This window comes from Haliotis asinina, chromosome 6 (genome assembly GCF_037392515.1).
Source record: "Haliotis asinina isolate JCU_RB_2024 chromosome 6, JCU_Hal_asi_v2, whole genome shotgun sequence".
NCBI classification, from domain to species: Eukaryota; Metazoa; Mollusca; class Gastropoda; order Lepetellida; family Haliotidae; genus Haliotis; species Haliotis asinina.
In genome coordinates, this window is record NC_090285.1 from 62,385,208 (window position 1) to 62,514,291 (window position 129,084).

Consider the following 129,084-nt stretch of genomic DNA (forward strand, 5'->3'; position numbering starts at 1 on the left):
ATTCAGGTAGCAAAGGTACTGTAAGTCCCCATGGTCCCTAGTATGGTGATCTACCTTCAGTTGCTGGCGATCTATAGCCCGTATTTTATATTGTATTGTCCAAATAGTGGTATTTGTTTTAACTTTCCACACTAGTTTTAATTATAACTGTGATATTCTAGTTGTTTTACTGTCCTTTGACGACAGGTGTTTATAATGTATGCATGTTTCACTTTAGTAAAAAATGTTCTCGTCACGATATGGCTGAAATATTGCCGATGTGACGTTAAATATTAACTCACTCACTCACAGCATTTCGAATTGGATGAAATAAGGATTTCTTTCATGGTGATTATCTCTAATCCGTTTACTGGTGTTGACTATTGTTTCATGGTCGCCAAGGAGAAACCACGTGTAACTGCTTACAATGTAACTTCTTTATCACATCATGACTTTCTGTGTTTATCCCGGACATGAGTGAGTTTATTGCCACATGACTTGTGGCATCAGGGATTCACGTAAGTTAACTGTAGAAGTATGAATGTTGACTCATCACTACCAAGAAATCTTGTACTCAGCCTTGTTTTCATAAGCATTCCAGTTTTGATTAGTGCCAGCGATATGTTTTTTATCAACGTAACTATGTGGTGCGCGTTACTGAGACCTGTCTCACTTTAGTATCTGACTTGTGTAATATATGTGTAATATCACAGCCTTTTGTAATCACATGGGTTTGCGTCTCATCGCATTACCAGACATGGAGTATTAGTGCTGTATCTGTTTGATCGTACAACTAGGTCAGCTGTGCTGGTCATACTTTCAATAAGCTTTTTTGATAGCTTACGAATAATGCCACAGTGATACACTTCATCAGTGACCCGTGACTAGGTCTTCAGCAACCCTTCAGACTCGCTTACTTGGTTGACGCATGTCATCGGTTCTCAGTTGCGCAATCATGGTCCATAGGATGGTGATCTACCTTCTGTTGTTGGCGATCTATAGCCTGTGTTTTATATTGTATTGTCCAAATAGTGATATCAATTTTAACTTTTCACACTAGTTTTACTTCAAACTGTGATATTCTAGTTGGTTTACGGTCCTTCATAGACAGTTCTTTTATATAATATACATATACTCCTTTTCATTTTTAACTTTTCTCGTCACGATATGGCTGCAATATATTGCCGATGTGACGTTAAATATTAACTCACTCACTCAGTTGTGCAAATCGATGCTTATATTATTGACCACTGGATTGTGTGGTCCAGACTCAGTTATTTACAGACCGCCGCCACAGAGCTGGAATATTGCTGAGTGCGGCGTAAAATTAAACTCACTCACTAACTACACCTAAGTCTGTATAGGTCATATTTTCAAAAGCGTACGAACTTGGCCATCAACCTATGCACTTTATGTCATCTTTTAGGTACACGAGATAAGAATTTGGGTTATGAGCACCTGTTTATCAACAGTCTTTATCTTCATGCACAGAATGTATGTAGGCGATCGGCCCATAATACAGCATTACTTGCTTGCAGCCAATTTGGTTGGCGGTACTTGCAACATAACAAACAGACATCACTACATTTCTGAGGACATCAGTATATTGACATTTGGCGAAGAAAGGTATGTATAAAATGTATGTAGATTGTGTCACCTTTCAGATAGTAATATTGTAATATTGATATTGTGTTGGTTTGATCTTCCAACTACATCTTTTGTGTAGGTCATATTCTCATCAAGTACTATACATCCTCAGATGGTTTGGTACACCAAACGAGGAGTATTATTTTCTTTCATACACTAGTTTACATTCGTATTTGTTTCCAATATTGCTAAATCCTAAATATCAGGTTATCCCATCTCGCAACGCGTTCGGTTCCTACTGAAATTTCGAGACCATCAATTTTGCATAATACTCATCTAATTTCCCAATACAATACCAAAGCCTGGCCGCGATCATACAGATCCGTCAAATAACAAACCGATATCTCTAACTAGCTGTGTCTGTAAAATCGTATAATGAATACAAGGTTAACTTGGTGTCTTGAAACCAATCAACTTCTAACCAGCATTCAATGTGGTTTCAGGAAAAATCGTAGTGCCATTGATCATTTGATACGGTCAGAATCCTTTGTTAAAAATGCTGTTGTTATGAAACAACATGCTGTATCAATTTTCTTTTCAATACATTAGAACATTAGCTTCTAATGGGTCTAATACTACATATAATTGTGTCTTTAATCCCCTTTAAAGAGGATGTGTACAACAAAACGCCTTCCATTGTTCCGCCTCTTGGGCTCAGAATTAAGCCATTTCTTGCTGCTTCCGGCATTGAGATGGAGAATATACCTCTTACCCGACTTGTTTCTTCTCCTCCTTGGCAACTGGATAGGCCACAAGCAGACCTAACAGCAACTACATTTAAAAGATCAGAAACGAATGAATATAACAATATAAAACAATATAAACAAGAATATAATCAATTAAAACATAAATATAGCAATTATTAATCCTTATTTACAGTTGTGTCCAGGGACTGTGGCGCAGTGGCTTGTGCCCCTGTTATTGGATCCAGAACAATGTCTTTTAGATTACAGGATAACAGCTCTATTTTACAGCTGAAGCGAACGCCACATTAACGGCTCTTAAATATGTTCAAAGACACACTAAACATAAACAGTATATCATCTATTCAGATTCTCTTTCTTACCTTCAAGCTATAAAAAAAATATTTCTTGCAAACATCCACATTTAATTGAAATCATAGCATTGTATAATTATCTTGCTGGCCAGTACGACATCGTCTTGTGTTGTTTACTCAGCCACGTAGGCATTTCTGGTAACATGATGGCCGATCTTGCTGCCAAGGCAGCACTCAACAAATCTGTGACACCACATCTTATTCCATATTCTGATTTCAAAGTTAGCATAAGATTTTACATCCGTGATCTGATGCAGAAGACATGGAACACCCTAGCAGGTATACATGAATTTCATGAAATAAAACCTTATATTGGTTACACCTACTTGAGCTATCAGTCCAGAATTGAAGACGATGATGTCGCCATGGCCATACAAGATATACTCATGCAAACCTGTTATAAGGTGAGACCCTCCGTTTTGTATCCCTTGTGATGAGAGAGTCACAGTCAAGCATACCCTACTTCACTGTGTTACAATAGATTTCACTGTTGAATTTTGTGAAAGTATCGCGTCCTCCCTCACACATGAATGAAGACGTCACTTGACTTTCCAGTTTTCAATAACACATACTACCATAAAATATTTGTGAAATTTGGTCCGTTTCATCCAACGAGGGTGAGTGTTAATGCTAAACACAGCAAAAATAACTTGGTTTCCGTTCTTGCGGAAACCTGATGGATACTGAGTAATGTAGGTTTCCGCTAGGTTTCAGTTTCAGGAAACGCACAATGAGAGTTTCCGCATAGTTTCCACAACTGAAACTAACAAGTCTTAGTTTCCGTCATGTTTCCGTCAACTGAAACTGTAGTTGGAAGTTTCCATTTAGTTTCAGTTTACTGAAACCTTTATAGCTGGAGTGAGTAAGTTTCTGGTCTTGCGGAAACCTTGTGGATCTTGGGTAATGTAGGTTTCCGCTAGGTTTCTGTACAAGGAAGATGACAATGAGAGTTCGCTTAGTTTAGAAAGCTGAAATATGTTGTATTATCTTGTTATATTTATTACATATTTATTTGAACAAAAAACAAACGCTGGAAATATTATGATCCAACTGTTTCATTTCTTAGAAAAGCTCACATTTTAATGCAACAGGGCAGTTGCAGTAGTACACAATTCGCTGTATTAAGAAACTGGGGCGCTCAGAGAAGAGTAACAGAATTCTCTGCACACAAGCATTGCTCAGGAAGTAGGCACACTGAATGAAGACGAGCTAGCCAGTACACAAAGTGCTTTGTTCTTCTGTAGATGTTTGTTGGTGTATGCGAGTCCTGGTTAATATCTGGCGAAACATCTGAATCCGAATCAATCAGGCTCTCATATTGTGGTGGTAATAGCTCGCAAACCTTGAATGTGCTGTTAATATCTTGGTCACTGTCAGTGTCTGGAAAGGAAAAGGACATTCAGTTTGAATCATCAATTCAACTGAGAGACAATTCAATGAATGAAACACAGCAATATATATGATAATGCAGATAACATGTATTACAAATATTAAATACGTATTACCATTTGCTCACTTTCAGTTATTACAGTTACATGTATGATACATGCATTAAATATATTAAACATGGATAGCAAAGTGACAGTGCAAACTCGATTTTTAGTGAAATCTAAAAATTCTTTGATGACCAACCTGATGAAACATTTGTCATTCACCCGAAAAATCTTTACAAACTAACAAACATCTTGTTACGGAGATGGAGATAACGTGTTTTTCTTGAAACAGACGTCTGGCAGTGAGGACAGAAAAGCCGTATTTCTCCTGGAATTTAAAATATATGTATATATTATGCTTGAATCCATGTACAGTTACACTTTGAGTGAGGTCAAAAAGGTTTGTTGTATGTATTAACATAGTGTCAGCTTCATTATAAAGCTATATGAATGATATTGTTATAAAAGAGATTCCCTTACCGGGCATCATTCTCCGAGTTTGTTGGTCCACAATCCATATCTGTAAATCAAATAACTGACACAACGATTCTTTCAGAAATATGAAACTTGAGGTGTGATGATAATGTCAATGCATTGTAGGGCTAACACATGCAACATGTACTGATGGACAAGGTTTTAATGGTTATAAAACAAATATCAAACCATGAAACTGTTTAACTGGTACAACTGGATACACAGAACTGACACAGAACATAAGATACTAGATAATTTGATGCACTAATAAATGTATGATGTGACTTGGTTGAAATATTTCTGGAGTACAGATTATATGAATAGATATAACGAAGACATATATGCGGAATATCTCTGGGTACCCATGTTAAAACAAATATTGTAGAAACCAACCATATTTCAGAAACGTATTTCTCGTGATTTTAGGCTGTTTTTCTTGACAATTACTTGTCGCAATGTCCACAAAGAACTGTGTCCCTGCAGCAGAAAGTGCCACGAATAGTCTACAGAAATTATGCATGTACAAATCATAGCCAAAGGTCAGTGGGATTGTGCTTCATTCTTCATTCACATTGACAAATGAATTAAGGTTTCAAAGAAATTGTGACACATCACCAAATTATATTAGTAATAGTAGTAAAGTTGACTTAAAGGGTAGATAGGGATAGTAGATCTGGGTGTATAACTGAAAAGAACAAACAATGTTGTGAGCACAGTGCGTAAATTACTTACATGGTACGTGGGGGGGGGGGGGGGGGGGGTCCATCCAGCAGAAATATATCCGGATACTACCTTCTCCTGACAGGATTTTAGAAAATAACTTATTTGCCACAATAAAGTTTCCCATGAGTGCTAAATCAGTAGGACTCATGACTCTCGGGCATGTTAAAGTAAGGTGAACATGTTTTCACAATTAATCACTGTTAATAATCACAAGGTCTACATATTGATGCTTGACACTGAGAAAACGCAATCAGTGACGCTAATGCGATGAAAAGACTGCTAAAACCATAACTGCTCACTGTTGTCACTTTGAGTACTTACATTCAATCCGCTGAATTCCACTTTTCACACTCCCCTTTGATGTCGGCAATGTAAACAAATAAACGAATGGCGACAGGATCACGTCCACGCGAGACTATCTAATTGTTAACAAAACAACTCACAACAGGGTGTACCTTCCTCTTTTGTTGTAGAACGAGGAAATCTACTGTCAAATGGTCACATTAGATTTATTTAAAAAAACACAATGACAAAACTGTCTATTTCCCGTGAGTGTTAGCGAGACGCCATCTTGTTTGGCGGGTAGGAACAAATTTGTTTTCCTAGCAATTATTTTTCAAAACTTTAAGCATAAGATGGCTGCGTCGTGTAAACTTTGCCATGGCCACCTCACTTTCCCCAAAAGCACTCGACGAAAGAATTCGCGACTTGGAGAAGAAAGCAGAGAACGGATGCGAGCAACTCGGAGTACCTCGGATGTGTCAGGTAAGACCGAGGGTATTTTATTGTAAATAACGTTTAAAGAAATATTGCGTTAATGACAGAAATCCGGATAGATTATAAAGTTTATCCAGCGAATGTATATTTTCGCTCGTATTATTTTTAAATGTTATCGTTAAATCTAAGTAAAATAGGCCTGAAAAATAAGTTTGTTTATATTCCATTTCAATAGATCGACATGATATAGAATACACCAAGCTTGTATTTGTAAGTAACTATCTTAGTACTAACCACAAGTATTTATTTAAGTTTAAAGGGGCAGACTTTTGATTTTAGTGCTCCTGTTAATAGTTTGCAAATTTTAGTTAACTCGGTTAACACTTGTACAAAAGGTGTGTGTGTGTGTTGGGGGGGGGGGATGAATTACGATCTGCATCAAAAAGATCCGCCATATGTAGTGGTTCACTCATGGGTTTACTGGGTATTGCAAGATGTATTTCACCAATTCAGATATATTTTAAAGAATGATAAAAATGATGGGCTTTTACAATGGCAACATTTCGGTGTAATTTATTAAATGCAATCCTGGATCATTAGTGAAATGAAATTGTTTACCCCCAAATTCGCTCAGAGGGGTCAGATGTGTTTCTGAACTATTTGAGGCAAACACTAAATTCATATAAGAAACTGTTAGCTCTGCGTAGGATACATTTAAAATTTCATGTAATTTTTCAATAATTTAATACATACGTGTTGAGCATAATCATATATATATACCTGTTATATTTAACGTATTTGATTTAATCTTTTAGGCTGTTGTGAGAAAAATCTGGACGCGACTGCTCCTGGAGGATCACCCTTGTCTATCGAAGGTATGTGCTCATGTTACTAGGTAATTTCACTTTGAATATTTCATTAATTCACTTCCCTACGTACGTTTTCTCAAAATGAAAAATACATGAAAGTATCATTTGCAAATGGATTTGAATAGCCGGTAAACTAAATCAGTTTAACATTACACCTGTGTGAAATTGCCATCAAACTGACCCCTTGATTTTACAATGCTTAACTGCTGCAAGGTTATGTCATGTGATATAACTAAACTTCTTTTATCATGATCTTTATGTCAGTTGTTCACTTACCGGTTGCATAACTTTGGCAAACAGGATGTACATAGAATTTGCACGAAATAACACAAAGGATGGTTAGCCTTTTTGGAGGTTATTTTAAATCATTTAACTACAAAATGGTAAACTTTCAGAACAATATATGTATTCAAAGTTATAAATCTGCAGTTTACTTGGTTGTATAATTTTCACTGACGATCGTTAATTTTAATAGACATTGTGTTGAATGCATGATTGAATGAAGTGCAAGAAAAATGACATTTGTTTATATTTCAGTAAAGCCGATGACGAGGACTCTATGAATATAGTGGTCAAAGAAACAAGAGACTATATGACGACCAAGGATGGTCAATAGGATCTTGTGAAGGTAATTTTCACTCACCTGCCTGTCATTATAAATAGTTTATGATTTAAATAATAGTGTAAAGACAGATTTATGGATGTTAACTTCAGTAACCAAGCCAGCATGGCATATATAAATACCTTTGCCTAACAGATGAACTAAAATGTGTGAAACATGCTGTATAGTACTTTAAACATTTATTTTCAGAAGCGCTTTGTGTGGCGGAACAGGCGTGATGATCTCAGTAGACAAGAAACCGGAAAGAAAGTGTCACACAGAACAGTAGCAAAAAAACAAAAAAAACGACAAAAAGAATAAAATCCGTAAGTATATCTATTCGAATAATAACATGTAACAATTCTTCTCATTACAATGTGTGACAGATTCTAAGTTCCGGAAATATACATTTAAAATGTTTATGGATTATTGCTTTTTACACTCTTAAGATATGTAACACATGATTCAGATCATAATTTCATAAATCATAACATAAGAATCAAGTCAGTTAATGGTGATATATGAACATGTTATTACACTTCAGTGACTTCATGTCACTTCAGAGCAACAGATTGTGTGTCCATAAGAAAATAGGATATGTCATTAAATGTGATGAACTGCTTAACTTGTGTTGGGGTGATTAATGAAGTAAATAATTTTTCACGACACTTCCTTTTTAATAATTTGCAATCCATCTTGGCATTATGGTTTATCTGTTGATTGATTTTTGTTTAATTTTCAGAAAATTGCACTGCGCATGAAAAGCCTGAAAACTATTGACTGGCCAGATCGACGAAAGGAAAGGGTTTCAACTATACTTACCTTGGAAATGACTTCACCAGTTGTGAGTGATGAAGAAGATGCCAATTCATTGCTCTCTTACCCCTTTACCTGGGAATCTAAACTCAAGATGTCTGCACTGGACTCAGCCACAATTTTCAACGCCACCACCAAAGCTAAGGCCAACATGAAGACCAGGATGCGGCATCCAACCACAATGATATCCGCTCAAGGATGCCCAAGTGGGCTAGTAAATAGTTAATCGATCACATGAACGTAATTTTATCTGTGATCAATTAAATTTGAATTATTCTCAATGTAAAACTTTAATAGTTTTGATATTCTGATTGTATTTCAATTAATACAATTTTATTCAATCTTAATTTTTATCTATTTTCCAAGAGACCTTTATTTACTTTAAATACATTTTTTGTACTTTCAATGTAACCTAAGTTCTTTATTGCATTTTATTTCATTGTTGTATTGTATTGCATGGTGTGTGTTATTATATGTTTAGCATTGACTGACTGGGGTGTGTTTTTCTGTGTCAGCGTGAGGAGGTGCAGGAGGAGTCAAGGGATGCAACTGTTATAGCATGTTTTTAGAAATATTTTTGTCATAAGTGACAAATATTGATCTGTTATCTAGTGCTATGTCTTTTTATTATTTATTAGATATATGTTTGATCCATATTTGTCTGAAAATAAAACAGTGAATCTTATTGTATCTTTTGTTTTTCTTTATGTATACGTGATGATTGTACACAAACTCCTTATATTGTCTTTGCCAACCAGGAGTAACAAGAATGTTATATGCAATGACACACATTGAATGACTCCTGTGAACCCGAGTAAATGAAATGCTGTGGAAAGTTTTCTGGCAACAGAAACTCTGCGGAAACCTGATGGAGTCTTGGTAACTGAAACTCTGCGGAAACCTGATGGAGTCTTGGTGACTGAAACCCTGCGGAAACCTGATGGATCTCTAACTTAACTGAAACTCAACGGAAACTTGTTGGAGCATGGGTAACGGATACCGTGCGGAAACCCTTAGAAAGTGGGTAATTGACAGTTTCCGTCATTGCGGAAACTCAGTGTAAAAGAACGGAAACTCACTGGATTCTTGGTGGAAACTTAAGTTTCAGTCCACTTTCCATCAGGTTTCCGCACTGCGGAAACCAGGTTATTTTTGCTGTGAAATACACATTTTATGTACAGTAATGTTCAGATTGTTAAACCAGGAATGTATGAACGTATTGTATGGTGGCCTAGTGGTTAGCACACTTGACTTCTGATCCTAGGTGCTAGTTTTCTAATCCAGCGTAATGCCAAGATATTTTGCAAATTTAATCAATAAACGCATAGCCTCGCTTTCAATATTTATGATGACATCACCTAACCCTTGCATAAAAACTTAATGCAAAACTGATTCCCGGTGCTACCCACATGGTCACTTTGCTGTCTGTAAACCTCTCCGTAGGGCAACACAAATGTGAGTGCGTTTCATCAGATATTGTATACATTATATGACATTTGAATAGCATATATTGTAGGCATTATCATTTGGAATATTGTGACCATTATTAACTGTGTAATTTGATACAAAACTTTTATTGAAGCATGTTACTGAAATGCATTGTTTGTCAATATTCAAGCGTTGTATGTAATTTTGAAGTGTTTTATTTGATAGTCTTGAAAACCTATGTTTGAACATTCAGAAGGCCTAAATTTAAATTCTTAAATTAATGCATTAGCTGAAAGAATCATTTTGTTTCTTTTAGTTTCTTAAACCTCATCGATGGTTTGGTCAATGATAACTGTCAACGACTATCAAAAACTGTTTCAATAAATCCCTGTCGATGCGAGTTTTTGGAGTTGTGGTCTTGCATCTACAATGAGATCTAACCAGGGGATAAAAAAAGATACAATGCAGATAAACGTACTGTACCTTGGTTTGTTAGCTTTAGAGATACTGGTCCCGGATTATGTCCGATGCTCGTTATCAGTGTGACTGTTTAAGGTAGTGATATTTCCAGTAATAACATATACTGTCATGAAATATTTGTGAAACTTTGTACGTTTCCTCCATGTTAAATCCATTACTTTAATGTTGCCTGGTAACTAACTGGATATCGACTGCAAGGTTCTCTCATTACTTTGTCCCAGGTGGTGGTTGTTTCATGGCAAAACGGACTTACGATAGATCATACGAGACACATATTATTCAAGTGGAATAACAGCTGGATAGCAAGGCTTCAACAAATGGTTATCAGCTATCTGTACTATGCAAATGCCATTGCCTTTGTGATGTGTAAAGTGGGGCAATCCATTTAAACTTTTTGCTTCGTTGTTGCATATAGATCCAAGTGATTTGAAGAGTGAAATAACAGAATCGCTGTAGCCACTTTGCCACACAGTTTAAACAGATGTTTCGCAGTTCATTAATCCTCAGCACGTTTAAACCTTTGGGTCAACCGATAATTGCAATTCCCTTCAGTTCTCAGTTGGTGGTCTCGGCAAGAGGTTAGCGGTTTCCTGGAAATGAACTTTGACGACGTGTTGAGACAACTGGGGGAGTTTGGCCCGTACCAGAAATGGTTGTATCTCCTTCTGTCTCTACCATCAATACCACAGTCTCTACAGGTCATACAGGCAGTTGTCTTTCTGTATGCTGTTCCTGAACATAGGTATGCTTATTTCATAAACCGTTTTAAAATGCTTCAAGCTCAAAGCATCACGCTGAAAACAGCTATTTATTAAAAGTGGGTACGTGTATATCGTAAAGCAATTTTGTCACATGGACATAATTGAAAATGTATTGACTTATGCTTTTGTTACCACGTTACATATCGGAAAGGTCGTTTGATCTGCTTGTATTGATATAACTCATCAAGGTGTGTAGGCCTTGGGTTCATTTTTAACTGCAATCCAATGTAGTGTCTAATTACGTGTATAATATGCAGTGTATATGTAATTACTACAACCGGACTAAATAGGCCTTTAGTGACCCATGCTTGCCACAAAAGGCGACTATGCTTGTCATAAAAGGCGACTAGCGGGATCGGATGGTCAGACATGGTTGACACATGTCATCAGTTTCCAAATGCGCAGATCGATGTTCATGTTGTTGATCACTGGATTGTCTGGTCCAGACTCGATTATTTACAGGCCCCCGCCATAAAACTGGAATATTGCTGAGTGCGGCGTATAACTAAACTCACTCACTCACTCACTCATCTCAACCGCACTGGGCACTAAGACTGGGAAATTGTAATAGCTCTTCCCCTGTATGGACCCAGGGCAAAATACATCAACACGCCATACCTGGTCGGAAAAGGCGCCTGAATTGTATTTAACTTATTAATGACAATGTCCATTTTCAGTATACAGACTGGGTGCAAACTGATACAAACTACAGGGTGCTTGTCTTTCAAAAACATATCCTTTAGTTTACATGTTTATAGGAAAATGTCTCATAATTACCTTTTTAAGTCTGGACTGAGAAACCAATCAGGCGTAATTAATAGCTGGTCTTAATACATGGAGTTGATACCTGAACGTATGGTCTAGCTGATTCGTATGGCATAAGCAGATTAGAGAGATCAGTAGGAACGCTTCCAGACTGGAGACTGACAGTGAAGAGACTGAAGGATGGGAGGGATATGGTCGAACGTCTAGTCTAGTCACGGCACATGCAGCAGCATTTTGAATCCGTTGAAGTCTGTGGATTTGTGATTTGTTTGCTTCGGCTAGGAGGGCATTATGTAATCCAGTCGGATCATTACGTGGGATGAGGTGAGAGGTTTTGCCGAATCTATAGTCAGGTATTGCCTAATGGAACTGATATTGCGTAGAACTGCAAAACAGATCCTAGAGAGATGAGATATGTGATCATCGAACGAGAGATCGGAGTCAAGGATGACACCAAGATCTCTTACTTTCTGTGAGAATGGAATATTTTGCCCATCATAACCAAGAGCATTCAATGCGCACTGAGAGCAACATTATGCGGGACCCAGTATAATGAACTGTTCAGTTTCAGCATGTTGTCAAACATCCAGCTCTTGGTTTCCTCACAGGTCGATATTGTAAGGTTTGGAGTCTGCAAACGCATATCATAATATTATTGAAGACAGAATGTATGTCCTCTAATATTGAAGCAGGATGGTTATGAAGTCACATGGGTCCTCATTTCACCACACCTAGGAATGAATGAACTGTGTGATAATTCAGATATACACTGACAGGTCAACCTAAAGGTCACACATACACACCTGGTCCGGAAGGGGAGACTCATCTATAATGGTGGGGATTCAACAGTCAAACATCGATGACGTCACACACAGGCCAGGCCCTCCTCAAAACAAAATGGCCGTACAACATTTGTACACCTGGGAATCATCCGCAAATTGATGGAAATCACCATGGTGGGCTTAATTGATATTCCCAAGATCTTTGATGTAAAGACCGAACTAGACCGGGCCTGAAACCGATCCTTGAGGGACACCACAAAATAGATGAGCTGGATTAGAATAACGATCTTCTATCAGTACTGCTGGGAGAACATATAAGAACTGAACCAGCATAGAGCTATGCCATCAACGTAGAAGTCTGACTGTAAGCGTTTGAGAAGTCTTTTGTGGTCTACAGTGTGAACTGCTCAGCAGAGATGAAGAAGAGTGTGAAGGCCGAGTTGACCGTTATCAATAGAGCGTTTCAAGTTATTCACGACTGTCTCATTCTGGTTGCTGCGATAGGCTGACTGAAGTGAGTCTTAGCGACTTTGCGTTTGTTTAGGTGATCACTGAGTCTCCCACATACAGCCTTTTCAATAAGTTTTGAACCGAATGAGAGATTGGACGTAGGTCTATTTCTGGACTTCTTCAGTAACTGTGACAAGAGCAGACTTGATAACAGGGAAAGGAATGTCTATGTTGTTTAGAAGAAGAGACGTTTGCTGTGAGTCGAGGGCACAGGTTTTCGGTTAACACTTCTTTATCAGCTTCATCACGTCATCACGTCATCACGTTGCTACCTGCATGGGCCCTACATTTATTTACATCGTCCCTGCAACCGCTCATGACTGCTTTAGATTTACCCACCACTTGCAATCACAAATAGTCTGCCACTGAAACCCAGTGACCGAACATAACATTAAAAGTGACCATAGAATTACGTCTATATAATTCATTGCACCATTTGTTCATGACAGTGCATGACAATAAATGATTCTGTCTGTTCTGTCTGTTCCAAAAGAAAGTTCAAGGTTTCTAATATCTAATTCCACATATTTATTTACATGTGTAAGAATTTGATTTTTCACATGCTAATGTTTACTGCACACACTTTATTCTCTTATATTGTCAACTTCAGGTGCGCTATTCCAGGATTTGCCAATGACTCCTACGAGATTCAGAACAGCGTTCACGAACAACTCGTAAATCAGTCGATCCCCCTGGTGTCTGGTTACTATGGCGGTGGGAAGTATTCCCGCTGCCAACTGTATCAGCAAACCAATGTCTCCAATATGTGGTCATCTTCACGAAATGTCACAGAGCCTTGTAAGGACTGGGTATACGATCAATCGCAGTTCGTATCCACGATTTCAGAGACGGTAAGTTGTAAACTGCTAACCAAATACTAACGACTAACGGGATGGGGTGGTCAGGTTTGCTGGCTTGCTTGAAACATGTCCTGTTGCTGACATGAATTATTGTCCCCCTGACCGGATACGTAAAACCACTTTTCACGAACCAAGTTTTTAAACGTAGTATATTTGTTATTTTAAATTTTGGTTACATTGTCTTACAATCACCAGCGGCTGAAGGGATGGTGTAAAATCCAGCTAGGGTCCATGCAGGTAGCAAAAGTACTGTAAGTCTTCATGGCCCCTAGTATGGTGATCTATCTTCAGTTGTAGGCGATCTATAGCCCGTGTTATATACTGTGTTGTCTTCTCTAATTACAAAGGTTTAATTTTACAATCTAGTTTTATGTTAACATCTGTGATAGTCTTGTATTTTTAATTTCCCTTGTCGACAGGTACAACTCTTCAAAATGTTTTCATTTTATTAATTGATTAAATGAATTGTTCTCGTCACGATATGGTTACAATATTGCCGATGTGACGGTAAATATTAAGTTATTATTACAGACCACCATAATATAGATTACGTGCTATAACAAACAAAAATTGTAATTAAATCTAGAAACAAAAACATTATATGAGTTTATGAGAAATGTCTGCGGAAAGCAAAGTCGGTGTCACAATTGTAACCGTAGGAGGTGCAGATATTTGTGTCAACAGTATTACAGCTGTATGATGTTCTTTGTAAAAAGATCCAGTGATTGTCATCATGTGATATGATGACTGTGCATGCGTTTATGAATCGCTATGAAATGGTGATTGTACCAGGTGATCGCGGTAAAGTAAACACTGGCACCCATGATAAACATATGCTAAATCTCGTCATTTGTCCCCCTGAAATAATTTGGGAACGTATGGAATAGTAAAAATAGGTAGTTGCATTGGACATGTTTTGCCACTGTCACTTTGCTTTACTGAGACTGAACGTTGTTACGTTGATCAAGCAATTTCTGAGCAAGAGTGGCATGACGCTCTTTGAAACCCTGATCACATTCGATCGTACCTCAAACGTTGTGAAATGTAAACATAAAAGGCTGGATATTTACTCGATATGAAAGGGAAGTTGACTGTATGGCCCATAGGAGAGTTGTGGATGTATGCATATATCTAAATATGGAACAATACACCCACCTTTAATTTGGCAGGTGTTTGTGTTGTATCTCTGTCAGAAGAGAACAGAACATTTTTATTCTCTAAAGACCCACATACGGTGGCACATGAGAATACGATGAGTGAGTTAGTATTTAACGCCACATCGGCAATATTTCAGCCATATCGTGATGAGAACATCAACACTGAAATGGGGTATATGTATATTATGCAAACCTGTCGAGAAAGGACAGTAAAACAACTAGAATATCAAAATGAGAATTAAAACTAGCATGGAACGTTCAAACCGATATCACTGTTTGCACAATACAATTTAAAGACCACAAGCATATTTTAGAAATTTTAAATGTGTTTTACTCTATTATCGATAGACATTCAAAACCCAATATTTCTGAATCATACGTGGACTATCATAGTATCGAAATCTGATATCAAACAATCTAGAGGTAGATTCAAATTACGAGTTTTTTCAAGATTGCTTAGGAAAACATTGCTTAAGTTGCATTTTCCAGTAAAGTTATATTGCTGTTGCACACCTTCCATTTCGATGGAACTTGATGGCAAATATAGTCTAGCTATCGGCGGTCTCAACGAGGCTGTCCCCATCCGGCCATAAATAAAACATAATTTATTCTTATTAGAGTTTTTTCCAAAGACAACTATTTTGGTTTTAGACAGATTGACATTCAACTTCCACTGAGAACAATAGTCATGGAGAGGGTTTAGGGACAGTTGTAGATCAGTTGGGCTGTTACTTGAAGTTACGAGGTCAGTGGCGTCTGCAGATAGGAGTAGTATGAACTTTATCATGCTTGTTATGAGAAAGTCTTATATTTAATATATTAGTAAATAGTTTTCCAAAACAACTATAGAGTCACCTTTCTTCTTATAAATAGGTTCAATTGTGCGTTTAAGCCAGCAACCAGGAACAATACCGGAATTCCTGAGATGACGTGACTTTTGGAAAATATTTCACCCTAACGTGTTAGCAGGTGTGCACGCCTGATCGTACTGAACCAGACTCACTGCTGTGTTTTGTGTATATCATAGGTGATTTGGTAGGAAAGTTCCCAATGACGAAACGGTTTCTTCAGCTATATGATCAATTGGACTAAATGTTTACAGATGAATTTTGTCTGCGAGAAAAAGTCCTACGTGAGCCATGCCAAGATGATGGGTATGCTTGGACATTTGGTTGGCAGTCTCATCTGCGGGCCGTTGTCAGACATGTGAGTGACTTATGTAATCTTTATTAGAGGTAATACAGAAGCATTCTGCTATTTCGTAACATCACAGTCATCTATCTGTAAAGTAATGACAGTCCAAATGCACGATGGCATGGCTGAATGCATCCACTGTATGAATCTTTGATCACACGAATCATTAGACATAGGTAATGCTTCACTGCAAGGTTTCTGTGTTTCATACCATCGTAAGTGTCGTCGCACCGCCATACATTGCTGCCAAAGACAAGGACAGAGACTAATCAATTAGAAAAAAAACTCTTTTAAAAATGTACAAGTTACGATCTGACCATGTGGAATCCTGTGATCAAAACATGTTTTCAGACATACACGCCCTATGAATGTTGTAACACGTTCGTATGTCAGTTCTTTCTATCATCGTTGACCATGCATTATGACCATTACTCAAAGCCAGAGTGAAATTTGAAGACGGTTTGATTAAAATTCGGTTCGGTATAATTCCATAAATTAGCTGCACAGTTTACCGTTATTTGCCATATGCGATTAGACAATGTTATGTCCATTCCTGAGCCATTTCTTACAAACGTTTTGAACTTGGGTGTAAGCCATGTATGGTGGAATCCACGTAATGTATTTGTCATATCTAAGTGTTTATGGAGTGGAAGGACAGTGGCGTATTGAAGCTGAAATGTCATCGGTTTTAACAACAGATTGTGACAAGAGGTTCAAAATCAGTTTCAACTAAAATAACCTTATGATTCAACCCCCAATTAAGATATATATATGATATTGGACGGCTCGAATCGGACTTAATTGATCAGGTAGAAATACGGAAAAACGCTCTCCATCTCACTTGAAGTACACGATACTCTTAATACGATGTTCTTGAAATGTTCAGATGAATGGGACTGCCTCTATCGTATCTAATTGTAGGAAGAAATTATCATTCACTCGTTCGTTCGTTTATTCATTCATTCTTCTTCCAGGTTTGGAAGACGACCGGTTATTATCTCTAACATGTTCATACTGGTGCTCCTCAGCATCTGCCTAGTATGGTCCAACTCAGTCCCGGTTGTCCTTTTCCTTGCTTGCGCTATCAACGTCTGTGCCGTTGGCCAGTATCTCGTGTGTTTCGTATTTGGTATGTCAATAACGCATTTGGTAAGCTAATAATAAGTCACTTAGGTCAGGAAAGGACCTTAATAATCTTACTTATCCTGTAATCATTGATTTGTTAAAGAAATAGATTTGTTAAATGAATTATCCATATATAGTTTGTAAATAGATATGGTTTTATAATTGGTAGTCTAGATTATCCACTTGTATTGTTAGTGACTGTTCCCACAGAGAGGGTTGAAGCATTGTAAAATTATTGTCCTCTCGAGAGGGTACGTAAGCCCCAAAATTTTCAAAGTCAGTTTAAACCAGGATTTGTAAACGTAGCATTCTTGTTGGTTCAACTTTAGCTAATATTTCTTACAATCGCCAGCAGCTGGAGGGATGGTGTAAATCCAGCTACGGTCCATGTAGGTTCCAAAGGAACATGGTCCCTAGTATGGTGATCTACCTTCTGATCTAGGCGATCTACAGCCTGCCTTTATATCGTATTTTCCAAGTAGTGCAATTAGTTTTAACTTTCCACGATAGTTTTAATGTTATCTTCGTGATATGGTACTTGCTTCCGTCCGGGGGGTTGTCATAATATAAATGCATTCCATTTCATACACGCCCCTTCATGTTCCCGTCACGATATGGCTGAAACATTGCCGATGTGACGTTAAATATTCACTCATCCCTCACTCACAATGTCCTAACATCTGAAAGGATGGTGTAAATCCAGTTAGGATCAATGCAGGAAGAGAACGTACTGTAAGTCCCCATGGTCTTTAGTATTATCGCATATCTACCAATTAAGATATTCAGCTCTGTTGGTAAACTGTTCACAAGTAAATAAAACAACAGACCTAATCTTACCTTGTATTCTGGACTTCAAAGGCCCGGGGCGGGGGTCTGTTTCCGCTCCTGTATCTTAGAAACTTTTTGAATCTTAGAAACTTTAAGAATCTTAGAAACTTTATGTATTCCTCAAGTTTTGTTAATACTTGCCTGAAGAAAGTCATCAACACTTAATTACCAATGAATGTGTTTAGGTCATTGTTATCTTTTACCCACGTTAGATGCATACACAGGCCTGACATACACAGGCCTGACATACACAGGCCTGACATACATGGGTCCGGTGACAATCTTGCGTTCAACATACAAACAGTCCAGGTATCTAGCAGACTGACGGGTTCTTTTTGCCCCTTCAAGCAACTATTAGGTCATGGCTAAAGCATAATCACTTTCACAGATTACAGTGGATCAGACAGCACAAAATATTTTGTGCCGCCCACTTACAGTGATATCACATCATCCACTGATACAGAGCAAGAAATACTGTTGATAATCATGACTTTAGTTTATGGTTGGCAATGCAGATCATGAATGGCGACATGATTAAAAACGTTTATTAATAATGCAGAAATATCGCGTCGGGGGTGGGGGACATCAACCACAGCACGGGATTCAAAAGTGTTGTGGAATAAGGGATGGGGTATGGTCTGCCGTTGTCAGGGTTGCAATGTCTGAAAGACGATTTGCCATTATGTGCCAGACCCACACTTCACTGTTGACAAATATTCCGTGGACGCTGCATCTTGATCCAGTACGTACCAGTCACGTCAGATTAACGACGATGAGAGGCTTCCTGAATTCTTCCATTCCTCATTACGTAGAGGATTGCACATCGTAGAAGTTTGCCTATCTCGGGAGTCATGTGCAGAATCATTATTAAAATATCCAGAATAATTCCGAAGTGTCTAGAGTTTCCCACAACTGGTTAGTGTGCGGGCCAAATGATGTTTGCAATCCTTCCCGCAACGATTAGGGCATTCTTCGGAATAATGCTCCCATGGACTATAGTCTCCATACGTCTGAAGCCTGTGGGAGCGGGAACATTGGTGGCTGCCATAAAAATGTACATAGCTATCTCCATACTCTTTGGGTGTGACTACGCCACCCTAAGGTATCACTCTGTGTGTTGTGACAAACCATGCACTGTCTTCCAGACACATCTCTCCGGATCCAACTGAGCTGTTTTAAGTCGTAGGCCCAACGGGGCCACTCCTATTTCGCAGGTGAACCTTCTCATCTGACTCTCATTCTGAGATTTCCCTGCTCTTAAATGCTCTATCCTTCCGTCATCTCGTGCAGGTGACGACGGGATCTGCTTATAGCCGTGCTTTGGGTGGATGGATTTCAGTGTATCATTCTCTTGGGCCTAGTAATATTCCGTTAGGACTGTTTGATGGGTCATGTATTTCGTTTGGGTGTCCCCCTCTGTTCCCTATGTCCAGAGAGGGCATGTCTCTGATGGACATTCCCCTCACCACCTTACAAGACACGAGGGAGCATCCTCTGTATTGGACTTTGGTCTAGAACTTCCGTACCACCTACCTCAGAATGAGGATTACGCATGGGTCCCTTAGCAAGAAGGGCAGGGTCTTTATGGCCACCGGTTTCCAGGTTGGTGAAAACACAAGAGAAAAACCTCCATTTTCCATTGCGATCATGAGAGGTCGCCTGCTACTGGTCATACAGAGCACTATGACTTTGTTGAGTAAGACTTATAGTCTGCAAACTGGTCTTCGTTGTAAAGAGAGGAAGAAAATACGAAATTAAACCTTCTTAAATCAAGGCTTGACACATAAATCCTCCAAACCTTTGAATTTATATTTAACAAATGACAAGACTGGTCATCCTTCAGTGTGGGGACTCTTCTAAGCTCTCCCCAAACTATTAATGATCACAGGCAACAAAGGAATTATTTTTGGTAACAAGTTAACCAAAACGCAATGTTCCCAGGCCTGTCGGGCCCATGTACACGGGAATATCAGTATTCAGAGGCATACAAGGTAAGGGTGAACATTTTTCTTGAGATGGATAATGTATTAACCCTTGCACAGGCGGGTTTTAGGTATACCCACTCATCAACTGTTAACATCTATGTAATGAATTCGCCTAGCGAGATCTCGCATTGCGAGACTTCGCTAGCTTTAAATATGGCCTACTTCCGGATATCATGATGAAGATACCAATATGTTTACTAATGAAATTCTAATTTCACTTAACACACTACGTGTACTAGTGAAATTTCCAATTTCCAGTGAAAGAAAACTGTTTGTGCCTTTAAAGACTTCTCGAAAGCGTTTGATAATGCATGGATTAAGCTCTGGCATAAGCTGCCCAGCAATGGAATTGATGGTATATGTTTAACTCTTTTTGTGATTCAAATCGCGTGTTCTATCATACAACAACACGTCGGATTACTTCCCCTGCTACTCTGGCGTACGCTGAGGTGAAAACCTTCTCCCTCTTTTGTTCTGTTCATTCATAAATAACCTGAACGAATTCCTTACTATTGTTGGATGTACATCTGTGAGTCTTCCTAACTTCCAATTTGAATCTATGTATTTAATTACTTTAACTCTTCCAATACATATTGTATCATGTGGCATAAAGATGTATAGATACATCTAGATAGATAAAACAAAGATACTTATATTTGGGAACAGTTAAGCAAAACACTGTAAGCTCAAGTTCTATTATGGACACACTTTGATTGACATTGCAGTTGATTACATTTATTTTGGATTGAAAAAAAAAGAAACCGAAAAGTCAATAAAGCAATAAAAAATCTTTCAGTTAGCATTGTGGTTATGATTTCACCGATCTTGCTTTATGGCTATGAGATATGGCATAGTACAATATACAAGTTGCGGAAAATATTCATTAGAGATTTTGTAAATTAACTATAGGTTTACCCTACTCTACCCGAAATTATATGGTATGTGGAGAACTAGGGAGAGTTCCCCTTATATATAAAAGGGTATAGTAATCTGTAACTGGTATAAGCTACATTCTGTTGGAACCACTCCAAAACTACAATCCACGACACGACACGACTGTTTAGAAATCTCAAACACCTCCCGCAGCATTTTTATGGTTTATGGTTTCCTAATCTCGTGTCTTGATCGGTTGGTTACCCGGATGTTGATGTTCCAAAGGATGGCATGGTCATTGTTTGCATGGGTGTGGTCGGTTATAAAATGTTCGAGGTTACGAATGTACATGTAACAGGAGTATAGACTGAGAAATCAGCATTGCCTGAGCAGTGGAATATCAGCCATTGTTTTTGCCAGAAATTCCATCGTGCATAGGTACCCAACAGAGGACGATGTGGTATTTGCAAGTAGCACGCTCATTGCATAATTCTGGTTTACATGCCAAATATTAAATAAAGCGAATTGTGGTTCAAATTACAGCGGCAGCAAAAAGATAAAATAACATATGCCAGCTAGAATCTTTGATTTTCTTCTGTAAAATGTGACTAAAAGCATCGGGTGGCCTAGATCTGTGAATTGTGAATCTTTATATCACTCACTGGATTGTCTGTTGCAAACGTTTTAACGCCGCCAAATAGCTCTAATCTACCTTTAACGGGTATGTATGTAATCTACACAGTTTGCGATTACAACATATGTGTATGTTGGATCAGGCATGGAGATAGTCGGCCCCTCTAAGCGTGTGTGGGCAGGGGTAGCCATGAACCTGTTCTGGAGCGCGGGGAACGTGGTGTCAGCTCTTACAGCCTATCTCGTCCGGGACTGGAAGACTCGGCAGCTGATTGTCAGTGTCCCAACAGTTGTCTTTGCTTATTTGTAGTAAGTACTGGAATTCGATGTTGTTTGTTTGTATATATCAAAAATTGTATAATACCAAAAGTGTACGAAAATTATAGAACTTACTATGAAATGGAACGTTAACTTGTCCGTGATATCCTCCAGTTTCTGATTAACTTACTTTGTGATAGTACAAGCATATTCACCAATTTGAAACATGCAATTTTAATATACATTTATGCAATAATACCATTTATGAACTATTATGGAAACACACATTTCCTTACGTCTTGAATATTGTTATCTGTAGAGGGAAACCATTTAGCCACGAAAATCATGTTCATATCTGTTCATCACAGTTTTATCCCAGAATCTCCGAGATGGCTTCTGAAACATGGCAGAAGGGAGGAAGCGAAAAGAGTTGTTGCAAACATTGCGAAGAGGAACAAAGTACCGATGTATACTGATGATCTTAATGAGGTCGATATCGATAAGGAAGAGGTAAAGCAAGAACCATTCTGGAAACTTCTGAAGTCTCCTGTGATGATGCGGCGGATGATCATCATCTGCTATAACTGGTACGAGTTCAGTTCCCATTTTGGTTTGGTTAAGTTCGTCTTTGATAGAAAACCTGTTTTTAAAGAGTAGTACCAATTTAGTTTGCGGAAGTCAGTTACATCTGCAAGTACAACAACAAAAATAAAATGTGCTTCGTTAGTACGTAAATGAGTGAGTGAGTGAGTGAGAGACTGCACTCAGCAATATTCCGGCTATATGGCGGCGGTCTGTAGATACTCGAGTCTGGACCAGACAATCCATTGATCAACAACATGATCATCGATCTGTGCAATTGGGAACCGATGACATGTGTCAACCAAGTCAGCCAGCCTGACCACCCGATCCTGTTAGTTGCCTCTTATGACAAGCATAGTTGCCTTTTATGGCAACCATGGGTTGCTGAAGGCCTATTCTACCCTGGGGCCTTCACGAGTCAGTACGTAAATGAATAACCTTGGTGTCATAGTAATATTCAAACAATACCATCACGGGACTAGAAATGAGGTTAGCAATAAAGTAATGAAAAAAACTTTACAGTGTAAGTAATAATACTTAGTTAAAGACTATCACACAACGTCCCTTTTTAGAGTTTTGAATTTCAAAGGAACTAGTTAACATAAAATACCGTTTGCAATCTTAATGTTTTTTTCTTTCCTTAACATGTTCTAATTTCTCTTGAAAGGCTCCCCATCGTCCCGTACAATTTCAGTTGCTGGTAATATATAGCCTGTTTTTATATTGCATTGCCATCTATAGTTAACATGTTTTAGAGTTAATTACTAGTTTTAAAACACCTAAGTCCCAAATAAGAAAGGAAGTGTAAACATACCAGATTGTTTAAACGTGGTATTTTGTGCTTCTAAATCATTGATAAATTTTCTTACAATTTGAATGGTGGCTGAAGGGATGGCGCAAATCCAACTAGGGTCCATGCAGGTAGTCCAGGCACTTGAGTCCCCATGGTCCCTAGTATGATGAGGGTCCTCCAGTTGTTGGGGAGCTACAACCTGGTTTTATATTGTATCGTCACCAGTAGTTAAACTGTTTTAGATTTGATTACTATTTTTAAATTTGTATCTGTGATAATTTAGTTGTTTCACTATCCTTCGTTGACCGATGTTTATAATTCACTTGTAACTATATTACAAAACTATAACTTGATTTAGTCACGGTATGGCTGAAATATTGCCAATGTCAGTCACTCACTACTAGTTATTTGAAATCTGTGATAAACGAATTGTTTTAATGTCGTTCGTGGACATGCTATTATAGTGTAGCTTCATTTATTATGAAATTATAGCTTGTGTTAGTCACGATCTGGCTGAAATATTGCCGATGTGATTCAAAAGCTTAACTCACTCGATTTTGGAAGGGGGAAACAGAGCAAAAGGTAATTTGATACCTCTTTAAGGTTTGCAGTTGGAATGGGTTTCTACGGCCTCAGCATGAACGTTACTAACCTATCTGGAAACATCTACCTCAACTTCTTCTTGTTCGTCGTCGCTGAGGCTGCTGCATACATCTCATGTTTTTTCCTAATGGATCGTGTTGGTCGCAAGAAGCTCCTGTGTATATCTCTGTCACTAACAGGAGCAGCTTGCATTCTTCCTTTGATTCCTGTACTAGTTGCTGATACACGTACGTATCATGTTTTGCCACTAAAAAATCCAAGTGTGTTTATGAATGAAATGGGAACTATTGAAACTAAATACTTAAGAAGGACATACGCCCAGAAGGTGTTCAATCAAGCTTACAACATTCAAGCTTTCAACACATAACGTTTGAAAATTTTATACCCTATTTTGACTGGTACCATACGTTCCTAGTTTCATAAATCTTTGTCGGTTGCCACCGCTGGTGCAGGATATACTTAATTTCGCAAAAACCCGAAAGCATCACGCACTCAGAGTAATTCATAAGCCCATGCTCTGTCATGATGTAAACCACTGGATTAGGATCGGGATCGACTATGACCGGAACACTGTGAAAGAGCTGATTACACAGACATATTTATAATGGAGTCAGATAGACGGACATGGAAATCGTTTCGTGCATTGTCAAAATGTTACAAAGCAACCCAAGGACATCTTGGTGAAAACCTGAACATTTAATTACATCATGATTAATTAATTATATCAGTTGATACAAGTGAAATGTCGGCAACCAAACACACAAAGGACTTATATTCATTGCGTCAAAATATACTGAACCACAAAAGAAAGGATTCTTAAAACACACGCGTTAATTTACTGTAATATTAAACAATCAAAATGTAGGATTGAGGTCAAACTTTACAGTTATGGTCAACACATTTTCGGGAATCATGTTTAGAGTTCACACAAACAAAATCACTCAAAATATTACCAGAAGGGCACCCCAAATGCTGTATTGTGTGGGTTTTGACGAAAGTATTAGAGGTGAATTAGAGGACTGATGAAAATAACAGTCACTTGGGTCAGTAATAGAAAGGCTTGTGTCAAGCCCCAGTTGTCGGCCCTGTCTGGAAGTCACTCAGTCACCTTTGCATGTTAATCTCGTACCAAAGGCGTTCAATAGGCCATTTTTCAGTTTCGTAAAATACGTTCGTTTAGAATGATGTCCCTTTGCAAAATCACGTTGACCGTGGTGAAACTGTCAAAACAATCGGCTGTCAAAGCGTGTAACTTGTTTGATCGTGCAACGGACACTTTCTGACGTGTACACCGAGAGAAGCCGACGATCCTGTGGCTGTGACTTCTCTAAGTCTGAGAATAGGTACAAGGATCGCCTAGACACGGAAAACGTATTTTTTATTCCTTTTCTGAAGCTGAAGAGCCAAGCGGAGAAATGTCTGGGGTGGACAAGGACCTGTGGTCGAGAGGAATTTGATGTCAAAAGCATCATGAGGCACACCAATATTTATTCCAAACACTTCGTAGGTGAGTATATGTTTCCTTCAAGTGAAATTGAAAACTGTAAATTTATCGTCAGTGCACATGATTCATTTCCCGAACAATCATTAATCAACAACCTGAGTCATAGATCTATAAGTGGATGCAAAATTGTGTACCTATGCAGAAGTTTTAACTGCCGTTTTAGTGTTAGTGTGAAGTTTTACACATCCTGTCCGGGAGCCGTGGACAAACTCTCGATTTCTCCGACCCAGCCTCGGCAACCGCCACTCCCCTGAAGCCCGCCCAGGCCACCCTCTCGACAAAGACAGGAAAACCCAGTGGCCTCAGACATCTCGTGTAAAGAGGAAGTTGTAGAGGATAATGTCCTACCTATCAAATACATGCATGTGTAAAAGAATATAACTTCAGCATGTTGCTTTGTAATTAATGCGTTCTCCCATCCAACTATTTTTAATTGATTGAATGAGATAATTTACATAAATCTGAGTGTCTATGCGCTGAGGTAATATTCGTTTGGTCTAAGTATGTTAATATTATTCAACAGGTGAAGGTTCAGACTGACATGGACATTGTTGGTCCAATGACAGCTCTAAGTGATCACACCTACAGCAAATCTACTGCTGATGCCTGCACACAAACAAATTTGTGTTTTGATGCCATAAGCACATACACAGATTAAATGCTGCAGAACCCCAGGATCCTGACAAGAAAATGATCAATGGATAACATCACAAGAAACAACAAAAGCAGCACGGTGCGGATTATGAAATGTGGTAATTAAATTGAGAAATGTTTGGTTGTGCAGGACTTTAGATGATAGAAATGCACGTCAATACATGGTTATGACAATAACGCAATGTTACTACACAGTGTTACTCTGTGTGTGCGTGTGCGTGTGCGTGTGCGTGTGCGTGTGGTAAATATGTTACATGTTATTTTGTATGAATATATATATACATACACAATACCAGCATATATGAACAAAATAACTTAAATATTACACTGATGAATCCTTTGGGGCGGTTCACTGTGAGCAAAAATACCAGATTCATTTATTTGATATTTATTTCTTATGTACTATGAATTCAGAACTAGTGTTAGTCACGATATGGCTGAAATATTGCCGATGTGACTTTAAACAAACAAACACTACACGACGACGCAATTGGTTTTGCAACGTTACCATTGGAGTCAATACACTCCAGACACCTATGCCATCACTAAAAAGAGTTGCAATCTATCCACAGTGCACAAAGATCACTCTATCCGTACTAATGGGGTCACAGTGTTGTCGAGGTGTCACTTCACTCAAACTATTATGGCCGTCGCCGATCACAAGAGTGTATATTTATTGTCTCGCTCTGTTTATCAGCGAGTTGGCGATTCTAACAAAGACCGCATGTGACAAGCCATCCAGAATAAACTAGCACACCTTCTCTTCTCCCATCTTCTACTCGCCCTGTCTTGATGCTAACGACCCAAGAAGCGACTCGCTTCCTCGCCCGGTTCCGCAGTCCGCCATGACACTTCCAAGCGGCGACCATGACCGATGCGTTGACCTCGACCAGAGAGGGGTCAGCGACAGAAATGCTGGAACCTCTAGACCACAAGTTGCACTTCTGTGGCTGTGTACCATAAACAGTCCCCGCATTAACTACGGTTGTGTCCATGTGTTTACCTGATGTAGAATATCGACAAGTCTACACAAACCTCTCGCTTAGTCTCGTGCGACTTTCGTCTTCGAGGCTTGTGCATTCCAGTACAGGTCATGCTTACCTAACCTCGAGTAATCCCAAGTTGATGAAAGTTTCATGTTAACAGAGTAGCAGTTACTAACGTTGTTGTGTGTTATTTGAGAGTTCCTTAATATACAAATGTTTCACAATGAATGACAGTGTGGATTCCGAACGTTTGATTGCACCGTTTCTAAGATGGAATGTCTGCACGAGGTGACGTGACTGTTCCAACCCATGAAAGAAATCGTCGTTTCAGCTATCGTTTACGTTAATATGCATGAACACGTTATTTCAATCTATAACCGTTCGAACTTTTTTGTGCTGAAAGCAATGGTATGAACCAAAACATTGTACTTTCACAAATACAAAAGGGATACAGGCAATTGGCCGTCAGTTTGATTGTCGTATTCTTTCAGTCCAAATTTGGACCATTTAGTGAGGGTGGTCATCGAGATAAATTCGTTATTTGGACATTTATCAATGTCAAAACAACTCGCTAACACATGGTAACTTACATTATCTTACCTCATACTGTCGGTGTCTGATTGGCTGAGCGCTCTTCTATTATTTTCAGCGTACCCCGTGTACAGGCGAGGCGCACTGGAATACCCCCTCTGAGAATAGACACTCATTCGGTACTTGGTGGTAGTATCAATGTCAAAACAACTCGCTAACACATGGTAACTTACATTATCTTACCTCATACTGTCGGTGTCTGATTGGCTGAGCGCTCTTCTATTATTTTCAGCGTACCCCGTGTACAGGCGAGGCGCACTGGAATACCCCCTCTGAGAATAGACACTCATTCGGTACTTGGTGGTAGTTACATTTTTCAATTTCGAATAACATAAAATGACGCATGATGCACGGACATTAGCGATGTTTTGCAAATGGAAATCGATGGAAGGGGGATAACTCTAAATCCGGTGTTCTTGTGTCTTCTGCAAAATCTAGCAATGACTACTAAATCATTTGACTCTCTTTCCAATAAATACATTTCAACAAAACGTTTAAATGTAGTCACTGTGGATATTAAGAAGGGAAATTACATCGCGGCGAGTTTGCTAAGACAATACGGGAAAAAAGCAAGGTGCAAGATTCAAATCGTTTGGTTCATAAAGGTTAACTGAAGTGTACGAACCGATACCCATGTTTCAAAAAGTTCAGAATTAACATTGAGGTGTCCGATAAGATAAATGCGTTGTTCATTGGTCCCTCGGAGGACCATGGGTTGAGGTACCCTCTTGTAATGTATCCTTCTTTCAGTCTGTTTATACATTTCTATGGACTTGATTTCTTTCTTTCTACCCCACACAACAGAAGATGGTAAATTGCTATTTGCAATGCCAAGACTGTAACGGAGCATACATTTCACTAAGTTTGACCAATAAATGTTATTTTTTTTTTCAAAGTTGTCTGCCCTGGTACAAACACATTTAAAATTTGAAGTGGTCACCATGCCCTTTTCTTTTAACTATGTAGAATTTCCATTCTGCCCTTTTGTTTCATGCTCCATGTACAAAATGTCATCATAACAATACCTATCAATTATAACCTGAGATATGTCAGTATCTGAGGGCAACTCTAGGGTCTCTCGCTTGTTGATTAATGAGGAATGTGCTCACATGTCCTTAATTTTCATTGCTAAAGTCTGTGTGTCAGTGGGATCAAGGAGGCTTTCCAGGGCACAAGTATTAGGATTTATCTGCAAAATAATATAATTTACTCTTGTTGCAACGGGCGCTGAACATTGAGAATTATCCTTTTCAATCGTGATTCCAAGTTTGAAGTGTCATCCCAAGGAGTGTACGTATTGAGGGTATTGTTTTACAGACAGATATACATTCATTGCACCTTTTCCAAAAGCTTTTATATGAATACTAGTACTTAACATTTCCATGTTTTAACTACATGTTCAATGTAAACTGCAATAGGGACTATTTACGTCATCCGACCCTGTTGCTGGGAAGCTGAAAAATTGGCCATCTGTCCAAGTGATTGACTGATCAGTCACTCATTGATCGAGGATTGCAATTCTCCTGTCCAAGCTCACTGTTCCAAGCTCACAAGTGTCGCTTCATGGCTGCAACACAGTATGGATTGGTCATACAGACAGCAAATTAAAAACATATCCATTTATGTCGTGGTGTTTGTGATTTATTTAAAACTAGAATTTATTGTAAAATGACGAAATGCGGCCTAATGTATTTACAGTTCCCATATTGTTTTTCTGAAATATGGGAAAATAATATACATAATACTTTTTTCAAGGAAAGGGGTTACTTTAACAAGCTATTGCATATGTAACGTTCTGCATTAACTAGTTTCACAGTATTATGAATAGGTGCACATAAGTGTTAGAATGTACAAATATTGGCCATGATCAAGGAGTTTGGGACTGGTTGGTTCTTAAGCAAACAGAAGGGTTTGGGGAATTTGGCTCTAATGGTATGTAATACATTAATGGATTCAAAGATAACCAATCCGTTAATTTTAAGGATAATTACGAGATTTAGATCTTCTCAGTGGTTAAGGCCACTAGCTGACTTACCCTCCAGGACATTGACAGTAAGCGCTCTTAATGTCAACATTCATTTTGTCCACAGCAGTCCAAGCAGGTCTTGTCCCATTTCGCTGGTTTCACAGACACTTTAAACATTTCAATTGTGTCGGTAGCATCAACATACTCTACACTGTTGACATGTCCGTCAGCAAACAAGCAATAGTCTTGAAAAGATTTGTAGGCCCGAAGCTTCCGTCATAATCGTGCCTGAACGACACCAATTAATTGAATACATCTTGTTTTTTTTAATTTCCGGACATTGTGACAAACTGTTAGAGTAACCATGTAAAAGGAATGGGCCAGACTTAACGTTCAGACGTGAGTGTGTTTGGGATGTGCAGCTTGCATCGGAAACATCCTGCAAACCCATGCTGGCCACACACTCGCACAAAGTGATTAATTCGTAATGTAACATGTAAATGTCACACTACGATCTTTCAAATACATCTTCAACTGTGGTACAATCTTGCATGAGAACATTATTAATATTTTCTTCAAATATTATGATCGCAGACCAAAACTAAACAATGTCGTCTGTTGACAAAACAAATGGAACGTCAAGCTGACAACTGTCGTTACGTGTTGTCATGCTCGCGGTCACGTGACACAAAGGGCAGATATCTCTAAACGGCAAAACTGGGAAATGGCCTGATGACTCATCCGAACCGAGCGCAGACTATTGTAGCATTTGGATGTCGTATTGTCTTAGAAAGTCCAATGTGGCTGTGCGGGCACGAGCGTTTACCCAAAATGATGTGTAATGGGTTTTTTTTCACTTTGTGAGTATAGCGAGCAATTGTCATGTCATTTCCTATTCCTGAACCAGGATTCTGGCACATCCCTGAGTCAACTAATTGGTTCAGACCGATTGCACCCCACACAATGATGCTTGACCGCCCCACGAGTTTCTCTAAACAATATGCTCATTGGAAAAGAGTTCTCTTTATCATACTCTCACTCTTCTATCGACTGTCGAAACACAATCTCAGAATAAATACGATAAAAATAGTTCTCGACTGAAGCTGAGGTGCCCATTGCAGTCGGTTGGGGCAATGATGAACTGTGAGGATAGGACTAGGATCTGGTCTGGTCTGTTCCCGTCACTCTGGGAAGCAATTCTGTAGATGTCGGTGCACAATGTGTCTTTCTCAACCTCGTGTTACTAAAGGTCGCCCACTGCATGGACGATCTTGGATGCTGTTAATGACCTAATACCACTCCGGCAGTCGGTAGATTGCCCTAAAATAATTAATTACCCTCCGTAGCCCAAATGATCCTATCCTTCCTATGATCTATTGCAAACTGTGGTATGGAGATTGTGCCAAGACAAAAATGATTTCAGGGTTCAGGTGCGTTTGTTCGAAGTGCTTTTCCATCAGAAAAAAGAACACTTGTGCTGCTAACAACTGTCAGTCTGGATTGAAAAACATGGTAACAAAACGGTAATCATTGTAAAACATACCTTATAAGAAAATTTTGCATTTGGTTTTGACGACGGCGTTTCTTTTGTGGTTCAGTATAACATGGTTCCACTCTGTACATGACTATCTCACGACATACCTGTCCTTTTCATGATCATTGATTAGGTTTGCTATGTCTATAGTTACTAGTGCTGGTATTGGCATACGATATATAACGATATTAAGATTTTAGTCACGATGATACAAGGCCAAAGTCTTGTGCACTGAAGATGCGATCCGATACAAAACCCGAGGAGGGCGTTACGGTTGATTCTTTCACCAACTATAAAACCTTAACACCAAACTAAAACCATTTTTAAAGGTATTTCGTCAAATTCAATAATGACCAAACAACGGTAAGTCTTTCCCCTTAACAGATATCGCGATTCGACAATATCCAAAATTTTAAACATCAATGTATCCTGGCCAGTTAGAGGTATCGTATCGGGATATACGACAATGTAACACTTTTTATTGATTCATTATGTCGGCGGATCGAGTAATCGTCACATCATTTATCGGTACAAGTCTATGACCAAGGCGGAGGACAGTTCTTGGCATATCAAAGGAAATGTCTTGTGACATTAGCGTTACAACATGTATGTATACAATGATGGACTTCCTCGATGAAAATATCGAAATTTCGAAAACGCAAATGCTAGAGCATGGGTACACGTTTTCTTCCCTCATTCGTAGTCTGTTTCATTATTCATATGAACTGGAATTACTACACACGTTGGGAAAGTGAAGCCATGTTCATTCGGGATTAATGACGATCTGACATTTATAATAATTCCTCTCCATTGATTCTACTCTGTTAGCGGAGAAATGGGCCATCAATGTCCTCGCCATCATCGGAAACATGTGTGCCTCTGCTTCCATGTGTACCGTCTACACCTTCACAGCTGAACTGATGCCGACCACGTCAAGGACATTCGGCATGTCATTGAGTTCTGTGTGCTGCAGAGTGGGGAGTCTGCTCTCTCCCTATATTGCTGACCTGGTAAATTGTGCAACGTCTTTTTGATATGCATTTCATATGTTTATTTTGACTAGAGATGACAGAGAATCTGCTGGGAACATTTAAATGTCTCATGAACTGTCGTTATTGGTTTACTGATACAATGATGGACCATCATACTTTACAGTATTATCGTGTTAAGGTATATCAAAGCCAGAACTTCGTAATTTGATTGCCATCACCGTATGAAATTTGATATTTACGAATAACCTTGCACTTCAGACGATGTACATATCAGGACGGTTCGGTCAGATTCTTCCAATGCTGATATTCGGGGGAATCACAATACTGGCGGCTATTCTGGCTCTGCTCCTCCCGGAAACGGTGAACAGAAAACTACCAGAAATCATTAAGGAAGCTGAGATGATCGGAAAGTAAGTAATGAACCTAATACGTAATGCCTGTCCAGTTTAAATTCAAAATGTAGAAGTTACAGTTTTGCTTTACGTAAATATGATCATCACGCTAAGTAAATATTAACAGGAGACCTTGAGTGAGTGAGCGAGTTTAGTTTTACGCCGCACTCGGCAATATTCCAGCTATATGGCGGCGGTCCAGGAAACCTTGAGTTCAGAGTCAGAAGCTATAAGATATAATACAATGTATGGCAATATATGCAAGTTATATTTTGTATTACATTTTCTCCGTAAGGCACATATTCTGCTACTTTTGTGTGGTTGTGATTCGAACCTACATCCTCAGATGGAACTCAACCACACAAGCGAGTGAGTGAGTTAATATTTAACGTCACATCGGCAACATTGCAGCCATATCGTGACGAGAACGAATAATTATAAAAATACATATAAATTAATAGCACATACTTTGTAAAAACCTGTCAACGAAGGACAGTAAAACTAACTAGAATATCACAGAGTAGAATGTAAAACTAGTGATTAAAACTAAAAAAATGTATCTTTGGAGGACAATACAATATAAAAATGAGCTATAGGGTGCCAACAACTGAAGGTAGATCACCATACTAAGGACCATGAGGACTTCAGTACATTTGCTTCCTGCATGGACCCTAGTTGGAATTACATCATCCCTTCACCTGTTAGCAATTTAGACAAATCTAGCCATACAGTAAAAGAACACTTATTCTACGATTAAAAACCTGGAACTCTTCCGTACCCTCTCACGAAGACAATTATTCTACAGTACTTCAACCCCCTTTGAGGGTACAGCCACTAACGATTTGAGTTACTAATTTAATCTTCCAATCATAAAATACTTATCCTTTTACGATTCATTCAACAAATTTAATTCCCAATATAAGGTTTTATTGCATGTCATTTATTTACTCCCACTTGGGTGTCCCACTTCTTTTGCATCAGATCACGGATCTACGATCTAATTGTAGCTTTATAATCAGGGCACGGAATAAGAAGTGGTGTCACAGATTTGTTGAGTGCTGCCTTGGCAGCAGGATGAGCCGTTATGTTACCAGAAATGCCTACGTGGCTTGGTAACCAACAAAACACCATGTCGTATTGGCCAGTGAGTGAGTGAGTTAAGATTTATCGTCACATCGGCAATATTTCAGCCATATCGTGACGAGAACATGTAATATTGAAATGAAATATATGTCTGCTATAAAAAAAACTGTCTACGAAGGACAGTAAAACAACTAGATTATCACAATTATCATTAAGACTAGCGAGGAAAGATAAAACTAATATTACTATGTGGACAATACAATATAGAAGCTATGGATCGCCAGCAACTGAAGGTAGATCACCATACTAGGGACCATGGGGACTTTGCTACCTGCACGGACCCTAGTTGGATTTACACCATCCTCTCAACCGCTGGCGTTTGTAAGAAATTTTAGCCACAATTAAAATAACAAATATACTACGCTTACAAATCCTGGTAAGTTTACATTGACTTTGAACGTTTCGGGACTTACGTACCCTCTCAGGAGGACAATAATTTTACAATACTTCAAGCCCCTTTGAGGGTACAGCCACTAACAATTCATGTTGCTAATGTAAACTACCAATCACTAAAATACATCTATTTACAGAACATGTTACTCAAAATTCAACCAAAAATCATTTTCTTTAAAAAAAACCCCAATAATTAAATGAGAACTAACAGTTGTAAAAAGATCTTTGATATTTTTGACATTGAAATACTTATCCCTGGTGATGGAGAATTCAACACAGTCAAGCAAAATATGCTTGACCGTGACTCTATCATCACAGGGGATACAAAACGGAGGATCCTCACCTTTCAATATTTATGCATGAGTAAATCATGTATGGCCAATACGACATCGTCGTAATATAACCTCTTCAAGTCTGGACTGACGACCCAAGTAGGTGTAACCAATTTACGGTTTTATTTCATGTAATATATTTATACCTACCTGGGTGTCCCACTTCTTCTGCATCAGATCACAGATGTAAGTTCTAATGCAACCTTTGTAATCAGAGCATGGAATAAGAAGTGGTGTCACAGATTTGTTGAGTGCTGCCCTGGCAGCAAGATCAGCGAGTGTATTCCCTGAAATGCCTACGTGGCTGGGTAACCAACAAAAGACGATGTCGTATTGGCCAGTAGAAAGATCATTATACAATTCAATTATTTCTATTAAAAGTGGATGTTTGCAGGAAATATTTTTAATCGCCTGAAGGCAAGAAAGAGAATCTGAATAGATTATAAATTGTTTACCTTTAGGGTGTCTTTGAATATATTTGAGAGCTGTTAAAATGGAGTTTGCTTCTGTAGTGAAAATAGAGCTGTTATCTGGAATGCTAGAAGATATTGTTCTGGAGCCAATGGCAGTGGCACAAGCTACTGCACCACCGTCCGTGGATCCATCTGTAAATTAGGGTTTGTAATTGCTGCATTTATGTTCTATTTGATGATATTCTTGTTTATATTGTAAGTAATTTGTTTCTGATTTTTTAAATGATGCTAATGTTAGGTCAACTTGTGGCCTAACCAATTGCCAAGGAGGAGAAGAAAGAAGACGGGAAGGCGATATATTTCTATGCCGGCTGAAGAAATTAATGGTTTAATTCTGTGCCCAAGAGGCGGACCAAGAGAAGACTTTTTGTTATACAAATCCTCATAAAGGGGATTGAACACACAGTTATAGGCAGGGTTAGAATTAGAATTAGAATATAATTTAGTAATGTATTGTAAAGACAATCTAGTACGACGTTGTGTAAGAGATGGTTCATCGGCCTCAACGTAGAGACTATCAATCGGTGAAGTTCTGAAAGAACCAAGACAAAGTCTTAAGCCTTGATGGTGGACAGAATCAAGAAGTTTGAGGTTGCTTTAGCAGGCTCCACCATATACGCTGGAGCCATAATGGAGTTTCGAACGGACCAGTGATCGATACAGGTGTAAGAAGGTTGCGTGATCCCCTCCCTACTTTGAGTTTGGAAACAACTTTCAACCAGTCAAGAGCCCTCAGGCATTTAGTTTTAAGGGACTAAATATGAGGCAGAAATATTAAGTGGGAGTAAAAGATTAGGCCCAAGAACTTGGCCTCCTTTACAACTTTGATGGGAGTGCCATCTAGAGTGAGTGAGTGAGTGAGTGAGTGAGTTAAAATTTAACGTCATATCGGCAATATTGCTGCCATATATTGACGGTCATCTAGAGATACTTCTGGGTCCTTATGGCTTATATTTTCTGCAAAATTGTATACAATTAGTTTTGGATTTAGAAAATTTAAAGCCGTTTCTTTATTTTGTTTAAACACAGCTGCAGTTGTCGTTCAGTAGTATGCATATTTTAACCACGACAGGAAATATTAAAATCATCCACAAATAACGATCCATTAATTGAATCGTTTAAAACTTTTGATCAACTATTTATCTTGAAACTAAAAAGAGTGACAGACAAAATACTGCCTTGTGGAACACCCTGATCCTGATTGTTATGATAAGACAGGGTAGAACCCCACACGGACCTGGAATTGTCTGTCATTTAAAAAGTTGGCTATGAATTCAGGCAAACGACGTCGACGTCAGATTCCACGTAGTGTCATATGCCTTCTCAAGGTCAAATGATTCTAAACGCACTAAGTGATCGACAGTACTTATTTTTACGGAAACTACATTGTATATCTGTGATAAGGTTATTTGTTTCCAAGTACCAAACAAGTCGATTATTTGTCATACGTTCCATGGTTTTGCAAACACAGCTAGTTAGTGAAATTGGTCGATAATTTGACGGATCGGTATGATCACGTCCAGGTTTAGGTATTGGTACTCCTATGGCGTCACGCCATGAGGGAGGAAAGTTACCCGATGTCCAAATATCATCAAAAATATTTAGAAGAGTTTCTAGGCAGGATTCTGGTAAATGCTTCAGGAGTACTAGAATCTGCTGTGCATTGAGAAAGTGTAATCCCAAGTATAGCACGTTTTATATGTGACGACTTTCTAAATATTATTGTGTATTATTTTCGTATATATAACTTTGATAATCATTTTGATTAGAAAGAATAGCATGAAACCATGAGTCGGATGAATTCAGTACGGGATTCGAACCCATATGGGACCCAATAATCGGGCTAAAATCTGTATTTTTCTGATCAAGTATAATCCCAAATATAATGTGTTGCGTTCGACCACTTTCTAAATCATATTGTGTATTTACCTCCTGCATGCTGTGTTGATGTGGCGTTTAGGTATATATCCAAGCAATAAGTAAGTCTGTAGTTTAATACTTGAATACATCTAATAAAGAAAAACAATGCAAAATAAGCCAATGAATGAGAAACATAATCGCAACAACTTCAAAATGGTAGCTTAAACAGAACACTATATAATGAGAAAAGGGTTGTTACAAAATCAACACATTATGCTTGTTTTAAGGCTACATCAGCAGTGGTCACTGTATATGCCTCATTAAAATCTGCACGCCTTGCAAGGCAACAGATTTACCTACAAAATGAGAACACAAAAATCGAGAGGGTACTTCGCGAGCTTGGGTCTTTGTAAGCCCTACAAATAGTGATTTCTAGATTTTTTGGCAAACTTCCCGCTCAGAATGTGTACCTCTTACTTGCATATTTTATTTGATGTTATCATCATTGTTACGGTTAATACATTGCCGTGACAAGAGGTGTAAGGATCCTCTTTGAACCAACACACTATAACACGGACAAATCCCTAATATTCAATAAATAATGAGGACAGAATGAGCAAATTAGAATGAATCACAATACAGACATCTAGTACAATGCAGTGGAGTCACAAGTCTAAAGTAATGGGTCACAAATACATAATTAATTAACCGGAATCTTGACATTACAGAGAGAGCAGAATTCTAAATGAAGCTTGTTTACACGGAGCTGTCAGATCTTAGATAAAGGTTGTAGGTGGGATGTTGTTGACAAACGATGATAGGCAGAGGCACACAACTCACAATAATTCCGAGTGTAAGTCCAAGCGTATTCGTCAACACAACAACCAGCCTTTATATACATTGACGCAGAACCGGGAACATTCGAGCAAAGTGTGGCCGTCTCCATTTAGTCAGAATATTCTTCAACAGGAAGTAAACAATAGATTGCCAAGGACAGGCAACTGGAGCACTATCAGAAGGCCTTCTAAAACTACCATTGCCATTGAACTTACACGATATGAAAAGTGAGCCACCATTCACACACAAAACTGTGACCCAATGGTAACTGTGACTTAATCAATGATAATACAAATTACAGAAAACACACTTTTGTAACTATATGCGCTACAAACATGATGATTTGATGTCCGCCATTCTTTCGGAGACATCTGTAATAATATGCTTGCGTACATTTCGTCATGGCAAACAGAAGTGCGTCGTGCCCTTCCCCCATTAACGCCCATGGTGAGCATCCTTAAGAGCTAGCGATCCTATTGGCTTTTAATAAAATATGTTTTACCAGATCAGTAGCTCTTTTAGTGCTCTTCATCGATTCATCCATCGATTTGTGTGTTGATGCTGCCCAGAAGTGATTTATGTGTAATGTGAACCGATCATATGTTAGATTTCTGAATTGTTCGTTTTTGTTTCAGGAACGAGGACGAGGAGAAAATTGCAGATGCATCTGTACCTGCTGAGCTGAGTCCTCTTCAGTCACAATGAAAGAAAGCATGGCTTAAGATTCTAAAGATGTCCGCATTGTCTGAAAACAAAACACAGGAAATAGTAACAGCATTTGTTAATAGAAACTTGACGAAGTCATTCATATGTAATAATATACCGAAAATCGAAGTCCATGTAGGATGTGAGTTGGATTTTATTTGAAGCGACATGATGGAATGACAGATCATGGATTCAGTTGTAACAGCGGATATTAACAGGTGTCTGGCACCTGTTGAAAATAAGTTTGTTTCTGTATCCCTGTAACCACTATTCTAACTGTGTACCTCATGAAAAATGGTACTAACCAGGGTTAGGTGATGAGTAAACCGTTATGATGTTATGTTCTTCAGAAGCCTAACCATCATTGTAATCATCTTGTTGATGTCAATAAATGTAGGAGTACATTCATCTAGTCGAGGCCGGTGAAGGTCCGGGGTAGAATGGGCCTTCAGCAACCCATCATCGATATCTCCAGGGTATACGTTCCGATAAGTCTCCACTATACCCTGGACGCATCTACGGGCCGGCCCGATACTTCTGTTACCTCCCTTTGCTGGCTCCGCATTCTCACAGTAGCCAGTCAGCTAGGCCGCCGTTATAACCGAGCTTGCCAGTGTCAACATAGGTAGCGGTCGCAACTATGAAGGTTTGCTCGCTGTTCGACTCAGATTTTAGGGAAATCATACAAATTGACAGGTCCGTAACTTAAAAAAACATATGCAAGAACTCCCACTAACTCTTCCAGAGAACCTCTGCATGGTTTGTGTTGCCAAGTTTAATCGGTTAGATAATTTAAAAAAGCGAAAGTGAGTTGTGATTGGTTTGCTCAGTTTCCCAGCGTGGACACCTGATTGGATAAAAAGACAGCCAAGGGAGGTAATAAATTTGTCGGACAGAGCCGTAGATACGCCCATAGTATAGTGGAGACTTATCGGAACGTATACCCTGGAGATAATCAAAGATGCAGCAACCCATCCTTTCCATAAAAGGCGACTCTGTTTGCCGTAAGAGGCGACTAACGGGATCGGTTTGTCAGGCTCGCTGACTTGGTTGACATATGGCATCGGTTCGCAATTGCGCAGATCGATGCTCCTGCTGTTGTTCACTGGATTGTCTGGTCCACACTCCATTATTTACAGACCGCCGCCATATAGCTGAAATTTTATAGCGACGTAAAACTTAACTCATTCACTCACTCATCTAGTCGCTGTTACAAGGATATTCCGTGTGAACTATTACCACACACACAGACAGATGCAGTAGGGACTTCTTACACAGCCTTGCTTGTTGGTCCTTCATGAATCAAGTGGACATCCTTGTTGATTTGGATGACGGTGTAGCAACGTGTAAATCAACATTAAACCTTTACAGTATCTTAACTTGGAGCATTCATGTCTTCCAGCTTCCAACTGTCCAAACATTTGCTTGGTAATGATATTAATAATTTGCTTACTTATGTCTAAATATATATGTAGCTGCAAAATAGTAATGGTGTATATGGAGGAACAGGTTAAGATTGTTACGGTTTAGAAATTGCTTTGAGAAAGGGCTTATGAATCCAGAACAATAAAACACAGAGGAGTCTGTAATATCCACTTCTATATTGAAGAAACAACCTAACAATGAATGACACCACACATTTCAGTAACAGGGAATGAACTGATTGAAGATTGTTGACAGGTTTTGAAAGTTCAGTGTGGACGGATTAAGAGGTAAGTCTTGAGTCATCGATGTCAGCGGGCAGGTGAACGTAAATCCAAAGGAGTCCCTCTCATACATCGCAACAGCCATTCTTTATATAGCAGTAAATGCTTTAGAGTTCTAGCAAAAACAACATGCCACACTATTATCATTTAGAAATTACGTAAATTTCACAATCTTCCACAGCCTGGTTCCCTCCGACACTGACCCAGGCAACCATCACCGCCTGGATGAGGCTCACAAGGAAAACCAACATGGCGGACAAGGTAACATGGGGAGACGTTGGAACGGGTGGTTAGAAATTGTTCATAGAATTTTTCATTACCACGGTTGCAATGTATGTGTGTCGAGAAGAAAGTTAATATTTTTACGGGTGCACGAAACCATTATTTAAGGCGTTTCGAGACACGAAGCCCGTCACCTCGTCCTCAAAATGTTAAAGATGACACGCACTCCATTTCAACAGCAACATTTGCGTTAAAGGACGAATAAACTCAATTTTTTACTCTTTTAACCATTATGTATGAAAGACTTGTGGTTAGTCGTAAGCGGAACACCAAACTCATTCTTTAAAAACGTGTGGATCATTCATACCGAGCTATTAAAAGTTGCCAAAAAGCCGTCTGCTTGACTCTCCCCCGCCAACGAAACCACAGACAGGTTACGTAACGCCGTCGCCTGAGCCCTGCAGTGACGTCACAGAGGGAACGATTTTCAGTTAGTTTTTATGAAATGTGTAGGAAGCTCGTCATTTTGCTGATTTCTCTACGTCAGCCGAGACATGCCGAATTGTTGTGGTGCCGTCAATTGCTCCTTGGGGTCGGGTGATGATTTCACTATGCACAGATTTCGAGCGGTCCCTGTAGTTGGCTCTAAATGGGTTGTTTTTGTGTGCGAAGGGAGCGTTGTGGAAACATGTGGTACATACCAAATCGGATGGTTCGCCCTCTATCTCGCTTCCAGGATAGTAAATGCTATTGAGATTTGTTTTCATCGAGTTATAAAATCAAGACTACTTACTACACATTGCTGATCAAAAGGATTTTGCATGAACATAACGACATCTTCCTCGGAAGCGAGGTTGCGGTAGAGGTGACAATATTATTGTAGGTAATTATTATTATTAAACTGACCCCCCGCCTCGCTTCCAAGTCTGAAATTATTATGTTACAAGCAATGTCATGCAAATCCTATTGTACATCAATCAAATACATATGTTGCTATCAGAAGAAAGTAATTTTGATTTTGCAAGTTGTCAAAAACAACGTTAACTTAAATAGCATTTGTCCACAGACAGGGGGCCGCCATTTTGAAAATCGTGAAGTCACGGGCTAAGGACGTTCGAATTAATGAGATTATGGTTTGTTGACATCAAGTTAGAAAATCAAACTACTTTCTGCTAGTAGATAAATACGTATTTGACCAAAAGGATTTTGAATGACACATAACGTCTTCTACGAAGCGAGGTGGGGGTCGAAGTGAAAATACTTCACGATAAATTTCTTCACTTGCTACATTCACTTGGTTTGTAAACCTTCACATGTAGACACTTGTCAATGTACGTCTTTATATTTGGTCTTACAATCCTAATTACTACTTACTTTATAATCATACTTGTATGGATTTTGAAACTTGATGAAAATAAGCAATCTGCTGATACTTATAGCGAATGTATAAAAGAAATGTAATATTTTAGTTTGCCTGTGTGAATGATAATTCGGACGCATGCCCTAATGTATATTCTCTGTATCATTACGCTTCACGACGAAAACAATTATTCTGTTGAATGCTACAACAACTTCATAAAAGCAAAATGCAAATATTAAAATTAAAACGAATTAAACTTATACGAGCAATGTCAGGCTATTACCTTGTTCGAGGAAAGCATCCATCAATATCCACAAAAACGCAGATTTCCAAAGTGATCTGTCTTTTAACAGTTTAATGTACGAAAATGTGATGTACCGTTTCAGGTATGTCTTATTGGTCACCCAAGATAGCACACCTGACAACTTATGGCATAATGTCCGCCATTCTTTAAAAAAAAGTAATTTAGTTAGCCAATAACGAGCAATCAATGTATTGGCGGTTTAATGCTTTGAAAGAAGGGTGTGTTTTTTACACAGACACGACAGCGTGTATTCATTATTGATCAGTATATGTACATAAGTAGTGTACAGTGTCACCCTGGCGTCTTTCGATTGTTCTCGGTCACGTGACCCCCATTGTGACGTCATTCGATTGTTCTCGGATGACATCATGAGTTGGTGTGTACGGGGTGTGACGTCATTCGATTGTTCTAGGATGACGTCATGAGTTGGTGTGTACGAGGGTGTGACGTGGTCGTTAGCAACGGGGGTGTTGCTAAGCAACGGTGGTTTGTGCGCGCGATCTCGCGTGATCTCGCAAGAAGGAAGCGTGTTTCAAGATGGCGGCGGCGGCAGACGGACGGCACGGCACGGGACGGGACGAGGGAAGGGAAGGGAAGGAGAGGGGGGAGAGAGGGGGAGAGGAGAGGGGGAGGAGGGAAGAGTGAGTGGAACGACGGCGATGGGGAATGGGATGGGATGCATCGTGTTTCAAGCAGTCTTTAGGGAGCATGTGGGTGGCCCTGAAAAGGTTCGTGAGGTGTGGATGCTTCACAGTCAGCATCGACAGATGAGTTGGAGTCCTCGGAAAACATATTTGCCGGGACAAATGTCATCGTGGAGGGATTGCGTTCCTTTGGGGACACCCCCACCACAATAGAGACATACGTAAAACTTGGCTGTGGGGACGACATCGAATCGATCGGATGGACGGGCTTTCAGACAGGTAGGGCACATGATGAATCGCCATTGGTCTGCTAATTCTTGTAATGGCACCATTTCCGTGTTGGCTGTTTTCTTGGCTGTAGTGCCTGTTCTCGCAGTGGTTGTTGTTGTTGTTGTTGGTGGTGGTGGTCGCGCTGTCGTGCGGTAAGGTAAGGGTTCTGCAAACTGGAGTTCGAGTCCCAACTTGCCCGTGTGTCGTGGGTAGTTATGACCTTCGTCTGCTCCCAGATCTGCCGTCAAGTCCACCACCCACAGGGTGAATCCGTTCCTGAACTCGTCTAGGGTGAGGTTGCAGGGATGTTCTTGCCACAGGTGTCCCGTGTTGCGAAACAGGTTCATGTACAACTGTTTGAGCGAACCACTGTTGTTCTGAAAGTCACTTTTGATTTCTGTGCCATGCACTTCCTGGCCATTGAGTTTCAGTTTGAGACTGGTCACGTTGTTGTGTTTGAAATGGAAGGGGTTCTTTTCCTTGCTACCGGCAAAAGCATCGTTGTCCACCAGTCCCAACACCACGCGTTTGGGCAGTTGTCCTCCCACCAGTTGATCTTTGTGGAAATCGCGCCCTCCTCCTGGAATGTCGTGAGCCGTGACTTGGACTCGGGTCAAAGGATATTTGGCCGTGACTCCTGGTGACATGTGTTTCACGTGCTGTTCCCGTATGGCAGGATCGATGTTGACTTGGCGTACGTAAAACTCGGCTTTGGTCAGTTCAAATCGACATTCCACATCTCCAGCACTCATCAAGTAGAAATCACTCGGGCTCCGAATCAGTTCTAGTTTCATGGGGACGCCATCCACCAGGTACCGGTCTTGGAGAAACAGGTCACAGTGGAGACGTCCTGTCAGTTCCACTTCTCGGGTGGGTAAAATGACCCGCCGTCGTGCGACGAGTCCTGCATTGACATTCTGAGCGACGGCATTGAAGTCATCCATTTTTCCAGCTTCATCGGTGTACCATCCTGGGCACTGGAGATGCGTCCCTTTGGCTGCCTTCCCATAACTCAGTAACGTTTCCAAATAGGCTCGGTAGGGATAGGTTCCCATGGAGGGGGTGATTTCCAACTGGTTGTGTCCCACTTGCACACGCACTTCTCGAAAGAGGGAATGCATCATGTTGTTCACCGTGGACATGACGAGTCGGTCATCCCCATCATGAGTGGCATCCGTGCCATCGGTATTCTTGATTTTGAGGCAGATGCGAAGGTAACACTGATTCAAATCAATGTACGCATTCACAGGGTTGGCAATGTTAAACTTGAGGGGACCCGCCACCGAAGGGGGTGCCAGTGGACTGTATCGAATCCACTGACCCTCTTGAACTGACGTCACCACAGGGGGAACCGAAAAGAGATCCAACTGTGACTTGGCACATTCACAAGCATCCCGGCGCATCATCTTGACAGGTCTGCCCAACAGGTCTTGACAGGTTCGTGTCTGGTGTTGAACTGACCCTTGTTCATGGGAATGAGCCTTTTTTATGTCAAGTCCAATGTCACAAAGTTCCATGACGACTCAAAACAAAGCTTGACGTTTTTGTTGTTGTTTCTTCTTCTTCTTCTTCTTCTTTATGGGACCAGATGACGGATTTCGTTTTCTTTTGTGTGCCGGTGATGACTGTGATTGCAAGGTGGTCAGTAAGGCCTGTTTTCCATGATGTTTCAAACTGTCCCGTACACTACGACGTCCAGAACGAATATCTTGCACTAAGCCTGGCAGCATCTTCACACCGGTTTTGAGAGCCGATTTTCCCACCGTCTTCAGCATGGAGAGGGCTGAACGGCCCAAGCTTCCCAAGATGTTTCCGAGACCTCTCCCGCGTTGATGAATGCGACCTCGGTATGCGGCTAAACCTCGTCCTTGTTGTTGTAGGCCACCCAAGCCGGTGCTGCACCGGTGTCGGATACACTGATGTCCTACCATGTCAGTACGTGCCCAGACGACGGGGACGGAAATGGAGTGTCACGATGGTCTTCCCACTCTGGAATGGCACGGGTCGTCCTATGTCATCCATTAAATAGATTTGAATGGCATCCGTGGTTCCCTGACGCAATCCCATGTAGCGTACATGCTGGGGAGTTTTCATCACGACGCTGTCTTCCATCATTCGACGAGATACGGGAACATACATCAGTAAGGGAGCCATGGTATCCCCGACGATTTGATCTTCTACCACATCCGAGTAGACGTACACCGTATCAAAGCCAGCCAGATGGTCGGCTTCCTGTTCCTCCACCACAAGAGGACGGTCATTCACACTCACTTGGACAGGGTAAGTGGAGACTTGACTTATTTCCTCTGCTTCGTCGACCACGGGGAGTTGCATGAATCCGAGCATGCGTACCAAGGAAACAGGCAACACCAGTTGCGTGGTGTAGGCAGACCTGATGGCATCGTGGTCTGGTTGGGAGGCTGTTTTGCAGGAAGAACCCGAGATGGCCCTGCACATGTCTTTCGGTGTGGGAGCATAAAAGTTGACGTGCGTTGGGCCGCGCATTTCAAATCGGAGTTCTTCTTTGGGGTAGTTCACGGTGACGGTGTAACGACCTCTGGCATCCGCCTGGTACACATTAGCTGTATGCTATTCCAACAATCGTGCACAGGCACGCTGAAGCAGGATGTTCAGTCTCTGGACCAATTCTCGAGCGGAATACACGCCTTCGGGAATGATCACCTTTTCGCTGACGGCTCGGATGATGCCTGAGGTCTCTTCGGTCACGGTCGCATCCGGTGCTCCTGAACTGTAAATCCTGGTCAAGCGTTCCAAGTTCACGCGAAGCACAAACCAGTTGAAGGGGTACGACACGTTGTACCACGTCATGGGAAAATGAAGTTCACTGACGCCCACTTCCCACTCTTGACGATTCACTTGAATGGGAAAGGGGAGTTTGACTTCGTAATGGTTCACCTTGGTGTCGGGATGAACATCCATGGACGCATCGCTGGGTAAGGTGACGTAAAAGTCCCGCTTGGAGGAAAACAAGGACAGGGAACCAGACTGGACACGGAGGGAGTCGAAGATGCGGTGGCGGCAGCAGGAGTAGAAGAAGAAGAAGAAGTCAACGATGACGGCGACGATGATACCAACGTGGGTTGTGGGAGCAAGTATCCCAACGAACTGGCCAACAACGCTGTCCACAACTGTTTCTCACCGTGATCCAATGCCAACTGAACCATGCTCATGACGACCACGCCATATATCAGCAACACTTGGGAGAAAAACACCACTTCACTGCGTGGCAAGTCCATGCCAAAACAACACCAACGTGAGGAGGAGGAGGAAGCCTTGTTGTTGTTCTCCTTGCACCTGAGCCTGGGTTCGCTCTGCATGATTGGGCAGGGAGTATGACCCAAATGACGGTGACAGAGTGATGCCACCCTTATTTAAAAGACCAAATGAGCCGCAGGGATCCATGAATCGAAGCTGGCCGGGTAACCTGACCACCTCACTAACGCTTCGTCCTTCTTTTGACGCCGTCGACGTTTCAAGACCTGATCGACTTTGTACACGTCATCCGTTTTCTGAATGGGTTGTAGTTCCTCGGGGTAAAAGGTGCCTTGGAGCACTTCTCCATGATCATCTTTCACTCGGTAGACAGGAGGCACACGCCCTTTCACGACGCGATCCACGGTGAACAATTCGCTGGTCCAGTTGGGAAGATACCCTTTGTCAAAGGTCCCTTTGGTCTTGTTCAAGCGAACACGGGTCCCAGGTAACAAGAGAGAATGCTGGTGTTGATGGTGCTTCTGCTTCTGCTGACGTTGCTTCTGCCGTTCCTCCTTCTGACGCTCCATGTGATCCAACACCCGAATTTCGTCGTAAGGGTTGTGGGGATGCACATCCACGGGTCGCTGTCCGATCGTGCGATGAATGCGATGATTGTAGGCATGCATCAGCTGGGGTAAAGCCTTGAGGTAGTGACGTGTTCCATGTTGGGTGAAATAACGCCACATACGGTTTTTCAACGTTCTTTGAAAACGTTCCACCACCGAGGCTTTGGTTTCTGGGTTTTGGCTGGTGTAGAAATGAATGTCCTGTTTCTTGAGGAAGGCTTGGAAAGGTTTATTGACAAATTCGGTCCCTTTGTCCGTCTGCAGCATGGAGGGCACACGTCCTTCAGCTTGTTTCAGGATTCGTTGAAAGGCTTCGATCAACGTGGTGCCGGTCTTGGACTTCATGGGTTGCACCCAAGCCATTTTGGAGAAGACATCGATGACACACAGCAGATACCGGTAACCTTGGTTCTCTTTCTGATAGGCGAGGAGGTCGCTCAAATCGGCTTGCCACAATTCGTCCACGCCGCTCACACGGTAAAGATCCCTGGAAAAGGATCGTCGGGCAGGTTTGTGCAAGGTGTACGTGTCCTGGGTTTTCAACCATTGTCGAACCTGATGTTGCATGAGTGGGGGTTTCCCCTTCTGGGATTTCCCCTTCTGGGGTTTCCCTTTCTGGGATTTCCCCTTCTGGGATCCCACGGCTTGCTGTTTGACTGCTGCTTGCCACAAACCACGCCACCCTACATAGCCTGCCGGATGTTTGGGATCGTAATAAGTATGGTGAAGCCATCGTGCCCAGGCAGGCGACAAAGAGGAGGAGGAGGACTTGCTGCTGTTGTTGTTGTTTCTCTTGGGACGTCTCATGCTAACACTGTTGTAAATGTCACCTTCTGCTCTCTTTTATGATTAAAAGTCAATCCATTGACGCACTCGGTTCAGAGGGGAAGAGGGAGTCTCTGTCTTCTTCTTCTTCTTCTTGACGCCAGCAAGATTCGATTGAGGTGGTGTTAAAAACAAGGCTTCTCCTCCTGGACGTTTGATAGGGGTGTCAGGTGGTGTTGCCTGTCGTGTGCCAGGTTGCTGGGTGGTGGATGCTGATCCTTTTGTTTTCATCATCCAGGACCAACGGAGAGGGTTGCCAATCAGTTCATGAGGGACGTTGCTGGAAGCGAGATACTGAGCCAGAACGTTCCAACCCCGTGGAGGATCTGCTTTGGTACGTTGTCGCACCAGATCATTGATGAGATCCACCATGTGAGTCCCAGGCATGGGTTCCCCTTCCACCAGGAATTGACCGTTTTCATTCCAACCCAAGTCAGGATGGGCTTGTATCCGTGCCATCAACTGTTTGGCCTTGGCTTGCAGCGTTTTAGGAATCGTTTGCACCACGTCATTCAGAATGAGGTCAGAGGAGGAGGAGGAGGAGTGTTCTGAAACAAAAGAATCAAAAAACCAACATGAGTCAGTGACTCTGTAACCGGCTTCGCGCTCTCCATGCTTAGGGGGTCTAAGACAGCTCTCTTAGTCTTAAGACTTGTAGACCTAAGACTTCTAAGCGACCTCTACACAGGCCAGAGTGTGACTCAGTAAGTAAAACCGTACTTACGGGGAGCAGATAGGAGAGGGGGAGTCCCTCCTTTCCCGAGGGGTGTTGTTCCTTCCTGACTGGTGTTGGCAGGGATTCCATTCCATGGTTGCGTGTGGCTGGTGCGTCGTGCTGTTGTTGTTGTTGTTGCTGCAGCTGCTGCTGCTTTGTCTTGAAACGCCAACATCTGTTGCAACAAGGTGTTATACTGCTGCTCTCTGTCCCTGAAGGGAATCGTGTCATCACGAACGAGGGTATCCATATCGTGAAGCGTGTGTAACCGTTTCTGTTCCAACAGGTTGGACTTGAGCAAATGACGTTGTCGTTTTTCGTCTTGCAGACTTTGCCATACCTCTTCGGGGACCATGACCATTTTCTGTGCATGCTTCATCATGGTGCAGAGACAACTAACCCCAATCCGAGAGGATCCCTGTATTTATGATCATCGCCCCAACAGACCAGACACCAAAGGACCCACCACCGAGGCCAAGGCAGACAAGAGACCCAATCCCCTGCCTTTCTGTTGTAACAGTTTGCGTTTCTTGGCCACAGACACTTTCTTATTTCATCAACGTATGCATGAGGGGTCCATGCTTTTGTAAACGATGGCGTTGCTGTGCTGTCATGGGAATGTTACCTCCATACAAATTCACCACACATTCGCAGATGGCTTGAATCAGTTCAGACGGAGCATGTTTCAAAATAGCCTGTTGCATGGCTGGTGTTGCTGTAGGACTACACACATGACAGAGCGCTTCTTTGTGACGTTTCAAACGGGCAGACATGATGTTCCTGCTGCTGCTGCTGCTACCATGGAACTGACGAGGATAAGGATGGGATACCTCTATTTATTTAGGGTAGCGTTGGTGGTGGAAGTGGGAGTAATGCCGTTGTCTTCTTGTTCTTTTTCTTCTGGCTTCGTAACACCATGCGGGTCAAGGCTGCCCCTGGGTCTGTTTTCTTGTTGTTGCCCTTCTTGGTCTGTTTCCTGGAGTGACGACGCCCCTGAGGTTTCCTTTGAGGCTGTCTTTGAGGCTGCCTTTGAGGTGGCCTTTGAGGCTGCCTTTGAGGTTTCCCTTGAGGTTTCCTTTGGCGACGCTTTGGGTGTTGTCGCTTCTGTTGTTCCTCCTGCAGGTAGGACTGCCAGTTCAACAAAATGCGTGTCAACACGCCTGCCAACGTTCCACTGCCACTGCGTTTCATCAGGTAATTCAGACGTTCATCCACAGGCAAACGTGGATTAGTGATCTTGGTCAAGACGTCTTGGTGTCTCAACAGCCAGGTCTTGTGTTGCGTTTTCAAAGGAACACGCCCTGCTCGCATATTTCTCACGGCGATGGCAAATCATTGCAACAGCCGATGACGTCCTTTGATAGCCACACTCTCTGCCAAAGGCAAGCGTTTCACAAGGCGGATGGGTTTGACTCTTCTGCGTGTCGTCGGTTTGGAGCGTGTCGGTTTGGTGGAGCTAGGAGCACGAGGTCGTTGAATCATGGCCGGAGACGTCAAGGGTTGAAAGGGTTGAATCATGGTAGGAGACGGCGACGACGAGAACAAAGTGGTGGCATCAAAAGAAGAAGAAGGAGGCGACAAGGTGACGGCAGGTGAAGCACGATGCGTATAGACAGGGACAAACGTGTTTGCTGCTGCCGCCATGGTGGGAGTGGCGGGGTACAACTCTTTTAAGGAAGGTCTTCTGGGTTTGGCAGAGGAGGAGGAGGAGGAGGAAGCAGGAGGAAGAGGTGTCCTGAGACTTTCGTACAACCGTTGTACACCCGAGCGATGACGTTCGGTGGGATCACGTCCCAAGGTGGTGGGGAGGGTTTTATGAGCGGGTTTAAACAAGCCTGTGGCAACAACAGCACGTTTGCGGGGCTGGGTCTGTTTTCGTCTGTTTCCCATGGCAGGTCAGACTCAACTGAGGGGTCAGGTCGACAGTCAGCGCTATTTATCACTTGGGAACGTAAAGGGTGGTGGGGTTGCGAAAGAGATGGGTACGCACACGATGCTCTTTGGCCGTGGTGGGTTTCAAGTCCAGAAACAGATAGGAATAAGGAGCCAAGGTGGCATCCTCGTAGGCTTCTCGAAGGAAAGCCGTCTGTCCTGGAAAGATTTGTCGAGCCAAGTGATCCATTTGAGAGGCATCTCTCGGGTTTTTAAACAGCACCAGATAGTGAGCATTTAAACTAATGGTGCGATGATGAGGTGTTGAGGCAAAGAGGTTTTGCGTCAGGTACAACACGGACGTGTTGCGATGATGACTTTTCTTGGTAAACCATCGCAACACGTCTGCCTCTTCCTCTTGGCTATGATCGCCCAGCAAATCGTCAATGATCAACCAGTGGGGTGCAGGCAAACCACCCCCACCCCCACCCCCAACAGACCCTGCTGCAGGTAACTGCGTGTTGGCTTCGCTCATGGTTTGCACAAAGGTCAGGGGAAGGTTTAACTTTGATGTCAACACTTCCAAATCTTCGTGCATGGGTTACCATTCACTGTACACCCAAACGATCCCCTGAGGCGGTAGATCGAGAATGCCTGGTTGAAACACGTGTTCCAGCAACGTTTTGACGAACGACGTTTTACCCGACCCTGTAGGGCCTGCAATCAACATGGTAAAAGGATGACGTAACGTGAGTGGGGTGACCATGGCATCCACCAGGTCGTCGCCCCTTAACAGTGTCCCTGACTGTGTCCCTGACATGGTCCCTGACAGTGTCCCTGACAGTGTCCCTGACATACGTCTTATCGCCCTGCAGGTGACACCAGAAATGACCTCAAGGATCGATGAACCTTGAAGATATATACAACACATTCAAACCATTCACGTTGAATTTTATTGGAACAACACCAACAACTTGTGAACCACAACAACAACAACAACAACAACAGATCACCACCAGTTCAAATGGTCGTGGGGATTACAAGTCGAACAACGTAGAAAGTCCATTTGTCCAGGATGAAAATGATTTTCATCGTTAAACATGGGAATGTCTGGATAGTCCTCGGGAGGCATCATCTCTGATGCAGTCATCTCGGATGAAGTCGTCTCTGGAGCCATCACGGATGTCATCATGGGATCTGTCGTCATCAGACCTGAATGAGCAGACGTGTCGGCGGAAGTCTCCCCTGACACTGTTGTTGTTGTTGTCTGCTTTGCATCAGTCGTGGGGACAGTCGACGGTGGCATCTCTGGTGACAGCATCGGTAGTAGATCATACAAGTCTTGTAGATCAGGAGGCAACTCATCGTGGGGTGTTGCGTCGGGGCTAGCAGGAGAGGCTAACTTGTCGGGGCTGACATCAACAGTTTGCTGATCATTGTTCCACACCACATCAGACGTCATCTGTTTCTTGACACTCTGTGGGTCTGCTGCCTTGGTGGTGGTGGTGGTAGGGGCTTCCTTCTTCTTCTTCGTTTTCTTCGTGGTAGGGGTACCTTTGGGAGGGGTACCCTTGGGAAGGGTACCTTTGGGAAGGGTACCTTTGGGAAGGGTACTCTTGAGACAAGTACTCTTGGGAGAGACACTCTTGGGAGAGACACTCTTAGGAGAGATACTCTTGGACACCTTCTTAGGGGATGTCTTGACGGGAACCTTCTCCTCCAACTTCTGTTTCTTTTGTTTTGGAGGAGCCGTGGCAGGGGTATCCATAGGATTAACCAGGGTCTTCTTGGTGGGTGTTTTCTTCTTCTTCTTGCTGACCACCACCACCACCTCCTCCTCCTTCTGTGTCTTCCTCGTCATCGTGGCGGCAGGGGTTGTCCCTGGTGGTGGTGGTATCACCACCCATTTAGGAGGGACGGTCTTGGGTGTCTTGACTTTTGTCTCTTTGGAGAATTCCGACTTACGAACGGTATAAGTGACACAGATGAGGTCCTCATGGATGATGAGTACATCCTTCACATTATAACGTTCATCCTGGAGAAGAGCAAAGTACCTCGAAGGGGATTGGATGTATTCAGCCCTCATGATGTGGTCCATGTTGGAAGAAGGGAGCAGTGAACAATCTCTAGTACCTGTAACATGAAATGGAAAAAAGAATATTAACATCAACGTTTCGACGGTTGCATTGTGCAAGCATGATGCCCTCGGGCCTACAAATGCTCTGTGCGGTCGCGTACTTTGTTGAGTTAAGTATGTGAAAGCCATACTTACTGTGCTGACGTGGAGATGCTGACATGCTGACTGAACTGGTACGACTGAAGACGTCTCGATGGATCCCGAGTTTTTTATACAGCAGCTGCACGTGCTATGACGTCACGCATTGACGTCACGCATGGCGTCACGAGCCTGTTGCTTCTGCACCGCCTCTTGCACCGCTTGTCTGATCTGTTCTAAGAAGTGTCTCTCTTCCAGATACGTGGCGATCACAAACAGCAACGTGAACAACATGATGATGAATGACAAGTCTCACACACAAACTCTTCTTTATATATACACACACATGCGATGACGTCATGACCTTGGATGACATCACTCGGTCGTCTCTGTCACTGTGACTGCTTCTGCATCGCTTCTCTGACCTGTTCTAAGAAGTGACTCCGTGACTCCGTCCCTCCATAAGATCAACCTTCTACGATCATCCCAAACATCATGCAGAGTCAGTTGTCGTCTGTCACTGGGTGGAGCCTCTCTGGGAGTCTCTGTGGGAGTCTCTGTGGGAGTCTCTACTCCCAACACTCTCATGGCGTCTGTCTCGTCACATTCCTTCAACGCTTTGCAAAAGAGGGTGTAAGCTTGGGGTCCTCGCCGGGGCAGAACATCTAATAAAGCTCTGATCCGATTGTAAGAGGTTTGTGGTACCTCCATGATGTCAGCCTTCATGAAGAGGGTAAGGAGTTTAAACTCCACCAATTTGTCGACCACAGCTTCGATATCTTTGATGGCTACGACGAGACTGAAACGATTGGTCCTGAGCTTATCACGGTGAACAGACTGCATCCTTTTTTGTGTGCGTGTGCTCTCTCTCTGACGACTAAAGTCGGAATGAGGAGTTGCGTTGAGGAGGTCTTTATGACACGTGACGTCAGGACACGTGACGTCAGGACAACAGGGTTTGACCAATGAGGTGCTAGGAGGGTGTGCGACCATGGACTCCACCAGGTCTGTGCTTAACAAGATCATCATAAAAAAAAGGGTGACCATGGACTCCACCAGGTCTAACCCTGAAGACAAATGACACGACACATGAATATCCATACATCACATACTGTTTTTATGACTCTTGATAAACATACAAACAAACAAACAAACCATGTATACAGTATCATCAGTTTTCTTGTCCATGACATGATCAGCAACCACCACAACAGTCCCTTTGTTGAGTCCACAGGCATAGTCACTCGCCCTTATAGCCATAAGGTAGTGTTTCGACGGGCATGCCTTCGGAATAGTAAATCACGCGTCGCTTGGTGTACACCATGCGGTACACTTTGCTGGTGTCCTTGGACAGCAAGGTGTTGTTCTGGCGGAGTCCTGTCCGTATGATCCGACGTGGATAGGGCACAGTGATGCTGACTCGACCCCTCTTACAGATGAGGTTCTTCATGCTGTCAAAGTGAACGTATTGACTTGCCCTGTGATTCAGAGTAAATCCTCGGACTTTGCTGACAGCTACTACACTGCCGTCGGGTTGAGGATGTCGTAGCTTGTAGGTGTAGTTCTTAGGCCCTGCCGAGGCAAAGATCTGAATGCTATTGCCCCCTCCCAGCTCGTCGGTGAGTTCTCCCAAGGTGTCTCCCAGGGGAGGGTTGTACTGTAGGGGACGATGAATGTAAATGATACTGTCTGTATCAAAGTACAGGACGCGGCGATCCAAAGGTTTCAGGTAGGAGTAGAGCTTGAGACGGGCTTGGGCTGTGACCCAGGCTGCAATGACCACGTTGTGAGCAGGATGTGGGTCGTGAAATTCTGGGCGAGGTTCATACGTGACACAGAGGAGGTCTTCGTTGATAATGTTGACATCCTTTACTTGGCACCGTTCATCCCGAAGGAGGGCAAAGTACCTTTGTGGAGAACTGATGTACTCTGTCCTGTCAAACCCGATACGTTGACCAAACTTGCCCCAGTGGTTGTTTAGGCAGGCTTTCGCGAGGGCACGTAGTCCAGGGTTTTTGCGAATGTGAGCACGATCCAACGTGACTCCTTCTTTTTGCTGAATCTCCCTGATGTACTCCTCGGGGTCTGTACAACCTTCAGGGTATCCGCTGGCCTCTTGTTTGATCTGGAAGAAATTGTTTACATACTTGGCAAACAATCCTCCCTCTTGCGTGTCAGGGTCGTACGTGGTGAGACTGTCAAAATGCCAAGCCTCGTAGATGCCAAGGACTTGATAGCCACACTCTTGAACGGCATACTGCAACTCCTTGCTGACGTAGGTGCCCACCCATGCTCGATCTTCGTCACCGTGGGGACAGGAGCCAACAAACTCTTCTTCAGCACAAGTGCGACACAGAGGAAACAGCAGCTTGCCATGGACGCGGTAAGGAAGCACGGGATGGTAGAGGTCCGTGGGTGGCAAGACCCGACACTGAATGAGTCCATGTAGGTCAAACAAGTCTGACACGGGAGGATGATCCTTGATCTCGGGATGTCCCAAGGGGTACGTGCCATACTTGCAGATGTAAGGGTAGAGAGAACACACGTCCACATATTTGATCTCTTCCTCTTCCTTCGCTTCATAGTAGAGTTTGGTGGCGTTGGTGCGTCCTCCAAAGAAAGCCTCTCTGGGATCCAATGGATCAGGCAGGTAAGCATGAGGTCCTTGCAGGGTGGTCAGGAACGCTCTCAGATCCTCGTTGTCTTTCTGTTCTTTCAAGAAATCACATTCCCACTGGGTCACTGCTTGGTCGATGTCAGGATGCTGTCGTAACACACCGAGCCGGTACATGGTGTGATGGAATCGTTCCCAAGGGGTTGTGCCCAGGGTGGCATGGGTTTCACATCGGCCTGTCTTGTAACATCGAGTACAGCCATGCCAGAAACAACCCAGGTATTCGTACACGGTACGTGTGTTGGCATCGTAACCGTGCACCGTGTAGCGACTGCCATCACCACCATCAAAGCCAGCTTCCCCACCATTACGAGCATGTTGAATGTGGAGGCCAGGGTGTTGATGCATGATCCAGTTCAACCAGTGCAGACACTGAAGAGAGTAACGACGCTGTGGACGATAACCTTGAGGAGGTATGATGGCAATGGTACGTGGTTCCAAAAACAGCTTTCTGAAAGTGAGCATGCAAGCCATGGGGAGAGTCACTGCTTCGTAGAAAGGGTCCACGTCATTCTGCTGAATGAAGATGTGACGAAAGGCAGCACAACCTCGACGTAAAATATCCACATCACTCTGACAGTAGGCCAACAGTTCTTCGTCCAGATCAAAGACGACCCCTTCAGCCACTCGTGCATCGTACCAGGTCAAGAAAGCTTGACGTTCTGCAGGAAACATGCTGTCAGGATCATAAGTGGAGACGGGAGGATAAGGACCCACATAGCCTTGGTTATGATCGGTGTTGAACAAGTGTGGAAAGTATCCTTTCTTGAGTTCCGTCAATCCAAACGTTTTTGGAAACTGTTTGAGAGCCATGGTGAGGAAATTGAGGGAATCCTTGAAGACGAGACGCCCCACAGTCATCTGCAAGATCTGATTCCCTCGTAGCGTGACCTGCGGTGCTTTCACGAGATGGCGGTGGAAGTACTGTTGGAGTAAGTGTCCATCATACCCACGGTAATTGTGAGCCATGACCAACACATCGTCATCGTCAATGGCAACGTTTTCTTCTTGTTCTTCGTCATCGTCTTCTTCTTGTTCCACATCAACTGGGGAGGATGGTTTGGCGCGTTTCGAGGGTGGGTGGTTTGATGATGGTGCTTTCCGTTTCTTTACGGTTTTCTTTTCTGCCAGACTGAGCAACCAGTCGCCCATGTCCTTCAAGGTGGTCGCCCCTCGAAACACTTTCATGCGGCTAGGGCCTTCTCCTTCTTTACGCCAGGGGCACTTTTCGCAAAGTTCGCTCGAGGCCTCGGAAATACATTTGCCACATCCCAGATGCACCACACACAAGTTGGGAACGTGCGTGCCTTGATCTTGGGTGCATTCAAAATCGTAAAAGATAAACTGACGCTGTTGCCGTTCTTTCTCTTCATTCCTTTTCTCACCATCGTCGTTGCATTTGGGTGGTTCGATGGGTGTCATGTAGCACTGATGGTTGGGTTTCAAGGGCTCTTTGCAGATTTTGCAATTACGATTCGTGCCACACTTGTGATTGGTCATCCCCTGGATGTGTCGAACGTTGACTTTGGCATAGCAACGGTGACAGGTGTGGATTATGGAGCAAGTGCTGGGATGCTTGGCAGAGGCTGCTTGATGGCGCTGAAAACAGGTGGGGTTTCGAAACCATCCTCCACATTGAAGGCAGGAGAGTCCTTCGTTGACCACGTCACCACAGTACCCAGCATGTAGGCACCACTGGCAGCAAAATTCCCGAGTGCAGCGATGATTTTGCGGGTTACTGTATCCTTGGTCACAGGTGTCGCAGTAATAACTACAACCTGTAAAAGCGGTCATGGAGGTGATGACATCGTAGTGGTGATGGTGATGATACAAGTGCAGGATCTTGGTCGGTTGAGGCACCTCGCTCTTGTACAGGAGCCGATTCATGACATCCTGAGAGTAAATTTTGAGTTGATAGTAGGGAGCCAAACGTTGACTGAACAAGTCCCACGTGGCATGCCCTGTACACGGTCCTTCGGGAATCCCCAGTTGTCGAAATAAAGCCTTGGCGACTTCCAGCTGAGCGGGTCTACGATGATCGCGGATGTATTTCCATTGCTGGGTCCATTCCTTCGTCACGGGATCAGGTTGGTGGACATGATGCATGGCCACGACGAGGGCGCGAGCAAAACAGAGTGGATCGTTTTCATTCTTGATTTGGACAATGCATTGTTTGTTTTCCAGGAAAACGTTCAAGCCAGCAATGTGTTTGAGACGTCCGTGTCCCTCGCCAAGACGATCAGGATCATCTACGTGCAGTAAGAAAATGTCCATCGTGTCATCGATGTTCAAGTCACGGTTACTCTGTTGCACGTTTTCCACTTTGGCCATGATGTGTTCCCCCTGGAGGTTCTCCATACGTCGAAACGTGATTCGAATGGGTGTATCCAAGGCAGGGTGTTCTAGGGTCAGTCCCACTCGATCCCCATCATGACCATTCACTTCGTTTCTGAGATCTTGCAAGACGGCATCAAATTGCTCCCTGAGAACGATGGGTAAGTCTTCAGGTTGTTGACGTTGCAGCCATGCTGGGTTAAACCTAAGCTTGTAGCGATGACTGTCAGTACGGAACTTTTTAGTGACTAGTTTGGACGCCGGCTCCAACTGGTAGGGCTCAGGATCCTCTTCAAGGTCTTCTGCTTCAAGTTCATCGCTGTTCGTGGTCGTTGACGGCATGATGAGAACTGACAAGACCCCCGCGGAGCCGGCTTTATATAGACGGTTTATGACGTCACGCTATGACGTCATCGTAGGCTGAGCAGTGTGAGCCAGTGCTGGCAGTGTTGGTCTTTGTCGGCCAGTGTCAGTCAACCAGGAGTTCGTGGAGTGCACCAGGAGTTCGTGGAGTGCACCAGGAGTTCGTGGAGTGATTTTTTTTTGTTTCCGAGGGGGCAGGCTCATGACGTCACACATCCCTAGGACGTCGCGTCACACGAGGCCAGTGATGCTGATTGGCGGTTCGCACCAGCGTGACGTCATCGACTCTATATATAAACTCGAGGTGTTCCAGCTTTTCCTCATCAGTTGTTGACTGAAGCTTGAAGCATGCAGACGTCTCCCACCGTCGCCGCCTCCTCTGTGTCCTTTCATTGCCGCCTGTGCGAAACAGATGACCACAGTTATCTGCACTGCCCCAAGGTGACCTGTACCGAGTGTGGTGTTCAAGGGCATCGCCATTACATATGCCCAAAGAAGACCAACAACGGCAGTACCAACAAGCACGATAACGACACGTGTTACAACTGTGGTAAAAACGAAGGTCATCGCAGTTACGACTGTCCACATCCCTGCCGTCACTGTGGCCATGAAGAGCACAAGAGCATGAACTGCCCTAACAAGACCTCGAAACGTTCGGCTCCCACCAACCAGTCGAGTGAACCGCCGAAGAAAGTGAGTAAACAGGAAGACAATCGCCTACTGACTCGTCTCCACGACAAGATCACCCTCGTTCAAGAACGCATGGACACCATGTACACTCTCATCCAACGCATCTTGGAGTTTGTTGAACCCATGGACGATGACGTCTCCAGCGACAGCAGCAGTGGACCACAGTCATAAACCAACCCCCAAACAATATCAACGGCCCTTTTCAGGGCCACCCACATGCTCCCTAAAGACTGCTTGAAACACGATGCATCCCATCCCATTCCCCATCGCCGTCGTTCCACTCACTCTTCCCTCCTCCCCCTCTCCTCTCCCCCTCTCTCCCCCCTCTCCTTCCCTTCCCTTCCCTCGTCCCGTCCCGTGCCGTGCCGTCCGTCTGCCGCCGCCGCCATCTTGAAACACGCTTCCTTCTCGCGAGATCACGCGAGATCACGCGAGATCGCGCGCACAAACCACCGTTGCTTAGCAACACCCCCGTTGCTAACGACCACGTCACACCCTCGTACACACCAACTCATGACGTCATCCTAGAACAATCGAATGACGTCACACCCCGTACACACCAACTCATGATGTCATCCGAGAACAATCGAATGACGTCACAATGGGGGTCACGTGACCGAGAACAATCGAAAGACGCCAGGGTGACACTGTACACTACTTACACACATACATAACCACTACCTTTTGACGAATCCGCATTTAAATCCGCACAAAGTGATTAATCAATCAGAGTGTTATCGGTTAATCCTTTGATCGATCCAGACACAAGGTATGCCAAATGGGCACCTTTATCGGGTAATCTAAGTGGCGTTACCAATAATTATACCTGTTATAAATTCATTAACTGAGCATCAAGTGAATGATGACAAATTATGTGTAGTTTTATACCACATAACATGGATTGTAATACAAAACCTAGTGACACCAAGTGACAGAATCGTCCATGAAAACAAGGATTGTAACGCTGAACTAGGCAAAGCAGGAAACAAAACTAAATGATAGTAGACTGTGAGAACATATAGCTTTCATTTTTCACAACAGCTGTCGCGATCTCAGGTTTGTACAAACCTGTAAACGAAATAGTTTACTCCCTGAAATGTTGATGAATTCTGCATAGGCCCTCATATCTATACCTCATGTTACGTCACGGAGACACGCCGCTCTGACTCGTTGAAATTTCGTTCGCGGCTGAGAATTGTGCACTGCTATCAAACAGATATATGGTAATTAAAGATCGAAATGGGCAGTTTTAATGACGGGGTTTCATTTAAAACGATTTATGTATTTGCATCCCGTACAGTATATGTGATCTTTAATATTTTGTGTCAGCTCGCTGTGGCCACGAAATCTTGCTCACAAGACATGGGAGCGAAATACCACATCATAAACCATCGCTAATATCTTTAGTATAGAAGATTTCAACATGATAATGTCGCCGTTTTTACCACGTTTTCCCCCATTGTTGTATGCTGGATTCAGCATAAATATTGACCGCCTGATCTAATAAATTAAGAAACACACGCGCTACTCGTCAAACAATGACGTACTTCTGTAGTGGAGTGACAGTGAAATGCCTAAGGCATCATGCACATATTCATAGCATATATGTATTGATATAGTATATCATGAAATATATTATATTTAATTAATTTTCTTATTACTTGGTATTCTCTATCATACACAGGTGTATACATTTGGAAGGTATAATCACAGTCTAGTCTTTTTGAACATTGTCAGTGTTTGTAAAAATATTTTGGTTAAATTGAATGCTAACAAAGTACACACTGAATTGTTGAAGTAACTTGGTACAAAAATAGACATCATTTGTTTGTACTATCTTTATCACAGGATGCTGCAATAGCCCTTGCCCTCAAGAAGTATAATCAAGGTACAGCAGTAAACCAACTAAGGATTCTTCAACGTGAGGTCATAGAGAAGGTTATTACAAAACACACCATTGCAATGTTACCCACCGGATATGGAAAATCACTCCGCTATGAAATTCTCCCAGATATCACTGAATATGTTGTTTCTGTTAAAGAAACATGCGTTTGTCATCATCATTGTTTCTCTGGATGCTATTCTGTCTCAACTACAGGAGAAAATGTGAAGATGAAGCACCTGCTTAAACAAGGAGCATGATAGGGAACTAACTGCAAACAGTGCAGAGCAGACACGTTGCAGTATGTGTTTGCACACCCTGAGCAAATAGTTGGCAAGGACCCTGTCAGAGAAATATTACGACATAATTATTTCCAAGAGGAGGCCAGAACTTTTATTGCTGTAGACGAGACACATTGCGTCTTGGAATGGGTTCCGAATTTCAGGCCATTTTGCCAAACTTGGAATATTTCGTGCCTTACTTCCAAATGCCAAGGTCCTAGTTCTAAGTGCAATCCTCTCTCTTTAGAGCCAGAATGAGGTGGCCAATACAACATGACATAGAATGTGTCATTGAACCAGTGTTGATAGAACTCCTTGTGAAAAGGTCAGATGTGTCCACTAAGCATTGCGGACTTCAATGGCAGTCAGAATGGGGAGGACGGTCGGTCATATGAGCTGGCAGAGAGAAAGCTTGCAGATAAATGTACAGTGGCGGATTAGACCTGAAGCACATCAGAGTTGTGCAGTTTCATGCCTCAAGGGAGAAAACAGGGGACAAGGTGTGTTAAGAAATTTAGTTTCATCGAGAACCTGAAATACTGTTCTCAACGATACAGGTTATACTGTTATACAAACAGGTGGTTGAAATAATGTTATACTTTAATGTTGTTTCCTATCTTTTATGCAGATAAAGTCTATCATTCTGCAGAATTCTGAAGAGGACCCAGCAAACAGTCCACCGAAAATAGTATTTGCAACCATCCCTCTTGGTATAGGACCTGACTTCAGACAGAGGATGATCAACATTGGCTCCCCGAAGCGGTTGGAAAGTATGTGCATGATAAAAAACAAGTGTTGATGAAAGTTTTTATGGTGCATTTCCACATTGTAAACAAAATGCTCTGGAGAAATAATATAGATACACTACATAAGATTGAAAATGAGTTTAATATTGTGCATGACATCACACATAATAATAATATTGTTATGCATGTTCAATGAAAGTATATATCTAAATTACATTTCATATTATGTACAGCAGATTGGGCGTGCTGGTAGATCAGGACAACATTCACAGGCCATACTGACTTGCAACACACCACGGACATTGGTCATGTTTCTCGAAGTGAAAGAAATGTGCACATATATGCACATGCACAAGTATAACCATAAGTACATCTGTTTGCAGACGACAGCAAGTCAATGAAGCATTTGGTTTTGGTTTCAGTAATGAAAAAAACAGATATCTGCTGAAGTATGTTGTGATGTCTGTAACCCAGACGTAGCAACACCATACCAGTTTTGCTTCTCCAGAGATACCCAAAGCTTATTACTGAACACGCTACCTGACATTGTAAAGGATGGAACACAGTATCTAAGAGAAAAGCTTCCGACATCAGCAATCCAGCAAATAATCACCGCTCCAGATGTCTTCAACAAACATGGGCTCGTTGAAGAATTTCAAATCGCTGAATCACTGGACAATAATAATCAAGCAAGTGAAAGCAATATCCATGTCCTGAGGTAATCACAAACGTTTCAGATAAGAAACCATAACAGCTTTGTTCCATCGATGCCTGAAGTGCAGTGGATGATAAATGTTTTCACATATCAAGCTCATCAATTAAATCTCTCCTTTAGTAAATGTTGCTTCAGTTATATATACTGAGGGAAAAACACTTAGGGATCACATGAAAGGACAAGTTCCTTTGCTTTTTTCAGGTTTCTTCAAGAGCTATGTGATATAAGGCTTGTGCAGAAACATTTAAAAAAAATAAGGGAACAATTGTGCCTTCATGTGATCCCTTATTTTGTCCTACAGCATATCTACATAAGTATCTCTACTTTTAAAGTCAATTTTCAGGTACTGCACACATATGCTTTCCAGGCTGTAGTAAAGTTGATTTTCTCTGATCCATGTCATGAGTTTTGACTTTTTCATGTTGCAGACAGGGCTCTTCGAAAATCATTCTGTTTACCATACTGCCAACTGACCCCTTTACCCAAGCAGCTTTTTCTGCATCTAACATCAGACTCAGTTCACCATCAAGATGCTTTGTTGCTCATCGTGTGCAGAATCCACACCAAAGTTGTAATAGGCAGTTTCTACAATGTATGCATCTGTTAGTGAAACAGCCAGTTCATGGCAATCCATAAAGTGTTTTTTGCATCACTCGCACGCGTCCATCCCAGTCTGATCATTTCAGCTCCAAGAGTATCCGTTTCAGTACTCTTTTACTTATACTATACTTTATATATCACTGCAACTACTGTCATCTGCAAATGAAACAGTTCAAACGTTATAGGAGAGAGATGTGAAAATGTTTTCAGAGGGTCAGCATCACTGTCTTTTAGCTCCGGAGAATCTTTCACGGGTCAGCTGGTCTTCTCTAATGTGGATACCACAGTTTCCACCAAAATCAAGTGCTGCCTGTCCATACATTTCTGTGATCAAGGACTCATAGCGATAAAAAGCATCAACATTGGAGTAGCTTTCTTCATTCTTTGGAAGCACAGGCAGAGGTTTAACAGTATGCTTTGAGACGGTCAGCTTCTTCACTAACACTGATGTCAAGAATGATGTCTTGAGAGATTTGAATGCTGGGACACGGGTAGTAAGGACCCTCAGTATTACAGTAATGTAGTCTTTTCTTATCCCTTCCCAGTCCTGTTTGTTAAGAAGAAAATCTTCTGCTGGCATATTGAACAGGACATGTTGAGGTGCACCAGATGGAAGAGAATTGAAACTAATCTCCTGGATAATTGCAGCAGATCCACATCAGTGTTCCATACCTTTTTGACAAGATTTCCGCAGATGACTTTCTTCCACCAGAAAGTTTACATTATCCCCCACAAGTCTGAATCTGTTTCCTTCTTTGGTACACTTGACCAGCTTGTCCCAAGGGCTGTAGTTTATGAAAGACACGTGTTGTAAGAAAAATACAAGACCAGTTACTATAATTCACTTTTGTTCCCTATTGCCATAAATGCATATTATGGGGAATGATGGGCATGGGAAATATTCCAATGTTTTTATATATATGAGACGTTATACTAGGGCAGGGTAAATGAGTCATGATGGTTTTGATTACATTCTGACGAAACAAACACATGCTAATAACAGGTAATCCCAAAATTCAATCAAATTTGAAATAACTACATGTAAAATATATCTTGTCACATTTTACAATACCGCCATTGTGTTTCCAGCAGAAAAATGAACAATCTAGAAACATTCAAATCTTGTGATCATCGTGCATTCACTTAAAGATATCTGCAAATTATTAGTAAGAACATGAAACTGTTGGTCAACAAATCCAGCGAAGGTTCTCCAGGTCAAAGTAAAATCACTAATGGTGCTACCGTATGTATGTATGTATGTATGTATGTATGTATGTATGTATGTATGTATGTATGTATGTATGTATGTATGTATGTATGTATGTATGTATGTATGTATGTATGTATGTATGTATGTATGTATGTATGTATGTATGTATGGATGGATGGATGAACATGTAGTGCTGAGTGCTGTAAGATCTATTTCAGCTTCCCCAGGATGACATCCCTTCTGTTCTACTTGACATCTGTGTATATGCTCCAATAATGGCACCATACCACAACACTACAGACCTTATAGTCCACTGTATGAGTAATGTTTTATAGTAGTCACCGTTATTCACTCGGTTTACGATATACTTGTATGCAGTATCCAGCTTTCATCTTCAAATATTACATCATCTGTGTCAGCAATGCTGATACGATATTTTTGTATCATGGCAGTCCTATTGTTTTGTATATGCTTTGCAAATAATGAGACAAATGCATTACATTGAACAGTTTATTTGTAAATAATATAATGCTGGACTAAATCACTTTCTTGTTCATCGGAAACTATCGTATTCTTGATTGCTAGATAGAAGATGGCACCTTAAGAACATTGATAATAGTGTACTTAAATAGAAAATTAACTACATATTTCATTTCATTTATAATGGCACCCGTGGCGAGCCACCTCCTCGTGGTGGGAGCTGGGTAACGCTAAACTATGGTTTCATCTATATTTTGTATATTATGTAATATCTATGACATGTGTAATATTTACCCTATCAGTGCCATGTAATTAATTCATACGTGTATTTCCATGGTAATTCAGATAAATATCAGAGAAATTGTCATAGTAATGTATTTACGATTAGCAGCTGTGTATGTACATGTGTGTGTTTACACTTAAGTAGGCGCCCATGGCAAGCCACCTCCTCGCAGTGGGTGCTGGGTAACGCTAAGAGCTCGCCAACACCCGAGTTGTGGACCCGGTGGTGTATTTGGTCCACCAACCCGTTTGCCGTGGGTTGTTGCCCTGTGTCGGTGGAGGAGGGGATCCTGGTGGTTAAGGCTAACTGGGGCCTGGAACCGTGTTCCTGTTGCTCAACACGCCACTTTGGCACTAACTTCACCCAGACCGGTGGTTGAATGGGCCCGATTCAAGCAATCGGCTGGTCACGCCAAGCCCTGTGCATGGTGAATACTTTCGCACGCATTACTTTGATTATGTGGTCTTGGCTTTTTTGTGCTTTCAGTGTACGAATTTTGTGTGCCAATTTGCCTAGAGTCCCATTCCAGAAGGCGATGGCTCATGGGCCAATCTGGCAATACTGACCACTGAATTCTATGTTTCTTCACAAAGGTGTCGAGGGCGAACCATCCTGGCATTTGTTCTGTTTGATTCAACAGCTTTTCAAGATTTTATTGGCTGGATTATAACATCCCAGTAGACGTGCTGTAACACCGTCCTTGTTGACACTCCATGGTGGGTGGGGAGCAGGGTTGTTAAACACGGTTCCTATGTAATGGCTACCTCCATTCTTTCTGGTTCATCGAAGCATAATCGATGCCTGGTATGTCGAATCAAACTGAACCCATTTGCTATCTCCATGGGCATTCATGGTGTCTGTGGAAAAGTTAAGGATGTAACTCGTCTTCGAAATGGACCCGTGAAGGTCCCGGTTTAGAATAGGCCTTAAGTATCCCATGAAAGGCGACTGCGCTTGTAAGAGGCGACTAACGGGATCGGGTGGTCAGGCTCGCTGACTTGGTTGACACATGTCATCGGTTCCCAATCGCGCAGATCGATGCTCATGTTGTTGATCAGTGGATTGTCTGGTCCAGACTCGATTATTTACAGACCGCCGCCATATACCTGGGATATTTCTGAGTGCGGCGTAAAACTAAATTCACTCACTGGCTCACTTAGACAGTTGTTATGGTAACCAACTTCAGACCTAGTCTCACCGCGTTCCGGAAATAACTGCACGATGTTTTCAGCATCCTCCTTCTACCTCAGACACTTGGTTGAAGATTGTGATCTTCGCTGGTACACGTTTCGTCGAGGTATATGAGCAGTTTTCTGTAGATGCCAAAATATACAATGACAAAAACATTCACCGTAAGAAGGAGGACAATGGATTGGAGAGAGGAGCAAAATCCTAATGACTGCACAGTTGCATTGTCTTCCATGTTCCATGTAGCGGAATCATCGGAGAACTGGAACATGTCCAAGAAAGCGAGATTGTAAACAAAGACGTAAATCAACCACTGTGCAGCCTCTCATACTTGTGTCTGTCAGGTGCGAATAGTCACATGCACAAGATGGATATGTAAGGTATCACTGTGGAACACTGTGGAACAATCTACACCATCTGACTATGCGACATGTACTTCACCCCCTGATAACCCAGGCGTTGACACATTGTTACAGTCAAAACACTTATTTTCCTAAAACTATATTTTTCAAAATCATTTCTCGGTAAATTTTGAGTTTTCTATTTAAACAATTGTAATTTTACTCCTATTTCGTTTAAAACCACTGCCACTTTTTAATAACACTTAATTGAGGTAACTGCCTCCTCTTGAGGCCATGTGCTTGCACAGTGATAATCCCAGAGAATGTCCAAAGTAATGGTGAGCATAACTATTGTATTTTCATATTTCATGAATTATTTGATTTGTCAAAGTAACTTAAATCTATCTTTTCATGTACTTTTTGTGTTTTAATTGTTCTTTATTTGGTAATTTTGTGGCAAATTGTGAGTTGGTCAAAATTATGTAAGCATATGTTTTCATGGCATGAGGTTAACATGTTTTTCACTGTGCTTTTGTAAAAGTGTTCATGCTTTTAATGTTTGATTGTTTTTTCAAGGTGGCATCATGTAACGTATCACTTTGAAACACTCTACTGTCTGGCTCCTACACTTGACAACCAGCTACTTACGTGGCTTTAACACTGGGTAACACACGTTGGCATGTCTGGTCTTTGAGCTTAAACACATTTTCGCTCATGACATGAGAAATTCGGTGTTATAATAGTAACCAGGGGGGTTATAGGGATGAAGCCAACGCATAGGAACGATATCCTGTGAAGTGATAAGAGGATAAATATGCAAATAGAAACGGTCAGTGTTTAAAGCAAACACGGTGTCCGCCTTGTCCATCCCAGATGTTGGCACAATTCTAGGAACTTGCTGTGTTCAGAGATGTCCCGTGATTTGTATATAACAGAAAACATTCCATACTTCCTTTTGTCTGTGTGTCGGTCATGTCCGGTGGACTCACAGACTAGAGTAGATTTATGGCATCACTATTACCATCACTGTTATCATCCCTGTACCATTGTTATCATCATTCTACTACTGTCATCGTACTTGTATCACTGTTATCCTCACTCACTGTTACTGATATTATCAATCTTGCCTTCACTGATATCATCCCTGCAACACTTATCATCTCTCAGTGTCACTGATACTGTCACTGTTACCGTCAGTGAAGAAGTCCTTGTATCACTGGTATCCTTACTCACTGTTACTGATATTGTCACTGTTACCGTCAGTGTTGTAATCCTTGTATCACTGGTATCCTTACTCACTGTTACTGGTATTGTCACTGTTACCGTCAGTGTTGCAATCCTTGTATCACTGTTACTGATATTGTCACTTTTACCGTCAGTGTTGTAATCCTTGTGTCACTGGTATCCTTACTCACTGTTACTGATATTGTCACTGTTATCGTCAATGCATCACTGCGTGTAATTGATATATTCACTGAAACCATCCCAATAATATTGCCATGTTAAGTTACATATTGAGTAGAAATGTACTAAAGCAAGGCTCATTGTTACACCCCAGCTCTCTGCTGGTCCAACCAGTAAGGATTTACATGAGCATGCAAGCATTAAGATATCGAAAAGAGTTATTTTTAAACAACGAGATTGTAAGGCTGTGAAGTACTGCCAAGTCTCCATACTAAAGATCCTGAATTCACTGAACGCTTAGCTGAGTCGTTTTCAAAATATGTCAACATTTAGTTCTCATGAAATGACAAAATCAAAAGATTGAAAAGTTATTTTTTCATCCTTTAAATAGCATCAGATGCTATTGCTCTTTCTAAACATATGAAAATTAGGCCTTAATTGCAAGTATTTTTTTAAAACGATAGGTTGTTTTCTCAAATCACCAAATTTACATTTCTTTCCCGTAACAACACTCTAACGTAACATGTCACAAAAAATGATATTTTAAGCAGTATTGTGTGACTGACATAACGATAAGCTCAGATTGTATATATATCCACATAAATGTTTGAAGGTGCATGGATTTCTTTGCTTAAATAGATTTGTATGTATACTTTCTAGAAATCACACATAGAACTAAATTTCCATTTGTTTTTTTTTTGGCAAAATCTCACCCAAGAAAATATTTTGTTACATTAATGGTATCGAAAACATTCATACTTCTTGATACAGTATTTTTAAATCAATATGATTACACAATGGTGCATATTGGTTTCTTCACAACAGTATCATTTCGTTTACAATACAGAGATGTAACCAGGTCCCAGTGATCAGTGACATTGCTTCAACTGGTCGTCTACTGACGCACACTAAGATATTTCCAACACATACCAGGGATGAGACGTCCAAGCCATCAAGCCACTTTGTAGAAACAACTGACGTCACAGATCCAGGGGGTAGGGGGTGGAGGGGGGTAGGGGTGGAGGGAGGTGGGGGGTTGCCTTGCTTGAATAACCAACCAGGTGTGCGCGTTGTACGCATCATCATACTGGGGCAGTCGGTTTTATGTCAGCAAAATTTCGTTCTGTTGCATTTATTAGATTTTATGTGAATCGGTCTCAGAAGAATTTGAACGGACTGTTCAGCCTGATATCAAAATGTTAAGCAAGGTTTTTGAAATTATCCGAGATAATGTTTCAGTTATTTCCTAGTGATTATTGCGGTGAATAAACAAAGCCTAGTGTGCAATTCATTTCCGTGTAGTAATAATCTGGAATGTGTAGGTGTGTGTGTGGGGGGGGGGGGGTGGCTTTTTTTTATTTTCTTAGTCCCATTCTAGAAGATGGTGGGTAGAGATGAGAAAACTTCATGGGTGATCAACGCCATCATGCTTAGATGGTAAACTAGCTGTAAACGGGAACGGTATCCTACGGGTACATCTCAAACAAGCGCATCCTTCCGAGTACAGTGTTTGTTTTCATGCCGAAGCATTAGGCTTAACCCCATGGTTGGGAGAGGGAGATACATGCCCCTCCTGCTCAACCCTCACTCATAGGTTGAACAGTATCTGCATTTAACCCATATCACATCATACATAGATACATACTATGTGTTTTTTATCCTTTGAAAGTTATGTTCGTTAGAACAACATTTATATAAACGTTGTACATCATATTTTTAATCTATACACGAGTGTAAGAGAATTAGGTCTGCATAACTGATGTTCGCGTGTTACTTCCTTAGTCAAAATTTGTTGTTTCAAATAAACATGAGGCTAAGGTTTTAATTTAACATTATAAGTAAAACTGCCAATATTAATTGAAGCAAATTATCCCTATGTTTCATGAATTCTGTATCCACATATATCTGAAAGGAATATTGTCCCCACTGACTTTGTTTTTGTCGTGTTACAGGCAAAACAATGCTGTATGATGATTCGCCGGGTTCGCGTCTGTTACAAGTGTTTTACGATTTACTTTCGTGTTTACTAATTATCTAATCCATTTACATTTGAAAAACAATATGGTGACATAATACTACTGTGCAACTATATTTCGTCAAAACTGTAAACACACATTAAGTGACTTCGGAGCACCTTCAGAATCCCTCACCATAATTTGTACCAAAGTACTCGTAATCTTCAACCTGATGTGGCGTACGCGTCACATGTCACTTACTCGCTCTTTCACTGAAGAAAGTTTTGCAACTCCTGCACTTTCAGAGTTGGGTTTCAAACGCGCGAAGCTTGGATTAGAAATCCGCTCTACCGATTGAGCGCCCGAGGCCTCGAGAGTTCGAACTTTAGGGTGATACTTGCGAGCTGGAAGTTGGTTTGCCAATAGTAATATAAGCATGATGGCGTGCTTGAAATTAAAAATGATTTATCACTGGAGTCGGAATCGTGCTCAGATGGACGCCCAGACTGACTACGGTTTTTCAACTTGGTTTTCAACAAATTGTGACTGGTACAGGTTTCTGTAGAGTCACGCTTGAATAACCAGATGAGCATTGCTAGGTATCATTGATTGAAAGAAATTGGTTGGTGAAAGTACCACAAACGTCATGTTGTCGAAGGCCAGTGGGCGTTCGGTTATGTTGACAGAGAGGCTAGATACAATATTTCCAGATGCCAATAGAGATACCAACAACTGAAACTTTGGGTTTTACCTAGTCCAATCATCATTTTCAGGGGCGTAGGAACAGGGACCAACTGTCAACCACTATATCACTGTACAAATGGCGCCACGTCAGCTGGGTAAACCTCGGCTCAGTCTAAGGTCACAGAGTGCAGCGACATGTAAACAAACAGTTTGTTGTTGTCTGTTTCACAATTCGCGATATTCTCAGAATACAAAATTAACTCAGAATTATGTTAAGACGGGCGACGTTTACGTACAATCCCTTACTGTTGATGTTTACACTCACTCCGCAATTTTCTTACCTGATCCTGCGAGTTTCCAACCACAAAATATGACAAAATGTCTGATTATACATTCAGCAACTTTTATTTATATTCAGAAAGAAAAAAGGAAATCACCTGAATTGTGACACACAGCTACGTGGACGGCACACACCACGCCAGTGTCAGTAACGACATGCGCATCGTCTACACCAACACTGACTTCAGTGTCCACCACGTGACACCAGGAGATCGAATAATCGCTGATGTCCATTGGCTCTCGCGTAGTAGACCGCTGTCTGCCCATGGGTGTTCCTGGCGTGTTGATGTCCACCACGTTCTGGGACAGGATCAGCTTTACTGTCTCCAGGTCTCCATCTCTACAGGCCCTGTGAAGGGTGTTGTCACCGTACACGTCCACCTGTGACACATCAGCCCCTCTACCCACAAGGAACTGCACCACGTCCCTGTGTCCATAATATGCTGTTATCATCACCGGTGTCCACCTCCCATGTCCTTCTTAATAGTTGATGTTCACGTGCCCCACTGCCAGGATCCGCTTCACCCTCTGCAGGTCACCGTCCACGCTGGCAGAGTAGACGTCGCGGTCTGTTGCTTGTGATGGAGTCGCTGCAACACGAAGTAAACTATGTACACCAGACATCTTTGACTCACATCTACAATGTTGTCATCATGTTGATACTTGACGCTGACATTGCTACAACATATAAACAATTCCATTGTGGCTGATAACAATGGAACATGACAGGAATGTCATCACTTGGTTTCTGGAATTAACTATGTCGTGTTTAATTCATAACTTGTAGAAATCGTTGCATTATCATGTATTCGGCTGGACTGTTAATGTATGTTGAACTTTACAAGCTGACAATGTCGGTACACCTGTTGTTTGGTATTATGGGTAACAAGATACAGCGATGGTTTATGTCACAGTGTTTTGTCCGTTGGTTAACGCCACATTCGTCAGTATTCCAACTGCCTGATGGCGACCTCAGCATAAATATCTTATTCATGAAATCCTGTGGTTGACAACATGAACGTTGATCGACATCACTGAGCTTCGTGTCCGTTGGGTTTTCCCACCTACCGTGTGCATCAGTCTTGTGTCGTCACTGGCGCTGGTGGATCAGTGCTGCTCGGTGTCAGATCCTTACTTGAGTCAGTCATGGAGGCTGAAACAGGGAATATGAGATTCAGAAAATTACACATAACACACAGCCATTTCTACTACTGGCCTACGTTTTGTTTTGCCTTTCAATACTCTGCATGATATATTCTTAATAGATATGGTGGAAACCTTAAATACATTTCGTCCAATATGATATATGGCAATGATTGAGACAGCCGTTCATCAAGACCGTGTGACAAAAAGGAACGCTTCCTAATTTTAATTTGGAAGTTTGAATCTGAAAATGTTATGCAATGACTGTGTGTTAACAGCTGAGATGCTCCTCTTTTGTTGAAATGTTGTAACTGAATAGATTGTTATTTTCTTTTGAAATATAATCAGGTACGGTGTAACTAAAGAATCTGTTCGACCTTTGGTTAGGGCTGAGTTAGTAGCGAAAATATTTTACGGGGACTTCATTTAATAACATGCATGATCCTTCACGTTACTACACTGAAAGACAAAATAGATAAACAAACAAAACATTTGCACTTATACCTACTCAGAATTCCTCTTAATGAAATGACCACCTGTTCCAGTTTGAATTCATAAACCGTGACTGGAATTCTAAATGTCTTTCCTTGATGTCCCCACCCTACCCTCCGTAAATTCTAATGTGAAGAAGATGAAACCTCAGTGTTTATCACGCAGTGTAGAGGGCAACAGGGCAACTTGATTCGGTGTTTGTCCAACGCAATTGTAACTTAGTTTCAAATATACACTCACAAAATGTCTGCATACTGAGCGACAGAAGCAGTGCAATGTCTCAAACAACTGACACGACGTAAGCAGTGTGTTGTGATAAATAACAAGGGTACAACACGTGGCAGTGTGTGGTGGTAGAGATGGAAATGTCTACTGTGCAATCACTGTTAAAAATAAAGAGAATTGAGCATATTTGCTCTTCCTTAATGTACATCCCATTGCCTGCTTGTACTGATCAACATCTCCGTTTGAAATAGTGCTATCCGACCCAAATTGGCCGTGAGTGAGTGAGTGAGTAAGAAAACATTTTACATCGCATCGGCAATATTGCAGCCATATAGCGATGAAAACAAGGTAATTAATATAAATTAGCTGCCGACAAAAGACCATAAAACCAACTAGTGTATCACAGATGTATATTAAAACTGGTAATGGAATCTAAAACACATTAACTGTAGAAGACAATACAATATAAAAACAGGCTATAGGTCGCCAACAACTGAAGGTAGATCACCACACTAGGGACCATGGGGACTTACTGTACCTTTGCTACCAGCATGGACCCTAGTTGGATTTACATCATCCCCTCAGCTGCTGGCGATGGTAAGAGACGCTAGTCATAATCAAAACACTAGAAATACTACGTTTAAAAATCCTGGTAAGTTTAAATTGACTTGGAAAAATATTAGAACTTACGTACCTCTGCCGTCAGATGAAAGCAGCGCATTACAATATGTTTCGTCTAACCTGTGGCATGACATGGACAGAAATTGTATTAGGAACGTCCCTAATTCACCGACTGTTTGTATTAAAAAATATAGATATATATGTCGCTGCATAGGTGGATATCATAAGACCTCAGAAGTTTATATATAAATAGCTGCGTTCATTTTGTCAAACAAGTGTAGACTGGTGGTATTCCCTTATTCAGACTAAGTGTGAAAGTTATACACACACCGAGATATTTATGTTGAGATGCTGTATCCATAAGTTGTTCGCCTATTCAGAATAACATGGTCTTGGTCTGTTCCCTGTTAATGTCATGCCATGATTATTAGGTAATGAAAGTAAAACATCGGTTTGTGGCTGTAGTGTGGACATGCTGGCTCCAAAGTTTATCCAGCCATGAGGCAATGGTAATTATCTTACCTCACACATGAATGTCGTTTTCTGATTGGCTAAGCGCTATTCTGTTATTTCTAATGTACCCCGCTTACAGGCGATGTATTATTTTCAATGTTTAGCGCTTGGAATTCCGAACTCTTCTGGTGCTTCATGGTAGTGCTTATTTGTCTCGAATAACATGGGGGTGGGGGCGTTGAATTACCCTGTGAGCCCCATGTTCACATGCCCAATAAACAATACGTTGACATGTCCCATGAGCCCTATGTTAACATGGCCAATAAACAGTATGTTCACCTGTCCTGTGAACCTTATGGTGCCATGTCCAATTTACACTATGTTAACAGACCACGCCCACTGATCGCCAAATTCAAGGACACTGACGATAAAATTGAGGCACTCAAAGCCAGAACGGCATTACAGAATGCAGGATATGGAATCTCCAGCGACCTAACAGCCCGACAAAGACAGCAGCTCAAGGAGCTTGAAGGTACGGGTCTCAGGGGATATTTCAAGCATGGGAAATTAGTTACCGAGCCGGATACACGCCGTACAACCCGAAAACAACCCAGTGAATCCACTACAACCCGAAGAACACTGACAGCACGACGCCCTAGCTCTCGCACTACGCCAGAACAGATTGCACTTCCATAGGGGCGTGGCCATGGCTCGGGTGTTATTAACCACGAAACTTTGAACAGCGATACCAGTGTAAATGATAAGGTAAATGCTGAGGATTCTAGTCTTTGCAATGACAACCAATCCACGTATGTCAATGAGGGGGTGAATTTGCGCATTCTATCATGGAATGTAAACGGACTCACGGGTAAATATCACGATCCAATCTTTATTAGCTATATAAGTTCATTTGACATTGTGTGTCTCACAGAAACCTTCCTGAGTACGATACCATAGCATTGGGTGGCGGACTTCGATATGTGCTTTGCACCTGCTGTTAAACTGGCAAAATATGGTCGCTTGTGCGGTGGTGTATGCGTATGTATAAAGAAGACATTCAGCGAGCATTTTCAAAGAATTATTACGGGATTGGATAACATTGTTTGTATAAAGCTTAGTAAAAATGTCTTTGGCTTTACCAAGGATATTATACTCATATGTGTGTATATCCCTCCTAAGGGTTCTAGCTATTATCAAACAGTTAATTTCTCCTGTGCACTTGATTAGCTTGAGGAATTCCTATTTGAAAATATTTCTTTCTTTAGTAATTGTGCATTTCTTCTTTGTGGCGATATGAATGCTAGAACAGCAAGTGAGAATAATCCTTGTATACAAGAGGCTGATGCCGAGGCTGACGATACTATTGGTTCACCCTTTATTGATGGGGATCACCGTTCTGTCGGCGAGAGGAAATCCAGTGATGATGTGATAAACGCTTTTGGCCGAAAATTGTTAAATATATGCTACACATATGGAATTTTAATTGTTAAGGGAAGAGCACCTGGCAATGATAATGGTGAATTTACTTACATAAGTGCACTAGGAAGTAGCGTAAATGACGCAAATCAGTTTCTTCAACTGAGTTTTTTGACATCATAGCTATGCTAAATGTTGGACAGCGTATTGAATTTGACCACCAGCCTTTGGAACTTTTTTGTTACTCCCCTAATTTGTCATCTGATAAGCAACCAGGTATTGTATTTAATCTCATGGAAAAGTACAAGTGGAACAGTGTTCTATCAGACAACTTTATAACCTGCTTGAAGGATAAAGCTAAGACCTTTTTCTATAGTTTAACCGAATATATAGATATTAATATAGATGGTGCTCTTAACCAATTCGCTAGCCATATACTGGATGCAGCCAAAGGCATGAACAGACCTGCAGCTAGACCCCAGATTTTAAGACGCCAACCTTTAAACGACGAGTGTAGGTCCGCAAAGCGTGACGCGAGAAGGGCACTTAGGAAATTTAGACTTACACGAACCGACAACGATAGAAAGACTTTTTGTTCTTTGAGAAATAAATATAAAGAATCATGCAGAAAATATACGAGCAAAAAAGAGATTTCCTACTGAAAACATTGAGCAGTTTCACCCAACATTCTAGTAAGTTTTGGCGGGAGATCTGTTCCCTAAACAGTAAAGATAATGTGGCCTGTTCTTTAACAACCGACCAGTGGGTGTCACACTTCCGTTCCGTCTTTTCACATTTTTCTGAAGATTCTGATTGTAATGATGCAGCTATCTTTCTGGAATCTAAGGCTGATTCGGAGACCAGAGGTTATACTGAAGTTGATGCCGAAATACTTGATTCAAAAATTACAGAAACCGAAATTGTTGATGCTATAAAAAATCTCAAAAGCGGAAAATCACCTGGTCCGAATAAGATTTTAGTTGAGATGCTTAAAGCCTCCCAAGACATAATATTGCCATTTTTACATAAATGTTTTAACCGTGTTTTTAAGACTGGATATTTTGCAAAATCCTGGGCACAGTCTATTATAGTGCCTTTACACAAAAAGGGCGACATCAATAACCCTGATAATTACAGAGGCATATCTTTGACGAGTAGTATTGGTAAGTTGTTTACATCTATCCCCAACAAAAGACTAAACATGTGGCCAAATATTAGAGACCAAATCCCTGAAACACAGGCTGGCTTCAGGAAAGGCTATTCCACATCTGATCATATTTTCACATTGTATGCAATTGTGCAGAAGTACTTAATAAGAAGAAAACGTAAATTGTATGTAGCATTTATCGACTTCAGGAAAGCATTTGACTCGGTAAATCGACAAAAATTGTGGTCTTGTTTAAGGTGGGCGGGATTAGAGGGGAAAATGTTATTTATGTTATAAGGTATTTATGCCAGCGTAAAGGCTTGTGTGCGCAGCAATGTGGGACTCACTGACTATTTTGAGTGCTCATTGGGTGTGAAGCAAGGATGTTTGTTAAGTCTTATTCTATTCTCCTTCTTCATTAGCGAATTAGAAAATGAAATAACCCATAAAGGGAAACATGGAGTACAACTATACCCTGATATGTTGGAGATTTTAATGCTACTGTTTGCCGACGACGTGATATTAGTATCGGACACAGTGGTAGGTCTACAGAACCAACTGGACATTTTGGAGAACTACTCGAAAGTATGGAAATTAGATGTCAATCTAGACAAGTCAAATATTGTTGTATTTAGAAGGGGAGGGCATATCGCTTGTGGCGAGAAATGGTACTATAACGGCATTTCAATGCAAATAGTTCCTGAATACAAATACCTTGGAATGTTTTTTTAATTACACATTGAACATGGGTAAAACTGCCGTTGCCCTATCGGTAAAAGCGAAAAAGGCTCTGGTATATTTACTGTCATCACTCTATCCATTAGCGCCAATAACGCAAAAATGTTTTTTAAACTTTTCGACGCACAGATTCAACCAATGCCTTTGTATGGGGCAGAAATATGGGGCTTCCAGACTTTCGAACCGATTGAAAAAATACATCTGCTAGCATGTAAGAAGTTCCTTAATGTCAGTATTACAACACCAAACTATATGGTGTATGGGGAATGTGGAAGATACCCACTATACATAAACTCTCATCTTCGTTGTATTAAATATTGGTTCAAAATACTGAAAATGCATGAACAGCGTCTACCCAAAAAAGCTTATAACATGTTACTGTATCTAGATAATATTGGTTGTGTTACATGGGCATCAAATGTAAGATATTTGTTATTTTCTTATGGATTCGGGTATGTGTGGATTCCCAAGGGGTCGGTAACGAGCGGCTGTTTATGAACGAATTCCGTCAAAGAGCCGTGGATATGTTTCGACAGAATTGGATGAATACCCTTAATTTAAGTTCCAGATTTGATGTATATAGATCCTTTAAAACGTTGATAGAACCTGAGACATATTTGACAAACATTACAAGCAAGAAACTTAGAAATACAATTATTAGATTTAGACTTGGCTTAACAGATATAATGATCAATACTGGCTGTCTGAAGTCACTGGCCAAACATCTAAGATTTTGTCCGGTCTGTATGGCGGCTATCGAGGATGAATATCATGTGTTGTTTATATGTGACGCTTATACCGAGTTACGAAAGGAGTACATTCCACAGAAATACCTGCGTCATCCTACAAGGGAATCACTTATAAGAATTCTATCATCAAAAGACGAATCTGTCCATGTTAAATTAGCTCTGTTTCTAATACATTCATTGTCGTTAAGGAAGAGTCTCATTTCTCCTGGTAACTAATGCCACAATGCTATGATGCTTTTTACGCTTTGCAGCCATGTCAACATGTTGTCTGTCATTAAAACACTATGTATACGGGCCAGAGGCCTTATGTACAATAAACCATCTTGATCTTGAACAGGCCATGAAAGCCAAATGATGTTCACTGTAAACAATACGATCTGTTGGTCACAAGTTTGCCATTGAAATAAAAACGGTTCAACAACGCCATATCTGGACCTGATGGTTTTCCACAATGAAGACCCTGAACATGCACATCCAACATATTGTTTCAAAAAGCAGAGGACGAATACTGAACGCGCATGTTTTATGACTGTAAAACATTGACTTAACTTTAACGAAACAATGATGTTATTATTTCAGTTGGAATGTCAAGATAGAATGTTAATTAAGCATTAAATCTCTGTTGAAAGTCTCACCTGCTGTAGTTCCAGGAAACGTCGTGGTCAAAGTCGTGTGTGACAACTGCGACAATGCCGATGTTCTCAGTGAGCTTCCATGTTCATAAATTCGGTCTTATGTGTTTCCTGATCTCACAGCTTATATTCAGTGTCATCACGTCCTCTCTAAGACCATGCATTACTTCCTTTATATCAAGTAATTCTTCTTTGGTCTGCTACAATTGAGGGCTAAAGCTCTGAATGTCTGTGGGTAAGTTCAACCGGATTTCCTGCAAGCCATGCATGCACGATTCAACCTCGTTTCTCATCATCACAGAGCTTGTGTTCAGCTCAATAAAGCCCTCAGTCAGATCAATAACTTTTCGCTGTGTGCCACAAAGATCATTGTTGGTCATATTTAGATCGGACTGCAGCGTTCTTGCATCACGCAGGTCAGGTGTGACGACTCAAGCACCTCAAACCTGTTCATCAGTTCAGTCTCAGTATTATCAACAGTTAGCTTCCACGCATGGATCGCGCGTTCCACTCTTGTAGCTAAGGCTGCAAAATGGAATCAAAATGTTTGGCTTTCACACCACTCAATAGGATACTGACTAGTATAATTGCTGATACCTCCATGAAGAGAGACAAGAGAACTGTGTAGCGCATCTAGTAAGACGACTGCCTCGCCGCCGGGTACACGGCTTTAATATAGCCCGAATCAAGTGTTTGGCAGAATGTCAGCTCGGGGAAACAAACTCTCTACCAGTAGTGTGCGTACACGTGGCATCAACAACCGACATGGTGAATACCTGAGAATACTGAGATGTAATCCCACCATTTTAGGGGCGGATACAGCTTTTTGAGAAAGGGGAGGCTTGTGGGTTGGGTGAGGTGTGCACACTCTTGAGAGTTTCCAGATTTGAGTCCCCCGGTCATGGAAGTATTGGAGAGCCTGTATTCAGAAAACATGTCATAACCCAATGCAGTCGTTCCCCATAACACGCACAAGTTCTGTGATAACCACTGTGTACTGTGTGGAGAATATACGGCCAGCACCATCCTGTATGTAAGACTCTGTACAGTGTGGGGCTTCACTGTCCCTTCATACGCACTACAGGCTTCACTATCATTCCGTGTATACTACATGCTTCACTATCCCTCCCTTCGTGTGCACTAGTGACTTCACTCTATCTCCCTTCGTGTATGATAGATGCTTCACTACCCGCACACGAGTATAGTACAGACTTCGCTATCATTCCCTTCGCGTATACTGCAGGCTCCATATACCTTTACTTCGTGTATACTGCAGGTTTAACTCCCCTCCTTTTGGGTATACCACAGGCCTCACTATCCTTCCGTGTATACTGTAGACTTCAATACCCTCCCTTCGTGTATACTCTACAGACTTCACTACCCTCCCTCGTGTATACTACAGGCTTCCCTATCCTTCTCCTTGTGTCTACTACAGGTTTCACTATCCTTTTGTCTAAACCACAGGCGTCACTACCCTCCCTTTGTGTATGCTACAGGCTTCACTATGCTTGTGTTCGTGTATACTACAGGCTTCACTTCCCTCACTTCGTGTATACTACGGCACACCTGAAGAACCACCTCCTCGTGGTGGTTGTTGCGTAACGCCATGTACTCTTCTTCCGTGTGGATCCGGGACAGAATGTGTCCACAGCACCCCATTTTTGGTCGTAAAAGGAGACCAAATTGGGCGGTCTGAATGCCGTGGGTTGCGCCCCTGTGTTGGTAGAGGAAGGATTCTAGTGGTTGAGGGCATAGGAGCTATGAACAGCGTTCCTATACCCAACACACCACTTTGGCCTTGACTTCACCTAGACGGATGGTAGAATCGGCCCGGTTCTATCAATCGGCTGGTCATGCCAGGCCCTGTGCATTGACTTCCTGTAATTGCACCAAATTTGATTTGGAATTATTAATGTTTTAGTTTTTCTGCTGGAGTATATCATCCGAGTATCCTTGGTGCTGCAAGTCGGACGCCCGCTTGTGTGTAACATTGTCCTTGTGATACCCCATAGTAAGTGAGGAGCTTGGATGATAAAACATATGGAATAACAAACCCTCCCCAAACGGAACAAACGTCAACTCGACAACGATGATGACGACCAACGACCTTCCAATCCAATCGACTATTGGCTACGATTTTTAGTCATGGAAACTGTGGACACGACACCACTGAATCTGAACACTTTTACAATTTCCAAGGGTCTACATGGCATTGCAGGTAAAGTATAAAACATCACACGCGTGCGTTCAGACTCTCTGTTGGTTGAATGCAGCAGAAAACAGCAAGCAACTAACCTGATGTCAACAGAAGTACTTGTTGGAATCCCTGTGTCTTTCACTGCCCACAGAACTCCGAATACTAGTAAAACAGAGACAGAGATGGACTTTTTGCTGACATATCAGTCCTAGATATTGTTTCTGAGATGAAACATCTGGGAAGAACTTATGTTAAAAGATTCACGACTCGCAGAAACAATGAAACGATCCAAACAAATACTTAATATCTATTCTCATTCTCATCTCCGAATCCCCGAAGTCTGTTAAAGCAAATTACTGTAGCATTTCAGTTGACGTGTACAACCCAAATCCTTTGAGATGTCTTAGACGTCAGAACTATGAGGACGGTGTTAATACTTGCACCAAGCTCATAACATGAGCCCACTGCAGTGAGACTACTCATGTCACAGAAGACTGTAACAGTGACCTTAAAAGTGTACAAATTGTTCTTCAAAGACTGTCCAATTTCGAATAAACAAATGGAAATAAATAAAATTGAATTCACCCAGAACACAAGCTTTTCTGATGCCAAAAAAACAGAATCTACAGCACACACTGAATTGTATGTATCATTTAACGAAAATACACCTCATTGTTTTATTTCATTTTTAAAAGAATTAGATTTGATAGCGAATTTGTAAATAGATAAATATTTTATTATCGGAAGTTTGAATTAGGAACTCCGATGGTTAGTGTCTGTATCCTCGAGGGGGGTTAAATAACTGTAAATTATTGTCCTCCTGAGAGGTTACGTAAGTCCTGATACATTCGCAGTAAATTTAAACTTTCCACTGTTCTTAATCGTATCATATGTGTATTTTTAATTTTTGGCTAGTTGTGTCTAAATTGCTAACGGCTGAGGGGATGATGTAAATCCAACTAGGGTTCATGCAGGTAGCGAAGGTACTGTATGTCCCCTTGGTCCCTAGTATGGTGATCTACCTTCAGTTGTTGGCAGTCTGTAGCCCATTTTTATATTGTAGTGTTGTCTATTGTTAAACTGTTTTAGATTTATATTAATTACTAGTCTTAAAAAGATATCAGTGATATATACTAGTGGTTTTACTATTCTTCGTCGACAGGGTTTTAGTTTCTTATATTCATTCATTCTATAATTACTTCTCATTATTGCTTGTTCTCGTCACGATATGGCTGCAATATTGCCGATGTGATGATAAATATTAACTCACTCGTATGTATCAGTTTTTAGAATTCCTCCTGAATACATTTCAAAAGTAACCGCCTCGTCGATACATTACCAGACAGACTTGAGGTGGGTTAAAACAAACAATCCTCAGTTTGTTGCACCCGAACAGTCTACTCAAACCTTGACATCTTCTGTCAACTCTCCGTTGCTATATACAGTCCCGTCACAGCCCTGAAGTCAGACTTCATCGGTTTCTGGAGAACAATCTCAGTCAGCTCACAAATCACGATCACAAACAAAGTCAAAGGATATTGTTCAAAGTAAAACTGACTCAAGAACAGAATCTTCAAAAAGGAGTGGCAGAGCCCCGAAGGTTTCAGATAAACTCTTCAATAAATACGGATTGCTTGAGGCCATGGAAGTGTCAGAAAACTTCCATACCAGTTCATATAGCTTGTTGCCCTTGAAAGGGGTGAGGGGTAGATCCCCTATTAACCCACAAAAAGATTTTTCTTTAAAAACATTGTGCAGTGAAATTTAAGAAGTCTACGGACTAACCTCAATGAGGTAAAGTTTTTCTTGGCTAGTTCCTTCTCCCTTAGCACTATACTCCTGAAGGCTAAGTACCATGGCGTATGGAGATTGGCTTGCTGGAGAAACCTAGCTCCAAAAACTTGTCCTGACACTGGTTGAGGTATATGGATGAGATGTTGGTCCTGAGTGGAAGTCGTGGTGGGTGAGCGGACTAGGTGGCTGACTTTGTGTGCTGCCGGTTAGGTGCCTGTCTCTGAGGGTGCGGGTTCCAATCCCACATGGGACTCAACCAAAAAAGTACTAGAATTTGTACTTTACTGAGAAAGTGAAATCCAAAATATGACACGTATTGCAGATGCTGTCATGTTCTACTGGCTGTCTGGCATACTCTGTATCTTGGTGTATGCACTCCCTGAACCCTCCATATCAACAACAATGAGGCCACTGTACTGTAGAAGTTCTCCATCCACGCACTCGACATGAAGAAGCTGGTTCAGTGGTTCCAGGGGAACATCAGGAAAGTTTTGTCGATAATATGCCTCAGCTATAGATGAGATCGTAGTTCCAGTGTCAAGCAAAGCCTTCGTCTTAATTCCGTTTACAAGAATGTTGGTTTCAGTTGGCTTGACAGCCAACTGGGACACTAACTGTTGATGGGAGTTGACCTTGTGTCCTAGGCCCCTTCAAGTTTTTAGCAAATAAGTAGTGTACGGCATCCACGCTGAATGTGACCTGGTTGTCCACATTGAAAACATTTAGGAATGTCATCCATGGTCTGAAGTCCTTGGAACCATCCTGCATCACCACGACCTGTCGGATTGCCACGTCCACGACCTTGATAGAAAGTCTTGTTACCTCATGGCCTTGGTGGGAGTGTCCAGTTCCTGGGTGGCTAGTTATGGATGACTTACTAGATGTAGATCTCCTTGCTGCTGGTTGCATCTGTTGTAGATCCTGTTTCAATTGTCGCAGGTACTTGAGAAAGGCTTCAGTGATCCTCCTTGGTCATACCTATTATTTGACATGTCCTTCAGTTCCAAGCGAAGCCCAGTCCATAAAGTGTCGTGAAGTAAGACATCCCTTTCTCCATTCTTCACTTTTCCTAACATGATGGCTTCATCGAAGATGTCCTCAAGTCTGCATGCTGCTACGAGAGTGTATTTTCTGTAAATTGTGTTATTGATTCAGTAGTAATTATTATTTGGGTCACAATGTTTAAAGTGTTAAGTGATTATTATCATAGGTCACATTTCGTATCATAAACGTTCAGTGCCATTAGTATTTTATCAGAAGGCCTTTAAGGTAGATCTCTACAGTTACCTCCCTTTGACTGTGTTTTGATTAGTTGTGAGCTCTTCCGGGAGACTACTAGAAGCTTCTACGTTGATGGCGACGGTCGTATGTGCTCGAATATTCCAGAATTAGTGACTTTGTCTATAAAGGCTGGTTGTGTTGACATCCGAATACACACGGATTAACTGGAGTACATATACCTGCCAGCCTCTCCGTCAATGCTTGACCTACATAACCGTTGCCTGACCGTTCGCTGTGTTATATTTAGATTCAGATCTCTCTCCCACGCCAAGATTTCGGTGAGTTTACATTATATTTGTGACCCATTACCTTAGATCTAACTGTATTGTACATGAAACCTCTCTTGTGAAATTTTTGTATCTTGGTCCTGTTTGCTGAGTACAAATTATTGAAAATTTCAGACTTCTCAGTGTTAATTCACTTCAGCCATGTTGGAGAATATGACGACATACACACGTGAAATACGAGATGCAACTTTCAAAGTACACTTCAAAGCACGTGAAGACAGTTTAAATGTAGTATTTAAGTACTGTTTATATTTCTTTACCTAGGTGGTGTGGAGGTTTACCCTTAAAGAGTATAAGTTAAATGTTTGAGTAAGTTACATGTTGACTTGTGTTTAGATAATGAACAAAGGCAGGTAGAGAGGGTGCAAGTGTACCTTACATAATGGATAATACCAAGCAAATATGAAATGAAGGAATCAGAAGCAAACAATGAATGGACAACACGTAATTACCAGAATGAAATAACCAAATGAATTAATGAACACAAAACACACCCTACCACTGAACAACAAAGGAGAACCAACATACTAAAATACAAAACTATGAACACAACTAACTAGAACAACCTGCACCTACAGGTTTATTAGGATATGGAAGAACAGTTAACTAAACTAAACTGCTAACTACCTAACACTACTAATACACATTCATACACACAGATGCATGTGGTTGTATAGCGCAGATGTGTACGTAATACTAGTAATTAATTTATGGAACTAAATCTTAACTAATGCTTAGCCAAAGACAATACAATAAATTTACAGTAGAATATAATCAACGAAATGAGTGAGTGAGTGAGTTAATATTTAACGTCACATCGGCAATATTGCAGCCATATCGTGACGGGAACATACGTGACATAAAAAAGAAATATATAATTATGCATATTATGAAGAACCTGTCGAAGATGCACAGTAAAAACACTAGGCTACCACAGATAGTAGTAAAACCAGCGTGGAAACTTAAAAATATAATAGTATCACTATATGGACAGTACAATATAAAAACAGGCCATAGATCGCCAACAACAGAGGGTAGATCACCATATTAGGGACCATGGGGACTTACAGTACCTCTGCTACCTGCATGGTCCCAAGCTGTATTTACACCATCTCCTCAGCTGCTGGCGACTGTATGCAAGATTTGCCACAAATTAAAATGACACATATTCTACCGCTAAAAAGGAAACGATTAAATGTGACTTCAGCTGTTTTGGGACTTACGCACCCTGTCAGGAGGTCAATAATTTTACGGTACTTCAACCCCCTTTAAGGGTACAGCCACTAACAATCTTAGTTGCTAATTCAACTTCCGATCACAAAATATTTATCTATTTACAAGTCATGTAACAAATCTAATTCATTTAAAAACGCAATGATAACTAACATTACTAAAAAGATAGTTTGTGATTTGAAATAGTTATCCCTTGTGAGGGAGAGTTCAACACAGCCAAGCAAAACATGCTTGGCTGTGATTCTTTCATCACAAGGGATACAAAACGGAGGATCCTCACCTTTCAGCAAGTACTCATATGTATACCGCGTATGGCCAATACAACATTGTCGCATAATGACCTCCTCAAATCTGGACTGACAACCCAGGTAGGTGTAACCAATATAGGGTTTTATTTCATGTAATTTATTGATACCTACTTCAGTGTCCCACTTCTTCTGCATCAGATCTCGGATATAAGATCTTATTGTAGCTTTATAATCTGAGTATGGGATAAGAAGTGGTGTCACAGATTTGTTGAGTGCGGCCGTAGCAGCGAAATCAGCCATTGTGTTACCAGGGATTCCCACATGGCTGGGTAACCAACAAATGACGACGTCACACTGACCAGTAGCAAGATCATTATATAATTCAATGATTTCAATTACAAGTGGATGTTGAGAAGACACATTTGTAATCGCCTGAAGGCAAGAAAGAGAATCCGAAAATATTGGGTAATGGTTATATTTAGGTTGCTTATTAATATATTTAAGAGCTGTGAGTATGGCATTAGCTTCTACCGTGAAAATGGAGCTATTGTCAGGTAACCGGGAAGATATTATTCGAGATCCAATAACAGAGGATCTTTGGATCCATCTGTGTATAAGAATTTGTATGCATCATATTTACTTTTTAACTAATTAAATCCTTGTTTAAATTGAAGGTCATTACTTTCTGATTTTTTAAAATGTTGTCAGTGTAAGGTCAACTTGTGGCCTCACCAATTGCCAAGGAGGAAAAGAAAGAAGACGAGAAGGAGATATACCTTCCAGCTCAATGCTGGCAGCAGCAATCAATGGTTTAATTCGTATTCCAAGAGACGGAACTAGAGAAGACTTTTTATTGTACAAATCCTCATAAAGAGTGTTAAATACATAGATGTATGCAGGTTTAGACTTGGTAGAATATAGTTTTGTGATATATTGTAAGGATAGTTTTATACGGAGATGTTTTAGAGATGACTCATCAGCCTCCACATAAAGACTTTCAACAGGTGAAGTTCGGAAAGATCTAAGACACAATCTAAGACCTTGGAACAGAATCTGATAGTTTAAGATTACTTTTGCAGGCTCTACCATAAATGATGGAACCATAATCGAGTTTAGAACGGACGAGTGATCTGTATAAGTGGAGAAGGGTCTTTTGGTCCCCTCCCCACTTTGAATTTTAAACAACCTTTAATAAATGAAGTGCTTTCAGACATTCAGCCCTCAGACATTTAATATGAGGTAAGAAAGTAAGATTTTGATCGAATATCAATCCCAGGAATCTAGCCTCTTTTACAATTTTAATTGGAGTGCCGGCAAGATGCAATTCTGAAACAAATGGATGCAATTGGTTTGAGTTTTTGAAAATTTAAAACCATTTCGTTCTGACCAATCCTTAAATTTATTTAGACACATCTGTAATTGTCTCTCAATCGTGTGATATTTATACCTCGACATGACACATCAAAATCATCTACAAATAATGATCCATCAATGGATTCATTTAAAACTTTAGATAAGCTGTTTATTTTTATGCTGAATAACGTTACCGATAATATACTACCTTGTGGTACACCTTGATCTTGATCGTACATATCAGACATGGTGGAGCCCACACGTACCTGAAATTGCGCATCTGCTAAAAACTCAGATATAAATTGACACAAGCGGCCTCTCAAACCCATTCCACGAAGATCGTTTATAATTCCATACTTCCAGGTCGTATCATAAGCTTTTTCTAAATCGAAAAATATGGACACAGCATGTTGTTTTTCGATGATAGCATCCTTTACAAACGTTTTCTATCTAACCAAATGGTCTATAGTACTTCTATCTTTTCTGAAACCACACTGAATAATAGTATTTGTTATAAGATTATTTGTGTCAAGATCGGATATCACTCGGTCTCTCCATGGTCTTACATAAACAGCTGGTAAGAGATACTGGCCTATAACTAGAAGGGTCTGTATGATCCCGACCACGTTTAGGTACAGGAATGACGACAGCATTCCGCCACGAAATACATAATAGTATTTCAAGACAAGTGTCAGGTAAATGTTTCAATAAATGATAATGAATATTATCACCTCCTGTTGCTGTATCATGTGCTTGCCCTAAGACAGTGCGCAATTCGTGTAAGGAGAAAAGTTCATTATACTCCTCACCATTATCAGAAGCGAAATTAAATCAGATGGTGAACACGGGATCCGGAACCTTTTTCTTTAATTTTCTGTATCATATTCCAAACTTTAGAATAGAACTGAGTTTAGATGCATACGTCTGCCAAGACTGGCGTTTTGATTGTTTGAAGATGCTTTGGGCTTTAGCATTTGATATCTTGAATTTGTTTAAATCGTGGACTGTAGGGTGATTACGTAAACATTTTTCTGCTTTTCTGGCTAGTTTACAGTTGTCAGTATACCATGGTTTTCGTATGTGTGGATTTGTAGAAGATTTAGGAATAGTTTCATTTGCAATTACCAGTAGTGCTTCTGAAAAGATTTCAATAGGGATAGAAGTATCCGAAATTAATTCTGGTGTAATTTTACGTAGGCATAATGTCTCAAATGAAGACCAATTTGCCTCTGTAAAATTATATCTTGTTGAAGGTGGAATACTGGCCGAAGGAATGAATGAATGAAAGTAAAGTTGGAAAACTTCCACAAAGGTCATGATGAACTGACCATTCGAATTCGGTGAGTAGACTTGAATCTGTCAGTGACAAAGCAAGTGAGGAGTATGTGCCTGTAGCAGATTGTGGATATATATTTGAATCATCATCAGAAATACGTAAGTCATTATTGGTAATAAAATCTTCTAGGACCTTGCCCTTAGTGTTTGTGTATAGACCACCCCAGAGCGGATTGTGGCCATTCAGATCACCCATGATGACACACGGTTTAGGTAATTGATCATATAATGACTGAAGATCAGACTGATGAAGAACAGAAGAAGGAGGAATGTACAAAGAACACAGTGTAAACACCACATTTAATGTAATACGAACGGCAACAGCCTGGAGATTACTGTTCACTTTGACACGGCTGTGGATCACTCCCTCTCTCACTACGATAGAAGAACATCCAGTGGCCCTTTCACCAATGAGAGAAAGGGCCACTGAGTTGTACTGACGTAATTTTATTGTGTCTGTCTGCTTTAAAATGTTTCCTGCAGACAGAAAGCTGATGGTTTGTAGTTTTGGACCAACAATTGTAAATCATTAAAATGTGTTTTAAATCCTCTACAATTTCACTGAATTAAAGGTTGTGAACTATTCATCTCTTTGGCGGAATGACTGGAGATCTGACACGCCAATTTCTTGTAGGCGATACACTAGTTGTCCTGCGATGGATGTTTTCGGAAACATCCATCCGTTCCAGTGATCCAAACTTGTTGTAAAGTTTTATAGGATCATTTGATCCTTTGGATATCCTCTCAGTCTGTTTGCTGCGAGAGGAAGAGTCAATTTTATGTCTTGCTAAACCATTCCTTTCTTTCCTAGATTTGGAGTTAGGTGATGAATCATTATGTGATTCTGATCTCTGAGGCGGTGTCACAGTAGTAGGTTCTGAAGAATCAGAAATCTGTTCAGCTGGGAATGGATCTGCTGTTGAAGAGTATGGCACAGGATTTACAGAACTGATCCATGTCAAATCTGTTTGACACTGAACTGTTGCTAAAGAAAATGTTGCTTCTGAGAACAGAAGCATATGTTTCAGTCTGTTCTGCAGTGGATACCAGCTTCTTTCTTCAGTGAAAGAAATACTTTTTGTACATTTTTTTACTTATTTCCATTTCTTTTTTCCATATTGGGCAGGCTTTGCTCGATGATGAGTGCGCTACAGAACAATTCTGGCACTTTTTAACATCACTGGTACAATCTTCTGTAACATGGGAAGTTTGGCTACAGTGTGCGCACGTGATTTTGTTCTTACACGAACTATACCCATGACCAAACTTTTGACATTTAAAGCATCTCAATGGATTTGGTATGGACATTTCAACATGCAAGTTGCAGTACCCTGCTTTAACTGATTTTGGTGCCGTTGGAGATGAAAAAGAAAATAAGTAAGTGTTTGTTTTGAACGTTTCAGTGCCTTGTCGCCTGGTAAATCGTTTCACAAACGTAACCACTTGATCATACATTTCCGAAATCATATCCAACTCTGACATGTCATCAAAGAGTCGATCACGATCTCTTATGATGCCTTTGCTGGTGTTCAAGGGTCTGTGAGGAGATACAGACACAGATATACCGACAAGTTCCTCGATTGACATTAGGTTCGTGGCTTGCTGTCGCCTGGCACAGTCAATGAGAATAGATCCAGTCCTCAGACGTTTGATAGTTTTTACATCACCTTCGATTCCATAAATTCCCTTTGCAACTGCAAAAGGGTTTAATCTGATTGGTGTCTTATCGGCTGTTTCCATCACCAAGAATCGGGGCCAATACTCCACTGATTTTGTTCTAGGAATCATATAATCATTCTCTGAATCAACTTCCAGTGTACGTTTTGATTTTTTTATGGGGGTTGGAAAAACCATGGTTGTATGATTAAGTTTCATTATCCCTACTCCCCACCGCCACCGAGTGCTAATAAAGGCGATATCCTATTGCCTGTGGATGTCCATCAGACAGATACCAGGGATATATACATGATATACACCAGTAGTAAGGCCTACCAGTTTGGCCCATGAGCCATCGCCTTCTGGCACCGGCATCTAGGCAAATTTTCACAAAACTGAAAATTCATATATTATACTATACACAAAATAAAACAATTCAACATTGCATCCAAATAGAACCAAGCCAAAATATGACAGAGCAATGAAATTTAGTGCTCAGGGCTTGGCATGACCAGCCGATTGGTTGAACCGGGCCCATTTAACCACCCGTCTAGGCGAAGTCAGAGTCAAAGTGGTGTATTGAGCAACAGGAACACGTTTACAGGCCCCTATTGCCGTCAACCACCAGGATCACTTTCTCCGCCAACACAGGGCCGCAACCCACGGCCAACAGGTTGGTGGACCAAATATCCCCCTGGGTTCACGAAGGGGATGAACGGCTCTTAGCGTTACCCAGCACCCACCATGAGGCGGTGGCCGTTCACGGGTGTCACCAACGAAATAACATGAAATACTAGCTCCGGGGCAATTTACGAAAGGAGGACCCCTAAGTTAATTCAATTAAGGCAACAACATAAACAAATGCAGAAATAATATTCAAAACATGGATAGCATGAAATCACATGAGGTGCTATTGGCCGAACTTCACAAGCAGATCAAGATCACGCAAGTGTCCATATGCCAAGGTCACGCAGGTGTCCATATGCAAAGGTCACACAAGTGTCCATATGTAGAATTCAAACATCGCGATCCATATGCATATGAAATCAAACTCAGAGTCTATTCGCCAATCGGTGTTGTGGACGTTGTCCATGGCTGTTGTGGTCATCACTACGTCTATGGCTGACGTAGACACATCTATAGCGGTGTCCTGCCCATCACTACTCACTGGGGGCTCCAAAATGTAGTAGCGTTAGGATGCAATTATCATTCAGTGTTGAAAAAATCACAAAGCCACTGGGATGTTAGGCGGGTGGACTTTTATTACAAGGAATGTAATAAAATTAATTAAGCCTGGAACATGTTTAAAAACAACATAAGTTTGAAATCAATTACTGGTACATATCTCATTACTGCATATTAGTCTGTGCAGATACTTAAGTTTAACCACATACATGTCCATACACAGCTGCTAATCGTAAATACATTACTATGACAATTTCTCTGATATTTATCTGAATTTTGTACACCTATGAATTAATTACATGGCACTGATTGGGTAAATATTACACATATCATGGATATTACATAATATACAAAATATAGTTGAAACAATAGTAACAATAGACCATCTACGTCATGTTCAAGCTATCTGCTGGATGGATAAGTACCGTATGCAGATAATGATATTTACAACGATTAAAAGAGTAACTAATGTAAAGGCTATAAACATCTAACCATACATACGCACATACATCCATACAAGCATTCATTTATGCTAATAATAGCTTTAACATAGTAGGAATATGAAAAGTAAGATCATTACTAAGTATCATACTTAGATGAAATAGAATGTGATAATTATATGTAATACTATGCTGTTGATAATTACATGATATAGCAATTGCATAACTCACTGCACTGCGAGTTGCCATCACATAAAGTATTTGTACATAATGAAAAGTGAATACTGAGATTAAACATACTATAAACCATAGACAATATAACCATCAGCTGTGAAATACAGATAGCAAGGACAAGAAATATATACACTAGAGATTACTAACCTTTATGCATAAGACACAGTCCAGATGACCATGATCTCGATCCTAATGAATGTGAAACAAATACCACAACCTGTGCGACGATGACCACATGAGAGACTGGCAAAGAACTAGATCAGATTAACCTGTAAATACCTTGATCTCTTATGCGCTTGTGATTACACGATGCCATTTAGGAAGTGGTCAAATGCAACGTATGTCATATTTGGGATTTCACTTTATTAGCGAAGTACAAATTCTAGTACTTGTTTGGTTGAGTCTCATCTGGGAAGTCGCGGTGGCTGAGCGGGCTAGGCGGCTGACTTTGTGTGCTGGCGATTAGATTAGCTCTGAGGGTGCGGATTCGAATCCCGAATGGGACTCAACCGAAAAGGTACTAGAATTGGTATTTTACTAAGAAAGTGAAATCCCAAATATGAAATATCTTATACGCTTGGATGAACACAGAACAATAGATTCTACACACTAGCCTTAGCAAGGGACATGCTTTGAAAGGGATTGCAAGGAGAAACGAATGCGGTGCACTTAAGTATTGATGAAACAGATTATACATTAAGACCGGATTAATTGATGTTTAGAGAGCTAAGGTTATGATATAAAATGTTGGATATAAAATAAGTGATAAAATGGTTAGATTGTAGATGAATTTGTATATCTCATTAAATAATATTATGGCACACTATTTTTGTAAGATTCACATGTTTATTTTATTTACAACAGTTGCTATATACAAAGTTGACTCTGCCACATATATACCTTGGAACAGAGACCCGTGGAGGTCCGGGGCTAGAATAGGTCTTCAGCAACCCATGCTTGCCATAAAAGGCAACTATGCTTGTCGTAAGAGGCGACTAACGGCATCGGGTGATCAGACTCGCTGACTTGGTTGACACGTGTCATCGATTCCCAATTGCGCTGATCGATGCTCATGTTGTTGGTCACTGGATTGTCTGGTCCAGACTCGATTATTTACAGACCGCCGCCATATAACTGGAATATTGCCGAGTGCGGCGTAAAACTAAACTCACTCACTCACCTTGGAACAGGCATGAAGATAGTCGGCCCCTCTAAGCGTGTGTGGGCAGGAGTTACCTTCAACCTGTTCTGGAGCGCGGGGAGCATGATCACAGCTCTGGCAGCCTATCTCTTTAAAAACTGGAGAACACGTCAGCTGATAGTCAGCGTTCCAACTGTTCTCTTTGCTTATTTATAGGAAATTTTGGAATTTGATAATGTACTTTTATATGTAGATTGGATTTATAGTGTGCGTTATGTATCAAATGGACTGTGAGATATAGTGATAATGCTATAATTGTTAATAAAACATCAATGGAAGAATGTCAAGACAGAAGTTTATTCTATACTTAAATAGAGTCTTGAGAATATAAGAGAATATTGGTCATGATCTGTTGTTTTCTTTGGTGACTTACTTTAGCACGGTTGTACATGTAAGGATTGCACGGTTGTACATGTAAGGATTGCACGGTTGTACATGTAAGGATTGCAAGTGTTTCTAACATTATGAACTTATTTAGTTAATCGTTGACTTGTAACTTTTATTAAACTTTGTGATTATTTACGTATACGAATAGATAATACTTGCCATGAATCATTACGCCTGTCTACAGCATATTGCATAAGACACATACATCTAGCTCTTTTTCAGAATAATGCACCTAACTCTTATACATTGTTGCAACTTCCCTAATGTAAGAGGGTTAACTGTCATCTTTTGTACTATCATAATGTCAGTTTATAATTACTACTGCTCGAAAATGTACTTGCTTGAATGACTACCATTCACACTCTAATTTGTGAGTCGACACAATAAATGTATATTGTTTGTACTCTGGGCCTAAGGCCCCTATTACCGAAATAAATTGATTGGTTGGTTGGTTGGTTGGTTGGTTGGTTGACTGATTGATATTATTTAGTTAAGATAAGGATGGTTATGATTTTCTCATCACACAGTTTTTCTTCCGAGTCCCCGCGATGGCTTCTCAAACATGTCAAAAAGACGAAGCTAAAAGAATAATAACATATACTGCTGAGGAAAATAAAGTACAAATAGATCCGCATGTTTTTAATGAAGTCGATATCGAAAGACAAGAGGTAATAAAAGAACTATTCTGGAATCTTTTGAAGTGATCAGTGATGATGCGGCGAATGGTGATCATCTTATTTGATCATATATTTACGAATTCGTTCCCCAAAGAATCTGTAACGGCAATAGGTTTGCAGTATACAGAAGATTATTTTGCAAAAATAGAATCAAAGCCGCAATAGCAACCAGTAACATCTGCGAGACCTAATTTCCACTGCCACCGGGATACCACTTCTGCACTGGTGAGTCGTTACCAGAGCACAAGTGACGTCATCAATCGGCCACGTTAGGGCGCCAACGTGTAACAACGTCAAGACAGGACAGATAGATAAGGGTGACCCATCTTCGTCACAGGTTTCAGACTGCAGTGATGACTGACGGACCATCCCAGGACCTCGCCGTATTCACCCCAACACCGTTCGACAACGTTAACGTCATCATGGGATCAGACCACGACGTCCCGTCATACGACCTTTCCTGACGCAACTTCATCAACAAACTCGCCGAATGTTGTGCCAAAATCATGTGCGCAGGCCCTTGTTTTGGTGGAGACATGTTGTGTTTTACAGATGTGACCAGACCAGACATTTCCCATTGCGATGGACGTCAACGTGCCTATAGACGCGTGGGAGAACGTTATGCACAGGCCTGTGTCTTGGAGAGAAACCGCTTTGGTGGTCATTCCGTGATGGTTTGGGGTGGAATAAAAGCACGCCAAAGACCTCCTTTGGTGATTATTCAGGGCATACTAACTTGTGGGTTACGGGGATCAGATTCTTCCTCCTGTGGCTATTCCTTTTCTACAACGTCAGGGATCTGGGTTAACATTCAAACAGGACAATGCCCGCCCTCATACGGCAAGGGTTGCTATGGATTTCTTGCAACACCACAAGGTTGACTTAATGCCTTGGCCTTCAAATTCACCAGATCTCTACTCGATAGAGCGTGTTTGGGATGGGATTGATCGACGTCTACGCCGTCTTCCGCATCCGCCGGATGACGTCCTTGACCTTGCAACAGAACTTGGGAGAATCTGACATCCCACAAGCCTTCCTTGCACGTTTGACAGGATATATGCGTTGTCGATGCACTGCTGTTTTCAATGCCGATGGTGGGCATACCCCCCTTGATCCCTCCATTAAAGTTTATATGTACCTTTGGCATTATGATTGTACTTATCAAGTGGGATAATATTTTGAGAATGGACAGTCTCTTTATGTGGCTAGTATTTTAAAGTTTAAAGTTTCTGGTGACCGCCACTGAAAAATACGTTTGATAAAGAATAAAGAGATTACTAACCGTTAGAATGTTTCAGAAAGAGATTTCTTTCTCCCAGGAAGTATGTTGTATAGAGTAGATAAACAATCATGTCGTGAATCAGACTGAGTGAAAAAGCTTTGAAATTCGGCAACCTTTCTGATAACATCTACCTCAACTTCTTCTTGTTCGCCATGGCAGAGGCGGCTGCATACATTTCCTGTTTTCTAATAATGGATCGTACTGGCCGCAAATGATCGTACAAGGTTTTAAACGATTCCATTGATGGATCACTTTTTGTGGATCATTTTAATATTTCATGTCACGGTAAAAGTATGCATATTACTGAACGGCAACTAGGGGATCAAGCTACCCTTCGTCACTTATATAGATCGCTGGTGCGATCTAAACTTGATTATGGCCCAACCGTATGTGGTGGAGCCTGCAAAAGCAACCTTAATATTCTTCATTCTGTCCAGCACAGACTTTTGTTGGTTACCCAGTCATGTCCAGCACAGATTTTGCCTGGGACGGTTTAGAACTTCGCTTTACAATATATTACAAAACTGTAACTCGAATCTAACCTTGCATATAACTGTGTCTTCAATCCTCTCTATGAGGATTTGTATAACAAGAAGTCGTTTCTTGTTCCGCCTCTTGGGCTCAGAATTAAACCATTCATTTCCGCTGCCGGTATTGAGCTAGGAATATATCTCCTTTCCGTCTTATTTCTTCTCCTCCTTGGCAACTCGTTAGGCCACAAGTCGACCTAACATAAGCAACTTTCAAAAAATCAGAAACTAATGAATTACAATATAAACAAGAATATAATCAATTAAGGAATAAATATAACAATTACAAATCCTAATTTACCGATGGGTCCAAGGACGGTGGCGCATTGACTTGTGCCACTGTCATTGGATCCAGAACAATATCTTCTAGATTACCCGATAACAGCTCTATTTTCACAGCTGAAGCAAACGCCATATTCTTGTCTTCAGGCTACTAAAACGTATCATGTAAACATCCACTTTTGAAATTAATGCATTGCATAATGATCTTGCTACTGGTCAATTCGACATCGTCTTTTGTTGGTTACCCAGTCATGTTGGCATTTCTGGTGACACAACGGCCGACACTGCTGCTAAGGAAGCACTCAACACATCTGTGACACCACTTCCTATTCCATACTCTGATTATGTAGCTGTCATCAGATCTTACATTCGCGATCTGATGCAGAGGAAGTAGGTATTAAAATACATGCAATAAAACCCTATACTGGTTACACCTACTTTGGTTGTCAGTCCAGATTTGAAGAGGACATCATGCGACGATGTCGCATGGGCCAAACAAGATGTAGGCATGAATATTTACTTAAAGGTGAGAATCCTCTGTTTTGTATCCCTTGTGATGAAAAATTCACAGTAAAACATATCCTGCTTGACTGTGTTGAGTATTCCATCACAAGGTGTCAGTATTTTGTTTCACGAACTATGAAGGATCTTTTTAGCAATATTAGTCCTCGTTTAATTACTGCATTGTTAAAGGAATTAGATTTGTTAAATGAATTGTAAATAGATAAATGTTTTATAATTGGAAGATTAAATTAGTAGCTCAAATCGTTAGTGGCTGTACGGTCAAAGGGGGTTGAAGTACTGTAAAATAATTGTCCTCCTGAGAAGGTACTTAATTCCCAAAACATTTGACTTAAATGCAAATTTTCCAGGTTTTTAATTGTAGGATAAGTGTTGTTTTACTGTATGGCTAGATGTGTCTAAATTGCTAACAGCTGAAGGGATGATGTAAATCCAGCTAGGATCCATCCAGGAAGCAAATGTACTGTACGTCCCCATGGTCCTTAGTATGGCAATCTACTTTCAGTTGTTGGCAACCTATAGCTCATTTTTACATTGTATTGTCCTCTATTGATACATTGTTTCAGGTCTAATCGCTAGATTTACATTCTACTCTGTGATATTCTAGTTAGTTTTACTGTCCTTCGTTGACAGGTTCTTACAATCTATGGGCTACTAATTCATTTGTATTTATGTAATTACTCGTTCTCGTCACGATATGGCGGCGCTAGTGCCGATGTGACGTTAAATATTGGATATATTACACACACACACGTGTGTGTGTGTTCGCCTAGAAAGAATTCAGAAATACGAAACAAGCCATGTTCTGTTCTGATATTTTAATATCGTTGTATGAAAGACAAACTAAATCACCTCCATTCGTTTAGCGGGGAGATAGGCAATTAGCATCCTTGCCATCATCGGGGCTATTTGCGCCTCGGCTGCCATATGTGTCGCTACTCACTCACGGCTAAACACATGCCGACAAAATCAAGGGCATTTGGATTGTCATTGAGTTCCAATTGTTGCAGAGTTGACTGTTTATTTTTCCCCTCCATTGCTGACCTGGTAAGTATACAAAACTGACTGTGGAAATTTCTTACGTTTTAGGTTTTATTTCATAGAAGTAGAAAAATGAAGAGAGATTCTTCTTTCAAATAGGGGGTACGTCTTCGTTAACTGATCATCAACAGGTGGATATGCCTTGTAGTCAATGCTATGTAACATACATAATGAATTTGCAACGCTCCTTTGATAATGTAGTGATGGATACCCTTGCTGAATGTTCACCTATATATATGGCAGTGACAATTTATCAATTTATATAATTCCTATAGAAGTAGAATCTTTACAAGTATCACCAGATTACAGGTGGTGCACGTATCAGCACGGTTTGACCAGATTCTTCCCATGCTGGTGTTCGGGGGCATAGGCATCTTGGCGGCCCTTCTGGCTCTGGTACTCCCAGACACCCTCAACAAGAAGCTACCGGAAACTATCTAGTCCAGTCATCCTAGCTCATATACAGCTCAACCTAGAACAAATTGCAATAAAGTTGACCCTTCTGTTTTGTAATCCACGTAATATGTATTTTAAGATACAAAAAGTATAGGAATGTATAATGAACGAAAATTGTATCTTTCCCGCCAAAAAGCACGTGCATGTTTGTTCGTTACAAGACGATTAAATGAGTAAACTATATAGAGATTTGTCACGAAAAAGGGCATTTATCACTGAAATTAAATTCAAGTGCACAGCCTATTTGTGATACACAAACACACACACACACACACACACACACACACACACACACACACACACACACACACACACACTTGTAATATAAAACTTCCAATTTACCGTATTTAACATGAATACAAGCAACAAGACCATAATTCTAATTTCTAATCATCAATTCATTTTATGTGTATGTTGAACACAAGACAGTATGAACTAAACGTGTGTAAGTATTTACCGTATTTACAATATTACGTGAACTTAAATCAGTATAATAACATTGTCAGAAAATGCAGAAGGTACAGTCACGTCACATAAACTTTGATAAGACAGGATGTAGTTAGTGAACGGAATTAAATGTTTTTAAACAAACCTCACATGATGATATGAAGCCAGTAGGGATGCATCGTACGACTCTAATATTATATTAGATGTCATCTTCAACATATATTGAGTTGCTGCAGCTGACTCCCCTACATTCACCACATCCTGGAGAGCATTCCAGACCATATTTCTTACATCTAAATGCCCTTCAAAGACTTCATATTTCTTACAGCTGCACCGTGCTGAGCCGCAGTCAGTCTTACAGTTACATTTGATAATTCTAAGCAGGTGCTCGGGGGCTGGTGGCAGATCTGTGAGAATGGGATATAGACGACCATTTCGTAGTTCCCATCCCCAGTTCTCAGGCAACATGTCCCACGGCCTCTGTCCCATCCACTCCTGAACTTGATAGTAGACACGCATTGAATGATATTTTGCTGCAGCTGCAGTTGGAGGCAATTGTTTCGGCTCGACGAATGTTGAATATGCTGCCACTTTTTCACAAAAGCGGACATGGCGCAATTTGTCCAGACCTATGTCTGTGTCATCATTGAACAATTTCACGAAAACTCTTTCACCAGCTTTTATGATATCTTCTCTCTCTGTAGCCACACTGAATGCAGATGCCTGTTGACGAAAGGACATGTCAGAGACCAGTTCTTTTACCGCCGACGATTTTCCAATTCCAAACACTCTACTTGTAGTGTCGCATCCTGTAAAGGCGTGGATGAACAAGATGTTACTGCAGATGACTTCTCCTACCTTCCGCTTTGTTTCCTTTATTTGCCAGACTTTCCTTTTCTTTTTACTGTTACTCTTTGCCTCTGTCATATAGTAGATTTCTGATGACTCTTCTGATAAACTAGTGTGGTAGCATAGAAATACCAGCAGGTCTCTGTCCTCACCAGTTACAACAGTCGTGTGTTCCTTTGCAAGCTCCACAGCTGTCATGACAATTTCTAGGTCTGCATCACTACGTGCGTGTTTCACTCTACATCCCTGTCCCTGTAAGGCTGTACCAAGGAGATTGATGAACCTCTGTTTGTTAGATTGGTTGGCCAGGAAGTCTTCCTTTTTAGAAGTGAGTAACAGGTTCTTTTCACACTTAACCTCTACTCCAGCATCCCCCCGTCTAAAGTGAGCTATATCCAGCTTCATATCCATCCAACACAATGGTCGCCGTTCCATACCTGTTACGGACATATTCCATGTAGAGCTGAAGGATGGTGTCGTAAGTGCATCCTCGAGGCCAAACTACACGTTGAAGTAGAGCTCCACCATCAAGAACATATTCTCGCTGGACCGCGTGTATTGAAGGTTGCCAATCAGGATTTTGTAATAAAGTCCACAACGAGTCAGCAAGTGCAGATCTGATGGTTCAAAGAGTGCAGGAGGAATGTTGCACAGTTCAAACTCCAGCACTGATGCCAGATTTTCGCCCATGTTCCTTGCACTGGTTACAATTCTTTGGAACAGAAGTTTAGGATCAACGTGTACTTTATCACCCTCAAACTGTACAGATGCCTTAGAGTGAAGTGTACAAACTTGGTCTTTCTTTTTGAAGACATAATCTTGAACGGACACTCCAGTCATTTTGTCAAGTATCTTCTGTCCAACATATTTGGCATTCTCAACATTTTCAGGTTTGTCAGCTATTTCTCCGGTTGCAATATTGCGGAGACTAGTGTCATCACTGAAAGAATTCCTCTCTTCTAAGAACGATAACACTGTCAGAATGTCCTTGTTGTCCTTGTCCATTCGAGCCTGGGTAGCATCCTTGTGTTGCTCATTAGTGCTGTATGAGATTCCAGTGAATGTCTGCATGGCAACGTTCATACTAGCACATGCTGGCACGGACAAGACCCATGTAAGACGTTGAATTTCTCCAATGCCTTTATCCCGAGTGAAACCTCCATTAGTGTTGATGCTACGCATGAGCATCTGCTCTATTACTAGGTCCGTTGGCAAGCCAGTCCACAAACGGTCGCTACGACGAACAACATGGAGTCCTCTCTTGAAATCTCTGTAGACTTCTTCATGAGTATTTTCCAAAGCCAACATCTTGTGGAGATACAAACGACTCGACTTGGCATCAAGGGAATGTCCAGAAGCTGCAAAGTAAGGAATCATTTCCCTGAGAGATTCAAGATGGAGATCCCAATTACCAGTTCTTTCAGCCTTTATGAACCTTCGCAAAATGTCTATCATCTCTGTGTATTGCAGCCATAACTTTGATGTTCTTCTATCTTTTAACTGTGTCTTGTACTCATCCAGTCTAGACTTTACTCTCTTTAGAACAATGTCTTGGCAAATGTCCTCAGTTGATAATTGCCCTCCTAGAAGCTGTTCAAATAGATATACTGCATGTTTGAGATCGTTGTTGGTCACGTCCTTTGTGCTGCACCATCTATTCTGAGAAGTACGTTCTGAATCAATATGTTCATCACACTTGCAAATCCAAGGATATTCAAACGCCTGGCCAAAGAGGAGTGCATTGAGAGCTGTGTCCACAAGAAAGTAGCCTCTGATGACTCGGGAAACAGCTTTACCTGTCATCATGTGTGGAACTGCATTAGGAGCATACACCGTCTCCAAGACCTCACATAGTCAAGAACCCAACATAAGGTGACCAATACATCCCAGGAAGGACATTTCTGTATGAAAGGATCCAAGTCTTAGAACAAATGCTTGGAGATCGTTATCTGCAGTTGCACTTGATACAATGGTAGTTGCCTTCCACCAAAGTGGTTGATCAAAGGTGATAACAGGTGTTACATTTTGTTGTCTTGCTTGAGCCCCAACATACTTCAGTGTGGAATATATGCATGACATGTCACCAGGATTCATATCAATCATAGGCAAGAAGGTGACAGTTGATATCCCAGCGTGATCTCCTCTGTGAACTGACTGCATATAACCTGACCAGGAGGGTCTCGGAGACTTAAGTGGCCACATAATCTTCCAGAGAATGTCCAAAGCTGATGTTGGGTCAGAAGACTCTTCACGATTACAAGATGAAAGTTCTTCATAAACTGTACATGCCAGTCCATTCCAGTCGGATTTGTAGAAATGCATTCCAATTCGGCCAACTGCTACAATGTCTTTTATGCTTGAATTGCCTCTTGTGATTGGCTTGATGGTGTTTCTCCCTGGTGTGGCTGTTGAAATTATGCCCCTTCCATGGAATGTGTTATTACCATCTAAAGTGTGCACGTTGTGGTCGATGTTATCGGCAACAAATTGCAGGTGTGAGACTTCAGGACTTCCTGTTGCTGCTGCATTGGCTTCAAACCGCTTAACCTCTATATATGATGAGCAGAACCCATGTTGATGAAGCGAGTCTATCAAGAATCGTGATGCAAAGTGGTGATGCATTTGGACACCAAGTCCAATTTGAAGTGGTGGTACCAATGATCTCGGCCGAGTTGCTTGTATGACAGCTTGCCCAATGGAAGCAACTTTAACTTCAGAGCCTTTTCCATTAAATAGGTGAGTCAACAGAAGTCGAAGGGATTGTGGCAGGTATTCAAGTTGAATTTCAGTTGACGTGATATCATCAATGCTAGGATAAGTTGGATGGTTTACGCTTATGGCTTTTATGTCACATTTCAGGAGGTCAGCAGTTGCTCTAATCAGGCGCATCTTCTCTCCATCTGGATCTGACTTTTGGGGGGTCTTGTAGAAATCATACAGAATAGATGAAGCATTGTGTCGGAAGGTTACAACATCTGGTTTTCCATCTGCTTCGGCAATGATTATTTTATAACCAAAATGTTCACACAGTTTTCGTTTCATGTATTTTACACTGTAGGGTTCTTCATTAGAGTTCAAATAAGAAGCCATTTTTGAAACTAGATTTGTTACTGTAACCTGTTCATCATCATTTGCTTCAATGTAGTCAGCAACTTGCAAGAACGCAGCAAGTTTCACAGGATCCTCCGGTCTTCCCTGGCGTGGCTTCTTTTGAGGTGTTGGGGAATAACTATCTATAGCTTGAGACAACTTTCTGTTTGTCCTGAAATTCACACTGCATGAGTTGTGGTAAACCGCATCCACTGCAAAACAATCGCCAGCATACTCAATTCTTGCAAGAACTTTTGTGACCATTCATCACCTCTTTTCAAGCAAATATATTTTATAGTTTCCTGGAACTGCTTTTCGGTCCTAACCGGAATCACATTAGATCTGTGAGTCTTCCAATCTGTTTTCACAGTCTCTCCTCAAAACAAGCAATCTGTTTGGAAGCTGAACTCTTTTTCTTGCGACCTTAAAGATCGTGTTTGATTTTCTTGGTCTTGATCCTCATTTTCCGTAAATTTTCTTTTATTAGAGGCAGCAATACTGAATTTATTGATGTGTTTGCGTCTGCACTCCTGGTGTATATATTGTCCTTCTCTTGTTTGTGTGCTTTCTTCGCGCAGAACACTTGCTCTGTTGATGCTTGTGCTTCCGTTTTCACTGAGGTTTGATGTAGGTTTTCCATTTCCAAGCAGGTCTCCACAGAGGACACACACATTTAGGTCATCGTAACATCTGTAGAAATGTTTTGCATTTCTGGCCAGGACTCACAAGTGAAGCTTGTATATTGTTTTGGAAATATGTAAAAGAGCCCTCAGTACTCTATAGCATTTCTGCTCATGCACTAAACCCCACCAAAACTGCATAAAACCGGTCTAAAAACAGGCGATTTTGAAAAAAGTAATGGTCCTAATTGGTTTCCATAGTTTGAAAATCCAAACAGATTCAGTTTATGGTAACATTTGAGATTATTTCGTTTGTCTTGATAAATAGTAAAGTGTTCGGGTGTTGTTGTTGTTATTGTTTTTACTTTTCTATCGATTAGAAAAGTAATACCATGCCAGTTATGCCACTGCTTGTTTTTGCGTTTCGACATTTCGACTGGCAACGTTGAATGGCGTCAACAGCTCTAAGTGAACTATCTTCCAGTATCAACTACGTCAATAGTTCTCCGCCTTGACGGTTAATATATGCAACCTATGAATATATCAGACATCAGTCATGTCAGTTAACTTGTACATGTTTGAAAATAATTACCCAGATTGCGCTGGACTGCCAGCGACGTTCGTTCGCCATCTTGTTTACGTGACGCAATCTACGGCAACACAGCGAATAACACCGACCATCTGATTTTTCGTATCAAATGTGCGCGTTTTGGCATTACAAAAAATAACTTTTTCGAACAAAATCGTTCATGATACTTTTCTATACTTTTGATATGTTGAAAGTACACAACTTAGTGGCATGTTCCAGCAGAAATTGTTTTTATTGCAATTTGTTCTACCCCTTTTGCCAGTGTTACTGGACTAATCAAGCAATCTGAGATGTTCGGACGTAAGTGGCACACACGACTCTCACTTTAGCCAGTAGTGCAATGATATCAGTAGAAGGTCACTGCACGTTCGGTTCAGATACAGTTCAGTGTCAAAGCTGTTCGAGTTCTGTTTGGTTTTAGTCAGGCTCCGTTTGGGTTATAAAGATTGCTGATTTAATATCGTTTATAGTTTCCTTATTTGACTACACATATTGTTCATCTAGGTTACAAATATCATAGGTCATTGATTTTGTATCTAGTACTCTGTGGAACAGAGATATCTGTTCATTTATACATTACTTACATGTTTCTATGGAAATGCAATATTGATCGGAATATTGCATAGATAATATCCCCAAGCAATGCCAGTATAACCTAAATATGGGTATGAATTTGTAACGCCCCTGGTACAGTGATTTCAGGAACGCAGACGATGAAGATGTTGCAGATACATTATTTCCACTTGAAGCTGATTCGTGGACAAAGGAGGGAGACCTGTGGGTGTGAAGAAGAGCTCTGGAAATGTGTATCTACTAGGTTCTAATATAATAAATTTTGTTTAAATAATGCTCGCGCGATACCAGGATTTGCTGAAATTCAACGCCGTCGAGTTTACGCCAGAAAGCAATGAGACAAAAGATAGTTGTCAGACATTTTAATCTGTATCAATACAGTATTGCATGAAATATATGCACTAAAGCTACGTGGACTGAGGTACAAATATCACGACAGTACGACAATCACATTCCGTTTGTACAACAGCTGAATCAGTAAGAACTCTTGGACAATTCCTTGGTATTACATTCCGATGTCAGCGTCAAGCATACTTTCCGCAGGCAGCGGTTACAGACGAATGTTCAATAATGAGTCAGACGCATGTTTAAGTCAGTTTTGATCGATGTGTGGGGGAAGTGTTATGGCATAAGGTAGCATCTCAAAACTCATAGTAGACCTGATCTTTCTTTTGCCATATCCGCCTGGCGTACTCAGCCTCTGCCAATGACTGGACGTCATGTCACACATCCCTCACACATGTTGCACGTTGTGTAACAGATCTTTTGTGGCATACAGAATGACATATGAGGTAACAAAGTCGGTGATACTTCTATTCAATTTGCAGGAGCTGAGGTCAGACTTCATAATATTTGCTTGATCTCTAGTATGAAACATGATAGCGACAAAACCCCTGGTTTTGATGTTAGTGTGAAATAATGCTTTCAAATTCTAATACCTTCCAGAAAGGTCTATGTCATGCTGAATTTGTCCAGGGCACTTTAGATTACTTTAGATTACACTTCACTCAAACATCATCAAACCAGTGCTTCCAGAAAACTTTGAGCCCGACAATTGACTGCCGAGGTAACGCTACAGGTATATTCCTGGCATACGTGTAAACTGGTCTGGCTCCAGTGTTATAAACCTAATTCTGATCACTGCCTTTAATGGTCATTATCCTTTCTACTTGCACCAATACCCGGTAAGAGGTTTTACTCCCAATGTAAAACCTGGGAATAGGTTTAACTAGATTTAAGTAAAACCTATTCCCAGGTTTTACTAGGAGTAAACCCTCGTCCCGAAAGTACCGGTTTGGAGCGATCAGCCACCGAAATCTGCATTCACAGGAAAGGAAAAACAAAAACTCTGACAACAGTGTTTTAATTGAAATTGAACGTCATTGTAACACTTCCGTGAGCGACAGTTTGTGTTGTACCGGAATCTCCCTCTGAAGTAGGAACCGACACTGTCGCAGACGTCTGAGTTTTCTTTGGAGCTGAACATGAGAGAACATCTGACGCCATTGCTTGTTGTTGATCACTGGTTCTCTTGTAAACCCTCACTGCCTCGCTTTTGTGACCTACAATAAAAGAATTCATCTTGATAAGTCATTTCAAATTGTACATAACCGTTTGAAAAGCAATTTATATGATATTGTAATCGCTTTGCTTGGGGCCATCATTGGGATTCGAACCCGGATCTTGGCATGTTAACCATAACACATGTTGACATCACAAGTTCTAGCATTTAAAATCGCCAAATTGCAATTTGGCCCAGTCACTTCAAGTTTCATTCGTGTTTTGCAGATATTCATTGAGTTACATACCAGTTTGTTCACAAATCTGTTGCTCGCTTATGTTTGCCTCGTAGAGACGGGTAGCAGCAGTGCATCTGAGCGAGTGGTTCGTTTTCCTTCCTTCAATTCCGGCTTCAGCACATATTCTCTTCACCGTTGTCTGGATTGTGTTGTGGCCCATGGGCGACTCTAGGTACCATTTTCCATCCTTAGGTTTCTTCATCGGGGTGAAGTAAAACGCATTTGCTCGAGTTGAAGATGGTAGGCTGGAAAGTTAAATTGTGTTGACATAGAATCAATTAAGTATGAAATGTTTGCATTTGTCATTTATATGCCCCTAAACCAATGCGTGCAATCATCATCAGGGAGTAAAATTATAAGACAATTTACATGCAGTATGGGTCAAGTCACCCGCATGATGTGATTAAATGAGTGGTATATCTAAAGAATGTATAACATGTATCAGAAATGTATCAGAAAACATCTAATACATACCAAAGTGACTTGTACTTCATGAAAAGGCGCACATAACATCGTTCCGGGTTCTTGGTATTTTCATACGCTCGCACCTTTTTCTTCTGCAGTTTGCTGTCTTTCACTCCCCCGGCATTTGTCTTAGAGACGTCTTCCACATACTGCAGGTACCTGCGGCCGTTCTGGTCTGTATGTGGGCCTGTAATCTGAGGTTGTTGGTGTAGTCTTAAACTCCGATGTTCCTTTCCACCTCTCAAGGCGAAGTTAAGTCCTGGAAAATAAAATTCCGTACACAATTATATAATGTTTATCTATTTTGGTCTTAACACGGGATTCAAAATATCCATCCAAACTTTGTTTGGTTTGGTTTGCCTCAAAGTGAAGTCGGGCATTTTGTTCCAGTTAATCACATTTATTTTCGATGTGAAGGTTTGATTGTAAATGCCAAAATTGCTAATATCCGACTTTTCGACAGGGAAATCAAATGCAAAATGCAACTCACCAGTTAAGTAGAGGACTGTGTCCAGGAGTTTTTGCGGCGTGCCTTCTCCAAGAGCCCCCTTCTCCCACAGAGTGTTCTCCTCGTCTCGAGTTATCACCTCTGTAGGTTTTCTCACGTCTGCTCCAAGACCAGCTGTGGACCTCTCACGCATGCATGCGTCCAGTGCCTGTCTGCTGTCCTGGAACTCTTCGCCTTCCATCAGATTGTAAGGAGATTTGTTAGCTTTCAAGTGTGACGCTATTGCCGTGAATAGCCCATACACAGTAACAGCTGGGTAGCAAGTCCCGTCCACTTTCCTCGCCTCGAATAGGAAATACTTTAGGGCTGTATTTATATCTTTAGCAGTCATATCCAGCAAGTCTTCAGTCAAGACGGACGACGACAGCGCGATGTTTGCATCCATTGACCTCGTCCGACGCTCTTCTTGCCATCGCCTGAATACTCCTTTCGCCCAATCATTTTTGTACCTTGTCGTTCTTGGAACACATCGAGATAATTTCCTTTCAATATCTTCCTCAGTCAAAGGTGCCGCGAAACGGAACAGAAAATCATCATCATCATCATCATCAGCAGCAGCAGCAGCAGCAGCAGCAGCATTGTCATCATCTTTCTTAAACTGCGACTGTGTTAAAAACATTTCGTCTTCGCTCTGGTTTGCCATGGTTAGCAATGAGCGGATTCAAGTAACCACGTGGTATATAACTGACTCACTCACAAAAAACACGTGCACTGCGTGAAAATCCCGTGCGTTTTCTAACTTGTGCATTAGAGTTGCGACATTGCTGTCATTCCGAATGTTCGCGGTATAGTGAGGTCCTAATTCCTTATAACGCAATATTTAAAATGACGGTTTATAAGCAAGAGAAAAAACTTCTCCGAAGTTTTGGTAGAGAATGTAAACCTTCGGGGGTCGGGAAATCCCTCGGGGCTACGCGCCTCGGGATTTCCCTACCCCTCAGGTTTACATTCTCTACCAAAACTTCGGAGGCGTTTTTTCTCCTATACATCGAACCCTATGAACACACATGTGTATTAAAAGTGTTTGAGTAGGTTTGCTAATTGGATGCTGGCGAGCCATATTTCGTTCATAATTTGTCGTTTAAGGCTTAAGGGCTAGTTTCAGATGTACGTAAGTGACATTTATATCTATTTTATTGTCCTTTCTTGACTCGTTTTTTATATTGTTTAATTTTTATACACGGTTTTCATAATCACGCGGGCGTTGTGACTTTTTAACTCACAGAAAGTTCAAATGTTCAAACATATACCATATCTGGGACTACACTTTCTCAGTAAAGATTCCAATACATTTTTGGGTGGGTTCTGAATTTGCACACAAACACTGGGTGAGAAGCCTCATCGCTAACACACAAAGTCAGCGATCTAACCCACTCAACTTCCGCGGCTTCAACAGAAGTAGAAATACACAGTTCTAATCCTAGCATATGCAGCATTGAATCCAAGTCGCAAAGTCATTATCTTTTCGGGAATGTTTGGTCATTTGGGGATAATGCGAATGAAGTGCGGTTAGCAATCTGCAGCTCTACTCCGCAATGTGTGCTCTTATCACAGTACAATAAGTGATTTTTGGCAGCTGTCTATCACCGAACTTGTGAACACAAGTGCCGGAAATATACGCTTAAAAAAGTAGCGGATCTTTATTTTTTTATGTACGATTAAAAATATTTTGGAGATTTATCGGAGTCAATCAGTGTTGATAGGATATTTTTATATTAGGAACTTTGCACTTCCTTACAACCATAGCCATTTGGAATGTAGTCGCTTTGAAAGATGATTGGTGTATGGCATGTAATTTGCATGTATACGATTTTTTATTTTAAAACGAACGACTAGAAACAAACACTAACAAATGTATGATGCAAGATGAGTGTCAAAATTAATGTCCTAGGCGATTTCTCGACATTCTTGAAAAAACGTCAAAATCAAGAATTAGACCCCATACACGTGTATGGGGCTACTGCGTCGTGCACCTGCACGTGCATGTTATGCGTTGTGTTTAGGGGTGGTAATAGAGGGAAAGATGAAACGTTTATTAACGTTTACACGTCCTATCCAAATTGAACGTTCATTATCCTCTACTTTTGTTGAAGAGTATGTATACGCCCGATTATACACGTAGCTGTACAAGATTTGTATCACAAGAGAGGATGAAAGAAGCACTAATACGTGTATTTTGCAGAAGTTCCACTGTTCCGAAGGAGAAAAGCTCTCCTTGGACCAAAAGGATTAGAAATTACGTCCTCGCGTTAATCGGTGGAATGCTCCTTCCTCCGAAATGGAGCACTTGCTTGCTTTTGACGGTATTAACAACCAATTTCCTAATAGATCACAGACTTGAAGAAACCACAAACGAAGTTCGCATGTAAGTATAATAATGATATTTATTAACTTGTATGGTGCCTAGTTTGCAAGCTAGGCCTGCTCATCGGCGCTTTTCAGGAAAGCAGTAGAGAAAAAAGTTATTGGATAAACAAAAACAACGTTTTTGAGACTTTTTGAGGGACTGAACAGAATCGACAGATTTGATGTCCACTGGGTTGGTGTTCCAGAGTCGAGGAGCATACACAGAGAAGCCATTCTTGGCGAGGTGAGTAGATATGGATGGAGAGTTGTTGCTTGGTGGAGGAGCTGAGCGTTCTTGTGGACTGGTACAGATTACCAAGGTCTTTGAGATAGTGTAATGAGGAGTCCACATTAAGTGTGGGGTGTGGGAGATGAAGAATGTGATACTATGCTTAACAGGGAACCAGTGGAATTGCCTTAGGATGGGTGAGATGTGTTCAGTTGGGCGAGTACGTGTGACTGTTCACGTTGCTTTTGTTTTGGAATCGTTGAAGGTCGAGAGGACAGTTGATCCGGACAAACGGGAGTTACCATAGTTTTATCTAGATGTGGCAAAGGAATTCATTAGAGTCTGTAAGTGTCTGTGTCAATGTACGTGCGGATTTTGCCTATTTTGCTGAGATGGTAACTTGCAGTTTGAGCGGTTTTGAGTGCCCGAGTTTTACTAGACATCCAGCAGTCCCTGATAACTCCAAGGTTCTTGACATATGATGATGGCTGACAAGGACCGAATCTACTTTAATGTTCACAGGAGGGATAACTGTTTCTGTGTACCGAAAACGACGAGGTCTCTCTTGACACTATTCAGTTTCAAGCAATTTGCACTCATCCATTTGTGGACATCAGTGATACAGTGTTCCATCGTTTTGACTGCATTTGACACATCTGTCTGTCTTATGGTTATATACAGCTTATACAGCTGCTTATCGTCAGCATAACCATGTAACTGCAGTGAGTGACTCTTGATTGTATCTCCCAGAGGATGAATATTTACTGAAAACAGTACCCAGAGCAGATCCTTGTGGGACCCCCATGATTGACTGATATTGACGCAGAAAAGTCAACACATGCACACATTGACCTGCCATTCAAATAGGATTCAAGCAATTTTAAACCCACATCGGTGATACCAAAGGCGTGACGTAGACGTGAAAGAAGAATATCATGACTGATGGAATCAAAGGCCGCTGAGAGGTCAAGCATGACAAGGAGTGCTACTTCTTCTTGTTTGTCCATAGCTCTTAGTATATCGTTGTGAGCACGTACTAATGCTGTTTCTGTTGAATGACCTTTCCGATAGGCTGATTGGTACACTTTTGACAAACTGTGATCAGTGATGTGAGACTGTAATTGAGATGTGAGACTGTAATTGAAAGGAAACAACTTCCTCCAAGACTTTAGAGATGATCAATATATCTGCAGCTAAGTAGGTGCGTGTCGTAAATGTCTTTGGGAAGCTGCTGAAACAATGCAAAAAGCAAAAGTATTTAATCTATCATATTGTTCGCTTATCACAAAATAGAAATCCTTGCGAATACGACACAACCCGAGGAATAGATATGATGGTGGTATAAAGCATATCTAAAGATATCAAACGCTAAGTTGTCAAATATCGTGGAAATGAGTGGGTCCGAGTACAAACCATCATAATAAAGTGTCCATATTCGTCTCACGTTGTCTCTGGTCCAAAGAACGAATGCTCTGGGCATCCACGTCCACGGTGTGACCATATCTGATGAAAGAAGAATATAGCATGAGACGTCTCCTACGTATGATATACGTTAACAGATCCTTTTCTGAGCGACCTACGAATCAATGTTGCAACTCACCAATCAATGTTTTTTTTTATTACTGTCGAGTTTCGATCATGGATACGTGCCCCTATCCTGGCATGCAGCGGTGCAAATTGTTTACATCATTATGGTTAAGCGTATGAGGGCTGGTCAAAGAGGCCTACATAACTTCTAGACTGGTGACACCAACTAATCTTAGGAGTGTTGTTGGAACTGTTGCTTCGAACTAGTTGATCTACTAGGAAAATAACTAAAAATGCTGATGAAGAACACTGTCCAGCAACACAAGTTAAATTGGTGTCACCAGTCTAGACGTTATGTAGGCTTAGAACTCTTTGACCAGCCCTAGTATACAAACATGGATCACCAGTAGTGATAGTCTCGCGGAAAATTTGGCATGCAGAAAGCAGCATTCTGGGGTTTCGTTTTTTTTACATGTATTTTTTAACGATGCAGGGCGACATGATGGAGTCTGAGTAGCATAAATCATGTGTTTCGCCTGATTGTGATCTTAGGAATTTCCGCATAAAAATGTCGGTGTGACGCAAAGGATGGGTTTGAAGCTTACTTTTGTTATTTCATCCTGAGCAAAACATTCTGTAAGGAAACAAATATGCCGTTTACCAGGTAGGCAAACGTAACCGACGTTTTTCTGTAAATTCTGTGTAAATAGGGATGTATTTTTCAAGACTCTAGATAGTTAGATATTTTTGTTTATATAACTGTATTTTTCAAGTTTTAAGAAAATGTTTTGTTAGCATTTCCACCACGTGTATTGTGTTGATATTAGCCATGTTGGTGGTCAAACTGAAATGTTCTATACTTGCCCAGTGACGCTATGATGAAATCAAGACACATTTTCATTCGAAACTGATAGTGTCTAATTTTATTAATTGCAAAATCAAATTGGAGTATTTCACGTAGTCACGGTAAAATAAAAATTATAGATGCTTCATCTCTATATATAGTTACATGTATCGTGTTATTTTTCAACGTTACTAAACATAGCAATGACCCGCACAGTGTACCACATAAAAAATTATCGAAATTTGGATGTCGTCATATATACAGACTATAAAGTTAAAATAGAACTTACGTGATTAGGTTTTCAGCGTCCCGTATATTTTCCGGAAGCTTTCTGTTCAGTGTCTCTGGAAGTCTCAATGCGAGAAAACCAGCCAAGGCAGTTATGCTTCCAAAGATGAGCGTAGGAATTATTTTCTTGTATCTGCCATCAACATGCATTACCTTAAAAGACACAGATAATTGACGTTGATATCCAGTTCAAACTGCATAATCTTTACACATACTGGTGGCCAAGTCCTTGATCCCTAAAGCTTAAACATGTTCAATTCCAATTTAGAGATTCGATCAAATGTTTTATGATCATCACCTGCCTCAGTTGACATAAGAATATCAAAATAATGACACATTATAGTAAAACCGGAACAGGATATACCCAATATATTGCAGGTGGATCACGTAATTGTATATGATATTAATGTACTTGACAAAAGGTCTGAATTTGCTGTGTAATTCCATCATTCGAAGTATTAGTAACTACTGAAAATATATTCAGATTTCCTAAACCAAGGAAGGAAAGACGTCTTTTTGACATTCATGGAGAAAACAACAGTATGTGCTCTTTGACGGTGAGTAAAGGTTTATGTACCAAGTCGTTGATGTAAGGTGACACCAGGCTTCCACCCCGACAGAACATGGAACACAGACCAATGCCAGAGTTCCTGGCTGTTGTTGGCAGCAGCTCTCCTGTGAAGACGTACAATGCAGCAAAACCTGCTGACACGCACGTGTTACCAAGACAGGCTAGCAGGTTGATGATCCATTTCTCAGCTGAAAATCCATGGTATAATTTTCATGATTAGAAAATCAATTATTAGTCATGCCCCATGGTAGCTTGAAGATGAGGCTGCCATGGGTTTGGATTTTGATCTAAACAAAGTATAATACTCATTGACAAATTTTATTACGATGGACACCAAAAGCACACAGGTCCACTAAACTCGAGAAACCAGAATGATATTCCACATCCTGGCGTGGTTATGGACATGCATAACCGAGTATCTGGATATTCCTGAAACGTAATGTTGATCAGTCAAGAAACACCTACTGTCATCGTTTGCGTGCCGTGTTACTTGTGTTTGGGGCGTGATGCACTTGGAATATGATGTCTACTGCAACTACAAATGCGGCAATGCGCTATTGTATCCTTATGCTTCTTCATCCAATGACTACGTATAATAGACAATGCAATGTCCTTCTATCCTTATGCTTCTCCATCCAATGACTACGTATAATAGATAATGCAATGTCCTTCTATCCTTATGCTTCTCCATCCAATGACTACGTATACTATTAGATAATGCAATGTCCTTCTATCCTTATGCTTCTCCATTCAATGACTACGTATAATAGACAAAGTAATGTCCTTCTATTATGTGTTTCTTAATCCGAAACTGAAAATAAACAACTTTGAAATTCATTAATTGGAGTTCGAAATAATACTTGATACGTTCTTCATAGGTATATGCGCAGTTTGGTAGCCAAGTGGTTAAAGCGTGGGCTCGTCACCCTTAAGACTCGGGTTCGATTCCCCATATGGGTACAATGTTTGAAGACCACTTCTGGTGTCCCCCTTCGTGATCATGCTGGAATATTGCTAACATCGGCGTAAAACAATTTACTCGCTATAAATTTGGTAGTTTTAAGAATGTAGAATGCATTCTTGTTAATGTATTCTTTTAAAGAAGAATAATTAACAAATTGTCTTGTCATTAAAATCATTAATGGGTTAAGTGATAGAACGTCCTAATACATTACTTTCGGGCAGGCCAGGAGTTGTTTCCGCTTTCGCGCAAACTTGGTTGTTCCAGCGATCCAGATCCTGTTTTGCCATTTACGCCCTGTGATTTGTTCTTTTGATAGTCGATTGATCCAAAGGCATCGACGTTTCAGAGATAATTAAGTACGCGCCGCGGAGTTAAGCCCGGTAGTCCGATTGATCTGACATATTTGCATTACTAGCCGTACACGGTTTCACCTTTTTGATTCCGAACATAAGACACTGATATGTAATACAAGGAAGAGGCATGTTATGTTATATAAGACATTATCTATTACATGCAATGGAATGCCACTTTTCATTTCCTAACATAGTTTCAGTAGCATATCTTGGTAAGCATGACTGATTTTCGAATAATGACGATAACACGTAGCAGATGAACGCTAGAAAACGTACCGATGAAACAACCGTATCTGGATAAAAGTGACTTCAAGAGTGGACAATGAATTCGGCTTATCGAGACTGGTTATATCCTTGCGTTGACGTTTTTTACTTAAACTAAATCTAAAACAGGGCCAAGAAAGACAAATTACAAAATTTTAACGCATGCAATTTTGTATTCATCGCCATGACATTCTAACAAATAACTTCTCTACATTGCGTTCCCTCTGGATTCCGCGGCAACCTTTTTACAGAATTCCGCCGCAAATGACAAATTCAGCTAATTTTATTTGAAACATGCCTAAAACTTGCTTTATTAATACAGTATCTTTAATCGTAATTATTTTGAAAATGTCACAATAAGCATGTCAAGTTGTTCAGATGGAATCCTTCTGTACACTCAATTGTTTAAAACCTTAGCAGTGTCATTTCCCTTTTCTTGACTGTCCGTAGACAATTACTTTTCTGACAAGAAATACTGACATGAGTATGTGACAAAAATGCTTTCGGGTGTGACCTTGTATATATAGTGTGTATGTATGAATTGGTCTAGTTGTTATTTTGCTGAAATAACTACAAACTCACTGGTTGTTGAAAAGCAGCGAAACTTCGCACTCACGATTATTTGAGATTAAAAATGGAACGAAGGATAGAAGACAAGCGACGCCCCCAGCTATCATGGAACCACAGAGCATCCACTTCCTGCCCATTCGATCCAACAAGAACAGACACAACACGTAGGCGCACGCCTCCACAGAGACAAACAGGAAGAAGTTGAGGTAGACGTTGCCAGAAAGATTGGTGACGTTCATGCTGAGGCCGTAGAAGCACATTCCAACTGCAAACCTGTGACGAAATACTATGTTAGGTATCATGTGCTGGGGGATAGCAGTTCTATGTAGAACAGATTAATGAACAATAAAGCGTTGACCAGGTTTCGGGTAGGGGAAGTATTATGTTTCCAAATGTTTCTTGTGTCATACTTGGAATTCCGCTGTGGTCCATCGACTCTGCAAAGAGTGTTTGGCGTTTTCGGTTTTACATTAAAACAATATGCACACCATCTGTTGATCTCCGGAATGTGCATTTACTGCTCTTCTCGTGTGAAGAACAGGTGCGTCAGTTTTATCATATACTGCAACCAGTGAATACGAGGGGATGATTGGTTATATAGTGCACAGTGTTACCCGGGAATCTGAACAGTATCATTCGTACATGTTTACAAATGAAGGTAATATTTACGAAATGTATGCTGTAAAATGTGAAACCTGTCATAAATAGAGGTACTCAAAATAGATGCAACTAAATGTTAAAGCATTTCCACAAGAACTAGAGGCACACATCGTAAGTATACATTTATGAGTCATGATAAAATCTGACTAAACCAGTATTCGAACATAATTACAAGAAACACAAAACCATTACTAGTCTACAAATATTTAAGTCAACATCTGACGGGTACTATTACGTTACCAGTTATAGAATAAAATCAGAATTCTTCGTGATAAGGTCGGTGATTTAATGAGCTCCCAGAAATATTCTATCTTTGATTCTTCTCTTGTTGTGACACTGTCCAAATCGTATTCACTGATAGTAACTCCGTTGGATTGAGCTATCTTCCGTAACGTTTTCTTTGCTCTTTCGTTCTTGCCTTTACTGAGTAGCCATCTGGGCGACTCTGGTATGAAGCTGAAAATATGTTAGTATATATGCATATTACCATTGCAACAGTTCGATTCCATTTTCCAAACGATTACGTTTCCTCTTGTTTACATGTGATCAAAATCACAAAGATGAATGTATGGAAGAATATATATATGGGTGCGGTTCACAAGAACATTCTGACTTTCTAAATATATATAGTTACGCATATATCACGCTATTTCTACTCCCAGGTTTCATTACATCACAAGAACATTCAGAGATTTAAATTTTGACATTATGGTCATGGGCAAAACGTCATCTTTAGCAGCTGTAATACCTGTAATTTGGAACAAGGATACACACTGACCTAAGGTTAGGTACTTACAATAAGTATAGAAAAATGAACGACGGCACACCGAGCACCAGCTGCCTCGTCTTCCAGTCTCTCAGGAGGAAGGCAGCAAGGGCAACTATCATGTTTCCGGCGCTCCAGAAGAAGTTGATGGCTACTCCCGCCCACATCCTCTTTGAATGGCCCACCAATTCAAGACCTTTCAAGCACAAACAACAACGTTGATTTTGAGCAAACAAGAAGAAAACATATCTTAATTGTACTTGTACATAACACTCAAAATATCAATGACGATCGTAATAAGTGCATGAGTGAGTGAGTGATGTGTTTATGTGACGGACGATGGACCTTTCATTTATACGCGAAACCTCAGGAGAAATGGAATTAAAAACAGTTGAAAGACTTGTTAACAAACGTTGTTGTCGTACTGTGCTCGATCAAATGAGAGAAAAGACAGTTACCAAAGACAAAACTAGCCAGATACTGAGTGCTGGAACACGCCGTCATCAATATGACTAGTGGGATCAAGGCGTAGAAGCTGGTGACCCAAGTCAACGACACGTTCAGTACTGTGGTAAGGATCATACTGACGACAATCACAGTCTTGCGACCAAAGCTGAAAGACAAGTGATATGAGAACGAGGAATGTAATCAAATGCTTTAAGCATGGAAAGACACGTTTTGACAAGCTCTTTGCACAACATAAGTCTCTAAACAAACCGGCCATGGGGCATTTTTGTAAGTAAGCAAGCCTTTTTTAACAAGTAAGGGAAGCAGAAAGCATAATAAAATTGAGGGCGTATTTCCTTATTGTATGCTGAATTTTCCTAAATCGTGTTATTTCGCTAGTGACTTCCGAGTAGTCTCAACCCAAAAATATGGACAATGGTCCGTTCTTGATATTTACTTCATAATTATATCTGTCCCGAAAAGTAAGTTGTAGACAATCCATTTAAGCCAAATTCGCATACAGGAAAACAAATATTCGAGTGAATATGTGACAAAATACAAATGTGTTTATACTATTTTCATAAGTATTACATTTTAGCTGCACAGACAAGTATTATATATTTTTATATTAGTTTCACGTAAACATGTGTTGATATGAACGTTACGTGTCCGAGAGAACTCCACTGACGACGACCCCAATCGCTTGTCCGGCCATGTTCAGCATCTTCCCATGTGTCACGTAGGATTTCCTGTCACAAACCATATTCATCTGCAATGAAGAAAATTGTGTAACCCGTTGGTTAATTATACATGTCATAGCCGAATACTCATCCATGTGCGTTTGTTGTTTTAAGCCACAATTATTCAGGCTATTTGAGGGGACATATACATGTTAGTGGTGGAAACGTCTCACCATACTACCTGTGACTGATTTTATTCTAGGTTCATAACACTCCCCTTTGCGGGCTGAAGGCACCATCAAGATAGAAGCACTCCCCTAACACGTACCACCCTGGCCCTATTTAATTACCCATGCAACACACACACGCATGCACACAGCCGAATCCTACTATAACGCAGGGATCCATCCTTCTTCGCCTGCTTGATAGGCATTCAGAAGTTAGTAGGGTAATACAAGATACTTCATATGGACGTGTAACTTCTTTATTATTTACACACGTTTTGAGGCTAATACCTGCCCCTTTATCAGGTGAATGAGAGCAATAGTCAATCGACTGATGAAGGGCAAGTATTAATCCAGAAATTTCGTGTGTAAATAAGGAAGACGTTGCACATCTATATTAAGAGTCTTGTATTATCCTCCCTCGTATATGACATACTCATCGTTTGAACCTTACGCCGCTTTTAACAATATTGCAGCATTATCACGGGGAGTTGGGGCAACACCAAGACGGGACTGACCGTGTGAACCTGCAAATCCTGACTAATTATTGACCATGCATGAATGTTATGAGATATACATACAGACTGTGCAATGGTCGTGTCGAAGGAACGCTTATCATACACCCAGGAATGGCATGGTTCCGTGTATCTGTTGAGAGGTCTCGAATGGTTGTCATCACGGTGTAAGGTCACGTCTGTATACACCGTACATGGCGAATACGAGACGTTATCAGCCAGTCGAGGTATGTTGAGGTCGATTAAGTATTCATGCCCTTTGTCCTGAACTTCGTATGTATCATTTGTGACTCCTGGAACTGCGCAGCTGGAACATATTCATAAGGTGTTAAGTGAAGTCACCATCTGTAATGATCATGACGAGACATGATCCGGCATACCGATGGTTGAACGTACGTAGGTTGATGGTCCTACGTAACGTAGGAAGTGTGTGTGCGTGTGAGCGTGTGTGTGTGTGTGTGTGCGTGTGTGTGTTTACCTTTATATCGAGCAATGTTTCAGCAACTTCATCCTTTTCCAATTGTCCACTAAACAACGCTTGGGTTCAGTCAACTATGTTCTTGTCGACAAGATTTAGGAAGTTAATACACTTCCTACGTACTTGTTGTTTTCTTCTGATAATAGGACCCGTGAAGGTCCCGGGGTAGAATACATCTTCAGCAACCCATGCTATTCATAAAAGGCGATTATGCTTGTCGTAAGACTAACGGGATACGGTGGTCAGGCTCGCTGACTTGGTTGACACATGTCATCGGTTCCCAGTTGCGCAGACCGATACTCATGTTGTTGGTCACTGGATTCTCTGGTGCAGATTCGATTATTTACTACCGCCATATGGCTGGAATATTGTTGAGAGCGGCGTAAAACTAAACTCTCTCTCTCTCTCTCTCTCTCTCTCTCTTCTGACGAAAGTGATCAACTGGTAATATCCTTTGTACGCGTTTGACGGATGCCACTGGCTAGGCAGGATCAACTCATATTTTCAAGAAAATCAATATTGATTCATGAACACATGCAACTAGTATAGCCAAATTGTAACACTCTATGGCAACACCCTACGGATATAAAAGGGTTTTGTTGCTGTTTCAAATAAATAGCCGAATTTCTTGAAAACATGGCAAAGCCTATATGTTAGCACTAAAACACTAATACCAATAAGTTTGTCTTACCGATGTTCCGGCACGGCAAAGAGAAACACAACCAAGGATATGCTCTGGATAGCGATTGATATTGCAGGAAGACAAAGCAACACATACAGTCGCCTCTGATAAGGTCCAAACTCTCCAATTGTCCTCAAGAGATCATCGAACTTCATTTTGAACTGCAACCCAATATATATTAAACCATTATATTTCGACTGCGGTAGCATTTGATGATCTAAACGAGGAACCTTGAGTAAGAACTTCAGGTGTCTAAATATACATGTATAATGTATAAGAAATGGAAGTATTGAATATATCAAACAGATAATAAAACCACCTTACATATTTCCAATGTGATTGATTCCAGTGTACATTGTCCCTTTTGTCACAAAACTGTGCATAAAAGATCGGTCTAGTTTTCGTTGTGTCTTGATGTATAGTCACATCGGCAATACTTCAGCCATTCTGTGATTTGAAAAGTCATTATGTCAGTTAAATTATAACAAAACTGTCGACAAAGGACGGTAAGGCAACTAGATTGTCACAGTTGGAGAATCAAAACAAGCAAGTAACCTTTAAAATTTGACAAACAATACAGACAATATAATAAAAAAAACCGGACTGGATATCACCAGCTGCTGCAATTGAAGGTAGATCACCATGCCCGGGACCATTGGGACTTACGCTACTGAAAGCGACAGGAAAGTCGATTGCGAGTAACATTTAGATTTGTATTTTCAATAGATTGGGGTACAGGATAGATCCCTTTCTAGATAGATACATTTCCCAGTCACTGATCACGTCACTCAAACACTGAGCGTATCACTGATAAAGAACGATGAATAACATCGACTTAGAATTAAGAATAGACATTAAATCTCATTTTCTCTTCCGGACCAAACAAGTTTACATTGATGATACCTCCATAGACAGGGGAGGAAAAAGGACTATACTGACCGTTTACGTCTGTCTTATTTCTGCGCAGAAAAGGTAACAGCGGTGGAAGGAAGACTACTCTCAGATTTACGTGACCAGACAAGTGCGCGAGAACATTGAGACGTGGGTTGATGGTTCAATATTTGACTCTGGTAGTTGTTGATTCACCTGATTTCATATCACATTACAATTTGTCTTTTTTGTTCAGAATAGTAGCTTCCAAATCCAGTATATATTTGTATATAAATAAGCAGATGATATTGAACTCGCATATTCAACAGTTCGGTGATAATGGATCTTTTCCTATCATGATGGCAATGGCATATTTCCCTAATCACACAGAACGGATGGCACACATGGCACAGAGCCAGGTCGCATATATCAGAACGAATACATTAATACAGGCCTATTATAATGAAAAACATTGAGTATTACTTACACCAAATAGGAGAAAACTAGGAGAATTCCTTTCCCTAGAATCACAATCACTGGACGCTGACACGTTAGGCAGTGTCGACGAACTTCAAAATGGCGTCTCGTGTTGATATGCAACGTGAACATAGATTCGTCTCAGATGACAATGAGCATTTTGCAATGTGCAAATTGTTTGCCGAGTCACGTAGTATGTTCCATTGGATGCCCGAACATGAATTCAATTAATTGCCCGCACAGAAAAGGGAATAAAATATATGCATTTCATTCAGTTCCCGAATGATATATTACAATGTTAAACGTATCATTACACCTCTCGGCTGCATTGTTATCAAACTCTGTGATTTCAAAAGGACCGGTAGTGGATAGTTGTCAGCTATTTACATGTGCAATGAACATATCATTTGTTTTTGAAACAGTCTATACACGACGTAAGACAGCGCGGGCGTTATAACTGTGGTTTGGGGTTTGGTGAGTGGGTTTTTGTTTTGTTTTTGTGTGTGTGTGATAGGGGTGGGTGTCTACACGTTCTCTAGATAGAACAACAGACTGAATTTGTTATCAGACTGCAGTGAAGATTAAGATAGTCGTTTGACGACAATTTCTGCTCTTATACGGAGGATGTCTTTATTCCTCAATAGAAATGTACCATTTTGAATCGTTGAACAATATACATTGATATATCTTGTCTACACTATGACCTGTAAGAAGTATGTATTAAAACTGTTTCAGGTAAAGTGTGTGTTGAGAGTGTGCTGTACATTTCGTGGTGAACTGCATAGATAAAGTGTTCATTCTAAACGTTTTGGGTGTATGAGAGATAATCCAACAGTTATGCCTGAAGTGTGTTCCCTGATCTGTCGAAGATAAATCTCATTCCCCTCTGTTATGTCCTCTCTGTAAGACATATAGAGCTCAGTTAGTACCATGCTATTATTGTAACGATCTATATCAAACGTTAGTTCACTATTGTCAACAGCAAATTCTGTTCTTACGAAGAGGCATTACTGTTCCTCAAAGAAACGTATCATGTTAATTACTCTCGCATTGTATATCAACACATCTTGTGCACTGTGTTACTTGTAAGGGGTATGTATCCCTTATAGCTGTTCCAGTCAAATGATCTCTTAAGACACTGCTTGTATTTTGTTGTGCATCGCATAAATTGAGTTTAGCTGTTATGTTGATTAGAATATCACAAGCATCTTTTATGCTCGAAGTATGTTGCAACATCTGTTGATAACAATTTATTTCCTTCTGTTATATAATTAAATTAGCGAACATATGTAACAATATAATAACAATCCATCCTAGGACACATTTTGTTTCATTGATGTCACCAACATATTCTATTCAACCGATGGAAATAGGATTGTCTCATCAAGGAAATGCTTCCTGTTGAGTAGTCCTGTATTGTGGACCATGCTATCTAGCACACTGTATAGTGTTGATTGTATCCTATCATTATGCGCCATGAGGCCTTAAATGCAAATAAACTTGTCACTTGTCACTTGTCACTTGTTGTTTGACACCAAAAGAATGCAACTAAAATATGAAACGCTGACGGACACTCGACAGGTCTATGTTATTATTGTGCGTCATTGACTGATCAAGGGATATAACTTCTTACCTCATATGAGCCAGCCTACCATCAGTAGCAATGTATGAGCGCTACTACTAACATAACATGAGACCGCCGAATCAGCAACTTCAATCTTGGATTTTTTTACACCATTATCACATCATTCACAAACACATTCTGCTTTGTTTATGTCTTTGACAATATGTTCTCACCTATCTGAGGACGTAGGTAGGTACAGTGATGAAATGGTATTAACTGATAGTTTACGATTTGACCAGAAAGAATTTCAAGTTGTCATGGCAACGACTCTGATTGAGGCTGTGAAAAATGAGGTAGTGCTTGCTATTGTCTTGAATTGGCAACGTTGGCCAAGGTTGGCTGCTGAGATTCCTTAAATGTGTGACTGTGTTTGGTAGCTGGACTTCAGTGAGTTTCTTAGAATTCTGTCTTGTGCCACGGTGAAGCACAATATATGTGGTATGAGCTTATGCGAGTGATCACGCGGCAGAAAGTTGGTGTCCAGTGGGATAAATCATACAACTATTAATCTTCAAGCGCCTTACTTGGCTTAGTCTTGGTAATAATGCCCATTGTGTTGTATGTGGATGGAACATGTCCATGCTATTAGTGGTATACGTATCGAGAAAGTAACATACTCGCTTCAATAGCTACAAGACGTGATTAAAGGCAAATATTCCTACTATGTCAAGGACGTGAGTTTATTAATCAGTATGATGCAATGACGACACCAGGTGTTTATGTAACTCTGTCCTATCTGAATATGTGTAACCAATACTTTCAGAATTTATTCACCTAAAACAAACAGCACTGGATCACACGGTACAAGTCAAATGTCCTCCACTTGTTGTCGTGAGGCTTTTCATGTGTGTTTACTCTAGTATGTTTATCAAAAGTGATATGCGATGCTGCGATATTTAACAATCTAATATGTAAGTGTTCATGTTAATGTACTTTGTACAAGACTGACTCGTGAAGGTCGAATAGGCTTCCAGCGACCCATGCTTGCCATAAAGGGCGACTATGCTGGTCGTAAGAGGCGACTAACGGCATCGGGTGGTCAGGCTCGTTGACTTGGTTGACACATGTCATCAGTTCCCAATTGCGCAGATCGATGCTCATGCTGTTGATCACTGGATAGTCTAGTCAAGACTCGATTATTTACAGACCGCCGCCATATAGCTGGAATATTGCTGAGTGCGGCGTAAGCCTAAACTCACTCACTCACTTGTACACGACTAGGCACATGTTGTATATATGAACATTTTCGGATTATTTTGGCACTGAGTTTGTCAAAACATATTTTTAAGTCTTAGAACATGACTCAAATGTCCTTCAAAGTGTAGTCCCTTATATGATATAATTTAGATAAATGCGAGACAGATTGAACATTATTGTACAAGATTTGATTCTTGATAGGTATTTAGAAGTTGACATTGAAGGAAAAGGTAAGTAATATGGATGACATAAACATTTCATCCACATTATGTGCCTTTTACTGTAGCAAGATTTAATTAAAACGATTGCCATGAACCACAGAATGTGCACACAGAATGTACAATTTTTCTTGGAACATGTGTGGATTATTACAGTATTTTTATAACACGACAATGTGACAAACGTTTTGCACTGAAGTGAATGTTTGATGAAAGCAAGGAGGTTTTGCTACCTGTCATGAATAATTCACGCACACAGAACAAATGCATCTGAATATTGTGGACGTGGCAGACAATATTTCCAACTGCGGGTGTATATGCTGACGTTTGATATTAAGGGAGAATTCATTATTTTAATAAGCAAATAAAGCTTCAACTATTGCAATCACAAACTGTAAATCATCGGATATCACTGACATGTATGGTCGCTTTATTGGTTGATTGCTACAAATATATTGACATCTATTGGATCTATTGACATGTAACACAATAATGTGAGGCATTGTAAATTATACAAAAACAGAAAAGGGCACCTTGTCACAGTCATAATTATTTTATAGATACCACAAAAAGAACAATTATATACTTTTATTGACTTAAGAATACTGAAAACGGAACTGACGATTTTACTGTATCATATCCTGTGGGTTCTGAAAAATATACATGTAAAGATATAAAATGAAATGAAATTATTACGATACTATTCTCTTAAATGGCAACTGGGCTACAGTAAACCCAACTGTCAATTGTCTATTGAATGTGGTCGTTCCACACTGTCCACGGAGATGATAGCTCTGATGCTCCACTCGCTTGCAGGATGTGGATGCAGGATGCTAAATCAAAGACCGAGTGCTCGGGCGACCTGGTCTCCTAACAAACCGTATTCCAGTCATGTACATTCACATATGAACGCTAGTATACTCACATAGTGTTTAGTCTGTCTCAGTCCACTTCTCTAAATACAACTTCACCAAACGACAGCGTAGGCTCGTACGACACTGTTGAGTGGCGTGGTCTGGCTTCCGTCACTAAAAGTGCGCACCACTCGCTCAGTGTCCAACCTGTCTTATTATATTGACGTCACTGTGCCATTCTCCTCTGCCCACATGGTAACAGACGTCACGACGCATGCCATTTGCCATCTCTTTGTACAGCCTCCTACAGTAAACTATCTGTAGAAGTCCGTTTCTTGGTTTGCTGTTGGTTCCCTCGACAAACATCATTGGTGGAAAATGCGTTTGTGTTTTTCTCAGTTCGACACACAATAAAACAGCTACACGACATTACATTCCCCCAAAGCATATAAGTTGTAGAATGAATGAATTCACATGCTTGTTATGAATGAAAAAGTAGTTCCGTCACAGTGTGACCTAATTGTGAGGTCACCGGTTGTCCAATCAAATCTCAGGTCAAATCGTTGACACGTAGGTCAACGCGATACTACACTCGTGTGACGTACGAGACTGGTATGCAAATACCCATACACTGACCACGTGGGTATGTAAGTATCTTGATGATGTTCACATTCTACACGGATCCTTGGTATACAAAACACACAGTGATGCTACCATATTTTATTACTGTCAACAAACATGTCCAGGGCCTATATAAAACATGCATAACCAAATAAAATGACATCAAACATGTCCGAATGCCCTTTTGTTCACATGTGTTATTATTGTTGCATACAGACTCTACACATTTTGTTTCAAATACATGTCTGGCTTTGGCTTACATGTAGAAAGTCTGTTGCGGCAATTCAATTGAAAAGTGTTGCGCAAAATGAAACTAAATTAGTATTCAGTTGGATACACTACCTAGATAGTATTGCCTGTTTTTGTGGAGCCAAATGTCACCAGTATTGTCTGAAATTTATTAACTTTCAATGATCACCATTCCCTATGTATCATTCAATGTGGAAGCAACTCCTCAATGTGTGGTCTACGTTTCACAAATGTTTATTACAATATGGACAGTTCATTTTTACGATTTTTTCAGGTGAAAAGGTACAGGTGCCTGTACACGTGTTTGTGACCTACGCCCCCGTTTGTTAACTGTGGATTTCCTGACTTGTACCATCATAATAGTATTGTAGCGGCGTTAAAAGTAGCGCTTTAGAGTTGCCACCCTCCCGTATGTGTCTTGACTGTTGGTGAACAAGAGGCCGAACGAGCAAGTTCTAGTTAATGGCGATGTGGTGGCACAGTGCTCGGTCCTTCCAGAATCTGTGACTGTGGGTATATATATGTGGCTTCTTGTTGTGCTGACGGGACACACGTACGCACGCGCGCACGCACGCTGACTTACACTCAGAATAATACTGGAGTTGTGTCATCAGTCAGGATACTTACATGTGTATGCCTTTTCGCCAGTGCCTACTAAGGGGACAAATCAGGCCGTTTTTAGCCTAGAAACACAGGAAATGCAGGTTTTTTGTTTCTATCTAAAAGGAGAAATTAGCATAACTGAACATAAACAGCAGTGTGATAAATGTGAGGATTTTTTCCAATCCAGAGCAATGGATTTAGCAGATGTATGGCATCACTTAGATTTGTAGGGTCTCAACATCCGAAGGACGAAGAAACGTATGTTACCTGTGGTAACAGTTATAAAACCTATCAACAGTCAAAGAACACTACTAACGAACAAACGCCAAAGCGTCGTAACAGCTAGTCTCATCATTACAAATGGCAGATAGAACTTGGCGCAGTCATGAACGATTTTCTACGACCAACCATTCATCGCTGTGTGGTGACAAAATGTCAAGATCATTTAGAACATGGTTTTGACAAGGGGAGATAATACTAAAAATATACGCTGTCACAAAGTACACGAACTGCATTCAAAGGACGAGGATACACGGCTTGATAGCTGTGAAATATGTTTAGTATTGTACGAGTTATCGCGTCCCTCGTATGGAAACATTGTTAGAAATCCGTGTCATGTCTCGTTCATCGAATTCAGAGCCTATGGTTGGCAACATCTGGCCGGATGCAAGGGCTGTAAATGAGTTGACGTGATATCACGTCTTTCTGATGTATACACATGAGCATTAATTAAGCACCACCAAAAATAATTGTCGATTGTAACAAAATGGGATCAAAACAGAGAAATCAACCAGTTATATCTAAATACACATGCAGTTACCATGAAATTCACGTACTGACTCAAATGTATATTCATGTATAGCCAATCTACCCGTGTACATCCTTATCTACTCTCATGCAGTCATGTACATCACCCTTAATCACCAATCAAGTGTTATGTAAACATCACCCACCATTGGCTTCCATCCTTTTCCCCTATCATGTACATCGTCCTTACCCCCTACCTGTGTTATGTAAACATATCCCATCATCTGTATGTATGTATTACCATTGGCTTCTATCATTGTTATCATAACTGTCGGGTTCCAATCAGCGCTTGTTTATACTGGCTTCCAGCTTTCGTTAAGTCATTCCACTTGTTACTTTGTTATTGTTTTACCTGTACATATAAATATAGCCCTGTACCCCATTCTCAATCACCTGATGAAGGAGTAAGCATTAACTCCGAAACGTTGTGTTCTCATATAAAGAAGTTGATATCCATAAAATCTTCATTCGCATGCTTTTCATGCAAAAGTCCTGTCATCATACAGGCGGCTGAGGGGTATAAAAAGGTGAAATGAAGTATTCTTATTGCTTTCTTATCGACGCATCAATAAGTGAACAGTGCTGAAATTTAACTTTTTTGCCGAGGCGCAGACGTTCTGAAAAAAACAGGTGACAGATTACTAGTATGTCCTGTCGCAGCACTGGGTCCAGATTGAATATCAATCACACTGTCATTAGTCGCCTTGTAAGGAAACATGCGGCCATCAGTCACATCTAGGATCGTCCACGATCAGGAAGACCGAGAAAGACCACTTCCCTAGTTCGCCTAGTGAGACGCAGGCCCATGACCAATGCCAAAGATCTCAGAGAAGAATGGATAGTGGGTGTTCGTCTCTCAATCAGCACCATCCGAAGGAGGCTCAGGTCCTCTGGACTCTGTGCACGTCGTCCAATCAGACGTCCAATTGAGCACTTACGGGACCATCTGGGGCGTCAAGTTCAAGTAAGGGATCCACCTGTTCAAAATCGACAGGAATTAGCCCAGGCTCTTCATGGGGAATGGCAGAGGATTTCAGTGATGTGCATTCGGCGTTTGATTTCCTAAATGTAATAACACCTAAATGTACCATGATTTGTCAGTGGCTGTCAGTTGAACATTGTTTGGCATCTCGCAGGTGTTATTTGGAGTAAAATCCCAAATATATCCCACAAGCATTAGATTTGCAAAGATATGAAAGTGTGACATGACTGTGGGAGTGTTGTGGAAAATTCATGACAGGGAAATATGAAAACGTTATTATTTCGTGTGTGTTGTATGTGTTGTTGAATGCTCATCCACAGTATATTAATTACTTTATGCTATTTTGTTGATAATTATTTTGTCGTTTTGTTATAAAAACGTTTTATGCAAATTTCACATACCCCAGCAAGTGTATTTTTCCCGTTTGAAGAATACTTGTATTATATTTAAAATGGATAGATTACAACTCTTGTCTCTCGTCAGATTCAAGTTTTACAAGTAGAAAAAACATAATTTTGCACGTTATCCACCTGTAGATTATTTCAATGATAAACTAAGACAAAATCATTCACCGAAAAGAAACATGTGGAGATCTGTTCTGTCACAACAGAACATGCATTGTATTTGGGTATGGAAGATTTTACGGCAACGGCATAATATGCAAAGGGAAACCACTCCCATCTTGCGTATAAACTAAGATTAGCTGTCCTTGAGTTATTGAAACGGTCATGGCCATTGCTAATCGCATGTAGACACCTTTCGTTACTATCCTTTCCTTGTTTATCAAAAAGATATGGTCTTCATACTTTTTCCAACACTGAATCGATAATGATGTTGTTCACTACCTCAAATAACGATATTTCAGACGTTAAATCGATGTTGCATTCTCCGTGTTGTTGAAGTGTCGAGGCGAATCATACAGTTTTATGAAATATAAAAGCCATCCCCAAACGCAAAGCTAATTATTTGCCTGAAACTGACAACTTGAACACCATTTTGCTACTGACTACAATGATCTTAGCTCCTTACAATTGGTTCCGACCAATTGTAAGTTTTGATTGTAACTTACAATGATATTAACCTACAATGGCTTTGTGCAAGTGGATGCCGATTGTAGCCGAAGCCTAAGATCGCGATCCTGAGGATTTACAATAATTGTAGCTCTAAGATCGTTTTGTGCAAGTGGGCCCTGATTCGACTGTATTTAAGATCTTCATAACGGAGCTTCACATCTTATTCCTATAGTTGTACATCGTTCCATATACACTTTCATAATGGAGCTACACATGATATGTTTATAGTAGACAGTTTGATCATCATAATGGGTACTTTCATCAGAAAATTCGTGACTGACTTTCATCACAGAGCTGCATGTGTATGCCTACAGTAAATGTACCTAACAGTCTTTCATCACAGAGTCGATTACATTCCTCACAGACAAACTTTCGTATTAGTCATCTACGATGTATGTATGTAGTAGATCATTGCTCGTTTAAGACCATCATAACTGAGCTAGAGATTGTATAGTTATTGTAGATTTTTCGAAATAGACTTTTCA

General features: G+C 41.0%; 5 protein-coding genes across 7 annotated transcripts; 1 reads left to right on the forward strand and 4 right to left on the reverse strand.

Moving 5' to 3' along the window:
• The first annotated feature begins 10,643 nt into the window (after nt 1-10,643).
• LOC137287594 (organic cation transporter protein-like) lies at nt 10,644-38,699 on the forward strand. The gene is made up of 10 exons (XM_067819966.1): nt 10,644-10,966; nt 13,653-13,893; nt 16,162-16,265; nt 17,228-17,382; nt 21,841-22,006; nt 22,324-22,542; nt 23,934-24,160; nt 31,997-32,178; nt 32,419-32,570; nt 38,226-38,699. The coding sequence occupies exons 1-10, from the start codon at nt 10,821-10,823 to the stop codon at nt 38,293-38,295; spliced, it is 1,662 nt and encodes a 553-aa protein (XP_067676067.1). The 5' UTR covers nt 10,644-10,820; the 3' UTR covers nt 38,296-38,699.
• Nucleotides 38,700-42,641: 3,942 nt separating this feature from the next.
• LOC137287994 (uncharacterized protein F54H12.2-like) lies at nt 42,642-44,318 on the reverse strand. Its single transcript, XM_067820354.1, has one exon. It carries the CDS (start codon nt 44,316-44,318, stop codon nt 42,642-42,644), a length of 1,677 nt encoding a protein of 558 aa, XP_067676455.1.
• Nucleotides 44,319-51,064: 6,746 nt separating this feature from the next.
• Nucleotides 51,065-52,153, reverse strand: LOC137287995 (proteoglycan 4-like). The gene has a single exon (XM_067820356.1). It carries the CDS (start codon nt 52,151-52,153, stop codon nt 51,065-51,067), a length of 1,089 nt encoding a protein of 362 aa, XP_067676457.1.
• A 492-nt stretch (nt 52,154-52,645) lies between these two features.
• Nucleotides 52,646-57,620, reverse strand: LOC137287996 (uncharacterized). Its single transcript, XM_067820357.1, has 2 exons — nt 53,519-57,620; nt 52,646-53,337 (listed from the first exon to the last, which is right to left on the reverse strand). Exons 1-2 carry the CDS (start codon nt 57,618-57,620, stop codon nt 52,646-52,648), a joined length of 4,794 nt encoding a protein of 1,597 aa, XP_067676458.1.
• Nucleotides 57,621-108,982: 51,362 nt separating this feature from the next.
• LOC137286989 (organic cation transporter protein-like) lies at nt 108,983-124,414 on the reverse strand. 3 transcript variants are annotated; one of them, XM_067819064.1, is made up of 12 exons: nt 124,336-124,414; nt 119,034-119,185; nt 117,931-118,171; nt 117,111-117,214; nt 116,457-116,611; nt 116,029-116,194; nt 115,473-115,688; nt 114,619-114,845; nt 112,428-112,609; nt 111,852-112,003; nt 110,605-110,694; nt 108,983-110,419 (listed from the first exon to the last, which is right to left on the reverse strand). In XM_067819064.1, the coding sequence occupies exons 2-11, from the start codon at nt 119,177-119,179 to the stop codon at nt 110,607-110,609; spliced, it is 1,677 nt and encodes a 558-aa protein (XP_067675165.1). In that variant the 5' UTR covers nt 119,180-119,185; nt 124,336-124,414; the 3' UTR covers nt 108,983-110,419; nt 110,605-110,606. The 3 variants fall into 3 exon arrangements, with proteins under 3 accessions (XP_067675165.1, XP_067675163.1, XP_067675164.1); XM_067819062.1 differs by lacking the exon at nt 124,336-124,414 and adding an exon at nt 120,382-120,514; XM_067819063.1 differs by lacking the exon at nt 124,336-124,414 and adding an exon at nt 120,382-120,514 and having other exon boundaries at nt 110,347-110,422.
• Between the last annotated feature and the right edge of the window lie 4,670 nt (nt 124,415-129,084).

What these genes read in the sequence shown, in the direction of transcription:
- LOC137287996 (XM_067820357.1), bottom strand. Translation starts at nt 57,620, where the DNA reads ATGCCGTCAACGACCACGAACAGCGATGAACTTGAAGCAGAAGACCTT. An exon ending in ACTACCTTATGGCTATAAGG is followed by an intron (nt 53,338 to 53,518) that starts GCGAGTGACTAT and finishes ATTTGTCTTCAG; the next exon opens with GGTTAGACCTGGTGGAGTCC.
- LOC137286989 (XM_067819064.1), bottom strand. Translation starts at nt 119,179, where the DNA reads ATGAAGTTCGATGATCTCTTGAGGACAATTGGAGAGTTTGGACCTTAT. An exon ending in AGTGGAGTTCTCTCGGACAC is followed by an intron (nt 116,612 to 117,110) that starts GTAACGTTCATA and finishes CTTGTCTTTCAG; the next exon opens with CTTTGGTCGCAAGACTGTGA. An exon ending in ATTTTTAATCTCAAATAATC is followed by an intron (nt 112,610 to 114,618) that starts GTGAGTGCGAAG and finishes ATGGATTTTCAG; the next exon opens with CTGAGAAATGGATCATCAAC.
- LOC137287594 (XM_067819966.1), top strand. Translation starts at nt 10,821, where the DNA reads ATGAACTTTGACGACGTGTTGAGACAACTGGGGGAGTTTGGCCCGTAC. An exon ending in TCTCGTGTGTTTCGTATTTG is followed by an intron (nt 17,383 to 21,840) that starts GTATGTCAATAA and finishes ATGTTGGATCAG; the next exon opens with GCATGGAGATAGTCGGCCCC. An exon ending in TGTACTAGTTGCTGATACAC is followed by an intron (nt 24,161 to 31,996) that starts GTACGTATCATG and finishes CTACTCTGTTAG; the next exon opens with CGGAGAAATGGGCCATCAAT.
- LOC137287994 (XM_067820354.1), bottom strand. Translation starts at nt 44,318, where the DNA reads ATGGAACTTTGTGACATTGGACTTGACATAAAAAAGGCTCATTCCCAT.
- LOC137287995 (XM_067820356.1), bottom strand. Translation starts at nt 52,153, where the DNA reads ATGGACCACATCATGAGGGCTGAATACATCCAATCCCCTTCGAGGTAC.